Below are 130,675 nucleotides of genomic sequence, written 5' to 3' on the forward strand. Positions count from 1 at the left end.
TTGTAAACCTTAAAGCGCTGTCGAAACAGCCATCGATGTTGTTGTCGTCGTAATGATGATGATGATGACAGCCATACTTCTTTCCTTCAGCATCCCACTGTATCTCTCCCACCTTTCTGAGTACTTGCACTGTGAGAGTAGGCCAGGGGAAGTTCTCCCACTTGTGAACTTGACCTTCTTGGGGAAGAGGAGAAAAAGAAGATAATGCTGACCAAGCTACATGGTGCTGCTGAAAAACCACATCAAATAGCTTCTTCAACTCACAAAAGCTTTCTCCAATGGTATCCCAATATCATTTGGACTGCATAAGTGTAAAATTCTTTGTTTTAACTATACATTTATTTTTTATTTTTAGTTTGCAACACTCAGTTCCACAATATTTTGGGTTCCAAATATTCTCTCCCTCCCCCTCCTCTCCCCTCCACCTCAAGATGGCATATAATCCAATATAGGTTCTACATATACCTTCACATTGAACTTATTTACATAATAGTCCAATTCTAAAGAAGAATTATAACCAGTGGAATGAATCATGAGAAAGAAGAAATGAAACCAAAAAAGAAGGGAAATAAAAGAGAGCAAATAGTTTGCCTCAATCTGCATTCATACTCCATAATTCTTTCTCTGGATGTGCATAGCTTTTTCCATCATGAGTCTTTTGGAGCTGTCTTTGAACCTTGCATTGATGAGAAGAGCCAAGTCTATCAAAGTTAGTCCTTACAGATACCGTGTGCATGTAATCGTGTATAATGATCTCCTGGTTCTGCTTCCCTCGCTCAGCATCAGTTCATATATGTCTTTCGAGGTTGTAATGAAGTCTGTCTGCTCTTCATTTCTTACAGCACAACAGTATTCCATTACATTCATATACCACAACTTGTTTAGCCATTCCCTAGTTGATGGGCATCCCCTGGATTTCCAATTCTTTGCCACCGAAGTATAAAATTTTTGTGGGCATCAAGGAAAAATAGATAATGAAGGCTTTGAGCTTGAACCCAGAGGTCAAATAAAACCAATGGATAAAGATAATATTTGTAAGTACCTTGATCTCCTCCAGGCTAGACACACCAAGTATAAAGCTATCAAGGAGAAAGTCATGGCAGCGTATATCAAGAGATTTACTGGAATCCTGAAACCAAATCCCAATAGAAAGAACAGCTTTAGAGCAATTAATATTTTTGCAATACCCATTTTGATATAAAGGAAGAAGAGGGAGTTGGTTCCCCCTCCCATCCCCTGTCCAGCTCTGCTAATGTGGTCACTGGTCAGTTGATGCAGTGTAATACAAAGATGGATAATTTTGATTGCATAAAGTTACAAAGGTTTTGCACAAACACATCCAATAAAGGCTAAGATTAAAAGAAAAACAATTAACTGGGGAGGGGGAACCTTTGTAGCAAATTTCTCTAATGAAAGTCTCATTTCCAAAATATAAGGAACTAGTTCAAATTCATAGGAATAAGAGAACCACTCCTCAGTTGATAATGGTCTAAGGATACGAACAACTAGTTCTCAAGGGAAGAAACCTAGGCCATCTACAACTATGTAAAAAAAAATACTCCAAATCACTAATAATTAGAGAAGTTCAAATAAAGCAGTTCTGAGGGTTCTATCTCATACTCATCTGATTGGCAAAGATGACCAAAAATGAAAATGACTAATGTTGGAAGGGCTGTGGAAAAAGAGGCATATTGTCATATACACTGTCATTGGCAGATTTATGAATAGTATAACCATTCTGGGAAGTAATTTGGAATTATATATGAAAAGTCGGTGCCCTTTGCCCCAGCTATACCACTTCTAGGCCTATACACCAGAGAGATCAAAGAAAGCTGATGTACGAAAAATACTTATGGCATTCCCTTTTGTGGTGGCATAAAAGCTGGAAACTAAAGGGCTTATCATCAGTTGGGGAATGGATAAAAAAAATTGAAGTATTTGAATGTCATGGAGTACTGCTGGGCTGTAAGAAATGAGAAAATAGATGATTTCTAAGAGACAGGAAAAGACATTTATGAACTGATGTAGAGTGGATTATGCAGAACCAGAAGAATAATTTATATTTGTAAAATCAATATTATAAAAATGAACAATTTTGAAGATGTATAAACTGATGAAGAGTGAAGTAAGCAAAACCAGAATGACAATTCATACAACAACAACACTATAAGAACAAAGAATTTTGAGAGCTATAGGAACTCTAGTCAAGGTACTAACCATCCATACAGGACCCTAGAGGACGCTTCTCCATTACAGAGAGATGATGGATTCAGGGTGCAGAACAAGACATCTAGTTTCTGAATATAACCAACTAGGGAATTTGCTTTGCTTGCCAATGAATATTAGTCATGAGGAATTTACTTTTTCTACCCCATGGGGTAGCAGGTGGGAGGAAGAGGGAACAGATTTCTGTTCATTTAAAACATTTTTTTTTAATTTTGAAAAAGTGAAAAATAAGAGATGGGATGCCATGTATGAAGGACAGTAGGTAGGCCAAATTTTTGACTGGAACATTGTGCTATTGTTCATCTTTTGTTCTCAAAAAGGACCAATCAGGAGGGTGGTGTCTTGACTTGCAAGTGAATTGGATTTAAGTGAGGCAGGGCTGCTGTGAAGTCATTAACCTTCCTCTATCCTCCAGTCATTAGAGTCCAGCGGCAAGACATAGGGCAGAATGACTGGCAATGGCCCCAGATGCAGTGGGGGGACCCTGGCCTTTTTAAGCTAAGGTCTTTCCCAGGTCTCAGTTCCTCTGAGGCAACACCCATTCAGCGATTAAAGGCTAGGTAAGAATTGAGGCAAAAGATGGCCTCGTTTGACTTCCCAACAGAATCAATCTGGTAGGAGAAGACCTTCAGGGTTTGTCCCCAGAACTGGGACAATTGCTATTTACACTCACTCTGAGCCCTCAAAACCCAAACAATGAGCAAATGAGGCTTGAGTTGGGATCTATTCTTGGCCTATCAGTGAGAGCCAGAGTGATGTGGGTTTAAAGGCATGATCAAGTAGCTCCCTTTGAATTCCAATGGGCTTTGTCAAAGCCTGGTTTACCAGAGCCATGTTTCAAGAAATCATGAATGAAAACTAGACAAGACAAAAGAGCTAATTGTCCTTTTGGGATATTAATATGAAATCCGTCTCTAAAGATAGCTTGGAACTATATTGAACCTTAAATGCCAAACAGAGGAGTTTGATTTTGTCCAAAAAAAGAACTGGAAACCAGTGAAGTTTCTTGAGCAAGCTAAGGTCAGGACTAGGCTCTAGGAATATCTGTCTGGGAGTGGTGAAAGGTGGAGGCAGGGAGGCCAATTAGAAAGCTCTTGCAATAAACCTTGAGAGTGAGGCTGAGTACCTGAATGAGGGTGGTGGGGGCTATGTGCACATAGTTGCCAAAGGTCTTTGACTCTTACCCTACCATCTCTTGTATCTGAATTCTCTCCATTCCTACAGCCAGTACTCTAGCTCAAGCCCTTATTAATCATTTTTTAAGCAAACCAACCTTTTGTTCTTTGATAGATACATGATGCCAGAGGTGAGGGAGCTCCTTTCACTGGCCATCTATCCCAACCCCTCCACATCTTCCTATCTTATGCAATTCTTGACTTGTCCTCCCATAAAATAACAGTACGAACCGACATTTACATAGAGCTTTATAGTTTGCAAAGTACAACAGTCATATAAGGCAAGATTCTCATTTTCAAGATGAGATCCTGAAGAAAGCTCCTGCCCAATGTGTTGGCAGGCTTCCTCTGAGTTCTTTAATATTTCATGGCTACTAGTGCAAAACTTCCACTATCCCTCATTCTCACTTACAAAACCAGCTCACCTCCTTGCAGTCATGCATATCCTCCATGATTAGTCTTGTACTCCGTTTCTAAAGTTCTTTTGTTGTTGGCAAGATGCAACAGCCTGCTCCTAACCTTCTGTGAACATTCCCATTACCCCCTAGGTCAATCAGATCTCTCAAAAACTATTCCAGGCTGGTTAGAGGCAGCTGGGCGACAGTGGTTAGAGCCCTGGGTATAGAATCATGAAGACCTGGCCTCCAATCTGGCCTCTGGCACTTGCTAGCTGTGTAATCCCAGGCAAGGGTTCACCTTTGTCTGCCATTATACTTTACAATTGTAAAATAAGAGTGATAGTAGCATTCACCTCCAAGGATTGTTGTGAGAATCAAATGAGATAATTGTAAAGTGCTTAGCATGGTGCCTGGCACATAGGGAGTGTTCTACAAATGCCTCTTCCCTTCCCTTTCTTCCCCTCTCCCCCCCCACACCTTACGCAGTCTTCATCTTTACCATCACACAACTGATCCAGTTAATAGGGGGAAAAAAAGGCTGTTGGACAGGAAACAGATGACCAGGGATTGTGGAAGTCTGTTTGGGAAAGGTATGGATTAAGTGAGGATTTTTGAAAACAGGAAAAAAATCTCCTCTGTTACAGCTGATTAAGGCCTAGAGTTTGAGGGATGCCCGAGATAGCCTCTCAGATTCTGCATTAAGACACAAAACCAGTGCCCCTGGTCAGAACCAGAACCAAATAGTAAAGTTCTCCCTCCATCTCCCAAAGGGACCCTTCCCTTGGCCTGAATACAGAGGGGCTGGCCAACCCCTCCTCCCTCCAATTTTCTACCTCCAATTGTCCCCTTGCTTAAAAGGAATTCACAGCCCCAGGCCAGAGACAGGCAATGAAGTGATGATTCATCCAGGAAGATTCTGCACATACCCACCTTTCAACTCTACCCCCGCTGACCAGTCTGGCCCATATGGGGTGTTGGCCATATGGTAGCACCATTCCATGTCACACACAAGGGAAATTGCTTCGTATGCCCCATAACATACCCAAGAAGGTGATAGAGGCCAGCATACATACACAGACACACAGACACACAGACACACAGACACACACACACACACACACCCCTGGAAGGGGAGGAAGTAATCCATGGCACACCTCATCAGATCCTCTGTTCCCTATCACTCTCCCCTTAGAAAGGAGCAGAGCTGCCTTAGGAGCTATGATGTACGAAGGCAGTGTGATAGAAATGGAGAGAGCACCAGCCTGGGATCTGGATGACTGGGTGATCTTGGGAAGGTTTTTTCTCTCTAGACTTCAATTCCCTCATCTGTAAAGTGAACATACTGGACCAGTTTATCTCTGAGGTCCCTCCTAACACTGAAATCCCCCTATGATCTTAATGGGAAGTAAAACCTTTAGATTCAGGAGACTAGAGTGTTTGTCTCAACTCTTCCATAAACTTTCTCGTTGGCCTGAGAAAGGCCTGAGTTCAAATTTCACCTTAGACATACTAGCTGTACAACCTCTATTTGCCTCAGTTTCCTCATCTATAAAATGGAGATAGCAAAAGCACCTACCTCCCAGGGTTGTTGTGACTATCAGATGAGATAATATTTATAAAATACTTTGCAAATCACAAAGTACTATGAGATTGCTACTTATTTTTTATTTACTGGTAGTCAGGTGGTATAGTTGATAGATCTCTAGACCTGAAGTCAGGAAGACCTAAGTTAAAATCCCACCTCAGACACTTACTAGTTGTGTGACCCTGGGTAAGTCACTTAACCTCTGTCTGCCTCAGTTTCTTCATCTACAAAATGTGGACAGTAATAGTACCCACTATCTAAGACTGTTGTGAGAATAAAGCAAGATAATATTTGTAAAGCACTTTGGGAATCTTTTTTTAATTTTTTTTTTAATTTTATTTTTCTCAATTACATGTAAAGACAATTTTTGACATTTGTTTTTTTTTAATTTTGAGTTCCAAATTCTCTCCCTCACTCCTCCCTCTTCTCCCCCTCCTTGAGAAGGCAAGCAATTTGCTATAGATTATACATGTGCAGTCATGCAAAATATATTCTCATATTAGCCATGTTGCAAAGAAAACAGACCAAAAAAAACAAGAAAAATAAAGTTTAAAAAGTATGCTTTGATCTTCATTCAAACTCCATAGGTTCTTTCTCTGGAGGTGGATAACATGTTTCATCATAAGTCCTTCAGAATTGTCTTGGATCATTGCTGAGAAAAGCTAAGTCATTCACAGTTGATCATTATGTAGTATTAATGTTACTATGTAAAATGTTCTCCTGGTTCTGCTCACTTCACTTTGCATCAGTTCATATAAGTCTCCCCAGGTTTTCTGAAAGCATCCTGCTCATCATTTCTTATAGCACAATAATATTCCATTAAAATCATATACCACAACTTGTTTGGCCCTTCCCCTATTGATGGGCATCCCCTCTACTTTGGGGATCTTAAAGCACTATATAAATGCTATCTCAACCGAGCTGGAAGTGGCCACTCATGTGGCTGTGCTAATCAGCACAGAAGCTTTGACCTACTCTCTTTCCAACCTGGGCTGAATTGCCCCTCCTTAGGCAGCTGGTGGCATCTCTCCCTCAAAGGTCCACCATATTGGTGCCAGATTTAGTGCAGACACCCAACTGGCTTTAGCCTCACTGAGGCTCAGAACTCCTGAATTCAAGCAATCCGCTAGCCTTAGCCTCCCTAATAACAGAGATTAAAGACAGGTGCCACTATACCCAGTTTAGAATGGTTTCAATCAGTTTCTCTCCTCTCCAATCTACCCTCTGCATAGCTGCCAAATAATGTCCATAAACACAGACCTGGCAATGCCACTCCCATATTCAAAAGCCATCAGGGGTTCCTTATTGTATCTAGGAAAAAAAATACAAATTCCTCTGTCTGCCCTTTAAGGCCCTCTACAATCTGGTTCCAACCTATATTTCTAGATTTATTTCATATTCCTTTCCTTCACTTTCTTTGTGTTCTAGCCAAACTGACCTGTTAATTGCACCCCAACTTCAACATCCTAGGTCCTCCACCACTCGTTGCTTTTGCACAGCCTTTCCCTAGAGTCACATCTTGCAACATTTTCCCTTTGGACAAGTTGCAGGGTGGAAGGGGAGTGGAGGGCAGACTCACCTGGAGTGCAGCCTGGAGGGGTGGGGAGGAGGAGGAAGTGAACTTTAATCAAGGACCAGGATTATGGCTATTAGGGGAAGGAAGGAAGCCCTGAGAGGTGTTCACTTTTGTACTCTGCTGAAAGTACAACCCCCAAGGAAAGGAAGTATATTCCTGCTGCCAAGGACGGAAAAGACAGGGAAGGAAGTGTCCCCAGGAAGGTACTATCAACACCCTTTAAATTCCCAACAATGAGACAAAGCCCAGACTGCCCCACCCTAGTTACAGGTCTAACTGTCCCATATACCTGAAATGTACTCTCTCCTCACCTCGGCCTCCTTGTCTTCATTCAAAGTTCAGCTAAAGTATAACCCTCCACTATGAAGTCTTCCCTAATTTTCCAGATGTCAGAGCTTGTCCTCTCTCCCCAAATTTCCTTGAGGATTTACTTTTGCTATGATTAACAGGCCACGATACATGTTGTATCCTCCTGAGAGAACAGGAGTTGCTTCAGGGAAGGACTATTTTTCATTTTGTCTTGGTAACCCCATCACTTAGAACTACATGTTACATGTAGAAAGGGCTTGATAGCTGTTACCTGAATTATTAATTAAATTAAAATATGGACAAGAATCACAGCAGTAGATTGACTTATGCCCATACCAATTAGATCAAGGTTCCCAATTAATAAGTCAGTTCAATCAGCAAGTATTCATAAAGCACCTACTGTGTGCCAGGCACTGTGCTCCATGTTAGGGATAGAATATAAAAGTGAATTGCTTCCTGCCCTCAAAGAGCTTATATTTGACTGCAAGGACTCAAGGGGCCAACATGTTCACAGTTCTTCCTGTAAAGCCTTCAGTGTACTCTTAGTATGTGCTGTTCCTGTTTTACAGATGAGGAACCTGCGGCTGAAAGAGGTTTGAAAGCAGCCTTCTTTATTCTATGTATTTCACTGTGTTTGGCTTGGGCATCTTTAATACACCAGGTAATTAATTGATGGATATGGGTGCTTCCTCTCCTGCCCCAAATTACAGCCCTCTATGGCCTGAATAAAGGTGCTGCAGCTAACAAATTCTCAATTTTGTAGTCAGGCTAGTCAAGAGCCTCCTCTACTCTGCAGAGTTCAGCTGATCTCCAAATAATAATGTCACTAGGCCTAGACTCGAAGCCTTGAAAGGACTGGTTTTTGCCTTTCTTTGTATCCCCAGCCCTTAGCACCATGCCTGGCACATAGTAAGCATGTAACAAATGCTTGTTGTCTGATTGCTGCGTTTCTTGATATTCCAAGAGACACAGATGAGAAAGGAGGACATTATAGACAGAACCTATCATATACCTTGTACATGGCCAGAGATGAAATGTCATTGTCAGAGAATAGCAAATGGTTCAGTTCAACTAGAAGAGAGAAGAATCGGGGGCGGGGGGGGGGGGATGATGTGAAATGAATCAGTAAAGATAGACTAGAGCCAGATTCTGAGAACTGCTAAATGTCAAACAAAGGAAATTGCATTTTATTCTGGAGGCAATAGGGAGCCGCTGTAGTTTCCTGAGCAGGGAATGGTGTGATCAGACCTATGGCTTGGGAAGATTATTTTGGCAGCTGTTGGAAGAATGGATTAGAGAGAGGTAAGACTGGAAGAAGGTAGGCCCATTAGAATGATGCCAGGTACCAGACATGGGGAAGGTAGTCTCCGATCCAATATCGGTCATAGGTAAACCACATGGAATTCATAGAGGATTGACTATAAAGCTGATGGGACAATGGTCTCATTTTTAGTGTGGATTCTGTGCTCTGAGAGGTAGAGGGAGGGAACCCAGGTAGTGTCTTTCTGCCTTCTCTCTCTCTCTCTCTCTCTCTCTCTCTCTCTCTCTCTCTCTCTCTCTCTCTCCAGCCCAGTCTTGTTCTTCTTGAGCAGGACAAGGCCTCCCACCCCTTGCAGGTGTGACTGCAGAGGAGGGCAGGGGGTATAGGGTCAGGAAAGGAGGGCTCTCTAGGTCTGTCTCTCCCCCCTGACAAGTTAATTAAAGGAAGGGAGCCACATTCTTAGCTAGGTGATGTCACAGCCTAGACTTAGGCAGTCAGTCAACAGGATGGATTGAGGGCCTGATGTGCAGGGCCCCTGCACAGGGGCCAGAGGGGGCACTTAAAAAGCAGACTGTTGCTATCCTTTGGAAGTCCCTGTTCTACTGAGAAGATACAGTCTTTAACCTCAGAAAGCCCCCAGTCTGAGGGGAGCCATGATCTCTATTTCCCAGGAGCTCCTGATCTGAGGAAGAGGCTTGGCTTCTCTTAGGGAATTTTCAACATAATACAGGAGACAAGACATATATAGAGGAAATGAATAAATCCTATTAAGAATAACACCAACAAGTACAAATTAATGAGTAAAATTAAATCTCATGTAATTCAGATTTTGTAACAGTTTGTTTTTGAGAGACTGAAAATTACCCTTCTAGGATAAAAGAGTATGCTAGTAAGCAGATTAATAAAGTAAACAAGATTTTATGAGAGAAATGCTTAGTTTCATTAAGGGAAAAATCCCCCTTTTCTGGAAGCATATGCATTTAGAAGTATAATTTGCATCCCAATATCTGGTAGCTAATTATAAATCATCCCTATCAACTTATTATACTAGCCTCCCTAAGGATCTTTGGGACAAACCATTATTAATTTAGCTCAAGTTACTATACATGTTGTACTTCTACTTAGAAAATACTACTGGAAAGTAATCAATGCTTCAGACTTCTCACCGATACAGAGAAATTTTCCTTACCTTCCTTTAGCCAAATGAATGAGGTTGGCCCTATAAAGGCCAGCTTTGGGTTCCATTGCCTTTCCCAAATAGAAAGAGCATTAGCCTGGGAACCAAGAAACATATCCATTGTTACTAGCTAGCTGTGTAACCAGGGATCATAGAACATCAAAGCTGGGAGGAACCTTGGAGACCAGAGAAAGAAGGTCACACAGCCTGGGCCTAGAACCCACGTCTTTGATTCCCAACCCAACGCTTCATACCAAGCTACCCTCTAAAAACCTATTATTAGACCACGCTGCTTTGTTGTTGTTGTTGTAGTTCAGTCATTTTTTTTAGTTGTGCCCAACTTTTTGTGACCCCATTTGAGGTTTTCTTGGCAAGGATACTAGAGTGGTTTGCCATTTCTTTCTTTGGCTTATTTTTCAGATGAGGAAACTGAGGCAAATGAGGTTAAGTGATTTGCCCAGGGTCCCACAGCTAGTAAGTGTCTGAGGCCAGATTTGAACTGGAGAAGATGAGCCTTCCTGACTCCAGGCCAGGCGCTCTATCCACTGAGCCAACACCTTTTAGTAAGAACGAATAGATGAATGAACATTTATTAAGTGCTCACTTTGTGACAAGAAGTTTGCTAAGCACTGGGGATATAAACTGAATGGTAAAAATAGAAACAGCCTCTGGTCTCAGAGAGCTCACACGCAAATTAGGGGAGATGAAAAATTTGAAAGAATTGAACTGCAGAGGTAATGTCAAGATCTGGATGTCTTAGGACCGCATTAGCAGAGCAGATGGCAAGGCCCAGGAGCCCTCAGAAGAAAAGGAATTATAATTGATGATTCCCAATACCTTACTGTTCTCTAATTGTTACATATGAAATCGACAAATAGTTATCAAGTATCTCTTTCGTATCCGGTTTTGCTCAAGGCTTTCTGCTATATAAGAGACATGCTCCCTTTCCTCAAAGTGTTTATGATCAAGATGAAGAGAGGACAAAGAGAAAGGGGAAGATAAGGAAATAGGTATTTCCATAGCACCTACTATGTGCCAGGCTCACCACAACCCTGAAAGGTAGTCCTCATTATTATTCCCACTTTACAGTTAAGGAAACTGAGGTAATCAATGGTTAAGTAACTTGCCCAGAGTCACACAGCCACCAAGTGTCTGAGGTCACTACACCACTTAGCTGCCTCAAAATTAAAATTAAAAATAGTATAGAATAGTGTGCTAAATGAGTTCCGTCTTGCTGTGAGCTCCCATATTTCCTTGATGTCTCCATCTGAAAATGCCCTTACTTCTTCCTTACTGTTTTTAAGGCAGAAGTGACCAGCCTTCCTGTCAAGGCTAACCCCTCCTCCTAAGTCCTTAATCTTATCCCAATCTCCCTTCTCCAAGACCTTGCCTTTTTAATTAACCAAAACACTCTCATATTCAATTCCTTCTTCCCCCTCTGGTTCTTTTCTATTTGCCTGAAAACATATTTTCTCCCAATCCTAAAAAAAAAAAAAAAATCTGTCCTTTGTCCCTTCTGGAACCTCACTGTCTCACTTCAGTCATTCCATTCACTGGAAGTGTCCAGAAAGTCAGTCAATAAGCATGTATCAAGCACCTCCTTTCTGTCAGGCACTATGCTAAGTGCCAGAGATACAAAAAGTGACAAAAAACACTCTCTGCCCTCAAGAAGATCATAATTTAATGGGAATTTTTTTTAGGAGGCAATCGGGTTTTAGTGACTTGCCCAGTGTCTCACAACTAGTGTCAAGTGTCTGAGGTCAAATCTGAACTCAGGTCCTCCTGACTCCAGAGCAAAATGCTCTATCCACTGAACCACCTAGCTACCTGCAATGGGGGATTATGAAAGTATTGTTTTACCCACTGTTTCTACTTTCTCCCCATCCATTCGTTCTCCATCCCCTTGTAATCTAGTTTATATCTTCATCAATCCACTGAAACTAGTCTCTCTGAGATAGGTAGCAACATAGATTTAGAACTGGAAGGGACTTGAGCAATCATTTAGTAAATTCCCTTCATTTTACAGATGGAGAAACTGAGTCTGAGGGCAGTGAACTGACTTGCCCAAAGTCACAAAGTTAGTAGGTGACAGAGTCAGGATTTGAACCCAGGTCCCCGATTCAAAATTCAATTCTCTTTGCACTGTCCCATGAAGTGTCCCATTCACCAATAAGTGACTAATCCCCAATCCAAAAACCTTCCTCAATCCTCACCTTTCTTCATCTTTCTTCAGCATTTGACATTCAGCATCTTCACTCTTTACTCCCTCAGCTTAAGGGATTACTGTTCTCTTACCTCTGTAACTGCTCCTCCTTGTTTTCTTTCCCTGGCTCTTCTTCCTCACCCTTTAAAGTCAACATTCCCCAAGGTTATTTCCTCAGCCCTCTCTATACTCTCTCGGGTATAGTACGGCATAGTGGAAAGACCATTGGATTTGGAGTGAGAGGACCTGGCTTTGAACTCCAACTCTATTACTACCTATGTGACCTTGGACAAGTCACTGAAGTACTTTGGGCCTCAGTTTCTTCATACATAGATTGAAGAGGGTTGGATTAGATGACTTCAATGTCCTTTTCAATCCTGTATCTTTACTAACCTCATTTATTCCCGCTATTACATTCACCATCTCTCTGCAGCAAATCAGATTTTTATATCCATTCCTCACCTTTCTCCTGAATTCTAGACCTGAATCTCTACCCATATGAACCATCAACATGTTATATGCTAAAACTAAAATCATAATCTTCATAAAGTAAAAAACACAACCTTGCCTTCTTCTTCCCTTCCCTATTTCTGTTAATAGCACCACTATCATACCACTTGCCCAGGCTTGAAACTTCAGTCATCTTTGACAAATTAGTCAATTCTCCCCAACTTGGCTGTGAGATAGATCTGTGAGGGCAGAGACACTATGTTCTTCTGCCTCCTTCTCTCCCCCAGCATAACTCAGCACAAAGATGGGCACACAGGAGGCATCAGTAAATGCTAAGTAGATTGGTTGGTTATTTTTATTTTATTCATTTCAACATAAGGGTTCACAATCTCTAAGCCAGACCCATCTAAAAGAATATGGAAGTGCTTGTAATGTGTTGTCAAGAATGCAGCTGTATCTGACCATAGGGTACCACTGTATCTGACCATAGGGTGCTGAGTTATCAGTGCCCTGCTCTTGCCATCTATCCTTCCTCCCTTTCCCAACAAAATGCCTGGAAAAGGTCTCTGTACCCACTGCCTCAACTTCTCATATTGCACTCTCTTCTCATCCCCTTACTGCCTGGCTTCCAGTCTCTCCACTGGACTGAAATTGCACTCTCCAGGGTCACCAACAATGTCCTAATTGCTAAATGCAATGCCAGTTCTTGTGCTTCTTGACCTTTCTGCAGCTTTTGACACCACTAACCACACCCTCTTCTTATATATTCCCTTCCCCATGGGTTGTTTTTTTTTTTTAATACTGCTTTATCCTGTTTCTTTTACCGGTCCGATGTTTTCTCATTCTTTGCTGGATCATTATCCACTCCTTATATCCTATCCAAGCTCAGAATTCATTTGTAACTTTAGGTATTTTCTGATTTCCCCACCCCCTATTTCCTAGTCTCATCTCTAAATTACTTTGTTTTGACTTGACGATGCACTGTATCCATTTGTGTATATATTGTATCCTCTCCCTCTGTCTCCTTCCTCCTCTTCCCCCAGTAGATTATAAACTTCTTAAGAGAAGAAACTGTCTCATTTTAATCTTTGTATCACCAGCACCTCATACAGAGAAAGCAACATTTGTTGGATTGAATTCAATTGAATTTGGTGTTTTCTGTGCCTAAGACCTCAGGCAGCATACAGCACAGTGCTCAAGTCTCCAGGGTCACAGACAACGTAGAAAAAGCCACCTAGTGACACAAGCCTCACATAACCACACCACTTTGTCATAGTGGGAATAGTTAGATCTGACTCTCTTTATTTCTTTCCTATGTGTAGAACCAACTCTCCAAAACAACAGAGTGATGTGTTAGCTAGAACACCAATCAGGAAACCTCATTTCCCTTAACTTTTTTGTGTTGACTACAGAGACAACCCCAGAGGAGGAGAGAAGCTACTGCCATTCTGTCCTTACAATACAGCTGCCCTGACTTTCTTGTTGTGGTAACACCCACCAGTCTGTTCCAAGCATCGCCTTTGTGCCAGCTTGGTGCTCAGTGCCATGGGAGAGACAGAAGAAGAAGAAATGTTCTCTGCCCTTGGGGAGCTCACAGAAAAGGCTCATACACAGGGAACAGTGTTGAATTGGACTGAATTGAATAAGCATATATGAGATAGCTTGGCAGAGACTGAATGCATAATACTGAGAAAATTCAAAGCAAGGGAGAGATTTTTGTGGTGCTGTGTATGTCGGGGATGGAAGGCTTCCCAAAGGAGGTGAGACTTGAGCCAGGCCTTGAAGGATGGGAAGGGTTAGAAAGGGAGGAGGTGGAGGGCATTCCATGTGGGGGGAATGGCATAAACAAAGTTTTGAAAGTGGAAACGAGGTTGGCATATGTAGGGGCTGATGGGTAGAGCTGTCCAATTGAGTCTGCCATTAGCTAGCTGTGTAGAACCGTTGGTCACATTCCACCCCCACCCCACCCACACCCACACCAAAGAGATGCAAGAAGGCTGCAGTTCTGGGCTAGGCAATGCTCTCAGAACATCTTCCTCCACAAATACCCTTGACAACAAGGAACCACTCATCTCCTGCCAAAGTCTTTTCTGTTCCTCCCAACTTCCCAAATTACCTTGTATTTAACCATATTGTATAGATTTGCTTCACTACCTTTGTATTCATACTGTATGTATTTGGTATGTACTTGTCTGGCCCATTAGATTATGTTTCCTAATAAGGTTAATCAAAGACTGGCTGAGATAGGAACCCACCCAAATCATCTCAACCTAGGCCAGGTAACATAAGCCCTCTTTGCTGCCTAAATCTTTTCTCTCTTGAACTCTAGAGTAGTCTTCCAACTCTCCTTCCTCACCTCCTCCTATCCCCAAAGGAAATTCCTTCTTTCCCTATCCATCTCAGCTTCTGAGAATCCCCTTTGTCCACAAAGTCTTCTCTTCTTCTCAGCCTGTTTAAATCTAACTCACCTGCAAAAAGCCTTTCCCAACCACCTTATCTCACACAGATCTTTCTCTCTCCTCTGAATCCCTATGACCCTTTTATGGAGGCCCCTGATAACTGTGCATGGTCTGTTCCTGAATGCTGGCCATAAACTGATCCTTAACCCCAGGGATCATGTTACAAGTGCTGACTCCGTGCCAAGTGGGACATGAGAATGCGTATGATTGGGTGTAATCCATCCATGCTGCTGAAGATATAGCGTAAACCTTCATGCTGGAGAAGAGGAATGGTAGCCAAAGAGAGACTGTCTTAGATTCTATTAAATAATTCCTTATTTCATATCTACTGTGCCAGCCCAATAATCTTACCTGTGAAGAAAACAAGAGGAAAAGATATTAAGTCCATCCTCTCCTTGGGTTGTCCACAGCTTAGCTGGGGAGACCACACATATGAAGCATCTGTAGGTCATGTGGCATGATGAATAAGACTACAGGACCTGTAGGCAAGAAGATTTGAGTTCAAATCCTATCTGTGACCTTTTTCACTTTACCTCTTTGGGCCTCAGTTTCCTCATCTGTGAAAGAGAGATAATTCCTATATCACAGGGTTGATGAGAAACTTAAATGAAACTATAAATCTAGAGCTGAAAGTCACCTCAGAGACCATCTAATCCAAACCCTTTATGTTTTATATTTGAAGAAACTGAAGCCCAGGGAAGTCAAGTGACTTACCCAAGGTAACACAGGCAATGCTGGAAGTGGTAAATGAACTCAGGTCCTTTGACTCCAGAGTCAATACTTGTTTCCATTATACTATGCTGCCTCTGAATAATATATGTGAGCTTGTGCATATATTTTAAAGTACTACATAAATATTATTATACTATTGTTATTTAATACTGGCCATACATGGTGTAAAAGAAAGAGTGCCTCATTTGTGTTCCAGGCCTAGCTCTGCCATGTTCTAGCTATGTGACCTTGGGTAAGTCATTTCCCTTTCTGGGCTTTAGTTTCTTCATCTGTAAAATAAAGAGGTTGGACAGAATGGTCTGCAATACACACATTTTTCTGTCTGCCACTCTCACCTTGTTCTAGGGCCAAGAAGAAGGATTGAAGCAAACAAGATAGAATAAAATCAGGATAAATGTTAAGCCCTTCTGCATTTGAGCTTTTAAAAATCTGCTGTACAAACACAGAGTTGAGGAGACATGGTTAGACCACAGTTGGTATTAAGGAGGTCTGGCGGTCCTAATTTCCAGTCCAGTGGTCTTCCTACTCCTTGATACAGCTCAAGTAGACCCTCTTTTTAATTTTTAATTTCTTTATGCCCAATATTTGCTGAGTTGTCCCTTCTGTGAAGCCCTGGCCCCTGTGCTTCCCAGCCCTGTGCCCAGGAAGGCCTGTCCCTCCTCTCCACTTCCTCCTGCACTATTTAGCCCTTGTACCAGGCTCATCCATCCCAGCCCTCCTTCTACCTCTCCACTGATTTCCACACCCTCTAGGCCTGATGTCCAAAGTTCTGTCCTCCACTCACAACACCCCAGTGCTCCCATGAATTCCCATCAGGCCCAAGGTTCCCCAAAGAGAGTGGGTAGGTCTATACTTTAGATCAGTGGCTAGCTGAAGGCAGGATCTGTGTCCTCTCCTTCCTACCACTTCCTTCCCAGTGCCTTTATCCAAGTATAAGGAAGTGGCAGTATACAAAGATCTCTCAGCCAAAGCGAGAAACCATCTATAGGGACCAGAGAAGGCCCTGACCTCAGTGTCTGACAACCAGTGTGTCCTCTGGACATGTTCAATTCCCCATCCAGGCAGTTGGGCTGGTTAGGTCGGGTGAGCTCCTGTCCCTGCGCTCTGGGCTCCATCTAGTGGCAGACTTACCTCACTGGCAGGAAGGTAACCCATTCCAGGTGTTCAGGTGCCCTTATAGGACCGGATCTTACAGGACCTAGAGTCAGAACCTTAGGCAACATCTGGTCATCACCCTCCCCCCAACTCCTTTTATGGAGGAAAGAACTGAGGCCTAGAGATGGACCCAGAACATGGAAAGAGATGATGTATACATATTTGGGGGCACAACCAATGAGAGAGTTAGTTTTGCTTGACTTTTCATATTTGTTACATATTTGTTATTCTTTATTTTTTCCAGTGCAACAGGAGAGGATAGGGGAAATAGAAAATAGATTTCTCTGAAGTAGGAAAAATGTAATTTTTTTAAAATCTGGTAAGTAGCAATGCTAAGATTCAAACCCAGGTCCTAGGACCCCTAGTCAGGGAGTCTTTAAACAACATCTATACCATTCTACTTATCAACTGTGCTTGTACCCTTGTGGGGCTCTGGCAGGGCTGCTCTTAAACACTATTATGGGAAACACAATGTGAGTAAGTAAAAGAGGGAGAAGCTTCCAGCAAGTCTTTTTCCATACTCCTTTGAAGACCAGATGATGAAAGTCCCTTCAGCCTTTAAATCTTAGGCTTTAGAAACAGCACAGGACAGGAGACCTTCAGATTCTAGTTTATTAGCTGTGTGACCCTGGCCAAGTCACTTCTACTCTAGATCTCCCCTCCCCAATCTGCAAAATGGAGATAATGATATTTATACCATCTACTTCACAGTGAGGTAGTTCAGTGAGGAAAGCGCCAAAGAAATGTGAGTGGTTGCTCCTATTTCTATTATAATAATCCACAATCTCACCTGAGTAGATCACCTCTACCACCCATGCGGATGTAAACACAGCCATGCCCTCACATTCCTCTCCTGGGCTTCTCCATGTCCTTCCCATAAATTCTTCATAGTGAACCTTCCCCACAGAATGGAAACCTTTCTCTGAGTCTTCTGGTATTTTAATATTTCATAAATGCCAGCACAGCACTCTGAATTATCCATCTGTTGTCTCATTCTCACAGCATTGCCACCTCCTTCTCTAGTCATCCTTTTCCCTGGTGATGTACTTCACATGACTTCCTATATACATGCCACCATTGGCCATGTGCTCTGGTTTCCCATCCATAGTCCCCCAGCTCTCTGCAAAAGGTGTCTCTCCATTTAGTTCCCAGACCAATTCATTGTCACGGAATAGCAACACCTCAGGGTTGGAAGAGACCTTAGAGGCAATTGAGTCTAGCTTTGGCCTCAATAAGAATCCCTTCTCCATCCTGCCCCCAAAGTGGTAGCCCAGCCTTTGTTTAAAGAGTTCCAGTGAGAGGAATGCACTACCTTGTGGAACATTCCATGCCTCTTTGAGAAAGCTCTAATTTGTAGGAAGTTTTTTTCCTCCCTGGCATTAAACATAAATTTATCTTTTTGCAAATTCCATTAATTTAGCCTTCTGAGTCCAAGCTTAACAAGTCTTGTGCTTCCCATAAGATAGTCCTCCAAGTATTTGAAAATAACGATCTCTTTTCCCTCTGTAGTCTATACCTCCTTCCTCCCACTAGGTGGCATAGTGGACAGAGTACATGTGGCCCCAGAATCAGGAAGACCTGATTTCAAATGTGGCCTCGGACACTTAGTAGCTGTGTGACCCTGGGCAAGTCATTCCACCCTGTTTGCCTCAATTTCCTCATCAGTAAAATGGCCTGGAGAAGAACATGGCAAACCACTCCAGTATGTTTGCCAAGAAAACCCAAAAATGGGGTCATGAAGAGTAGGACATGACTGAAACAACTGAATAACAACCACAACCCCTTTTCCCCCAACTTCTCTTCTTCAAGCTAAAAGTCCTAGTTTCTTCAACCAATCTTCACTCATATGGCATGAACTCAAGGCATGAATTTCAGCTTCCTGAATGCCCTCCAGTGGTTCCTTCTCAGCTTATCAATGTCCCTTTTCAAATGCCTCACCAAGGATTGAACACAATACTCCACATGTGCTCAAAGTAGGTCAGAGTGCACCAGGACTGATCCTGGACACTAGACCACTCTTCATGCAACCAAAGACTTCAGCTTTCTTGCCTTTCATGACACATTATTAGCTCACATTGATCTTACAGCCCACAGATACCCTTAGATCTTTTTTTAATTTTTTTTTAATTTTAATTTTCAGTTCCAAATTCTCTCTTTTCACCCCCTCTCCCATCTATTGAGAAGACAAGAAATACAGTGCCCATTATACATATGGAGTCATGTAAAATATTTCCACTTTAGCCAGACAGGGCAATAAAAATAAAGAAAGTAAAAGAAAAATATAGATCAATCCACACTCACAGCTCATCAGTTCTCTCTCTGGAGATAGATAGCATTTTTCATTGTGAGTTCTTCAGAATTGTTGTGGATCCCTGTATTGATCAGAGTAACTAAGTCTTTCACAGTTGATCACATTACAGTATTGCTTTTATTGTATACAATGTTTTCCTGGTTCTGCTCACTGCACTTTGCATCACTTCATATAAGTCTTCCCAGGTTTTTCTGAAACTATCCTGCTGATTACTTTTTATAGCATAGTTGTATTCCATCACAATGATACACTACGATTTGTTCAGGCATTCCTCTATTGATGGGCATCTCCTCAGTTTCTAATTCCATGCCACCACAAAAAAGCTACTGTAAATATTTTTGTACATATGGATCCTTTTCCTTTTTCTTTGATCTCCCTGGGGTATAGACCTACTAATGGTAGTGCAGGTTCAAAGGATATGTAGAGTTTTATAGCCCTTTGGGCATAGTTCCAAATTGTTCTCCGGAATAGATGGACCAGTTCACAACTCCACCAATAATGCATTAGTGTACCTATTTTTCTGTATCACCTCTAGCATTTGTCATTTTCCTTTTCTGTCATCTTAGCCAACCTAATGTGTATAAGGTAGTACTTTAGAATTGCTTTAATTTTCATTTCTCTAATGATTTGGAGCAGTTTTAAATATGACTATTGATAGCTTTGATTTCTTCCCTAGATCTTTTTTTCCCCAAACAAATTGCTGTCTAACTCTGCCTCCAGACCTTATGGTACTTCTTAAGTTGATTTTTTGAGCTTTTTTTTTCTGAAACATGACTTTACATTTATCCTTTTAAATTTCTTCTTAGTAGATTTAGCTCAATGTACTCTGACAAGGCTTATTTTCTTTTATCCAGGCTCTATCATTTAGTTAGAAGAGGAAGAGGAGGAGGAAGAAGAGGAGGTGGAGGAGAAAGGGGTTAGATCAGTTGATCTATAAGATCTTTTCCTACACTAGCATTAGCATTCTATGAAAACAGATAAAGAAAAGGGTCTGAGCTTTTCCTAGGAATCCTGGGGACTTGCTCAGGATCACACAGCTCCTAGGTATCATACAGAGAATTTGATCCTCAGTCTTCCTGACTCCAAATCTGGCGCTCTATCAAACCACATAGCCTTTCTCTATACGTAGAATAGAGAGCAAGTAGTTAGATGGCACAGTGAATCCAGCACTGCCTTTGGCATCAGGAAGGTCTCAGTCCAAATCTGGCCTCAGACACTTACTAGCTAAGTGACCTTGGACAACTCATTTCACTTCTGCCTCAGTTTCCTCAACTGTAAAATGGGGATAATAATGGTACCAACCTCTCAGGGTTGTTGTGAAGATAAAATTGATACTATTTATGAAGCATTTAGCACAGTACCTAGCACAAAGTAGGTGCTTCATAAATACTCGTTTCCTTCTTTCCTTCCCATGTAGTTAAATTGTTCAATGGGTCTGATTCTTTACAACCCCATTCTGGTTTTCTTGGCAGGAATACTGCAGTGGTCTGCCATTTCCTTCTCCATCTCATTTGACAGATGAGGAAACTGAGGCAAACAGGGTTAAGTGACTTGCCCAGGGTCACACAGCTAGCAAGAGTCTGAGGCCAGATTTGAACTCAGGAAGATAAGTCTTCCTGACTTGAGGCCCAGCGCTCTATTTCACAAATTCTACTGCAGATTAGCAGCATGACGTGCCTATGTCAGACCAAAACTACTGCCCAGTCTGGGGATGGCTTCAATTACCTCTTCTTCTTCATTCTAGCCCCCTATAAAAAGCTCAAACAAATCCTGGCAGAGCAGGGGGAGTGACTCCCTCTCCTGGGCAACCACCGAAAATCAATCCATCAATAAATAAATACATATACATACGTATATATATACACATATGTAACCAGATGCTGGAGGCCAATGTTTGATTCTTGGTGGATAGAAAAATCCCTCTCTTGAATACTCTGGTGAGCTGCTTTGGTCCTATGACTGACATGGCCAGACTGTGACTGACAAGCTGGTCCTCCTATCCTGAGGGAAAGGAAAGGCAGAAGATAGCCCCACATGCAGGCAGCGGAGTTCACTCACCAACACAAGAGGCATTCAGGGCCAGGCCACCACCACTCCAGCTACACCGATGATTGAGAGGCAAGCAGGGAGAAAGTGGGCGAGCAGGCAGCACCTGAGCAGGCAACAGCTCCCATGAGCACAAGAGTGGGAGTTGGGGAGAGCAGAAACCTAGAAAATTGTCACTGTAAAAATGGGACTGGAGATGAAGTGATAAAGTCACCACCCCAGGACCCTGGAGCCACGAGGCAGGTCTGGGCAGACTCTTGGTTTCAGATTCCTCTTGCTTTTCCTCCCCTTCTCTTTCCCTCCTCGAACCTGCCCCCCATTCTCTTCTTGAGAGAGGTGTATGCTTGTTCCTTAATCTCTGTTCCTTGAAAGCCAATTTGCTTCCCATTTCCTTTCTATTTTAAAGTTGTTTTTCTGATATCAATGTTGCTAACCATGGCAGTGTTGATGCATTACATGACTCATATGCACCAGAAGGAAAGGTAATGGGGTGAGATGCCTGTGAAAGAGAAATAGATTTCATAACTGTGATTTATATTCGCTAGGGCAATTTTGCACAACTAGGAGCTCAAACTGAACTAAAGAAAATAATTGATTTTTTTTATAACTTCGCAGAGCAGGGGGCAAAATGTGGACCTAGATATTCCTAAGCAGTGAGTCAGGAGTTTGGGTTGTGGGGTTTTGTTGTTTTTGTTTTCTTGTTTGTTTTTGGTGAGGGGAGGCTGTGATTCATATGAGAGATGAGGCTAGGGGGCATTTCCGTTTGCCATTTCTTGTTTCCAGCAACCAGTTTGAAAGGAAGACCACCCTACGTCTGAAAGTGAGGCTAATGAAGTGTCTAGACATAGAGTCACACCCAAAGGGGAGGAGAGAGGGAGTGACCAGGAAGGAGTAGAGCCACCCACATGAAGGTGGAGGCCAGAAGGAGAGAGTGACTAACCCTCCTCACCAGCACAGCAATGCCACCGCTAGATATGTGCATGTGTGTACTTATACATATGCTTATGCACATGCTTTGTGAATTGTAAAGCCCTAAACCAAAGTAATCTGTCACTATGATCTTGAGCATAGGCTGTTTTGTATTAGTTATTTTGATGTGTCTTATCTTCCCTCTAGAAGGTGGGGGAGGGGAATATGTTCAATGACTTGATGACTTAGTAGAGCCCCTTCCAGCAAAATCTATTCCCCCATAGAGATTCCTGTAATGAGAAGAATTTCTCTCTGAAAGTAGCTTTTCAGTTCATCTTTGTCTTCAACAGCAGCAGTATTATCATCTGACATGATGGGAGGAGGTGATTCATCTATTTGGACAAAGATAGCAGCAGTTGAGAGTGGGTTCATTGATTGAGACATTTAATAGATCTGTACCTGCATTAAGTGATGAAAAATATGAGTGATATGAACAAATTCTTATAATGTCTGTGAACATATTATTCTATTCTTCTATGATCTAATATTAAAGTCTTCACCGATACCTTATTAGGGGCTGGAGTTGACCATGGGAACACAAACGATGACAGGTCTTACCAAGAGAGAATGATTTTGAGTCTAGGCCTGGTGATGGACCCTAACTATTATCTAAGGATTAACCTCCCTAAATGCAGATCATCATCAGAGGGATGGTGACTACAGGAGAAAAAGAATTTTTAAGCACAGTAAACTCATGAAACATGAAGTGAGTGCTACTATCTGTATCTTCAGAGGAAATACAAACTAAGGAAGCCTCATTATTACATGACCACCATCATTGCCACTATCTAACTAACTTTTCAACTGAGATGGGGGTTGCGGTGTATGCAACATTTTAGAGCAAGCTAATGATTATAATAGAAGAAAACACTTTAAAGGAAAAAAAACCCTACTTTTATGGCAGTTCCCTTGTGTGGCTTGGCTATGGTCACCCTGAAATTGGGCGTTTCCTCTCACCACCCTAGAAGGGGCCACCTGCCAAGTCAAATTCACTGGCAAACTCATATACTAATATCAACAAGGGCCTCTTTGTGGGCAGTGGATCATGGAGTAACTGGGATCCTGAAGTCTGCACCTATTTGTCTCTTCTAGAATTACAAAATCACAGAAATGTCAGAGTGGGAGGATCCTTAGAAAATAGATTCTCAGAGCTAGAAAGGACTTTAGAACATTGAATGACAGCATTTGACAGTACTTAAAGGTTCTTTAAAATACTCTCAGAGATGGAAGGAACCTTAGAATGTAGAATGTCCAAACCAGAGCATAGACATGAGCTTAGACTATAGGGATTGTTAACTCTAATGTCATAGACCCACCACCCACCCAACAGTCTGGTGAAACCTACAAACCCTTTCTCAGAAAAGCATTTTTAAATGTACAAAATAAAATATGTAGGATTACAAAGGAAATCAGTTGTATTAAAATAAACTTCTGGAGCAGCTAGGTGGCACTGTGGATAGAGCACCAGTCATGGTATCAGGAGGACCTGGCTTCAAATACAGCTTCAGACACTAGCTGGGTGTCCCTGGGCAAGTCACTTTGCCCCAGCTGCCAAGAGAGAGAAAGAGAAAGAGAGAGACAGAGAGAGACAGAGACAGAGAGACAGAGATAGAGAGACAAAGACAGACAGAGACAGACAGAGAGAGAGAGACAGAGAGAGAGGAAGGAAGGAAGGAAGGAAGGAAGGAAGGAAGGAAGGAAGGAAGGAAGGAAGGAAGGAAGGAAGGAAGGAAAAAGGGAAGGAAGGAAGGAAAGAAGGAAGGAAGGAAGGAAGGAAGGAAGGAAGGAAGGAAGGAAGGAAGGAAGGAAGGAAGGAAGGAAGGAAGGAAGGAAGGAAGGAAATACACTTCTCAAAGTATTTTTTAAAAACAAATTCATGGACACTAGTTAAGAAAAGAACTCCTGGAGCAGCTGGGTGGTGGAGCACCAGCCCTGGAGTCAGGAGGACCTGAGTTCAAATCCAGCCTCAGACACTTCACACACTTACTAGCTGTGTGACCTTGGGCAAGTCACTTAACCCCAATTGCCCTGCCATCCCCCCTCCAAAGAAACCAAAAGAAAAGAACTCCTGACTTAGAACATAAAATGTTAGATAGAACACAGACAGACTTAGAAGGCAGCTTAGAACACAGATCATTGAATATTAAACTGGAAGAGACCTTAAAACAGAAAACGGAGAATGTTTGAGATGGAAGGGTCATCCAGACGACCCCTTCCTTTTACAAAGGAAGAAACTAAGTCTCAAAGGGGTGAAATGATCTGTCCATGGTCATGTAACTAGAAAGGACAAGGCAGAGGATTGAACATGGGTCTTCTTACTCCAAATCTGGTGCTCTTTCTGCTGTACAACCCTCTCTACCACTAAGAATGTCCACTGGCAGTAGAGCCTGACTGTTCCTGAACCCCCTGTGGTCAAGTCTTGCCCTGGATGCCATGGGGCAGGGAGAAGGAAGAAAGGCTCAGTGAAAAATACATGTAGTCCTCATCCTTAGAGAGCTTTTCATCAAATGGGAAAGAGCTTGCATAAACACAGAGAGAGTTAATCAGAAGCATATTTAATATACTTTAATAAATATAGAGTCCTAAAAATCTTGGTGCAGTTTTAATCTATCAGTTTTAAGCTACTGATAGCTTAAAGCTATTAATTAATCAGTTAGAGCTAAGACATTAATAGATTTAAAATGCACCAAGATTTTGGGAGACCCTTTATATTAAATGCCCACTCTGTTCTCTGTTAGGGGATATAAAGACAGCCATTAGACAGTCCCTGATCTCAAAGAGTTTATACTTTAGTATGAAGAGAAAGAGATGTGCTCAAATACTTAGGATAAAAGGGAGGGGGCTATGCGCAAAGAGAGATCCAGGCAAAGCATTGGGAGGGATTTAAAGAGGAAGACTCACTTTGACCTGGGAGGCTGGCGGGAAGTGCAGGGGCCATAGCAGAGGCCACTTTGTGGAGGAAGTGGCATCTGATATGGGGTCTTGAAGGAAGGGAGGGACGTAAACAGATGGAGAAGAAAGGAGGAAAGAGTGGTATGAGCAAAGGCACAGAAAGGGAAGAAAGCAGGATGAAGACATAGCCAGAGAGTAGTCTGGTGTTATTGGAACAAATTACACAAAGGGAGTAGTATGAAATACAACTGAAAATGTAGGTCTGAGCCAAATTGCAAAGGACCTTAAATGTCAATTACAGAATTGTATTCAGTAGGCAGAAGTAAGAAGACCATCATGCTGGTGGAGAGGAAGACCACTTGGGCAGGGAATGAATGATTGATAGCAGCCGAGATTTAGAGCTAAAAGGACCTTGGAAGCTATCCAGCCAGGGGTAAATGCTGGTAGATGTTAACAACCCTCTTATAGCTCTTTGAAAAAAATGTCCACAGGACACTTACAAGTTTAATCTGCATTATAAACATTTTCTCCATCATTTCCTTAAGTCTATACAATAAATAAAACAATGAATCAAGTCCTGATTTATAGTGTTTGTTGATTCTCAAGGTATAAATGCTCATGTTGAAAATTTAACAATCTCTTCAAGTTAGCGCCAAGACACACCTGCATCTAGTCCAATTCCCTCATTTTATAGATGAGGAACTGAGGCCTGGAAAAGTTAAACAGGGGAGGGGAATAAGCATTTATGCAGTGCCTACTGTGTGCCAGGTACTGTGCTAAGTTCTTTTTTACAAATACTTTCTCATTTGATCCTGACAGTAACCCTAGGAGGTAGGTAATATCATTATTCCCATTTTATAGTTGAGGAAACTGAGGCAAACAGAGGTGAAGTGACTTACCCAGGGTCTTATAACTAGTAAGTGACTGAGGCTTGATTTGAATTCAGGTCTTCTTGACTCCACGTCCAGCGCTCTATCCATTACCCTGCAGGTTGCCTCTAAATGGTTAAATGATTCACTCACAGTTACACAAGTAGGAAAAAAAGAGAGCCAGGTCAAGAACCCAGGTTGTCTGTAGAGCCCATGCCCTTTCCACTTTATCATCCTGTCATGGGCCATTCAAATACCTCAGAGGAGGAGAGATGTTGCCCACGTGGTAAACGCTGAACCCAAGACACCAAAATGGGAATTAATTGAATTAGCAAGAGAAGATTGGAGGAGGCAGGCTGCCAGTCAGGCTCTGAATGAAGTGATGGGTAAACTAAGAGAGAAGAGAGCAGGCATTCTGTTCAGAGTACACAGGCAGAGTGCAGAAGCCGGATGACACAGGTAATGACTTTGACTTCAGGCCCTGATGAAGACACAACTGTCTGTGCCAGAGAAGTCAGGCAAACCACCTAAGTTCTCTGAGACCAAGGTTGTGACCTTTGAGGTGAAGGTGACTATGCTCACCTGCCCTCAATGGGAACAATGCAAGGGAAGAAAGGCAGAGAACAGGATTAAAAAAAGGTGTGAAACCATATGTCCTTATATCTGGAAGAGATCTTATTAATCATCAAGTCCAACCTCCTCTTTTTACAAATGAGTAAACTAAGGCCCAGAGAGGTTGTAGAGTGTTTCCAGGTTACATACAGCTAGACTGCACTTGGACTCATGCCCAGATCTTCTAAAACCTAGTCTAGTGTGCTAAACTAGGTTTGAGTCTTCGGTGTAATACTTTTTTTAAATTTTATTTAATTTTATTGTTTTTAATATTCATGTTTTAAAATGTTGAGTTCCAAATTCTCTCCCTCCTTCCAGCCATTCCCCCACTCATTGAAAAGGCCAGCAATATGATACCCATTATATATGTGAGGTCATGTAAAACACATTTCCATATTAGGGGGAAAAAAGCAAAAAAAAATGAAAAATTATATGCTTCAATAGACACTCAAGGTTAATCAGTTCTCTCCTGGGAGGTCAATAGCATTTTTTATCATGAGTTCTTTGGAATGTCTTGGATCATTGTATTGATCAGAGTAGCCAAATTTTCACAATCGATCATCGTTACAATGTTGCGCTAGTGTGTACAGCATTCTGCTTCTGTTCATTTTCCTTTGCATCAACTCATATACATCTTCCCAGTTTTTTCTGAAGCCATCCCCCTCATTTCTTATAGCACTCCATCACAATCACATACCACAACTTGTTCAGCCATTTCCCCATTGATAGGCACCCCCTCAGTTTCCCATTCTGTACCACCACAAAAAGAGCTGCTATAAATATTTTCAGAATATAGGTCCTTTTCCCTTTCCTTTAATCAACCTAGTCATAGTATTACTGGGTCAAAGGGTATGCACAGTTTTATAGCCCTTTGGGCATCATTCCATATTGTTCTCCAGAATGGATGGACCAGTCCACAACTTACCAACAATGCATTAGTGTACCTATTTTTTCACATTCGCTCCAGCATTTGTCATTTTCCTTTGCTGTCATGTTAGCCAGTGTGCTAGATGCAAGGTGGTACCTCAGAATTTGCATTTCTCTAATTACTAGTCATTTAGAGCATTTTTTCGTAGGACTATTGATAAATTTGATTTCTTCTTCTGAAAACTGCCTGTTCATATCCTTTGACCATTTGTCAATTGGGGAATGGCTCCTATTTGATAGATTTGACTCAGTTCTCTATATATTTGAGAAATGAGGCCTTTATCAGAGCAACTTGCTGTAAAATTTCCTCCCCTCTGCCCCCTGCCCAGTTTTCTGCTTTCCTTTTAATGGTGCAACACCTATGTAAACCAACCAACATCAAAAGAGACTAATGAGTAATCAGTCAGTCAAGCTGCCCATTCCACTCTATCCAAATCTCAGACTGGCTGGTTGACAATCATCCTCAACACTGTTCCCTGAGTGAATGTCTAAAAGTTCTATATCTATGTCTAAAGATGTGTCTGTGTGTGGACATGTCCACCAATCAAATCACTCCTCACAGGCCCCCACCTATTAGCTGCTCCCTTCCGTCCAGTCCTTTGTGGAGGCCTCATTAATCACTTTCACTACAGTCTTTACAAAGCATTCAACCAAACTGGTAAAAATAAATGTAAACATTGGTATTGGGTCATTAGCTAGATGTGTCACAATCTTCAACTTTCACTCAATCCTGATTCAAACTCTTAAAGCAGGGGGCAGGGGGAATGCCTTCTAAATGACAACCATTTCCTCATCCCCTAGCCGCATACACCAAGGTTTGAGTCATGCATTGATAAGGAATTGATTTCTGGTCATAAAAATCTCAGCTCTCAGTAAAACTGAAGCTGAATGGTTGATGCACGGCCAATTAGAAAGCACAATAGAAACTCGGGCATTTCTCATAGCTGTGATTACATTGGAAAGCTGGACAGCAAGTTGCCACTCCCATTTCGGGTTCTCAGGAATGTCACTGCTCAAGGTCTGAAACTTTGCTGGGCTTTGGTCTGTACTTTCTTTAGCACTGGAATAAAAAACATTTAGGGCTCTTCAAAGGGAGTTGGCATTGCCTGACTATCAGAGTCAGGCAAATGGTATTAGAGTGATGAGTAGGCTGTCCCAGCTACCCCAGGTCTCCAAATTCTCCTTTAGAAATTGTTCTTTCATCATCCTCACTCTCCTAGCACACTCTGAGCCTAGGAGTGAGTATCACTGGCTGGGTAGTGTATATATCCATATATCCTGCCTGATATATCCATGCCCCGTATTAAGCTGACCAAATCATTTCAATTCCCTGGCCTTCAGTTTCTTCAACTGTAAAATCTCAAAGGGCTATTGGGAATATCGAGGAACACTACTGTGTGCCGCTACTGTATGGAAAGTGCTTTTTATCTTATTAAATGTTCTCTATACACACATGTTGATTTATGACCATGATGGTGGCGATGTGATAGCTGGTCCTTTTTGGCCTTCCTTCATAATCCTTTTGCAACTGTCCCTTGTTTCCTTCCTGAAATGAACTACTACTTCTTCCTCTCTTCTTTGTTTATAGCTCTCCCTTCCTTCAAGGTCCATCTCAGATGTTCTCTCCTTCATGAACTGTTGTCTGACCCCCAGCTTTCCAGGTCAAAGTGAGCCCTTCCTTTACAAATCTGTCCTAACATTTTGTCTGGATCCTTCCTTTGCACTTAGCTCATACTCCTTAACAAAAATCAGTTACTTAGGCACGTCTTTGCCCCTATACTGAAGAGCAGGGCTTGTATTGCAGCTATCTTTGTATTCCTAGCACTGAACACAGAACCTTATCCACATTCCCCTTCTGCCCAGTCTGCTATTCTCTCCTGCCTGGGTTGTTCTACCAACCTCCTAACTGATCTCGATATCAGTCCCTTCTGCAATATATTCCAAATTCTCTGCCAGATTCAGCTCCAATCATATCAGTCCTGTGCTTAAAACCCTCTTGTGGCTCCACAAAAGCCAGACTCCCCAGTTCAAGACTTCCCCAATTCCAACCCAAATGTGGCTCTCCTAACTTTTCTATCCTCCTTCCCCTCACAAAACCTTTGGGTTTGCCAAGCCAGTATCCCAGCTATCCAGAAAGACATCGAGCTCATCCATGCCTTTGCTCCCACTCTTCTCTTCTTTTAGAATGCCCTGCCCTAGACCTTCAAATCCTCTCCCATTCTTCCAGCTCAGGTTCCACCTCCTCCAAGAAGTCTGCTCTGATTTTCTTCCTCTCACAACTCCTTTAGCATTCACTGTGTCACATTTGATGATATGTTATCTCACCCTGTTCGCTATTTTGTGCGTGTGTTTTGTCTCCCCAGCCAGACTATCAGCTCTCTGATAGCAGAGATGGAGTCTTTTCCCTCTCCTGACCCTTACTGAGCATTCATCATAGAGCCATAGGCATGGTCAGTGTTTAACAAAGACATTGATTGGTATAAGCTGAACACACCTTAATTGAGCTGAACTGAGTTTAATTAAATTCACTTTCTCAGGACCTATTTTTCTGCTTCCAACTAAAGAGAGCAAATAAAACTGCATATATTCACTCCTCCATCTTCTCATTCATTTCCTCATTCATTCATCCATCTGTTCATTTATTCATTCACTCATTCATTCACTCCTATAGTACCTAATTCATTCATTAATTCATTCACCCCTTGATTCTTTTGTAAAATCATTCACTCACCCATTCATTTATTCAACTCATTGATTCATCTATTCAAATATTTACTCACTTTTTTAGTCTCATTCATCAATTCATTTCATTAATTTTGTGAATCATTTCTTTTATTCATTCAGTCGTTCATTTGTTGTTTCAAAAAAATTTTTTTTATTACCTACTATGTCCAGAGTCTTGTGCTTGCCATCAGGAGGATTTTTGTCATGTGCAGTGGCAAGATAATTAAAACATGGTTCCTGTCCTCATAAGGCTTACAATATGGTAACTTAGACCAAACTGAATTAAATTGAATTAAATTAAATTGAACTGCACTGATTCGAAGTGTGACCTTCCAGCGACCTTGGGAGCTTGACACAGGACCCAGTTTCACTCTTAACAATCCCAAGTTCCCCATTCTGTCATGGGAGACCCTAGACATACAGTGGACAATAGTCATACCAATTCCAATTTATATATGGCATTATAGTTTACGAAGCACCTTCTCCCACAAAGTAGGTAGTACAAGGATTATCATCTTTGTTTTACAGATAAGGGAATAGATTTACTTAGGTGAAGCAATTTGCCAAAGTTCACTCAGTGAGGAAATAGAATTAGGACTGGAGCTTATTTCTGTGACTCCCAATCTGGGTTCTGTCTATTGTACCACACATATGGGAGGTGGCAGAACCTGACTGGCCATCCGGCCGGGGTGATCGCCAGTCACAGTCGGCCAATGGGACTGGTATGAGGTCATTCAGGACAGCAAGTATGTTGTGTAAGAAGAGGAGAAAAGAGGCAAAGGAAAGGAAGGAAGGAGGCAACCATGAAGGTAATATGTTGCAGTAGAAGCGGCAGTGAATTTAAAATAAGAAGAAATGGATTCAAATTCCAGCTCCACTTCTTGCTAGCTATGGCACCTTGAATATGTCTTTTTCCCCTTTCCAGACTCTTTTTCCTTTTTCATAAAATAATGGTGTTAGGTTAGATGATTTCTAAGGTCCCTCCCAGCTCTAAATCCTATGATCTCATAAATGTTCTCTCAAAGGGAAGACAGGAATCTGGGACAGAAGATAAGGTGCTGAGTGATTAGCAACAGGAAATTCCCTCCTTGCTTTAGGCCAACTGTCTGTCTTACCCGGGAGTTCCCCAGCCAGCACCTGGGATCCTGGCAGGGTTACCCCCACCCCTTCAGAGACCCTAATGTATTGATATTTGTTGTTCTCTCACATTCTCATTTTTAAATTTCATGTGTGTGTGTGTGTGTGTGTGTGTGTGTGTGCATGTGTGTGTAAAATTTGGATTCCAGACCCACCACCATTCTCCCTTCTGTCTGAGGAGAAATAAAAGCTAACTTTCTTCAGTAGCTCTTCCTTCAGGTCCCATCCTTCCCCCAAAACGCTGACCCTAATCTACCAGTTTGATACCCCTATGTTCAATCTAATTTAATTCAACATTTACTGTGACCTACTATTGGCATGGCACAGTCTGTGGTGCTATAAATTCAAAGCCAAAAGCAAAACTGCTCTTGACCTCAAGGGAACTACATTTGACTAGGGAGACAAAATTATACACATGTGATGGTAAGCTCAAAATCTAAAACAGCTAAATATATATATATGCATATATATACTTATATATGTAGTATGTATGTATGTATATAAAGCTAGGATGGTAAAGGAGAAAATGACCTTGCCCTTTAGGTTTGGCTTTACCTAAGTAGGTGCCTCCCCACCTCTTATCCCCAATCTCCTTGGGGGGTAGTTTGCATGGGAGAATATAATGAGTTTTGGAATTGAGAAATTGTGGGACCCTGAACCTCAGAACCAGGACAATGACTAGGTGTAGCCTGATCTTGAATATCAGATTAATATGTGATATCCAAGGTAGATAAGGAATCAAATCTATAAGACCAAGAAACAAATCTATAAGACCAAGGGTCATTCCCCCTATTGGGGAATTTGATCACTTTTGACAAGTGATCAAAAAATACATAAAAACAGCTCTCAAAAGAATTGCAAACTAGAAATGACATACGATGTCATGCTTTTAAGTATCAATAGAACAGTTCAAATTAAAGCAGTGCTGAGGTTTTACCTCATACCCTGCAAACCAGCAAAGACAACAAAAAATGGGAATAGTCATTGTTGGGTGAGGCATTGGAAAGGCATTACATTACATGAAAATACTGTGGGTAAAGCTGTAAATGGCTCCAACCATTCTGGACCAGTGTGGAATTAAGCCAGCAAAGTGACTAAAGTATTCATAGCCTCTGGCCCAGCAATCCTACCACATGGCATATACCCCAAGGAGATCAAAGACAGAAAGGTCCAGGGTACATATACCAAAATATTTATAGCAACACTTTTTATGCTAGCAAAGAACTACAAGTAAGGTGAGTGCCCATCAGTTGGAGAGCTGCTAAAAAAATCAGCCCTGTGGGATATTAATGAATGACATATTTTCGTACAGTACTAAATGATGAATATGTGATTCAGAGAAACATGAGAAGATCTGTAGGAAATGATGAAGACTGAAATAAGTAGAATCAAAAGAATGGTACTGTCACAATGCGAATGAATTCATCAACTAAAAGGAAGTCAGATTCTGAACAGCTGAAAAACAATAATAGTCCCAGAGAACAGATAATGAAACATATCTCTTTCCTTTTGGTAGAGAGGGTGGGGAATTCCAGATCAAAATGTTGTGTAAGATAGAGTGACTATACCAGGTATTTTTGTTTCACTGTTTTTCTTTGTTACAAGAGGGTTCAGTTGGTGGAGATGAAGGGAGGGTGGTACTCCAGTGTTCCAGAAATTACTGTGATATTAAAATAAAAGGCATAAACAAAACATTTTTCAAAAATAAAATTAAAAGGATTTTTAACACAATTGGGGAAAATGCTGTCTAGGTACATTTGAAAAAAAGACTTCAGCTGCCTTTGTCTTCTTGAATACGAAACAGTGCCACCTCTGCCTGTCGCCACTCACACCTAGCTTGAAATTCTGAAGCGGGCTAGCTTTTCCCAGAATTACCACATGGGCTGCATTTCATGGACTAGAATAGGAAGATGAGAAAATTAGATGTCTGATAGAGCTGATTGGCACATGTTTGCTGGTGTGCTTTTTTTAGGCAGCATTGACAGTTTGTATGTTATTCATAAACCTTGTAGGGTTAGATTTAGGTTGTAAGCAGCTTCCTATTTCCCATCAGCTACACTGATTTTGGTCTCCTTTGGACTTTCTTCTCGTGTCCCTGCGCCCAAGTACCTTCTCCCCTTACCCTTCTTTTCAACACCCCCCCCTTTCAGCTTCCTTTTGTGTTTTGTGTTCCCCATTAGATTGTAAGCTCCTTGAGGGCAGGGACTGTCTTTGTTTTTATTTGTATCCCCAGTACTTACTACTGTGCCTGGCACATAGTGGGTGCTTAATAACTGTTAATTGACCAACTATCTCTCTTCCTTGAGTTCTAATAATAAACTCATTTAAGGATGATAATATATGCTATTAGAGTCTGACACTGGTATCCTATTAGTTGGAGTTTGATGTTGGGGCAGAATGAGGCACCCTTAGGTCATTGAACATGTAACCTGAGGCTTGAGTCTATTTGCATAAGACTCTCCTCATTGGTGGAAAATGATCACTCAGTGCTCAGCGTCTTCCTGAGGGGTGGATTTATTGAGAACTTTGTAGAAAAGAGATCCTCACTCTTCTGCCTTCCACCTTCAAAGAAGAGACACAAGCTTCCAGATACTCTTCGGGGAGAGGTCCCTGCAGGGAGAAGAAGGCTCCAGGAAGAAGAATATAGGTAGAAAAGCAAGGATCCGTCCTCTCTCCAAGCCCTCACCAATTCTATCCCTCACACAGGCAGGGCATTCAGGAATCATTCTCCACCAAAGGGGAGAGTCTCCACCAATGAAGACGGTCTTCTGCAAATGGACTTGAGTTTATATTATGGACTACAAACCGAGGTTTACTTAATTTAAATCTAACCAGGACACTGCGGCCCAGCTTCTACCACTGAGGCCCATCTCAATTTCCATATGTAAAAGGGTCTGGTTAGCAGGGCAGCCTGTGGTGAATAACTGGGTCTTCAGACATCTACCCACTTGGAAGGGCCTGAACTCCATACTTTTTAGGAGTGACCAGAAAGGGATTGCCAATAGAGTCAGAGACTACCAGAAACATCTGTCATAGGAGGCAAGAGCCAATACGGTCCTAAGGACAGTTTTATTGCCTTTTAGGGAAAACCAATCCACATTGCTGAGGTGCGGGTCTAACCTCGATTGGGGAAATACAAGCAACTGTGGTAGACATTAGTCTTATTACACATGGACTTTAATATATAGAGGTGGGGTAAAGGGAACAAGCATTTATTAAGCACCTACTATGTGCTTAGCACTGTGCCTTAGTACTTTGTAAATATTATCTCATTTGATCCTCACAACAACCCTGGGAGAGAGGTGCCATTATTAAGCTCCTTTTACCAATGAGGAAACTAAGGCAGACAGAGGTTAAGTGACTTGGTCAGAGACAGATAATAAGTGTCTGAGACTGAATTTAAACTCAGGTCTTCCTGACTTCCTAGAAACCTAGCTACTACATAATTTGAGAACTGACCCTTCAACCTTAACACTCAAAATTGTGTCACCTCCAACATAGACCCCTGTATAGACAATAATTGATTCATCCACACCCACAAATTTGTGTGTCCTCCAGCACAAATCTCTATATATACATAACCCAGTCCCCGTTTTCTTTTCTTTCTTTCTTCCTTCCTTTCTTTCCTTCTTTCTTTCTTCCTTTCTTTCCTTCTTTCTTTCTTTCCTCCTTTCTTTCCTCCTTTCTTTCTTCTTTCTTTCTTTCTTTCTTTCTTTCTTTCTTTCTTTCTTTCTTTCTTTCTTTCTTTCTTTCTTTCTTTCTTTTTCTCCCTTTCATTTTTTGGAGGCAATCAAGGTTAAATGACTTGCCCAGCTAGTAAGTGTCTGAGGCCAGATTTGAATTCAGGTCTTCCTGACTCAAGGGATGGTGCTTTATTCACTACCCCTCTGTAGTGCTTTTTCTAATTCCTCATGCATCCCGTCAAGGACAGTGCTATTTAAGACCAAAAGTTTTAGGTTCATGTCATTAATGGAGAAAGAAGCTTCTCACAAAAACCTTTACAGATCTTTTCCATTTTTCTTCTGCTTGTTATCCTCCTAAATTCATCCTTAAGTGCTCTTGAGATGATTTGGCCTGACTGGGTCTCTCATCAAGCTTTCTTCATCTTTGTTTTTCTCTCTACTGCTTCTATTTTATATGGCAGTGCTCATAATTTTCTGTATTTCTCCATAAGATTTTACAAATCACTTTGCATCCTAAACTGATGATCCACTTGGCTGACATATCTATCCATTTGACAAGGAGATCAAGTATTTGCTGATCAAGGCAGTTTCTAGATACTTTAAGTCTCACGTTTGGGCAATTGATTTATTTTTAATACACACATACACCAACTCTTTCTCAGAAATGTTGCAAGAAAAGTTTAACTGTAAAGTCCCATACAGAAGTAAATTATTAGTATTGTCCTGCTGGCTTAAGCGGTGAAAGTGACCTTAAGCTCTCAAATGCTATGGCAGTAGAATTCAAGACAAGAAAGCTTTAAGTCCAGGACGAGGAACAAATATTAATGTAACTTATTTCCTTGAAAACTAGTCTGGTTCAGTGAACAGAGGTTCTTCCCCAGGTTGATTGCAAGGGGATGAAATTGTTCAGCCAGGGTGACTATCAAAGACCCTCTCTTAATCAGGGGACTGTCAGCTACATTAAAGGAGAGAATCCCCGTGTCTACGAAATCCCAGATGATTGATGTATTGAAGAAAACCTAGGCAAAGAGTGGAATCTGTGGCACATAATGCTACTTTCTCACTTCTCTCACTTCTAGTTTCTTCATCTTTAAAGTGGGCATAATATTTGCAGAGGGCACTATGGCTTTATATGACTGTTGGAACTCTGGTCTCTTGGGAGGTCCTTTATCAGAGTAGGTATTACCTGATGACCACTCTGCCTATGAGATGTTTGTTCATGTTTCAACTCAGCAATTTATATGAATAAACACCTCTAAAGAACCTACTTTGTGCAAGACCCTATGTGAGGTATTAAAATAACAAAGGAAAAAAGGAGACCATCCTTGCACTTTATTTTTTATATTTATTTTATTTTTAAGTTATGGACTAAAACAAGCATTTCCATAACACAGTACAAGAAAAAAGATGATTGTACAAGAAACTGCAAATCTATTATGCACAACTTGCTATTCCTTTCAAATATACAAGAAAATTATCATGTAAATTTCTTTTTCTTCTTCCCTCCCCCCCTTCCTTAGAGATGGCCACCATTAGACGCAAATATATGTTAAATATATATGTATATAAAATTATTCTATTCTATACATACTTCAATTTTTTCTCTGGATGCAGATAGCTTCTTTCTTCATATGTCCTTTATGTTGTATATTTTTTATCATGTATATTTATATTGTGTATATTTGGGTATTTATAATAGACAAAATAACATTCTCTGAAAGTCATTCTTAAAACAATATTGCTATAACTGTGTACAATGTTCTCTTGGTTCTGCTCATTTCACTCTTCATTATTTTGTGCAAGTCTTTTCATATTTTTCCAAAATCATTGAGCTTATCATTTCTTATAGCACAGTAGTGTTCTATCACAATCATATACCATATAAAAAAGGATTTTACAAGAAAATTAGAAGAACATGGAACATACTACTTATCACACCTGTGGACAGGTGAACAACTGACGAATAAACAAGAGATACAGAGCAAAGTTAGGTGTAAAATGGATAATTTCAATTGTGTTAAATTTTAAAAGGTTTTGTACAAATAAAACAAATATAGCCAAGATTAGAAGGAAAGCAGAAAATTGAGAGGGGGGGGGGATTTTATAGACAGTTTATCAGATAAAGGCCTCATATCTAAAATGAATAAGGAATTTTGTCAAATCTATAAGAATACAAGTCATTCCCCAATTGATAAATGGCCAAAGGATACAAACAGGCAGTTTTCCAATGAAGAAATCAAAACGATTTATAGTCATGTGAAAAAATGCTCTAAATCATTATTGTTTAGAGAAATGCAGATTAAAAATCCTTGCACTTTAAGTAGACTACATTCTACTGAAACATGAAAAGTGCATAGATATGTATATTCAAGGTAATTTGGAGAGGGAGAAATTATTAACAATTGTGGGGATGGGGAAGGTTTGACAAAGGAGAGAGAACCTCCTCTGATGCAGCTGGATGGTAGCTACAATAAAGGACAGTGCTAGGTGGTAGAGTGATAGAACACTAGGCTTGGAATCAGGAAGACCTGAGTTCAAATGTGACCTTAAGACACTTACTAGCTATGTGTTCCTGGGCAAGTCACTTAACTTCTGTCTGCCTCAGTTTACTCAACTCTAAAATGTGGATAATAATAACACCTACCTCCCTTGTTGCCATGAGGACCAAATGAGATAATTGTTGTAAAACATTTTGCACAGTGCCTGGAACACTGTGGGCACTTAATAAATGCTTATTCAGTCCTTTCTTCCTTATGTCCTTCCTTCCTTCCTTTCTTCCTTCCTTTACCTGAGTTGAACCTTGAAAGAAATTAAGGACATCGAGAGGCAAAGGTGAGGAGAGAGGGCATTCTAGACACTGAGCATGGCTTGTGAAAACAGAGAGGTGGAAGATAGAATTAACTAAACTAATGGTCTAATTTAGCTAGAACACTATGAAATAAAGCTAGAAAGCTAGTTTGGAACCAGATTTTTGAAGGGCTTCATTGGCAGGCTAAGGAGTTTGTATTTTGTATTTGTACACTTGTAAACCCTAGAGGTGATAGGGGCTATATGTAATCAACTTTGAGCAAGCATCAATTTGATGCGTTCTAACTTGATTAGACCAAAGGGTATGGGCCTTGCTATAGGCATTTGAAGGGCACCTCCCAAGAAGGCAGACTTGTGCCTTGTACATTGACATCCTACACATTGGGCTTCCTGAAACTGGGCCTGCCTTATGAGGGTTGGCTGACTGAAGCACAGGAGGATAAAGTCTCATTGGAAGAGCCATTTTTAATGTGGTAGGTGAAGAGATTTGTCTTTTTTCTCCACTCGTCCCTCCTCCCTGCTTCTCTTCCTTGTATTTCCAGACCAGAGTGCAGCAAAACAGGAGAAGGGGATGTCTTCATTCCATTCCCCCTTGGGAGCATAAAATGGTGCCTTAAAGGAGAAGCACATGACAGTGCTTGCCCAGATGACCCGGGGGGGGGGGGGGGGTAGAGGCGGGGCTGCTCTGAATCTTCATTTCCTGGATGTCTTCTTCTGCCTTTCTGTTTCCTTTTCTCGGCAAAAAAACAAAAACCAGACATTCTAAGAATGAACACTCCCAGCCTTAGGGGTTATCTCATGAGTGATTCTGAGTTAGTGAGAGATGAAAAGTTACTTGAGTTTGAGATTGGGTCACTGGCCTCCCAGGGGGAGATATGCTCAATAGCATGCAATTTGAAGAAGGGAGAAGACTATTCTTTAGCTAGGGTACTAAAGCCATTCCACGAGGAGCCAGGAGATCTAGGTCTTGCCAACCCTCCATTATATGAATGTATGTTGCTCAACAGTGAAGAAGGAAAGTGAATGGGAAATCTTTATTCAGTCCCCAAAAGTGCTTTTACCTTCCCTGGGAAGGCAAATAAATCTAATGGGCCTTCTACTTTATGCTGCTATATTTGTTTATGGACATTTGTGAGTCTTTCATATGTTATGCTTTTTCTGTGGTAGCTAAAATAATAGCTGTCCCATACTTGATATCCACACTGTCCACCTGTATATATGGGGTCCCTGTTACTATTCACATTTGGGCAAACTTAGACCCAAGTTCTATCCAGAGTTCCTCAATGTTTTATTCTGGGGTGGGAGGAGAATGCTTAAAAGAGAAACTGATACCCTTGGTAGCCAATCTTCAGGATGGAATCTAGTCCATGTGAGTCCAAAGCCTTTGGTGGATGCTGGGTTATTGGATACATTTAAAATGGAAATTATAATGCCTACCTCTCTGTGTTGTTATCAGGCTCAAAGGAGCACTAAAGTACAGTACAAATATTAGCTATTATTATTATAGACATTTAATAAGCTTGAGAGCTGCCTAGGAAGCCACAGAAACCATGGAAGCATTCTGCTGCTATCCTGGATGGATATAAATATCGAAACCTGAAGCCTCTCTTGCCAATAAATCCTTCCAAAATTAATATTAGTTCAAGTTGGACAGCAGAGGAGAGGATTAATGAGGTGAGGGGAAGCTGAGAGATGGAGTTGTTGCTCAGCTCTGCCACTTGCTAGCTCTGACATTGGGCAAGTTACTTGTCCTCTCTGAGCCTCAGTTTCCTCATCTGTCAAACAAGGACCGTACCACCCATACTACTGACCGCACTGGCCTGTTGTAAGGAGAGTGTTCTGTAAGTGCTAGAGCAGAGATCCTCAAACTTTCTGGTCTCAGGACCCCTTTGCATGCTTAAGAATTACTGAGGAACTCCCCAAAGAGCTTGTGCTTATATGGATATATCTATTATTTTTTATTTTATTAGAGTTCAAAATACTTAATATTATCATGAAAATAGTCTTGACCTTGAGGACCCCCAAATAGGGAAGGGGTACCCAGATCACACTTTGAGAACCAATGTATTAGATAATGAGTACATAGCAACAAATTTCCTGGGCTCAATGAGAGTAGGGGTAGGGCTCTGTCTCCCATTACCAGATCTGCTCTGGGTTCACACACAGACTGGGTTCATTCGTGGGTACACTCACCCACTAAAGTGAATGGTCAGGTTCTTTTTTGAAGTCTCTTCTTCCCTCTGCCTGCTTTAAGCTTGGGCTTGGCTCCTGTGTAGGGTCTTCCCAAGAGGGATCAGAAAGACTCAGTGTATGATGTGGATCCAGTTTGGCAGCTATTTCTTTCCTCCAGACAAACAAAAGAAATACCTAAAACACGAAAGACTTGTAGGGTGTGATGACAAAGACATAAAGCATGAGAGAGTAACCCATAACTTCTCTCATACTCATGGGAGGTTTATTAAACAAATATTAAAACATGAAACGTTTTTGTGGGATTGCTGAACAGAAAATTCGACCTTACCTCGACTCTGTACCGGTCCCTCAAGGTCCATCATATCTCCTGGACAGCCAAGGTATGGTTTGGGCTCATCTTCCTATCAGTGGTTGGTTATCTTCTCAGAGAAGGATATAGTTAAAGAAAACTCCTCCTGGGATTGTTAGTCAGCCCTAACAGAGAGACCCAGGAACTTCTGAATTCCTGAAGTAGCCACTCCCAAAAAGTTAATCTCTCAGGATTTATGTGCTGTTAGTTACCTGTGTTAAGGAAAAGAAATAGAAGAGAAAGCCAGGGGCTAAGGTCCAAGCTCAGGCTCCCCTAGATGACACATATGCTCATGGCCATGTGCTAGCAGCTGCTAGAGCTGCCAAGGAGGAGTAGCCCCTCTCCTCTGTACCCCTCTTCCTGGAATTCCAAGAGAGAGCTTCATAGCATTCCCTACAGGCTCAAAGAGTGGGAAGAGAGGGAGTAATAGGACCTACTGTGTGGACTACATACTCTTCCTAGCTCAGAAGTCAACATCCTTCCCTTGCTATCTAAATAGCCAAAGGGACCAATAAGGGGATTATTTCATCTCCCAAAGCACATGTTCTTAAATACTGAGCCCATAAGTCCCCGGAAATGGCCAGAAGGAGCTCAGTTCAGCTCCAGGAATGCTCAACACCCTTTATATTCTCCCCCCAGTTAAATATTTGCTATCCTTAGAAAATCACCTGTAATGCATTTGGCACAATCCATATCCTGAATTATAGAAAGCTCTCTGGAGAAACTCAAGCATTGTCCTTTTGAGTGTCTCCCCCAGTGCCTTGCACTGAAGGGTACCACCAATAAAGTCCATGTGACACAGTTCTTAATGGCCTCTATTATATACATATAAAGAGACCTAGCAATCCATTCAACATAGTTCTTAAATAATCTCACAATTAACAGTCTTCTGTGAAGGCTCAGGCCTGCCGTAGACGATGAGCCTGGAGACGACAAACACCCCCAAATCCACCACCAAATGATCTCTATTCTAGCTGTAATAGGTTAGGAAACTTGTAGCAAAATTATGAGAATGAATGTGATGTCACAGAAAGATACGACACCTGAGGACTTTTAAGGCCTGTGTGCTGTATACCCTAAGGGAAGTAGAAAGTGTGAATCTTTGTTTACTTTGAGATTGAAGTCTTGTAAGGGGAATAGAATAAGCACTCACTATAATACAAAATAATATTTAGGATATAGACCTAGAAAAGATCTTAGATATCATATGAACCTAATATCTCATTTTATAGACAAGGAAAATGATGCCTAGAAAAGTTGAATGACTCTGTCTGCCTTTCAGTCTCTCTCTCTCTCTCTTTCTCTCTCTCTCATACACACACACACACACACACACACACACACACACACACACACACACAGTAGATAGCAGGACCTGGGATTTGAACCCACTGACTACAAACTCAGTGGTCTTGCTACTAAATCACTCTGCCTGATGAGTATGGTCTGAGGTAGAAAGTTCTTTACTAACCGAGGTGTGAGAGGGAAGGCATCTGGATATTTGATTTAGCCTTTGATGAATGGGTAGGCTTCATTAAGAGAAGATGCAGACCCTGAAAGGTGATGGCACAGCCGTCTTCTGGCCTCCTGTGGCCGCATCTGCAGGATTGGGCTCAGTTTCTGGGTGTTCCACTTTAGGAAGGTAGGAGTTTGGAGATTTACCAGAGAAGAGCAACCAGGATGGGAGAACCCTGGAGAACATGTTGTGTTGTATAGGCTTAATTGAAGGAACCAGGAATTTTCTTTTTTAAAAAAAATTTATTTATTTAATATATTTAGTTTTCAGCATTGATTTTCACTACAGTTTGAATTACAAATTTTCTCCCCATTTCTACCCTCCCCCCCACTCCAAGATGGCGTATATTCTGGTTGCCCTTTTCCCCAATCAGCCCTCCCTTCTGTCACCCCACTCCCCTCCCATCCCCTTTTCCCTTCCTTTCTTGTAGGGCAAGATAAATTTCTACACCCCATTGCCTGTGTATCTTATTTTCTAGTTGCATGCAAAAACTTTTTTTTTGTTTTTGAACATCTGTTTTTAAAACTTTGAGTTCCAAATTCTCTCCCCTCTTCCCTTCACACCCACCCTCCCTAAGAAGTCAAGCAATTCAACATAGGCCACATCATTATCATTATGTATAACCCTTCCACAATACTCATGTTGTGAAAGACTAACTATATTTTGCTCCTTCCCAACCCACCCCCCTTTGTTGAATTTTCTCCCTTGACCCTGTCCCCTTTCAAAAGTGTTTGTTTTTTATTACCTCCACTCCCATCTGTCCTCCCCTCCATCATCCCCCTCTTTTTTTTATCTTCTTCTTCCTCCTTTTTTCCTGTGGGGTAAGTTACCCAATTGAGTATGTATGGTATTCCCTCCTCAGGTCAAATCTGATGAGAGCAAGATTTACTCATTCCCCCCTCACCTGCCCTCTCCCCTCCTCCCACAGAACTGCTTCCTCTTGCCACCTTTATGCGACATAATCCACCCCATTCTATCTTTCCCTATCTCCCTCTCTCAATATATTCCTCTCTCATCCCTTAATTTGATTTTATTTCTTTTAGATATTTTCCCTTCATCTTCAACTCACCCTGTGTCCACTCTCTCTCTCTCTCTCATATATATATATATATGTACACACACACACACACATATATATATATACACATACATATATACATGCATACACATGCACTTATATATATATACATAAACATATATATATATATATATGTATATATGCATATTCCCTTCAGCTACCCTAATATTGAGGTCTCATGAATCATACACGTCATCTTTCCATGTAGGAATGTAAACAAAACAGTTCAACTTTAGTAAGTCCCTTCCAATTTCTTTTTCTTGTTCTTTTTCTTGATTGCCTTTTCATGCTTCTCTTGATTCTTGTGTTTGAAAGTCAAATTTCCTATTCAGCTCTGGTCTTTTCACTGAGAAAGCTTGAAAGTCCTCTATTTTATTGAAAATCCATATTTTGCCTTGGAGCATGATACTCAGTTTTGCTGGGTAGGTGATTCTTGGTTTTAATCCTAGCTCCATTGACCTCCGGAATATCGTATTCCAAGCCCTTCGATCTCTTAATGTAGAAGCTGCCAGATCTTGGGTTATTCTGATTGGGTTTCCACAATACTCAAATTGTTTCTTTCTGGCTGCTTGCAGTATTTTCTCCTTGATCTGGGAGCTCTGGAATTTGGTGACAATATTCCTAGGAGATTTCTTTTTGGGATCTATTTGAGGAGGCGATCGATGGATTCTTTCAATTTCTATTTTGCCCTGTGACTCTAGAATATCAGGGCAGTTCTCCTTGATAATTTCTTGAAAGATGATATCTAGGCTCTTTTTTTGATCATGGCTTTCAGGTAGTCCAATAATTTTTAAATTATCTCTCCTGGATCTACTTTCCAGGTCAGTGGTTTTTCCAATGAGATATTTCACGTTGTCTTCCATTTTTTTATTCCTTTGGTTCTGTTTTATAATATCTTGATTTCTCATAAAGTCACTAGCTTCCACTTGCTCCAATCTAATTTTTAAGGTAGTATTTTCTTCAGTGGTCCGTTGGACCTCCTTTTCCATTTGGCTAATTCTGCCTTTCAAGGCATTCTTCTCCTCATTGGCTTTTTGGAGCTCTTTTGCCATTTGACTTAGTCTATTTTTTAAGGTGTTGTTTTCTTCAGTATATTTTTCAGTATTTTTGGGGTCTCCTTTAGCAAGTCATTGACTTGTTTTTCATGGTTTTCTCGCATCCTTCTCATTTCTCTTCCCAATTTTTCCTCTACTTCTCTAACCTGCTTCTCCAAATCCCTTTTCAGCTCTTCTGTGGCCTGAGACCAGTTCATGTTTTTCTTGGAGGCTTTTGTTGTAGGCTCTTTGACTTTGTTAACCTCTTCGGTCTGTATGTTTTGGTCTTCTTTGTCACCAAAGAAAGAATCCAAAGTCTGAGACTGAATCTGGGTGCATTTTCGCTGCCTGGCCATATTCCCAGCCAACTAACTTGACCCTCGAGTTTTTCAGCAGGGTATGACTGCTTGTGGAGTTAAGAGAACTATGTTCCACACTTGGGGGGATGCACTAGCTCTGCCACACCAGCACCCCTCCTTCCCCAAGAACCCCCAACCCGGACTGGACTTAGATCTTCAGCAGGCTCTTCACTCCTGCTCTGATCTGCCACTTAATTCTTCCCACCAGATGGGCCTGGGGCCGGAAGCAACTGCAGCTGAACCTCTGTAGCTGCCCCACCTCCACTGCCCCCGGGGGCGGTAGCCAAACCACAAACTCCTTCCACTCCCGCAGCTTTTCCCACTAACCTTCTCTGTTGTCTTTGGTGTTTGTGGGTTGAGAAGTCCGGTAACTGCTGCAGCTCACTGATTCAGGGCGCTAGGGCACACTCCGCCCGGCTCCTGGTCTGGTTGGTCCCCGCCGCTCAGGCTGGGCTCTGCTCCGCTCCGCTCCCAGCTCCCAGCTCTGTGCGGGATAGACCTCACCCAGAGACCATCCAGGCTGTCCTGGGCTGGAGCCCTGCTTCCCTCTGCTGTTTTGTGGGTTCTGCAATTCTAGAGTTGGTTCAGAGCCATTTTTTATAGGTTTTTGGAGGGACTAGGCGGGGAGCTCACGCTAGTCCCTGCTTTCCAGCTGCCATCTTGGCTCCGCTGCTGGAACTAGGAATTTTCAATCTAGAGAAGAGACTTAGGAGGGATATGATAACTACTTTCAGATACAAAGGGCTTCCATGAATAAAATAAAGATGAACATATAAAAGTTTCAAGAGTTGCAGATTTCTGCTTCATACAAGCAAAAATTTCCTATTAGAGATAAACAGATGATAGCAGATAGATAAATAGATGATAATGGATAGGTGGCAAAGTACATAGAGGACTGGGCCTGGAGTAAGGAAGTCCTGAGTTCAAATCAGGCCTCAGAAACTTACTAGCTATGTAACTTTGAGCAAGTTGCTTAATCTCTGTTTGCCTCAGTTTCTTCAGCTGTAAAATGGGGATAACTATAACACCTACCTCCCAAGGCTGTTGTCAGGATCAAATGAGATAATATTTGTAAAGTAGTTAGCACAGGGCCTGGCACATAGTAGGTACTATATAACTAAAGATGATAGGTAGAAAGATAAGAGATAAGTAGATAGAAAGAAAGGGAAGGAAGGAAGGAAGGAAGGAAGAAAGAAAGAAAGAAAGAAAGAAAGAAAGAAAGAAAGACAGAAAGAAAGAAAGAAAGAAAGAAAGAAAAAGAAAGAAACAGAGGAAGGAAGGAAGGAAAGAAGGAAGGAAGGAAGAAAAATTTAGATCCAAATATGTGCCTGGCACTGAATGTTGGTGATACAAAAGCAAGAAAACAAGACAGTCCCTACTCTCAAGAAGCTAACCTTCTAATGTGAAGAGACAAAACATAAGGAGTACTAGAAAGGGCAGGGAGGATACACATAAGAACAAGGCAAGTCATTCAACTTCTCCAGGATATACTTAAGGACAAGAACAGAGGTTGAACAGATTGGAGAGTAAGCCATAGTGAAGTGAACAACATGGCTCAGGCCTCTCAGGATGTTGAGGTTTCATGCAGGGACTTATCAATAAAAAGTGGAATGTATCCCAAAGTACAATGGACTGTTTGAGGAGGTAATGGACTCCCCCTTACTGGGAGTCTTCATGCAGTGTTTCAGGTAGATGTTAGACCAAATAGCCTCCAAGGTCCTTAGAATCTCTGAGACTCTGAGAATCTGGATTTGAATTCCTGGCTCAGTTATTTACAAGCTAATATATGGCCTTAAGCAAGTCACTTCCCTCCCTTGGGCCTGTTTTGTTATCTTTTAAATGAAGGGATCTTACTAGACAATCTCCAATGTTCCTTCCAGCTTTAAATCCTATGATCCCATGAATGTTTCTCCAGATTTTTTGTTTGTATCTTGTCCCATAGAGTAGGGGCTGTTTGCTTTAGTAGGCTCTGTCCAGAGCCCTTCCCACTGTAGAGAGTAGGGTAGTTAGTTAGGGGGCACTGAAGAAAATGAGCAAGAGATTTCTGAGCAGTTCTCTTATCCAGACACTTGCTCCTCCCAATAGGGCCCAGGGCCCGACTCTGTCCAATAGTCGGAGGACAATTGTGGGCCCCTTGGGGAGGGGGAAGTAACATATTGTAGTAACAGTTGCCACAAACAAACTTGTCCGCAGCCCACAGAGAGGAAAGGGTGTGAAGGAGGAGTTCAGAGAAACCCAGGGACCCTAAGCTGCTGAGGAGGATGGAGGGGAAGTCCCCAGCTGCAGCTGGCGGTAACATCCATTCACAAAAGCATTCTGGGCTCCCTCACGCTCTCTTGGAACCCTGCCTGGTAGTGCCACAGTCCTAACCTCAGCCTAATAACTCAGACAGTCAGACAGGCTAGCTCTCCCACAAGGCCTTCCTAGACCGATCAAAGATGAAAAAGTTAAGGTAATACCTTTCTGTAGCCCCACTTCTGTTGCGCAGATGAAACCTCCCTGTTTTGCAGATGAAGAAAGTACTACTGTTCAGGTAATAAACAGCTAGCAACTCTCCGAGCCAGGATTTGAACTCCTATGTCTCGTGCTTCCAAGTCTAGCACACTCTTCAATTTCTTCACTGTACCATGCTCCCAGTTGATATCTAAGGTTCTATGAGCTGAGATGTTAGCTGGTCCTCACAATGTATACGGACACAGCAAAGAAGGGGAAGGAAGGGCATTCCAAATGAGGAGGACTTCCGGTGTGAGCAAGGTGATGGAGATGAGGATGTCTAATGAGGTAAACTTCAAACCTCTTAGCATTCAAGGATCTTCAACATGAGGATGATGATGATGATGATAAATAGCTCACATTTATATAGGACTTTAAAGCTTGCAAAGAAAGTACTTTCCATTGGCTACTTCGTTTGGTCCTCACAACACCCCTACAAGACAGGTGCTATTATTATCCCCAATTTACAGATGGCAAAACTAAGTCTGAGAGAGTTTAAGTGGCTTGAAACATTAAGTAATCACAGGTCTGGTTCCACCAGACTTTTGCAGTCATCTCACACAACTTCCTTCCAGTGTACTAATCAGTCCTTGGAAGAGATGGAAGCATAGAAATTCTCACTGCATTTTTCCATTGGGCTAGAAGCAATTGACATATTTTATATAACTTCCAATAGTATCAATCCATGCAGAGGATTCATTATTCACCCCAATCCATACCTCTTTGTATTTTCCAATGAAGCAAGATTACTCCCCTGTATATAGCCTGCATCCCTCCCCCAACTATTCCCAAAGCTTAGGGACACTATTCTATTTACACTCTCCCTACCCCACCGAAAATCTGATCTATCCTTTAAGATCCAATTCAAAGGTCATTTCTACCAGGAATTTTTCCTGAATCCCCCCTAATGGATCATATTCTGGGCACAGGACTCCACTCATCCACTTAACTTTTCATTTACAATTCTCTGAGGCACTTATATATTATTTGTAGTACAGTTATCTCCTTATTAGACTGTTAGCTCAAGGAGGCTAGAAGGCAGGGACTGTTTCTTATCTAACCTTTATATCTCCTCCAGCAGGAGTTATCAGATATTAAGCACTTATTGTACTAGATGCTCAGAGAAATGCTAAGGCTAAATGATAGGTCCTCCTGACTCTGACGTTTACCCTCTATCTACTATGCTGCAATCCCCTTTTAATGTCTCCTACAAGCCCAGGAAAAAAAAAAACAAAAGCTTTGTGATTATAAAGGGGGAATGTGAGCTGAGCCTTGAAGAATGAGTAGGATTTGGGTAGGAGGTGATTCCAGGTGGGAAGAATAACATGAAAATTAACAAAGGTCCAGCAGTAAGTGGTGGGAAGAAGAGGATGCTGAAAAGAGGAGAAGGATTTTGTGATGAGATCAGTGAATTGGGCTGAATATCAAGTAAGGTAAGTAGATCTACTATTCTTAATTCTTGGAAAAGAAGAAAAAGACCTGGTTTTGGATCCAAGTCCAGACTCTGCCATTATTCAGGAAATAACTTAATGTCTCTGGGTTTCTATTTCTTTATCTTTAAAATGGAGTTAATAGGGCCAGACCAGTGCCCAACATTGGAAAGCCATGGGGAACTATCTGAAGCAGGAAACAGGACCAGAGCAGTACTCAGAACAGGGTGACCCCCAAGGACCCAAAAAGCAGCAGGAAAAAAGGCCAGACCAGCTCTAAGCAGTGGGCACCTGACTTAGCATCCAGGCAGCCAGTTTCCACAATAGGAGACTAGACCATACAGTTCCTACAGAAGGTGATATCTCGTCTTAGCCATCAAACTCAGGATCAGGCAGGACTTACTATATACTATCCAGGAGTATGGGAGCAGAGTTTGACCCATGTGCAAGCTTCTAATCCAGAAAATGAGGCTAGAGATATGAGAAAAGAGAAGGAAAAAACAAACATAATGAAGAAATACTTTGGGCTGAAAAAAGCCCAAGAGATAAACACCAGAAAAGAGAAACACCCCAAGTCCAAGTGAAGCCTCAGAGATAAGAATGTCTTAGCCATAACAGCTACAAGAGTTGTTTTATAGTGGTTTGTTATTTCCTTCTCCATGTATTTTATAAAGGAAGAAATTGAGGCAAATAAGGTTAAGTGACTTGCCCAGGGTCACACAGCTAATAAGTGTCTTAGGCTAGATTTGAACTCAGGAAGATGAGTCTTCCTGACTCCAGGTCTTGAGTTGTATCCACTTCACCATCTCACTGCCAGAAGAATATCTGGAACAGATTGAAACAAGAGATACAAAATGGAATAGCTAGTGAGAAAAAAAAAATTGCACAAAGAATTAATACCTTAGAAAAAAGATAGTGGTAAACCTTACTCCAGAACTAAACTTCCTAAAAATTAGATTGGGACAACTCCACGAGACAACAAGAAATGTTCGAAAAAATTGGGAAATTGAAAAAATGGAAGAAAATGTAAGGTATATATTATCAAAAACAATTTTCCTGGAAAGGATCAAAGAGATTGTCTAAGATTAGACTACCTGAAATTTATGACCAGAAAAAAAAAGCTTGGATGTTATATTTGGAACCAAATGATAAAATGAAAATAGGAAGAATCTACCAGTTATCTCCTGAAAAAAAATCCCAAAATAAAAACTCTCAGGATTATCTTTGCCAAAATCTAGCACTTCAAGCAATCCAAAAAGAAAGCCGTCAATGTCAAGCAGCCATAATCAGGATAACCCAAGGTTTGGCAGCTGCCATCATGAAAGAGAGGAGATCTTGGAATGTGATACTCCGAAAGGCTTACAATCAAGAATGACCTATCCAGAAAAACTAAGTATATTCTACAAGGCAAAAAACAAAAACCAAAAAAACCCAAAAAACCCAAGCCTTTTATAAAATTTTCCTGAGTAGATCCTTTGAAATGGAAACAAGAGAAACAGAAACGTACACACATTTGAAAGGGACCATCCGAGGATTAATTGTTTCTTTAAGAGAGAGAAGAAACAAGTATACTCTTAGAACTTTAATATCTTCAAAGGTAATAAAGAGAGGGTTGTCTTTGTTGTATTTTGATGGTCTTATGAGCAGAAGGAAATAGGAGGCATACAGTACTCTTTTGAGGAGGAAAAGAGGAAGAGGGGCAAATTCACTATCTCACATAATAGGGATGCATGAGATGAAGAGCTTATAAGCATGGAGCATGGGGTGGGAGGGGAGGAACAAGCATCCCATAAGCCTCACTTTTAACTCAACTGGATAAAGGAAGCTTGAAACACATTCCCACATATATTCACACACACACACACGCCACATGGTATAGAGATATATCAACTCAACAGGGTCAACTGAATATATGTATACTCATCTGCATATGTATACTCAATAGGGTCAGGTGAACACACATCAGGGAGACTATATAAGACATGAGTATGTGAGAGAGGGAAGGATAGGTGAGGAAGTCGTAAGCATCAGGATCAAATATAAACAAATACCAACATTAGCAGGGAGGGGAGGAAGAAGGAAAAGAGTAAAAACTCTGAGATGGGGGAGGGAGAAGGCATGGGGAAGAGAATAGGGTCAAATTCAGAATAAAAAGAAAAAAATTAAAATGGGACTACAAATACTTAAAGTATCTGCTTCATAAGGGTGTTATCAAGAAAGTCCTTTATAAACTTTAAAACACTAAAAAATGAGTATGACCTGAAGAGAAGATGGGGGTCAAGGGTAAGGAACAATAGGTGGATAGCTAGGGTGTTTCCCAGGTACCCTGGAGATGTTTGGAGAAATCAAGGAAGGCTTTTAGCACATTGAGTGTCAAACTTATGGGCACAGACAAGAACCACACAGGATCGGCTTGTGGATGTCGTGGATGGGCTTCAGTCTGAAATAGAAGGAAATCCTAAATGAATGACCTGAGATTTATCAAGAAGGTAATGCTCCGCCCCTACAGGAGGCACTCACTGCCTTACATCTCATACAACCCAAACCTTCTACGCCTGCAAAGCCTATGGCTTCTACCCACCCAGCCAAAGGTCACCTCTCTCCTTTTAGTCCTTCTGGGCTTTTGAGGAAGTGAATGTCTTGAGGAAGGCTAGTGTCTTCTTCCCCAAAAGGGAGCTGATATACACTGGTGATAATAACAGTAACTTCGATTTCAATAGAGTCTTAAGGATTATAAAATCCCCTTCAGCACCCTACTTCCTCTTACTCTCTTCTAAATTCTCTGAAATCTGAATTCAACTGAAACTGCCCTTTCCAAAAGCTATCATTGATCCTCTTAATTGCCAAATCTACTGGCCTGTGCTCAATCTTCCTCCTTCTTGACCTCTCTGAAGCATTTGGCACAATTGATCACCTTTTCCCCCTGGAAGCTCTCTCCTCTTGAGGTTTTCATGAAACTAATCTCTCCTGGTTGGCTTTCTATCAGTCCACATGCTCCTTCTCAGTCCCCTTTGCTGGCCCCTCATTCAGTCATGCACTCTAATTGTGTGCCCCCAGTGGTATGCTGGTAAAAATTTAACAACCAGTCTTCTGAGGGAGAGGGGGAGGGGAAAGTATGTCCCCTGGCACACTTTTAAGTTTAATCTGCATTAACAACACTTTATCCATCACTTTCTTAAACCCAGACAAAACAATATAGCAAGCCCTAATTTATAGTGTTTGCTGATTTCCCAGGGGAAATATTCTCATTGAAAATTTAACAACAGGTTTTCCTGAGATGGTTTGAGCAGGCTCCTGTACTCCTCTGGGAACCCCCAAGTCTCTGTCCTGAGCCCCTTTCTCTTTTCACTGCATACAGTCTCACCTGGCGATCTCATTCTCTCCGGTGGGTTGAGTTCTCATATCTTTCATGCCTATATCCTCTATAGGCAGCTAGGCGGATACAATGAATAGAGCCCTGGGCCTAGATACCTGCTGTTTCTCACAATCGTCTATCCCCCATCCTTGCCTTTATACTGACTATTCCCCCAAGTGCTGCCTTAGTTTCCCTGGCTTCCCACAAGACTCAGCTCAAATCTTATCTCCTGCAGGGGGCCTTTCCCAGTCCCCCCAGCTGCTAGTGCCTTCTTCTCTGAGATCACCTTCAATCTACTCTGAATATATCTTAGATCTTTGAGAAACACGATTTTGGGAATCACTGGACTTCCCCAAATTGTGAGAAAATGTGGTTTTGGGGATCACTGGACTTCCTAGGCAGGGCCAAAGTCCTGAGAAAGAACCCTGTGATAATCCCTAAGGAAGGCTGTGCAGACCACAGGATTCCCAGAGGAAGACCAAGTAGTAGCCCCCTTTAATCTGTGGGGATCCCAGGGCCTCCTAGTAGTCAGACTCTAAGGAGGACCCAAGTGATAGCCCCTCAAGATCACAAGGCTCCTGAGACGAGGCTGAAAGTCCCAAGTGATGTCCCCTTAAGAAAGCTCTGCAGAGCACAGGGTTCCCCAGGAAAATCCTAAGTGGACACCTCAGTGGGGATCACAGGACTCCCAAGGCAGAATCAGGAAGTAAGCCTGAGCCAAGCTTCCACTGCTCATTGCTTTCTTTTACTTCAGGAAAACGTACATGATTTGCCTATTCTCATCCAAAGAACTCAAAACTAGGATAAGTAGAGAAAGGTATATTATATTCCTCAAGAGAACAAGCATAGTACTCACTAGAACACTCACACTGTTACAGCTGCAGGAGCAGGGGTAACCATTCCCTCCACTCCTGCTAGAGTCATGGTTAGTTTACAATCTTTATTTTTTACATAGTTTTCCTAGGTTATACAGTTTATATAGGTAGGATAATAAGGACACAGAAGCAAAAGTGAAGTTAATTAGATTTTCCTTGTCTGAGTTTAGGATTAATCTACATTCTTTACTCCCCTACGTTCCCTCTTTAACATATGCAAATTATGCAAATCAGTAGGCCTAGACTCTTGACCAAGACCAGACCCTAGATAAGCTTGAACTGGTTCAACCTGGTTCGCCTGATTGCCTTCTCAAAAAGCATGTGTACAAGCCTCTGACCTTCACCTGACCAACCTTGAGGCCTGGTTTCTGCTAAAGCTGGGGTTGAGGAGGGGGGGGAAGTATACCTTCAATTCTATGGAAACAAAACTCCTCCTCCCATTTCTTACAGATGTATAAGTTATTCACATGTTGTGCCCCCCACTAGAATTTAAGCTCCTTGAGCCCAGGAATTGTTTTTTGCCTTTTTTTGTAACCCTGAAGCTTAGCATCGTGTCTGCCACATAGAAAATGCTTTAGAATCCTTGTCGATGATTTTTATTTCAACAACTCTGTGAGCTCGCCTCTTATCATTTTGCTACTGCCAGGAATGAGATCCAAGTGTGTATAAATCAAAACCTAGAGGTCTAAGACAAGTCAGCATTTGGAGGCCAGGCTGGAGATTCAAGGCAAGGAGGTCAGTAGTCAGCGCCAGATCAGAGCAGGACACAGTGAATGCTGCTCAAATGTCTATTTTTCTGTCTCAATTCACCCCTACAAGTCTTCAACCTTTTAATGTGATGGCACACCGGTGGGGGAAGGAAACAAGCATTTCTTAATCACCTACTATGTGTCAGGAGGGTAGCTAAGGGTGCATCGGATAGTGTGTTGGGCCTGAAGTCAAATTTTGAATCTGACCTCAGACGCTCCCTAGCTATGTGACCCTGGGCAAGTCACTTCACCCTGTTTGCCTTAGTTTAACATCTGTAAAATGAGCTAGAGAAGATAATATCAAAACTACTCCACTATCATGAAGGGTCAGACACGACTGAAAGACAACTGAATGACAGCACCAATGCACCAGGCGCTGCTAAGTGCTTCACAATGATCTCATCTGGATCCTCACCCTTTGGGGTAGGTAGCATTATTATCCCTATTTTACAGCTCAGAAAACAGGCAGATGGAGGTTAAGTGACGTGCCCAGGGTCACACAGCTAGTCAGTACCTGAGACCAGATTTGAATCCAGGCCTTCCCGATTCCAGGCTCTTCCACTGGGACACCTCGCTCCCACTCATTGCCTGTGTGATCTGAGATGAGCGACCTTTTCTTCTGAGCCTCAGCGTCATCTGTAACATAAGAATGTTGGACAGAATGACTTGTAGGTCCATTTCCGCCCCTAAAGCTATGATTCCATAACTCTGTTTAAAAGGGTGGCCTAGGGGGTGGCAGCGAGGTGACGCAGTGAGGAGAGCTCTAGACATTGCACCTCCCAGCTACCTGTCTGAAAGTCTTAGTGTAGTTTTTAAGCTTAAAACTAAAACTTAACTTTTAGATAAAAAAAATTTAAAAAAATTAAAATTAAAAAAAAATTTTTTTAAATTGTCCAATTGAGACACGTATGATTTAACTCCAGAAAGCTGGCCCTTTAGCCCTCCACATTCAGTTTATTTTTCTAAATAAACAATAAATTGTGGATTGACTCTTCCCCAGTGCTAAGCTCTGGCCAACGTGGAAGAAAGGTTATGATACTATTATACTGTATATCACATAATATTTTATTAATAATGATGCCTGTAGTAATGGTCGGTAGATCGTGAGCTTCTCAAGCGGCAAAGCCAGTCTTTTACCTCTCTACACTTCCCTAGATCTTAGTGCCTGGCGCATAGTAGGCCCTTAATAAAAGTTTTTTGGCTAATCCAGAATTTCTGTAGAGCTTTAAGCCCTGACTTGAACTTGGTCGGCCAGGGTTCAAAGATCCAGCTGTGACATTGGTTGGCTGAGTGCCCTTCGGGAAGTCACTTTGCCATTCCGGGCCTCAGTTTCCTTTAAAGGCAGAAAAGTTAAATTCGAGCTCCAGCTGTTATCGATGGAGGCACCGAGTGGGGGGGGGGGGGAGTCAATGTCCGGCAGCATCTCCCCAGCTGAAGTATCGGGTCCAGTCCCTTAGGGATGACCTCATTAAGCCCAAGTGAGTGCGGTGGAGGCGGGTGACCACTACACTGAGGGGACTGGACAAGGTGCCATGAAAACCACGTCTGGCTGCCTCCACGTGTCCGGTCGACAAGACCCCAGACCCCAGCGTGTGAGCATCTTGGGGAGAAAAGTTTCCCCCTTTAAAAAAGTAAAACTGTGTGTTTGAAGAGAAGCATTGTTTTCTTAAAGCATTTCCCCAGGGAATCAATAAATAAGTCAGATTAGTAAGGGGGAGGTGGGTAGGCCGGCGGTATAATAGCGGTTTTTGTTTGTGGAGCTTCGATTTACGAACAACTTTAGATGGCGAAAAAGGAGGCCGACCACCACCTGCTGCGGCCCCCACGGAGGCTCCCGGGAAGTAGGGCAGGGAGCGTAAGAGATCTAGGCCGCATGCGCAGTCTGCGACCTCCCGATCCAGGCCGGCTCGCACCTGGGAAGCGGCCTGATATAGGTTGGGCCCGGAGAAAAAGAGAGAGGTACGCACGCGTGCGCATAAGAAAAGTGGGAAGGAGTGGGAGAGCGGCCTGTGAGCGTGCGCACAAGACGGAGGACACGGAAGGCCCCGGGAGCCAGAGGAGTGAGGTAGGAAGGGGCCAACGGGGCTCGAAAGCTCTTACCCCGCAATCTTGGGGGAGGAAGGGAGGGAGGGAGGGAGCGGGGAGGGAGGGTCAGGAGATAGAGGGAAGGGTGGGGCGGGAAGTAGGGGAGTGGGCGGGGCGAAGCGGTGACGCAGCCCGCCGATTACCCAGCCCCCCCCACGGCCTTCCCTGGCACTGACGTGGCTGCCGTCGGGAGCCGCCATCTTGTGGGAGCGAAACCAACGCCTGGAGAGCCGATAAAAAGAAGGAGCGGCAGCCGCTCGCGGGTGAGGAGACGGGAAGCCCGAGGCTCAGGAGCGGGGAGGTAAGGCGAGGCCCCCTCCGCCACCCCGGTCCCCCTCAGCGCCGCGGCCCCCCCCTGGCGCCGGGGGTCCGGGCGGGGGAGGTGACGGGAGCGGGGTCCGAGCAGGCCAGGCCCGAGGCGGCCGGGCCCAGCAGGGGTGGCCCAAGGCGATGAAGGCCGCGGCTCCGACCGAAGGAGGCCTACGGGGTGTAGGCCCGTGAGGGAGCGGCCGAGGGCGCGTAGACCGTGGCCGGGGTTGGCGGGGGTTGGGGTGGGGCTGGGAGGCCAGGAGCTTCAGGTCTGCCTCGACGCTAGGGGCTTGGGACCCGCGGAGGCGAGAGAGCCGAGTCGGGGAAGCTCCTGCCTGTACGAGGCAGGAAGGCCCGGGGCCGCCCGCCCCGAAAGCCTGCCCTTCACCTCCGCGAGATCCAGGGGGCGAGCTGGGGGAGGGGGGCGGTGGATCCTAGGGGCGTCTGCGGACCTTTTGTTAGTATTATTATAGTATCGGAGCGGAATTGGGGGGGGACTTCGAGGCCCACCCCCGCCTTCCACCGATGAGGAAACTGAGGCGGAGGCATAGTAAGAGTCGGAGTAGGATTTGAACTCGGGTTTCCTTCGCCCCCCGCAAAGTCTTGATCCCCCCCCTCCCCGGGGCGGAGACGGCGGATCCGAGGCCGAGCTCGGGTGGAGCTGTTAGGGGCCTTAAAGACCGCCTCTTGGAACGCCTTAACCGAAGCCCCGGACGCCGAGGCACCCCGGGGAGAGTCGGTGCTCGTCCCTCCCACGGCCAGCCGGCTTCTGCGGCCGGAGCGGGGACCTCGAGGCGGAAAAGAGCCGTTCTCTTCCTGCCCGCTGGGAGGTTACGGTGTGACGGGAGCCCGGACCCCGAGGCCGGAGAAAGGCATGAATTGAGAACCGGAGTGTTTGAGTCATTTTGTGGTGGAGGAAGAAAGGGAGGAGGAGGAGGAGGAGTTTTTACCGGCATATCCCAGTTTCTGTTCCGTATCAGGAGAAGGGGGACCGGGAGCGCCCTCGGTTATTATAACCTCTAGTTTATATGCCGTTCTATGAAGTGCTCACACCCCCGTAAGTTGAGGGAGGAAGAGTATCGTCAGCCCTGTATTTACCGGTGAGTATTCCGAGCGCTAGAAAGTGAGGTGACTCGCCCAAGGTCACACGACCGAGGCAGCGGGGACTTGAGCCCAACTTCTCTGATTCCACTTTGTATTCTCACCACCCCGTGCCACACCTTAGGTAAAGGGAAATTAGCTTCCACACTCGCAGAGGAGCCTGATTTAACTACTCTACAAAGTCAATATCTTAGCGTGAGAACTTCGTGTTGGTCCACTGATATCGCAGTCTGAGGTAGACCTTCCAGGGAGTGTGGTGTGCAGGCTGTTGTCCTTTGCGGCTGATACTATTCCTACTATTGGTGGTAGTAACAGACTTTTTCTCCGAAATGTCAATGCCAGAATCCTGATGATAGACAAAAAATACCCAAGGATCACCGTGTAAGTGAATCTTTAACCTAAATATGGAGATAGAAGGAACAGTTTTAGTCACTCTAGAGGTGACTCTGCCGAGCCTTCCCATTGCATAATCCTAGTTGTGAATAGCATGTAAAAATTTAATTCCAATAATAACTTAATTACACAGTACTTAATATTAACTAATTTATTCAAACAACACCTTGAGCTAGGTGGCATTCTCTGCATTTCAAAGAAGCGGAAAGTTGGAATTTTAAGAGAATTTGTGAAGATTGAGTAATATTTGAAATAAGTTTAGGGATGGTTTTCAGATGCCACTAGAAATAATTCTTAGAATTTATCATCATAGAATTTTAGACATAAAAGGATTGTTGTGATCTTGTAGTCCAATCTGCTCATTTTATAAATGAACAACATTTGGTTGGGGGAGGTAGTTAAGTGACACACCCAAGGTCATGCAGCTAGTTACTAGGTGAGCCATAAAGACCAGAACAGTTTTCTGGTTACTCTTTTAGAACAAGTCCTCAGCAGTTTATAAAATATTAATTTTATCCTCACTTTTTCAAGTATAAAGCATACTATTACACATCTAACTGACCTGCCCTAGTCTTAGGTATCATTCTTTGCCTAAGCTAAAACTTAAGTATTATGAGAGCATGAATTTGTCAGTTAACTTTAGTTTTTAGTAATAGTCAGTGGTTCATTCTGTTAGACCTTGAAATACCAAGTGTTAGTTGGGGCCAAAGTTAAAAGGAATTTAATGGTTTAAAAATTAATCACAAGCCTAATTTGTTTATCTAAACATGTTACTTAAATGTGTTATCTCCAGTACTTGGGGGATACACTTCAAGATTTTAGGGAAATATATGGACAAAGTAGTCTATACATATAACTTGGCTCACCAATTACAACCCCTAAGTCTTAAGATATCTCTGGTTATCCCAAAGGGATGTCACAGATTTCCCCCTTCTATTCTTCAAAAAAAAAATTTGTTTGTTTTGGCATATTCTTAGAAATGTTATTCAACATTTGAGGGGCGCTGATACTGTTACAATTCTAAAAGATCAGAAATAACTGAACTAAGGTTTATATAGTTAGCATACAAAAAGCAGTTGTCCTACACCCTAACAGTTCTGCATTTTTAATCATGTGATCAACCATTCACTTTACCCCTTGCACAACATGGCAAGGGCATTCCACATACCCTAGTACCTGCTAACTCATACTTAAGGTAGGAGTAACTTGGAACAAAGCAAAGTTACATCCCAACTTTTTCATTCTGTTCTGTAAGTCTTGATTAACAATAAATTTTGATTTGGAGGGAGGAGAGTTTGTAAAAATAGTTGGCTACTGTGGTGAGCCTTTTAAAAGAAGACAAAAATCAAGCAGTTACATGGTGTGCTGTGTTGTGTACTGCTATCTTAATGTTATAGGTGTACTTTTGCTTTTATGTATTGCAAATAAATGAGGGTTTCCCTTTTTTATTTCTTTATTTTGTACTACTTGACTTTCTTATCCTTCTGTAGTTATTGAAATTATTGTGTACTCCTCAGCATTTTGCAGATATACCTCCTTGAGAAGGCATTGTTTTTATTAGTATTCTAGGGTAATTTAGAAATTGAGGTCATAAAATGTAGACTATAATATGAAATTAAAGAATTCTGTTATCAGAGTTGGCGTTTTTAACAACCCCCGTTTTGCTTTTAATGCAGAGGTGGAATTTCTGCAGGATACAATGTGGAGAGGAGGACTCAGATCAGAGTGAGAATTTTCATACTTAGGTTGTTTGGTTTCAAGAGCTTATAATCAGAATTTTAACTAAACTTTTACCCTATCGTGATACTCATTTTAACAATTGTATGAATCTCATGGTGAATATCAGAGCTGCTGTAGTCACAAATCAGTTAATTCCCATTTAATCAGAACCTGCCATCCAGTTTGTATTGTATGACTACATATGTGGAAAATAAAAGAAATAATAAAAGGGATTCAATCTCAGTTTTCTTACTTTTTTTTTTATTGGAAGGGGAAATTTGGTTTTTGAAATTCATTGTGGATTTCTTAGGTTACAGCTGTTCCGCATAAGCATAGGTAGTGGAGAAGTCTTCTCAGAATTTGTAAATAGCTGATCCTAGGTTTATACACCACTAATTGTTACAAATGTTTTTATAATACAATAACATTTCACCTGTCCAGAAATATAAAAGGACATGTTTATATATGTTATTTATAGGATAGACCCTCCCAAAAATGTTTTAGCTTTACAAAAGATTCTAAATGGCTTTCTCTGGTATCCAGGATTTTGGCCAAAGTTGCAAATTGGGAGAGGAGAACAGACCAGAAGTTACAGTCTGGCAGTGAAAGAGGAGAGTGAAATACTTTCTAAAAAGTAGACATAGAAATTGGAAAAGCACAGCTGTCAGGGGCCACTTAAGAGTGGGAGCAAATGCCTGTTCATTATTATCAGTAATTGATTACAGTATGACTCAGAATCAGTGGTTGTATTACATTATATCCTCTGCATGAGAAAGCAGGTAAATTAGTTAACATAGATTAACATAAGTTTGTCATTTTATATTCACAACGTCCCTGTGAGGTGAGTACTATTTATCTCTGTTTTACATCTTAGAGCATCACAGCTCTAAAGACATAAAATTAAACTTAGAGGGCATCTAGTCCCACCCTATTAAGTTTACAAATGAAACAGGCCAAGAGATGAAGTGACTTGCCCGTGGACTATCCCTTACATCACATAGTGTTGCCAAACTCTGTCCTTCTTTGAAGGCATCCCTCTGGCTGCATTGACACAGCTACTACCCTAGTTCAGACCCTTAACCCCTTTCACTTGGATTGGTATAGCTTTCTGATTGACCTCCCTGCAGCAAGTCTCCCTCTCCCCTTTCCAATCCATCCTTCACACAGCTACCAGTGATATTCCTAAAGCACAGGTTTGATAATGTCACACTTACAGTTCCTTATCTCCAGGATCAAATATAGACTCCTTTGTTCAGCATTTAAAGCCCTAGACAAGCCTGTCTCTTACCTTTTCCAGCTTTATATACACACTATGATCCATCCAAGTTGACCCTCACCAGGATATAACATCTGTTTCCAAGTAGCTGGTGGTTCAGTGGTTAGAGTGCTGGAGCCTGGAGTTAGGAAGACCCGAGTTCAAATTGAACCTCACAACAGTTTCTAGCTGTGAGTCCGGGCAAGTATATCTCCCAGGGTTGCTGTGAGGATCAAATGAGATGACATTTGTAACTTAGCACAGGTTTACAAAGCATCTTCATAACCCTGTGAGGTAGGTTATAATTTTTCTCAAGGTAGAAATTATGAAACATATATATAGGTTCTTAGATCCAGGATCTTGAACTAGAGGAGACCTAAGGCCATCTAGTCCAGCACCCTCATTTCTGGAAACTTAGGACTTGCCTAATGTCACACAGAAATAGAAGTAGTATCGCTGCCAGAACCAGTGCTTTTCTGTCTGTAGTGTGCTGCTCTTTGTGTTTTTAACTCTAATTACTAAGTATTTTCATTTGACAGATTTCTTTAGTTCTACCAATTTAAATGCATATGTTCAGATAGATAAGACCAAAATTTTTTACCCCTGAAAATAAGGCTGAATGGTAAAAATGCAGGTATAGTTGTAAATGTGCCAACAGGAGAACATTTACAAAGAATGTTCTTTTTAAAATTGCTGTTAAAACAATTTTCCTATGAAGTAATAGCTTCCTACCTTCTGCAGATGAAAGCGAATACAGCTTGGCATTTAACTGATTGAATCCATTAATTTATGCTTAAAATACTATGCCAATTAGTAATTCAGGCAGTGAAGTTAACTGAAAGATATTAATAACTTTTGGTATTTCCAACTTCTGTTGAAAGTGATTTAATCTTTTCAAAATTATAGACATAATTAAATGAAAATGTGTTCTTATTCCACAGTTGGTGGGGGCTGAAGCCTTTGCTTAATAACTTGGCAGTTAGCATATTGGTAGAAAATAGAAAAATCTTTTTGATGACATATTTTAGGTTTGGCCAAAATGCTTACCTTAAGCCAAAAATATTAGACCTTGTCTAGGTATTTGTTACATTAGTGAGAATATTAGTGCATTATTGAACTTAAGTGATCATTCTGATAATGGTTAGTCTTGGTGTTCCTTGACAAAATTGTCTTCTGATAACACTTAATTACAAGCATGTATAGCTGGAAGGGACCTCAGAAGCCATTTAGTCCAACTCTGTCATTTAATAAATTTTTTTAAAAATCATGGGCTTGATAAACATGAAAATTTCATTATACAAAGAACAGAAAAATAGGATTGTATATAAAACTGAACTTCTGTTATGTAGTTTTTTAAAAGCTGTATTAAGTATAACATACTAATAAATTGTCCATGTATGTTCCCTTTTTTGAACTTCGTTTTTTAATATTTAATTGTAGTTCTTTTCTTTTTTAATTAGTATCTACCAACTCCCCCCCCCCACACACACACACACACACGATCTCCCTTCCAAATAGAAAGTCCTCCCTTATGACAAGCAAATATATCAAGCAAAACAAGTTCACACATTGACCATCTCAAAACATAAAAAGCTTGTTTCATCAGTCATCAGAGTCTTCTGAAGTTATGACTGGTCAGCCTTGTTCAAAGTTCTTAAATTTTCCAAAGTTATTTGTTCTTCATGTTATTCCAGTTATTGTGTAAATTGTTCCCCTGGTTCCACTCATTTCACCCTGGATCATTTCAGTCAGCCAATAAACATTCGTTCAGCACTTAACTATGTGTCAGGCACTGTGATAGGTCCTGGGGATACAAAATGAGGCAAAAGACAACCCCTGACTTCAAGGAGATTGGAATCTGAAGTTCATACAAGTCTTAGATTGTTTGGAATCCAACCCTTTTTATGGCTTAATAATGTGGATGGGTACCACTTTTGTTTCTAGCTCTTTGCAACAGAAAGTATTCCTGTCAATAAGCCTTACAGTCTATTTAGGAGATAGAAGGACCCAAATGATGTTTCTGTTTTCCCAGGTTCTGCGTTCTCTATTCCATAGCAGTGCTTTTGCTTTTTGCCATTTTTTTCTCTTTACCTTGAAGACACACCACTTCCCTGTCACTCCCCCTCCCCACCTCCCAAAATGGGAAAGTACAAATATTTGGGGGTTTGTTTTGTAATAGGGATGATGTTAGTTTTTGTTTTGCCTGAAAGGCAAAACATATTTTTGTGTTTTTTTAAAATGGCATACTCCTTAGTGGATAGTGACTTCTACCTTTTGATGGCAGTTCATCTGAACTTCCTCAAAAAAATTTGTTTTATTATCCCGGAGAAAGCAAACCTGAGGAAGTTATATTGTCTGTAAAAAGAACCTCATTGCATCTCTGTATATGTATTCTTATTTTATACAGGATTGGGCATGGTAATATGCCTTCTTTGAAGAATAGCCCAAAATAGTAACACATTAGTGAAGTCACCTCAAAAATTTGTATTTTAAAAAAATTGTATTTTATTATTTTTATGATTTGAAGTTGCCAAGTACATTAATTTTTGGTTTCAGTAAAAATATCTTATATCTGAGTTGTACACTCTTTACAGTTACAATCTCTCCCTCCCCTGCCCCCCCCCTTCTGTGGTGCTGGCTTTATGACCCTGGATAGGTCATTTAAAACTCCACATTTCTCCAGGTATAGATGGAGGGAATTTTCATGCTAAGAATTCACTATACATATAAAAATCACATCTGGCCTCCCCCCCCCCCCAATTTTATGAAAACATTGTGAGTTTCATAAACAAGTGGTGTGTTATTAGAATAGTCTGACAGATGCCTGTGGTTTTTACTTTGCTTTGTTAACTTTCAGAGGATAAGACTATAGAAACCCTTTATGTTGAATTGTGTGGAGTATTTGGGGTGGGGAGGCTGATTATAACTAACCTTGGGTTACATCTTAAACTTGAATATTTTCTGCAGTCCTCAGTTTTGCTTGCCCATGTTTGAGAGTTCTCTAGGAAGAATTATTTCTCCAATTTAGTTTTTGGTATACTTGTGATATTGCAAGTACCATACTTTTTCTATTTGTTTGTCCTTATAGTATGAGAATCCTAAAAGATCTTGATATTCTGTACAGTGCTTTACTTAAAAAGAGGGAAACTATGGTGCTCTTGTTCAGACAGCTAAATGACTGACTACCTTCATGCTTTCCATTGGAAATGGTGTTTTCACTTCCTTTTGCAAGTTTTTAAGTTTGTGTGGTGCTGTTAAATATTTGCCAGCTTCTCTGAATGAGGATTCAGTAGAATTCCCTAAAGTTATAAAAGGGTGTGGTTAGTGGTGAACATGAACTTGGGACAGATAGAATACTAAAACTGTTGGGACTCCGGTGAAACTGAAGAAGGTAGTTTTCAGGCAAATAAAACAAAGTGCTATTTGTCAGTATGATATAGTAAGAAAAGTATGAGGAAATTAGGAAACCTAAATTTGAGCCCTAAGTTGGATCTCCTTTTGCAGATGGCAAACAGACTCTGAGGGTATGACATGCCCATGATCACATAGAGGAATGGGGGGGCGGGTGGAGAATGACCTGATGATCCTATGCAGTATTTCTCTAAAGTTAAGAAATTGAGATGGCTCGAGTCTTTTTTGAGATTCTTGATTATGTCATAGAGCAATTTTCCACAGTATGTCTGAAGGTACCTCTTGTTAAAGACAATAGACTGTCTTGAAATAGGCTAGAATAGATGGACCACTGATGTGACCCTTTGTGAAATTTGTTATGACCCGTTGACATGCTTTAAGGAACAAAGAGTAGAGTTTATACCTTAGGTCTGGGGGGTTGGGGGGAACTAGTTGACCAAATGAGGCGTAACAGAAACATGTAGGAGGAAAATGAGTCCACATCCATAATGACTGAGGGCAATGCTGGTGAGGTAAGACATTTCACTTGAGCTTTAGAACAGATTTTTGGAACATTTGAGGAAAAGATAGTTAACATATAGCCAGAGAATAAGAGAAAATGTGAGAGGAATTAGAGGTTCTCAACAAAATTTTGATGGTTCAGTGGTTAGTGAGCCCAAAAAACAAATGTTAAACATGTTACTTTTGTGACTTTACAGAGAGCTTTCCTAAGTGCTCAGATTTTAAAGGAACAGTTACAAAAATGGAAGCACGTCATTTAAATCAAGGAAAGAATATGAAAGTGGCCTATACTTGTGAAATTAGAGCCCGAGAGGCTAAAGCCCTGACTGAGCTATAGCTTCTGAAAAATGCTAAACAAAACATGGATACTTATTAGGACAGATCACGCTAAACAAAAGTTCCTCCTCCCTCTTTCCTTCTCTCCCTCTTATTTCCTCCTATTTGCCCTTTGCTTTACTCGTGGCTAAAAAAAGTTAAAAGTTCAAAGCAAAAAGATAAATTAGTTGGCATTATTTATTTGTCAACTGTTGTTTTGTTTTTACTTAAGAATAACCTTTTGTCTTGAAAATATGGAATATTGGAAGAATTGGAGCCAAAGCATTGCAACTAGAGTTGTATGTACCCAGCAAATCTTAAATTACTTTAGATCTCATAGCTTGGAAAAATAATATACCATGGTACAGAACCACCATTTGTGATCTTCATGGAATCTTGGAGAAATTTGAAGTTTCAGATTTAAATTTTTTGAGGTGGAGAGGAGTGGAATGGGATTATGTAAATCAAAGACCCTTAGACTTGATCCTGAGAAAAAATCTAGAGACACTCAAACTGATAAATTGTAAGTACTTAGAAGGGGATGTATCAAATCATTCCAGATTTATTGTGCATCATTTCTTTTTCTGACAAGGTTGCTAGATGAAGGTTACCAGAGAGGAGAATCCTTGTAGTCATCGTATACCTAGAGTTTGTGAATCTTAAGCATAACATTGTAGACATCATGGAAGAATTGATGGGAAAGAGGTATCATACTGTAATAGTGTTGTGGTTTGTTATGTTTAGCTATGACTTGTTACAAATAAGGGTATTTTTTTGGTAGGGTGGGGGAAATGACTCATGTAAGAAAGAAATGACCATTAGTAAAATGTATTTTAAAAAGCTTAAGTTAAACGATAGTACAGTTAGATGGATCTGATACTGTTTGACCAAATCCAAAGTATTGATTAATGTCAGTCTCAGTCAGGAAGGAATGAGGGTCCTAGGTGACATACTAAAGAGTTTTGTCCTTCCTTCCATTGCATTGCAGACTTTTATCAGTGATTGACGCATTGGTCGAGGTCTCCATTCTGTCCCGTTCCTTCAGTTCCCCATTGCCTTCAAACATGCCCACATTTCCATCATTAAAAAATCTTCCCTGTTTCCTAGCATCCCCTCAAGCTATTGCCCTATTATTCTCCTCCCCCTTTCAACCAAACTCTTATAAAAGGCTGTCTGCATTCTTTGAAAGGATAAGCCAGTTCCAACTTTGTCATTATTTGCTTAATCAGTTTGACAGCAAAAAGTATGCTTAAACATAATAGATATTGATGTCAGCTTCACAAAAACTGAATTGTAACCCTTCTTGATCCTTGTTAGTGTATTTTTTTTCATGTTTATATAGATAGTTGAAATCAAAATGAATACAGACCCAGTTTTACTTTTTTGCCTTTGTATTCATATGAATCTTTCCATGTTTCTGTGCAATCCTAAAATCATAAAAATAGGACTCTGTAACATTGATGTTTCACAGCCTCTAGCCATCCTCCTACCACTGGTCATTTAGGTTATTTTCAGTTTTCTTATCTACAACATATACATATACACACATATATATATGCATATATATGCTTTAAATATTTTCCTATGGTTGACTTTGTTCTTTTCTTTGAATTACTTTCTAGAAATATATTTATTTCCACTAGTGGAATTACTGGGTCATAGATATGACCTATGATTTTTGTGGCTTCTATATTTCCACATAGCCTTCCACAAAGAACATGCAAATAAGTTTCCTTTTAAGCTTTAGTTTTATTATTTTTGCTCCTATTAAACAACCAGTCACCTTGTCCCAAATAATTTCATCCATTGCTTTGATAAAGAATTGTTTTTTCCTTCTTACATTTGGGATAAGTATATGATGCTTTTCCTTTTTTAGTTCTCTGTAATTTGGCATGGTTATTGTGAGTATGGACATAAATTTTATTTTTTCCATATTGTTTTCCCAGCCACTTTTATTGAATTACAGCTGCTTTCCTCATTGTCTATACTAATGAGTCTGTAAATAAACTTACATATATAGATATGTGTATATATGCATGTATATTCTGTTTCTGGGTTTTATTTTCTTTGTATTGGTCAAATTTCCTTAATATATGTCTAGTGCCAAATTGTTTTGATGACTGCCCTTTCATAATTTAAAATCTGAAAATGTCACCCTTGATCAACTCTTTTACCACTATGTCCTTTGATATTCTTGTTTTCATGCAATTTTATAAAATATATTGATATTTCGGTATGGAACTAAGTCCATTAATTGGAAATTTTTTTTTTGCTCTCCTTTATTTGTCATTAATGCCTAAATTTTTCCTTTATAGTAGTCCCATGTATTGGTATTTACATACATACATGTGTAATATGTGTGTGTATATACATATACATTTACATACATATTTGATTGCTGTTGTAAGTGGGAGTCTTGTTTTTTCCAGCTATTTATTGCTATAATTTAGAACCACAATTGACTTTTAAGAAGTTGAGCATCAAAGTATCTACTATGGGTAGGGTCCAGCAGCTAACATTTCTATAACACTTTATATACAAAATGATTTACATATTGCTCTCACTTCATTCTCACAGCAATTTTGTAGAAGCACCACCAATTTTATAGATGGGAAAAGTGAGGCCCAGAGAATTTGACTTTACTGTCATAAAACTAGTATTAAAGGCAAGGTTCACATCCTAATGTCTCCTGAAACTTTAGTCCAGTGTTCTTTCACATTGTTGCTCCTTAGTCACACTGATTATCACTTTATTACAATTTTAAAATTATACATGTATTACAGAATATTCATTTTAAGAAACATTAAGCACCTAATGTGCAAAGCATGGTGGGGGCGGTTAACTTTAACCTCTGAGAGCCTCTAGTCTATGATTGGGAAAGGCATGCAGTATATACTTAAATAAGTATAATACAACATAAGAATGCTGGGTGCAGAGCTATTAATAGGGATATTTGAGAGATAGGAGAGAGTACTTTCATTTGGAAAGATCAAAAGTACCCCCTGAGGAGAGATTTGAATGAGATGTGTGATACAAACGTTGGGAGGCAAGATGTCAGGTTCATTTTAGGAATCAGCTAATAGTAGACTTTCGCCTAACTGCAGCATGTGTGAGAAAGGAGGTAATGTGACAAGTCTGAAAAGATAGATAAGAGCCTGTGGAATGTCTTCGGTGCCAACTTAATAAGGTTCTGGTTTTGTTTTCTTGTAATCCCAGTACAATTTGGAGCCATTGACAATTTTTGAGCAAAATCTGGATTTGTTTAATTGTAGCAATAAAAAGCTACTTGTTGAAAGATTTTAACAAATACCTTTTAAGTTCATATAACCTAGTGATCAGAGAGAATTTAGATATTTTACCAATCTGTAATATTGGAGTTGTGACAGTATACAAAGTAGTAGGTGAATTTATAGTTAATTGAAGGGCTTTACCTAAAGGGCAGGACAAGGGGTTTACAGGGAGGTCAATTTCAGGTCAATATGAGGAAAAATATTACTTTAAGAACCATGTGATTTTATCATTGTGGCTGTTACCACCATGCAGACTGGAAACCATCCATTCACACACATATAGTGAAGTTCTTGTCCATATTCTTCCATAGATTCCATAGATAGAGGATCCATCCTTCTTAGAGACCTTCATGTAGGTCTTTTTATGTTTTGAAGAGTACCAATTCAGCTAATAGGCTGTTCACCTGTTATCTCTGTGACCACCCCACCACCTATTCTGATCATGTGTTTCCTTAAAGAAATCCCTTAAACCAGTCTGAGCACAGATAATTATTGGAAGTACTCTATAGCCTACTTGTGCCTCCATTGTCTGTTGGGTGACATGCAATTTGAATTCCATAGAGTTGGTGGTATTCTGAGATCTGTCATTAGAGAGTATTGCCAGGAGAATGTCTATTTAAAAGATGGGGGCGGGGCTTGCTTTGGGGAAAGAGCTTGTGATCATGCATGCAGTGTCTTAATTTCAGTCCACCCTGCTCTCTTCCTCTTTTTGGGCCCAACTAATTTTCCATTTGTAGTATGTGTCCCAAATATGTGTATTGATGTACTATAATTCAATGGGCTGATCATCTAACTGCATGTTGTAATCTATTCGATGGGCATTTAAAAATCCGTTTAGCTTTTTTCTGTGTAGGTTGTTAGACTGATCTCTTCTGAATAATCTTGGGTCTCATTGAGGAACTCCTGTGGTATTTTGGGGCTTGGTGGTACATTTGCATGATATCTACAAGCAGGAACTTTCTAGAGGACCTCACTATCAATAGGGAATTCCCTCTTTTACAAATGTTGACCTCTGATGGTGGTGGACACCTTTTGTAAGTATGTGTCTCAGTATTTAATGCCTTTGCTGCATTTGAACTATTCTTTTAAGAGAATCATTGAACAGTACAATCTCTGGTTGCATTTGTCAAAGAATATTTTATGATCGTAGCATATGCCTGAAGATTTCCATTGGAGAAGAACTTAAGGCTGCGTTTTACTCTGTATCAAATGCTTTATTATAATCAGTTAATGCTGGGATTTTGTGTTTTATGATTTTCAGTCAGTTGAATGTCATTTGTGAAGAACTGATCTGCTATGTACAGCTGTTTTAAAGATGCATACATTTGATCATTTTTCTAAAGATGAGACATTGGGCCTTTGGGTCATTAGTTATTGATATTTTCTTCACCTTTTAGAGACATCACTTTCATTTGTGATTTTTACTACCACCACTTGTATTTTCTTACCTTTCCTTCCTTGAAATAAGTTGAGACATGGTCCCTCAAAATCAGAAAAGGTTTTCTCTGTGTAATGTAAATGTAAATGCTAAGTGCCATTTCTACTAGGCACATATATGGAGGGAGAAACTGCTAATATAGATCCACCTTAGTTACTGTACAGTGGCCACAACATAGCAAAAACAGTAGTCAACATACCCAGATTCTATTCACCAGAGATAAAATTTCTTTAAAAAGGACTCGATTATAAAATCCATTACCTCAGATTTCTACACACAAATGTGTAAAATATGGTATTAAGAAAGATGAGCTAAGAGGTCCTATGCAAATTTTACCTTATAAGTATCTCTGAGCTTTGGGATAAAACCCATGTCTGGAATATAGATCAGTGAAGTTAGACCTCAGTCAAAAGAAACATAAGTAAATGGAGGTGGGGGTATTATATAATAAAAGTTATCCTAATCAAGAAAATCTGGGGACCAGAAGGGAGCAACTGTTTGGGTGGAAGATCAGAGGAAGTGCTAACAGAAGCAACATTGAATTTGGAGCATACTACAAACCACCTGGACAGAAAGAGGAAATTGAAGAGGAGCTTGGGAAGACATCACAAGTTTGGCACAAAAGCATAATATGGTAGCAATAGGGGACTTCATGTTTTTGGACACTTGATGTAGCTCTCTCTGCCAAAAACAGAGCAACTGATAAATTTCTTGACTTGCCTTCAAGAAAATTTTCTCTTTCAAAAAGATAAAAGCAAAAAAAAAAAAAGAGAAATCCCATTTTTGATATAATTTACACCCGCAAAAAAGAATGACTTAGAAATGATGGGAGATTTGAGAAATGGCCATTCCATTTTATATTTTGATAGATGAGAGTTAAACTCCGCATGTTCTGACTTTACCCTGAATTTTGGGAGAGTGGGTTTCAAAGGGTGTGGAGAAAGAGTAGATAGACTCAGTGGACTAAAATTCTACATAAGTAATTAGACAAGGAGGAATGGGAAACCCTTCAGAATGGAATTCTGATGAGGAAGAAGAAAGGAGACTTTTTTTTTTTTTTGGAGGGGGGAAGGCAGGGCAATTGGTGTTAGGTGACTTGCCCAAGGTCACACAGCTAGTAAGTGTGTGAAGTGTCTGAGGGCTGATTGGAACTCAGGTCCTCCTGATTGCAGGGCTGGTGCTCTACTCACTGCGCCACCTAGCTGCCCCAGAAGACTTGTTTTTTCCTAATTTCATGTTAATATTTTATGGTTCCAGAGTAGGATTTCTTTTTTATTTGTTTTTTATTTTTTATTTAATATTTTTAGCTTTCAGCATTGATTTTCACAAGATTTTGAGTTACAAATTTTCTCACCATTTCTACCCTCTGCCCACCACTCCAAGACTGCATGTATTCTGATTGCCTCGTTTCCCAGTCAGCCCTCCCTTCTGGCACTCCACTCCCCCCCATCCCCTTTTCCCTTACTTTATTGTAGGGAGAGATAGATTTCTATGCCCCATTGCCTGTACATCTTATTTCCTAGTTGCATGCAAAAACTTTTTTTTTAACATCTGCTTTTTAAAACTTTGAGTTCCAAATTCTCTCCCTTCTTCCCTCCCCACCCACCCTCCCCCAAAAGGCAAGCAATTCAACGTAGGCCACATGTGTATCATTATGCAAAACCCTTCCACAATACTCATGTTGTGAAAGACTATATTTTGCTCCTTCCTATCCTATCCCCCTTTGTTCAATTTTCTCCCTTGACCCTGTCCCTTTTCAAAAGTGTTTGCTTTTGATTACCTCCTCCCCCTATCTGCCCTCCGTTCTATCATCCCCCTTTTTTATCTCCTTCCTCCTTCTTTCCTGTGGGGTAAGATACCCAGTTGAGTGTGTATGTTATTCCCTCCTCAGGTCAGATCCAATGAGAGCAAGATTCACTCATTCCCCCTCACCTGCTCCCTCTTCACTCCCAACAGAACTGCTTTTTCTTGCCACTTTTATGTGAGATAATTTAGCCTATTCTATCTCTCCCTTTCTCCCTCTTTCAGTATATTCCTCTCTTATCTCTTAATTTGATTTTATGTTTTTAGGTATCATCCCTTCCTATTCAACTCACCCTGTGCCCTCTGGTTATGTATAAATGTATATTCCCTTCATGAGTTATATACATCATCTTTCCATGTAGGAATGTAAACAAAAGAGTTCAACTTTAGTAAGTCCCGTATGATTTCTCTTTCTTGTTTACCTTTTTATGCTTCTCTTGATTCTTGTGTTTGAAAGTCAAATTTTCTATTCAGCTCTGGTCTTTTCACTGAGAAAGCTTGAAAGTCCTCTATTTTATTGAAAATCCATATTTTGCCTTGGAGCATGATACTCAGTTTTGCTGGGTAGGTGATTCTTGGTTTTAATCCTAGCTCCATTAACCTCTGGAATATCATATTCCAAGCCCTTAGATCCCTTAATGTAGAAACTGCCAGATCTTGTGTTATCCTGATTGTGTTTCCACAGTACTCAAATTGTTTCTTTCTGGCTACTTGCAGTATTTTCTCCTTGATCTAGGAGCTCTGGAATTTGGCAACAATATTCCTAGGAGTTTTCTTTTTGGGATCTTTTTCACGAGGTGATCTGTGGATTCTTTCAATTTCTGTTTTGCCCTGTGGCTCTAGAATATCAGGGCAGTTCTCCTTGATAATTTCTTGAAAGATGATATCTAGGCTCTTTTTTCGATCATGGCTTTCAGGTAGTCCAATAATTTTTAAATGATCTCTCCTGGATCTATTTTCCAGATCAGTGATTTTTCCAGTGAGATACTTCACATTGTCTTCCATATTTTTCATTCCTTTTGGTTCTGTTTTATAATACCTTGGTTTCTCATAAAGTCACTAGCTTCCACTTGCTCCAATCTAATTTTTAAGGTAGTATTTTCTTCAGTGGTCTTTTGGACCTCCTTTTCCATTTGGCTAATTCTGCCTTTCAAGGCATTCTTCTCCTCATTGACTTTATGGAACTCTTTTGTCATTTGAGTTAGTCTATTTTTGAAGGTGTTATTTTCTTCAGTATTTTTTTGGGTCTCCTTTAGCAAGTCATTGACTTGTTTTTCATGGTTTTCTCACATCACTCTTATTTCTCTTCCCAGTTTTTCCTCTTCTTTTCCTCTTCTTCTCTTATTTACTTTTCCAAATGCTTTTTGAGCTCTTCCATGGCCTGAGACCAGTTCATATTTTTCTTGGAGGCTTTGACTTTGTTGACTTCTTCTGGCTGTATGTTTTGGTGTTCTTTGTCACCAAAGAAAGATTCCAAAGTCTGAGTCTGAGTCTGTTTTCACTGCCTGGCCACATTCCCAGTCAAGTACTTGATTCTTGAGTTTTTCAGTGGGGTATGACTGCTTGTAGAGTATAGAGTACTTTGCCCCAAGCTTGAGGGGCCAAGCTGTTGTTTGCAGAGCTATTTCTACACAGCAAACTGCCACACCAGCGCTCCTCCTCCCCAAGAACCACCAACCCTGACCGCGACTCAGTTCCAAGCAGACCCTGCACTCCCACTTGAATCTGCCACTTATTTCCTCCTACCGGGTTGGCCTGCGGCGAAAAGCAACTGCAGCTGTAGTTCTGTAGCTGTACCACCTCCGCTGCCCCCATCGGCGGTGGCCAAACTGGGAACTCCTTTCACTCTGTCCCAGCAGTTTTTCCCACCAGCCTTCTCTGTTGTCTTTGGTGTTTGTGGGTTGAGAAGTCTGGTAGCTGCCACAGCTAACTGATTCAGGGTGCTAGGGCCTGTTCTGCCCAGCTCCCAGTCTGGTTGGTCTGGGCACAGCCCACAGTGGGCTCTGCTCTGCTCCGCTCCCAGCTCTGTGTGGTAGACCTTACCCAGCGACCATCCAAGCTGTACTGGGCTGGAGCTCTGCTTCCCTCTGCTATTTTGTGGGTTCTGCATTTCTAGAATTTGTTTAGAGCCATTTTTATGGGTGTTTGTAGGGTCCTGGGGGAGAGTCCTAGGCAAGTCCCTGCTTTCCAGCTGCCATCTTCACTCCGTCCCTCCAGAAGACCCTTTTAAAGAGACCAATGCACAGAGAACTCACTGATCAACTTAAATTTTTTTTAAAATGCATGTACAGAAGGTAGAAGCAAGGGCTGATACTGAAGGACACAAAAGCTTTGCACAGTTCTTATTATAAGAACAGTGTCAGGAGGCCTCACAGCTCCTGGGCTGAAGTTAGTAGGGAAATCTAAGGATGACAAGAAACAGGCTGGTTTTTCTTTTTTGTTTTTAAGTTATATTAGGAAAACGGGAAGATTAAAGAAGGACTTAGATGCTTGGAGTGTGAAGGGATAATGATAGCTGGTGGCGAGACTGGAAAACTAAGCTATTCACCTCTTTGTTTTCTTTTCTTTCCTTTGCCAAAGGAGAATTTTTGGAGTGGAAAGGACTGAGCAAATGATGGCTCATAGGGAGTTGATACCTAAGATAAGTAAGGAGATAGTAGGAAAGCACCTATCTTGCCCTTGATGATTTCAAGCCACCTGTCCCAAACGACCTGTAACTTTAGGTAGCGAAAGAACTGGTAAATATGGCACAATGCTGAATTTGCTTTCAGAAACGTGGATTCAAAACTTTTACTGACTGTGACCAAGGCAAATTAATCTTCCTCACTTGTAAAATGAATAGTTCTGACTAGACTGACATCTGAAGTCCTTTCTAGCTCTGAGTCTTACATGAGTGCCTAGCCACTGTGTGTGTGTTAAAATAGTGTCTGGTCCTCCTGACCACCACAACCCCCCTCCTCCCTCCTCCCAGAGTAAGTTTATAAAGTAGCTGGTGTAAAGAGGCAGTAGCAGGAAATAAGATTACAGAGGGGAGCCTGGAAGTCACAAAGCTCAAAGGAGAACATAATTTACAAATTGTAGCATGTATTAACCAAAAAAATCACATTCTGATAATTAATGTGTGGAATCAGGAGAAGATATCTAGTGTCTGCTGTCAAGGTCCTATGATAACATAAATGTCAGACAAATTACAGACATCCACAGAATATTAAAAGGTATTGATAATTTTGCGATGATATGGACAGGTTAACTTGAAAGTTTTAATGACTGCTTTGAGATGATTTGAATATGTTAATGAACTAACAGGGCATAGATAGGAGTTAGTCTTTTCCACCCCAAACCCTATAAAAATGAGACGCCTAATTCCTGCGCTCCTCTCCCAAGCACTCCGTACTCCATATGGCCTAGCGCTCCCAACTTTAATCCATGGTTACATGAGTAATATTCTCTGCCCCTCCTATCCTCGCTTGTCTCTGTATGTACTTTTTTTTTTGCCCCCACAACCTCTGTGGTTGTTTAAGTGTGATTCCAGCTCCGTTTCCCACTAACAGTCATGTCTTTTCTGGTGAGGACTCAGAGAACTGGGTGTGTCTGCCTCCTTTCATAATTTCATAAATTAATTATCAATTCACACTTTTCCCATTCATTTGGTAACCTGCTTAATTTGGATATGTAAACATACCCTGGAATGCCATTTCATCTTAATTTGCAATGTTATTTGGCCTACGATAATCCTGAAAAACCCTGTTGTAATATTGTTTGTGTAGCATTTTAAAGTTTACAAAACCCTTTCCCAGATCTCTTTCCACTGTACTATTCAGCTTTCACTTCTGATCTTAATAGATGAGGAAATTGAGCCTCAAAAGACTAGAAATGATTTCCCATAGTCACACAACTAGTAATTGTTGGGGCAGAGGGTTCAGATCTAGTACTTCAGACTCCATTTTCAGATGTGTGAAAAATTTTGGCCCAAAGTGTTGAAGGAACCAGTTAATGGACTTCAGCCAGGATATGCCTCTAGTAGAATTTCATTTGTCATAGGATTTGGTGTGGTGTTTGTCTGTGGTGAATGCGTTTTTACCAATATGCACACCCACCTCGCTGCTGCTGTGCCGTGCCCGCGGCGGCCCCCCCCCCCCCCCCCCCCCCCCCCCCCCGTGCTTTTACACTCATTTTGCTTTCTTTTCCTAGGTCCTGGAATATAATGTGAATAAAACTTATTTGTGATTTTTGAAACATACCAATTAAAGTTTTTCTGCAGCTGCCAAAAATGAACTGCAAATTGTAGAATCTTAGAATTACTCCTCTGTATTCATGACAGCAAAGCTAACCTATTTTAGGAGAAATGTAAAATGAAAATGCTTCTATCATTTCAGTCCTTAATTGCAGCATATCAAAGCGTCGTGTAAAAATATTGCACATTGGTGCCTGTTTTGAATTTTCTGGAAGTTTTCTGATCAAAGAAATGCTATTGTGAATCTTTTAAGTTATCTCTTAATTCTTTTTCTTATGTATGTTCAGGACTTCTTTGTTGAGATGGGATTAATCTGTGTAATAACCAGAAACACCAGTATCTTTGAGGATTTTGGTGGTACAAAACTCTGTTGTAATATTGTACAGGATATAATTACAGCAAATGGTTACAGGTAAAGGTCAAAAGTTTATTTAGGTCACAGATACTTTTTTTTTCCAGCAGTAAAACCAGTTAAGTCAAATTTCATCTATTCAAGTGAAGCCACTACAAAAGACCAAAACACAGCAGCATCAAGGCTTATGAACCCAAAAAGGCTAGGTAGCCTTAACAAACTGTTTTCTCTCCCAAAAGTCAAATTATTTGAAGCGTTTCAATTTTCCATGGACTAAACTTGCAAATGAAAAGGAACCCTGGTGCCATTATCAAAAAATTTTAAAAGCCATTTTCATGGACCCTGGGTTAAAAATCCTTCATCTAGTCTAATCTATATCTGGCTGAGAATTCCTTCTGCACCATCTGCAACATTTCCTTAAATTAGTTAATTAACAAAGACCCAACAAAGTTAGCTTTGGGTTGGCTTTATGAATTGTTCCTAGTTCTTCCCCTTTGAAGCAAGTAGAATAAATAATTCTTATTAACAACTGTTTAGATAGTGCTTTAAGGTTTGCAAAGTACTTTTCATGCTTAATCTCATTCGATTCTCAATAACTCTGTGAACAAGGTACTATTATCCGCATTTTACTGATGAAAGAACTGAGACTGAGAGTTATCAACAAGCTTTATTAAGGGTTTACTATGTGCTGGGCAGAATGTGAAGACAAGTCCCTCCCCTTAAGGAGCTTAACTATCTAATGGGGAGAAACAACAGCCAAGAGGGAGCTAAAAAAGGACTGGAGGGGAATGGAAGTACTCAGAGAAGAATCATTGTAGAGGAAGTCCGGGAGAGTGCTCAGTGCAACCTGGAGAGGGCTGTCCTGGGCCTCCTTCTAATAGGTTCCTGAGTCAGCCAGTCAGAAGGGAGGGGCCAGAGGTGGAAAGGTAATGCCAGTGTGTGAGGTCCAAAAGTTGGAGGAATCTTCCAGGGTGAAGAGGACACCTGGGAGAGCCAGGAGGGAAGCCTCTAGAGAAATGAAAACGTTTAAAGTGATTTGGCCAGGGTCGCACAGCTAGTGAGTTTTTGAGGGAAGATTTAAAATGAGGCCTTCCTGACTCCCAAGGTCAGCCTAGCCTAAACCTGCCTGCCTCATTCCAGAGCTCTTGAGAGTGTAACTTACTGGTGGGGACTTTACAGTCTACAAAGTGCTTTCTCCGCAATATCTCCATGTGGTAATTGAGTGCAATTATTAGCCCCTCTAGTTTAGCCTTCCCCAGTGCCTTTTACTGACTCTCATGGTGTGGTCTTAAGCCCTTTTACCTTCTCAGTCTTGTCATTTTTCCCCCAAAAGGATTCCCCATTCATGAACAAGTCCTGCTAACAAAAAGGGCATGTGTTCAAGAAGGAAATTTTCTTTATTTCTGTTTTCTTCTGTTAACTTGCCCAAATGTGAAAAAGAATAGCCAGAACTTTAGGTCCTTATAAAAATAGTAATTACTTTGCACAAATCTGCCGTTTCTGTGACTTTTTCCGTTCTCTTTTGCCAAAGAATTTCATTTGATGCCTGGCATCAGATGTCCATGTGGGAGAGGCTCTTTGGAAAATCAGAGAGTTTCCTCTCCTGACTAATATATAGGAAGATTAAATTGAACTAGAACTACCAGTTTCCACAGTAATGTAGATCTGATCATGATGAAGGAGAGGATGAAATAACAGCATCTGGGCTAGGCATCACAAGACAAGCCTGAGCTTGTGGGAGGCTGGGAAGTATCCTGAGACAGGTAGACGGAGTAGGACCTTTTCTCTCCTAATAAAATGTGTTGTATTAGTTGACCTGAAAGAGAAAACTATGTGCACATGGACAATACTGCAAATTATTTTCCTGGGGAAAAAATGCATTTTCTTTTCTGTTCTTTCTAAAGTGTTGGGAAGATGCCATAAAATTTCCCTGCCAGATGGATAAAATAATATTTGGTACTGGTAGTGGAGGCATATTGAAGTAAAAAAGATAGATTGGATAATGTTTGTAGCTATGATGCTATAATCAGTTTCCATAAAGATTATATGCTGTAGCAGAAACCCAGGCAGCATAAGATTTTCATCAGTACTAGTTAACACAGGAAGGTATCTTCAAAACTTTCCATTTAGGAATGTTGCCTGTGTCCCCAGAAAAGGAAACTATTAGAGGCATTAAGTTCTTACCACCAACTTTTGGGAAAGTACATGTGTTACTCAGCACTGAAATGAAGAAGCTGAGGTAAATAGGAGATGCCTCAAAATGATGAGTTTGTATTCCAGCCTCATGAAGCAATCTGCTTGAGTGGCAAGGTGAAATCTAAGGGGACCCATAAGAGTATATAGGGTTTAATGATATCTTTCACTGAAATTGAAACTTGCTAAGCCATTGTAGACCATATTTGACCTGGCAGGGGGAGTTCTTTAACAAGCAAAACTGATGCATTCAAGCTTAAACAATTTGGCCTCTGTGGGGTATCATGCAGAACAGTAAACCCTAGGGACTTGGAGGAAGCTTTAATGTGTCATACTGTTGAGAAGAGTTTTAGAAATTATTAGAAATAGGAAACAATTATGCTTTTTCCAGTCAGTCAATAGACATTTATTAAGCTATGTGCCAGGCACTGGCATTGGAGATAGGAATCCTGGGGGAGTTGGGGGAAGATACTTGACTGGGGGCAGAACAGAGAAGTGCGAAAGACAGCCTGTCTGGGAAGGAAGCAATGGCTGGCCTGGGTGCGTACTTCAGTGGAGGTTTGATGAAAAGCTCTTCACTCTGCCCTCCAGTCCTCAGGGGCACAGGGCTCTGGTGTGTGTATTAAGGATGATGCAGTTTTGCCAGATGCTGGGGTGATTCCAAAAAATCATCACACAGTTGGGGAAAGATAGATTCTTTAGAAAATAGAAAAAGAATGAAGAAGTTGAAAGTTGGCCCATATCATCAAGTTTGGATTTGAGCCAGAAGTGGTCTCTCATCACTGAAAACTGCATTTACTCTTGGCTCTTGTTTCTTTCCATATCGCCTAGAGCATTATAAAGACCTTAGGAAGGGTTTGTTAAATCTTCTTGTCTACCACCAGGCCTTGCATGATATAGGCCATCGGTATCTATTTGTTTGAGAGAGAGAGAGAAATGAAGAAAGAGGATTCCCAAAGTGAAAGCTGATGAAGAAACACTAAGGGAAAAAGTTGTTATATTTGTAACAGCTTCTTGGAAGGAAAGTAGTAGAATCTTCTACCCCCACCCTTAAATTTTTTTTTTTTTTAAACAGAAGAGACATTTGTAGTTTGCTTATAGGGAGGCATTTCTATTCTGATAACTAAGGTAATAATCTAAGAGGTTATTTCCCACTGTGTTTCTGGTTTTTTATTTTTTTGATAAAGCTATGAGCTTTTTATTATGAACAAATAGCTTTTCAAAAAGTGAAAGTGCTGACTGAAAACTTTTTAAGGGAAGGAAAAAAACTCTCCTGATCATATCTGAGAGTACTAAAGAGGGGAGGGGGAACATTAAAAATTTTAAGCAGATTTGTGTGTACTTATTCCTAGAAATGGTTATCACCCCTGAGAGTGTTTATAATGTTCCCACAGTGCTTTCTGTTACAGCGAAACTATTTTACAAATAAAACTTACTACTTCTATTGATTTGAATGCTCGTTTACTTTTTATTCTTAGCCAGCAGGAATGCTCTCAGATATTTAGCGTGTCTGAAAATTCTCTTTAAAAAGCAATGCTATATAAGTAAAATAACATTTGACAGTATAACCAAGGATTGGAAGACCATTACACAGTCACTAGTATCTGTATATGTAGCAAGAAAGATTTTGATTTTATGATCTAGCTTCATCAGCCTCTGGTAGAAACCATTATTAGAGCCTAAACTGATCCTGATTGTTGCTGGAATAACTATACATGGGAGGTAGAATATCTAGACAACTATTCTCTAACCTGTAATTTAGGGTATTTCACAGATTTTCCAACAAATACAGATGGGCTTTCTAATGTACGATTTTTAAAACAATGCTAAATTCATATCTACCAAGCCATTTGAGCTGTTATTTAAATCCCAAGAAACTTGAGCCTGCAGGCTTCTGTTTCCTCAGTGATAGTGTGATTCCATTCTGTTTCACACAGTAGTGGTAGAAGGAGCTTTTCCCTTAGACATATTTAAGGCTTTGTTTCTAGTTAATCAGATTTTAAGTTTGGAGTTGAAATTCCCTATGTTTAATCATAAACTATAAATTGAGTGTTGGAAAGGACCTTTTATACCATCTATCATCAACTCAATTTACAGGGGAGGAATTAAGGCTAGAGAAGCTCAGTGACTTTTGTCTAAGGTCATAAACTTAATCAGTGGCAGAACTGTTAGGATTCAAACTCAGATGTTCTGACTCTAAAATTCAGCTTATTTTCCACTGTCCCATACTGCCTCTCAGAAACCAGTGGAGCATTTGGGGGGAAATATATTGAAATGTGTGAGATTTTATGTTGTTTATAAAAAGTGCAGCTAGGTGGCCCAGCACAAAGAGCATTGGACCTGTGAAGTTAGGAAGACCTTAGTACATATTCAGCCTCAGGTGCTTCAATGAGTTGTGTAACTTCGGTTAAGACATTTAATCTTTGTCTGCCTCAGTTCTTCATCTCTGAACTGGATTAATAGCCGTTTTACCTTATTAAACCATGTACAGCTTTGTCAGTTTTTTTTTTTCCCTAAAAAAGTGTATGTTTGGAGAAAGTGAATTCTTAAAATCAGTTGCATATGTTAAGAACAATATATGAGAGGAGAAAGAACAGTGGGCTTTGGAAATAGGAATCTTAGGTTCTGTTCCTGCTCCACTGCTTACTGTAGCAGGCTATTTCCCAAGCCTGGACCTCAATTTTACTCATTTGTAAAGTAAGAGAGCATAAATTGATATATAATTGGGAATGGACCTAAGAGATCATTTAGCTCAGCTCCCTTGTTTTATGGATGAGGAAACTTAAGGCCTGGTGTATAGGCAGAAAGCAGCCGAACTGGAGTTTGAGAATATTTAGTCTTAGTGGCCATTACATACTTGTTTGTTGCTAGAGAAATGAAATCCCACAAGAGTTGTCCTCTGGTTTTTTTTTTCCATTTTATTTTATCTTCTTAGTTCTCTGCCTCACTTCTCAACTATGTTTGTCTTTGTTTGATTTGGCTGCCGTTATATAATAGATGGACAAGGTTTTTTTCATACAATTTAAAAATATTCTCCTTATCTTTGCAGGTTTCTTTTGCCAACGTTTAACACAACACACTTGGACCATGGGGAATATATTTGCTAACCTCTTCAAGGGGCTCTTTGGCAAAAAAGAAATGCGGATCCTAATGGTTGGTCTGGATGCTGCAGGAAAGACAACTATTTTGTACAAACTGAAGCTGGGTGAAATAGTAACTACTATTCCCACTATAGGTAAGCATTTCATAAGTAAATGACAGTTCTGTGGTCTGGGTCAAATGAAGACTCTTGAATTGGAGCCTCTAACAAAGGCGACTTTCCTCCTAGTTGTAGCAGCAGGAGGAAGGGAAGAGAAAATTGAGCAGTACAGTTGGAAGCTTTGCTGAAAAGGCAAGAGTTTAAGAGAAATTGAAAAGGCTGTCGATAACTTTGAGCAACTGAGTATTTGAAAGTCTCCAATGAAAGCTTAGTAACCAGGGAGCCAAGATCACACATTATCCTTTCTAGCAGTTGGTTTGCTTGTACAAAGTTAAAGAGGCTGCTCTGTCTGAATTTTTAAAAGAAAAGGAAGTTCTTTAAAAAAGACTTCCAGGTTTTTAGTGGTTGTTTTTGGGTGGGGTAGAGTGGTGGTTAGATTTTCATGCAGTATTTCCCAAAAAAGAATCCCCAAAGGACTTTTGAAGTCCGTAGTTACAGATCTGGTAATGGTTATGGTCAGATTTGATCCGTGCCAGTCAGTAGACATTTATTAAGTGGCTATTTTGTGCCAGCACTGTACTAAGTGCTACTTAGCAAGGAGCTCAGAATCTATTGGGGAAGGCAACATGGAAAGAACTATGTATAAACAAGCTATATACAGAGTAAATTGGAAGTAAACCACAGAGGGAAGGCACTAGAATTGAAAAGGCTCAGGCAGGGCTTCCTGTAGAAGGCGAGGTTTTACCTGGGACCTAAAGGAAGCCAGGAGGTAGAGTAAGGAGAGCAAGGGGGTTGGGGAGATTGCTGTGAAAATGTCTAGAGTCTGGACATGCAGCGTCTTGTGTGGGAAACAGCAAGGAGAGGCCACTATTACTGGGTTGCAGATTGGGAGGGAAGAGATTGGCAAGTGTGAAGAATGGAAAGGTAGAAAGGGGCTAGGTTATGAAGAGCTTTGAACACCAAACAGGATTTTATATTTGATCCTGAAAGTGCTATGGAGACGCTGGAGTTGATTGAGTTGGGGGGTGCCATGTAGCCTGCACTTGAGGAAAATCACTTTGGCAGCTGAGTGGAGGATGGATTGGAGTAGGGAGAGCCTTACCAGTAGTCTACTGTAATATCCAGGCCTGAGGTACACCAGATTAGTGGTGTTGTCAGAGGAGAAAACGGGGGGAGGGGGCAAGAAATGTTACTAAGGTAAAATTGAAGGGCCTTGGCAACTGATTAGATATGGAGGGCTTAGGGAGAATGAGGATACCTAGGTTGCCAATCTGAAGAACTGGGGGGATGGTAGTACACTTGCTAGGAAGATGGTGACAAGACTGAATTAGTATTCTGTGTTTATAGAATATTTATGTTACATCTATGAGATGTATTCAGTCAGGAGACATCTTACGGCTAACTGTAAATACCCAAAATTTGGCTACAAAGCCAGAAATTTGAGGTTGTTCTGTGGTAGCTAATTTAGTGGTGTTTTTTGAGTCCATACCTGTGATTTCATTATTATAGGGATGTCTCAGTGAGGAAACCCCCTCTAACAGTGGAGATCCAACAACTGTCCTTCAATATTGAGATTGCTCCTGGGCACTGAGGTTGTTACTTGCCCAAAGTAGTATAGCCACTGTGGGTCACAGGCTAGACTTAACAACCTACAACTTTTTGACTCAACCTGATTGTATCAGTATCCTATACTGTACTAGTTGGTGTTTTTCCTTAAAGAAGAGATTTGGAAAAAAGCAAATTGAATAGCTGTGAAGCTTCTTTTGTTTAATGCTTTCTTGGTACTATAATTTTCGAGGTGTCAGTTTATAATGGTTCCAGCTAGCTACCGAGCTCTGCTGCAAAAGAACATCCTATCACTAAATTTTTCCTTTGGAATTAGGGCCTTAGAAAATCAAGACATTATGTAGACTAATGAGTTGTACTGTGAAATCATTGTTGCCTTTAAATTCTTACAGGTTTCAACGTAGAAACTGTAGAATACAAAAACATTAGCTTCACGGTGTGGGATGTAGGTGGCCAGGACAAGATCCGACCCCTGTGGCGCCATTACTTCCAGAACACACAAGGTGAGTCATAGATTTGGGTCCCTTTCACCCTTAGCCCCAAGAACTAATTGATGCTTTGGGGCTGTGCTAGCTACTGAGAGAGAAAGAAAGATGTAGGCCTCTGCTGTCCATATTGATAGTTAATTTTCTTGAGCATTTTGAGATTTAGAAAGTATTTTCCCACACAATCCTATGAATTTGGCAGTGCACATACTGTCCAATTGACAGATCAGGAAGCCTAGCCTCAGAGACATGAACTGGTGTGCCCAAGGTTGAGAAATGCAACTCTCAGTCTAGTTCTTTCCGCTATGTACTGAAATCCTGTGTATAGAACTATAGTACAGCATGGACTATAAGTACATGGAGGGTATTACAAGGATTTGGAAGCATTAGATTTATTGAGAAGTCTCTAATGGAAAGCTTTCGGTGACTTATTCTTTTTTTCCTTCAGATGTTCTGGTAGTGCCAGAACTCTTTTTTGATAGTCATCCTATGATGGTGTATATCAATAAATATTTCACTTATCTTGACCTCTCAGCTATGCCAGTGTTTATAGGATAATTAGCTCAAGGTGTCTTAAGACAGACTGCCTTTAAGAATGTGTCTTACAACCTTCCTGAAATACTACTTTCTTACTTTGTAGGACTGATTTTTGTGGTTGACAGTAATGACAGAGAACGAGTGAATGAGGCCCGAGAAGAACTGATGAGAATGTTGGCAGAGGATGAGCTTAGAGATGCCGTCTTATTAGTGTTTGCTAACAAACAGGTATATGCTTGAAGAATATCCAGAAATGTTTGCCTTACTCAGCTTGTTTTGTGAGTGACCAGAAAGTGTGAGAATTGGTATTCATTGCTTGTGTATCATAGAACCTTAAATTGTCAGAACTGGAAAGGATATTTGAAAGCAGCAAATCTACCCCCTTTATTTAACAGAGGGGGAAACTGAGGCCCAAATAAGAGGCTATAATACACTTTAGTTACAGAGCAGGTCAGTAGTTGAGTCACAACTAGAGTCTGGGTCCAAAATTAGTGTCAGTTTTCAGTGGTATTAACTGTACCAAGAGTACTGTACCCCATTCTAGGCTCCTATACTTTGAAAAGGTAGTAAAGAAGATTGCCACCTGTGGTGGGTGAAAGATGAAATGACTGAGGCAACAAAAGTTTGATCTTCCAAGCATACCATTTTATTAAGCAGTGCATGGCCCAGAAAACTAGGACCAGATCTCCTCAGCTTAAGCCTGGGGAAATGGATTTATACATTAAAAACAAATAAGGCTAGTTAATTAAAAGGAAACAATATAAATTAGGTAATCTGATTTCTAATTGGAGGGAAGATTTAGGGACTTTCCAAGTTGGGATGGGAGAGTGAACAGGTGCAATTCTTTGAATTAGGAAAGGGTATGTACAATCAGAGGTGATCTGGGGAAGAGAGCTGAGGGTTGACTGGCTGGTTAGTAGGAGAGATTTAGGTTATATTCATGGGGGGACTTCCCTAGAAAGGTTAACCACAAATAGGCTGCCATGGGAGACTATAGAAGGGGTACCAGATCTAAGAATAGCAATAGTTTCTTTGGGGGTTGGCATGGGGGGTTGGGGGTGGGGGGAGCCTGGTCCAAAGTAGTCTTGCCTGGATAACAGAGGATTTGCAGTCTCGGACCCTTTGACCTCAAATGGCCCATGTCATTCCATCCTGAAAACCACTTTTCCCCTCTTTTTTACCAGGATCTTCCCAATGCCATGAATGCAGCTGAAATCACAGATAAACTTGGACTGCATTCTCTTCGTCACAGAAACTGGTACATCCAAGCCACCTGTGCCACTAGTGGGGATGGGCTCTATGAAGGACTGGACTGGTTGTCCAATCAGCTCCGAAACCAGAAATGAATCAACAAAAGTTCCTCCTCCCTCTTTCCTTCTCTCCCTCTTATTTCCTCCTGTTCGCCCTTCGCTTTACTCTCATGTGGCAAACTGTGCTACTTTGTGGTATTGAGTGCCGGAAGCTGTTTTTTCCTACCCCTTGTCACAGTATGTATTGCACCATGCTGTAAATGTGGCAAATACAGGCCTGAAAACAGGTTTCTTATTTAATGTAAATAGTTTTTGTTTCCAATGGGGCAGTTTCTGGCACTCCTATGCAATATTACTCAGCTTTTTTTATTGTAAAAAATCAACTCACCGTTTAGTACTGGGAAGGGATTTTAAGCACATTGACACTTGGGTTGCTGGGGGTTAACGTGCAGCAGCAGAGCCGAATGCTACTCCTACTGGCTTGTGAGGTCTGTGTTGAGATCCATTTTGGTGGTTGGTTTTTAACCTGAACTCAGTGTATTTTTTTAAATAGTAAAAAAATAAAAAAAGACAAGTAAAACACTTGAACACACAGAACAGAAGTATGCTTAGTGTAGGTTTTGCAGCAACACCTTCAATACCAGACCATTGTGATTGTCTGCAGTTTCTCTTTTGAAACTTGAGAAATGGTAAAAATCAAACGAGTGATCAATTTGCATGGTTAAATAGAGATCCACGTAATGCTGTGTCTTTGGATCTTCATGTATTTCATAGAGTTCGTGCTTGTATTTGTGCTCACATGGACACTCATTAGGAAAAGAGCTTCAAGGCTGTGGTTCAGAGCAGGCTGCACATTGAGAGCATTAGACCTTCAATCATAAACCGTTTATAACTAGACTTTTTCCCCCTTGCAGTTCAGGTCAGGCTGTGATTAGTTCTCCATCACCCTCCAATAACTCTTAGGAAGGACACAATCATGGCTGGTCACAAACATTGAGAAGAGCTTTCTGACATATTTGGACAACAAAAAACCAGCCTTTTGATTTTGGTCAAGTGTGCGTGTGGTGCTTCTGTTTGAAACCTCTCCATAGTAAGCACAGCCTGCGTTAGCCCCAAAGCTTGGCTGGAGATGTTTCAGAAACACAGTCAGGAACACTAGGCATTTCTCCATGGTGTCTAGGTTTTGAAAGAAAATAAATTGAGCATGAGAGCTTGGGGAGTCATTCCATTCTAGAAGTATTCGGTCCCGTTTCGGAACAATCCCCCTATCTGTATATGTGTGAAATATCCTTTACTACCCCTCATTACTACAAGGGTCAGATTTGCCATCTGAAAAAAAAGATCTTTACTTTTTTTTTCTTTTGTATTTTGATAAACACTGAAGAAGCTGGAGCTGTTAAACTTTATCTCGGGAAAAACTCAGAACTGGTTTGTTTGGTGTTGTGGAAACTCTTACTGCTTTCAATACACAAATTAGTAATCGACTGTTTTGTATACTTGTTTTCAGTTTTCATTTCGACAAACAAGCACTGTAATTAAAGCTATTAGAATAAAATCTCTGAACTATTTCATGGGGTTTTTTGCTACTTTAATACTACCTGAATGAGTTCCTCATGACTACACAGTAATGCTTAAGCAAAAGACTTCCCTCCAGTCCCAGCTGGTCACTGCAGGCTGGTCTGTGCTGCTGATAATAGGCAGCCACAAATTGTTTTTCCCATTAAAGACTCCTGGCCCCTTTGATGATGGCGATAGTTTTTCCACAGAATTCAAAGCTCTCAGTGATAGTCATGTCGACTCTAATGCATGGTACAATGGAAAGAACATTAGAGTCCTGCAATGCTTTGCATGACCTTGGGCAAGTCAGTTAACTTGGGCCTCAGTGTCCTTATCTGTAAAAATGAAAGTTCAACTAGATGGCCTCTCAGATCTCTTCCAACTCAAGGTCTTTGATTTTGGGGTGGCTAGTAGCATTACTTCCAGTTTGCTGATGGGGGAAATAAGTTGTTTAGCTAAAACGGAGAAAGCCGCCTTCCTGGCCCTCCACAACCACCCCCATAGGTTCTAGAGTTGGAGGAGTTTTTACATGCGGTCTGTTATTTTACAGAGGAGCAAACTAAGGCAGTAAATAATAGCTGGCATTAAAACACACATCATTTAATTGTAAATCCCAGCGTACTTTCTGCTGTCACAAATGCCTTTTCAGCAACAGCACTACCATCATGGGTGCCCAGGTACCTGGGCACATTTCTCTATCTTAATCATTGCTTTAAGAAAAAGGCCTGGAGAGTTTTAATATCACATGGAAAGACAAACTTCCAAAGCTGGTTTTACTTTACTATTGCAGGCATACTCTCACAGAATACTTCACTTACCATGGTTATTTTGGTAATGCTTGTTAACAGTGCAAACACTCATGTGACTTTTGGCCATGCCCATTTAGGCAATATCCTTTTTCCTTAACGTGATGTTAATGGAACAAGTTAGTGGGGCATACTTCTGCTCTGAATTAGTAAAAGGCTCCCACATTTCTTCCTTATCCCTTAATTTTCAGGTATTTGTTAGAACCACCGCTCTCAGTGGTAAATTTAGACTTCATTGAAGATAACCTGTTCATCAGAGGTATTAACTTGAGAACATTCTCCACAGGTGAAGCATCTACTTTTTTTTTCTCATTTATTTTTAATAGCTTTTGTCTTTACCTCCACTTCAAATACAGTCCTCACTCCCCTATCCCAGAACAAAAAATAGCACATTCAGTGCTCTAGTCCCCTAACTGCAAAGAGCAGAGCAGCCGGGGTGGGGGGAGGGGGCAGCCTTCTCTCCTTAACACCCTGAATTTGGTCACTTAGTACATAGTTTCACTTTGGGGCCTGTGTTCTTCCCATAGACCCCGTTGTGTATCCACCATGTGTATTTTCCTGGTTCTGCTTGCTCCACTCTGATTCAGTCCATTTAAATGTCCCCATGCATCTCTGTTCATCTTCAAAACTTCTGTTGCAATAATACTTTATCACATTTTTGGATCCTCGTCATTTAGTCATTCCCCATCTAATTTTGTTTCTAGTTACTTGGTGTCACAAAAAGTGCTGATATCAATATTTTGGGCTATGGGGCCTTCTTACCTTTGACTTCTTTGGGTATAGGCTTTGAGGTGAGATCTCTGAGTCAAACAGTATGAATGGTTTAGTCACTTTCTTATCATCATCAGAAATTGCAAAGCATGTGCTCTGATTAACCAAAGCATTCCACAGCTTGCTCCTGACTGCAACACCACAACCCAAGTGCCCTCTCAAGCCATGGCAGAGTCTTCAGTCACTTTGGTGGAGCGGCTGCTATCAGGAAGGATTTCTTTGCAGCATACCTAACATAAATATACCCCTGTAGTTTTCACCCTTGTTACCGTGGTTTCTCTGAAGTCAGCAGAATGAGTCTTTCTTTCCTCTTCTGTGTAACAGCCCTTCAAATACTTGAAAAGAACATGTCCCCTCCAAGTCTTCTCTTTTACAGGCCAAAGAGCCCTTGTCCTTTCAGTTGAGAACATGACACAAACTGGAGACATTTCATCCTGGTTGCCTATCCAGACACGCCATGTTACTGAGGTTCTTCCCAGAAGATGCATTCATTTGTCCATGAAGACAGTCCAGCTGTGAAATAGAACACAGCCTGTTAGCCAGTTCTAAATCTACTCATTCCCCTGATCTACATTTTTAGCAACTATCCAGAAACACGAAAAGCGTTTAGTCTGGCATTACCTGGTGTTAATGAAATTTTTCCCTTCATCTGTCCTATAATTGTGCCGGGAATGAACTTTGACTGTCACTGACAGTGATAAAGCAATCCCATTTGCCAATTCTTTCCATTTGTGAGGGTGTAGATTCTCTGGGCTTTGGGACTTGAACACAAGAAGAGTAGCTGGGTCCATTCTTACTAACTTCCTGCTACACCCTCTCAGCCCTGTTCAGAGAGAAACTTCTTAACCTATATTGTAGTGCATTCACTCACTGCTTAGAATATGAAAGCATACCTTGCCTTAATTCACCTCTAGCCGACCTTTCCTTCCTGCTGCTTCCCTTAATGAACAAGTTAGTCCTGTTAGGGTTGGGGCAACTTTGTGAGAAATGTGTTGGGTTGTGGGTTTTACCATGAGGGGCATTGTGTAGGTGGGGAAGGGGACCTAGATAGCAAGCCCAGGCTATCTTTCAGGAACCTAGCTGAAGGGCAATAATACGGGTTCATTATGTGGACTAGAGCTAAAAGCCTCCTTGCCCCCCTCGGACTGCCTTGTCCAGATAGTTTGACCATCCTGATTTTGTTACTCATTTGAAACACGGAAATTGAATATGTCAAGGATCAGTGATTATCACCGTTTGTTTACCAACCATTCTCCATAAATCATCATAAACACTAATTTCCTAATAGAAGTCACCTCTATTTGTAATACAGGTTGATTTAGTTGAAACTTAGCACTGTACATATGTGTTAAGCAATACTTGAGAATGTGTCTTGTCTCTCAGAGCTGAGTGAGGTGTATCTAGCCTCTCAATAGGGGAGGGCAGCAGTGATCAAAGGCAGGGATAAAAGTAGAGAATGTAGTTCCCACCGTCTTGTGCTCACAGAGCAGCCCCAGTACACCCAGGGGAGAGGGAAAGAGCAGGGATTTCTGTGATTTTTTTTTTAATGCAATTTATTTATTTAACATATTTGGTTTTCAGCATTGATTTTCACAACATTTTGAATTACAAATTTTCTCCCCATTTCTACCCTCCCCCCCACTCCAAGATGGCTTATATTCTGGTTGCCCTGTTCCCCAGTCAGCCCTCCCCTCTATCACCCCCCTCCCCTCTCATCCCCTTTTCCCTTCCTTTCTTGTAGGGCAAGATAAATTTCTACGCCCCATTGCCTGTGTATCTTATTTTTTAGTTGCATGCAAAAACTTTTTTTGTTTTTGAACATCTGATTTTAAAACTTTGAGTTCCAAATTCTCTTTCCTCTTCCCTTCCCACCCACCCTCCCTAAGAAGTTGAGCAATTCAACCTAGGCCACACATGTATCATTATGTATAACCCTTCCACAATACTCATGTTGTGAAAGGCTAACTACATTTTGCTCCTTCCCAACCCATCCCGCTTTATTGAATTTTGTCCCTTGACCCTGTCCCCTTTCCGAAGTGTTTGTTTTGATTACCTCCACCCCCATCTGCCCTCCCCTTCATCATCCCCCCGCCTTTTATTTTTTTTTTTATCTTCCTCCCTCTTCTTTCCTGTGGGGTAAGATACCCAACTGAGTATGTATGGTATTCCCCCTCAGGCCAAATCTGATGACAGCAAGGTTCACTCATTCCCCCCACACCTGCCCTCTCCCCTCCTCCCATAGAACTGCTTCCTCTTGCCACCTTTATGCGAGATAATCCACCCCATTCTATCTCTCCCTATCTCCCTCTATCAGTATGTTACTCTCTCATCCCTTAATTTCATTTTATTTCTTTTAGATATCTTCCCTTCATCTTCAACTCACCCTGTGTCTGCTCTTTTACATATATATATACACATACATATAAACACATATATATACATACATACACATACATACATATACACATAGATATATACATACATACACATTCACATATATACATATATATATATACATAAACATATATATATATATGCATATTCCCTTTAACTACCCTAATACTGAGGTCTCATGAATCATACTCATCATCTTTCCATGTAGGAATGTAAACAAAAGAGTTCAACTTTAGTAAGTCCCTTGCAATTTCCGTTTCTTGATTACCTTTTCATGCTTCTCTTGATTCTTGTGTTTGAAAGTCAAATTTTCTATTCAGTTCTGGTCTTTTCACTGAGAAAGCTTGAAAGTCCTCTATTTTATTGAAACTCCATCTTTTGCCTTGGAACATGATACTCATTTTTGCTGGGTAGGTGATTCTAGGTTTTAATCCTAGCTCCATTGACCTCCGGAATATCGCATTCCAAGCCCTTCGATCTCTTAATGTAGAAGCTGCCAGATCTTGGGTTATTCTGATTGGGTTTCCACAATACTCAAATTGTTTCCTTCTGGCTGCTTGCAGTATTTTCTCCTTGATCTGGGAGTTCTGGAATTTGGCAACAATATTCCTAGGAGATTTCTTTTTGGGATCTATTTGAGGAGGCGATCGATGGATTCTTTCAATTTCTATTTTGCCCTGTGGCTCTAGAATATCAGGGCAGTTCTCCTTGATAATTTCCTGAAAGATGGTATCTAGGCTCTTTTTTTGATCATGGCTTTCAGGTAGTCCAATAATTTTTAAATTATCTCTCCTGGATCTATTTTCCAGGTCAGTGGTTTTTCCAAGGAGATATTTCACATTGTCTTCCATTTTTTCATTCCTTTGGTTCTGTTTTATAATATCCTGATTTCTCATAAAGTCACTAGCTTCCACTTGCTCCAATCTAATTTTTAAAGTAGTATTTTCTTCAGTGGTCTTTTGGACCTCCTTTTCCATTTGGCTAATTCTGCCTTTCAAGGCATTCTTCTCCTCATTGGCTTTTTGGAGCTCTTTTGCCATTTGGGTTAGTGTATTTTTTAAGGTGTTGTTTTCTTCAGTGTATTTTTCAGTATTTTTTTGGGTCTCCTTTTGCAAGTCATTGACTTGTTTTTCATGGTTTTCTCGCATGCTTCTCATTTCTCTTCCCAATTTTTCCTCTACTTCTCTAACTTGCTTTTCCAAATCCTTTTTGAGTTCTTCTATGGCCTGGGGCCAGTTCATGTTTTTCTTGGAGGCTTTGGTTGTAGGCTCTATGACTTTGTTGTCTTCTTTAGGCTGTATGTTTTGGTCTTCTTTGTCACCAAAGAAAGAATCCAAAGTCTGAGACTGAATCTGGGCGCGTTTTCGCTGCCTGGCCATATTCCCAACCAACTAACTTGACCGTTGAGTTTTTCAGTGGGGTATGACTGCTTGTAGACTTACGTGTTCTATGTTCTACGTTTGGGGGGGAGGTGCCAGCTCTGTCAGAGCCGCACTCCTCCTTCCCCAAGGACCCCCAGTCCGGGCTGGGCTTAGATCTTCAGCAGGCTGTTGCACTCCTGCTCTGATCTGCCAGTTAATTCCTCCCACTAGGTGGGCCTGGAGCCGGAAGTAACAACAGCCGTAGCTGCCCCACCTCCGCTGCCCCAGGGGCTGGAAGCCGAACTGCGAACTCCTTCCACTCCCGCAGCTTTTCCCACTAACCTTCTCCGCAGTCTTTGGTGTTTGTGGGTCGAGGAGTCTGGTAACTGCCGCAGCTCACATATTCAGGGCGCTAGGGCCCCCTCCGCCCGGCTTCTGGTCTGCATCGTCCACGCCGCTCAGGCTGGGCTCTGCTCCACTCCGTTCCCAGCTCCCAGCTCCGTGTGGAATAGACCTCACCCAGAGACCATCCGGGCTGTCCTGGGCTGGAGCCCTGCTTCCCTCTGCTGTTCTGTGGGTTCTGCCGTTCTAGAATTGGTTCAGAGCCATTTTCATAGGTTTTTGGAGGGACTCGGGTACGGAGCTCACTCTAGTCCGTGCTTACCAGCCGCCATCTTGGCTCCGCCGATTTCTGTGATTTTAAGATGTTTTCCTTCTCTACAGAGATACTGGTTAGTCGTCTTTTTTTTTTTTTGGAGGGGTGAAGGCAAGGCAATTGGGGTTAAATGACTTGCCCAAGGTCACACAGCTAGTGTGTCAAGTATCTGAGGCCGAATTTGAACTCAGGTCTTCCTGACTCCAGGGCTGATGCTCTACTCACTGCGCCACCTGGCTGCCCCTGGTTAGTCTTATTTGACCAATTCTTCTGATGTACCTGATGCCACGCTCTGGAAGTTTATGCCGGTAGAGTTCAAGCTCTGCCAGACTAGGGACACTCTTGCCCTTGTGAAAGAAAGGAATGTGTATATACACTGCTGAAATGATGGAAATAGTAAATTCACCACAGAAATTAGCTAGCTGACAGGTACTTTGGGGTTTGCAAAGCACGTTTTGTAATCCTCCCCATTGATCTTCAGTTCTGAGCGATAGGTGTGATTTTTCCCATTTCACAGACGAAACAGAAGTTGAAGAACTCCTGACTCCAGTTTTGACCTCAATTTGCCTCTCAGTGTAGACTTTGAGTACTAGGCCAGTTAGATGCAGAGAGAGACTAATCTACAGAGATGGATGGTTTTGGCCATAGCCATCCCATGACCACATTCATACTTAAGACACTGAGGGACTGTGACCCATGCTAACAAAAGGGAGTAACAGGAAAGATGGGCAACTAGGTGGCACAGTGGATAGAATGCCATGCCCGGAGTCAGGAAGACTCATTTTTGTGAGGTCAGATCTGGCACTTGCTACCTGTGTGACCCTGGGCAAGTCACTTAGCCCTGTTTGCCTCAGTTTCCTCATCTGTAAAATGAGCTGGAGAAGGAAATGACAAATCACTCCAGTATTTCTGCCAAGAAAATTCCAAATTGGATCAGAGTTGAACACAACTTAAAACAGGAAAGAACACCAATGATATTGATCAGGAAAACCTGTTCAACTGGGAAATTTAGATCAAATAAGTGGTACAGCCCATTTGTAGCAGAGTTGGGACAGGAACCCAAATCGGTTATCTCCAAGCCTGGGCATAGTACACTCTTAAGTCTCTCTTCCCTCACCCCCAGTGCAGTAATTCTACAGCCTTCTTGACAGGTAGTCACCCTGCTACTGGAATGCTTCTCTCTTGGTCTCAAAGTTTCTTCCCTACATTAGACAAAATCTGTTTCCTTCGAACTTTGACCCATTAGTTCTAATGCTGCCCACTGTAGAGCTTTACATAATGCTTCTACTACCACAGGCCCTCCCTTTGCTTAAGTTGTTAATTATGTCCCCTTTAATTCTGTTTTCTCCAGGTATAAACATCCTTAGTTCCTTCTACCATCTCTTCCATGGGGGCCTCTTTGGGAGTCATCACTCATAGATAGCCCTTGGCACTGATGGGTATTGTGTCTGGCATAAGCTTTTCAGTTTAGCTCGACCTCTCCTATTGGTTGTGCTGCCCCTACCCCCTGGAGGATGGTTTGGGGTCAGACAGGGTAGGTCAGCCTGTTGGTCAACTAGGCCATAGGATGGATACCCCTCCCTTTTTTCCCATGCCATCATCACCCTTACTCTGGCCTTTCCTCTCTTAAATATTGACCTTTGAGTTGCCCATTCTACTTTCCAGTGACCTCTACACTCACATGATTTGCCCCCTTGTCCAGTCATCACTCATCTCTTTCCAAACCCCAACTCACCACATCCATTCCACTTTCTCTATTCCAGTGCTGCAGAACACCAGAGGAAGCCATACCACTGGGCTGCTGAATTCACTAAAACTTGTTAGCAGTCCCAGCAAGATCCTCACTGCAGCATGCCAGTCTTTTCTCTTCCTTACACTCCCACAGCCTTGTTTCAAACTTCTTGTGCTCTTTGTTCCTACCAGAGAACTTTGTCTCATAGTTCACTGAAAAAAGTTGGGCCATCCATAGTAAGCTTCCCCTGCCCCAATTTCACATTTCAAATCATTTAAAAATTATCCTCTATTCTTTGATCCTTTGCTCAAGGTTTGTGATAAGGCAACCTCTCTCCTTGATTCCATCCCTGCTTTTCTCCAGGATTTTGCCTTTTGGGTAATTTTGATTCCAGACTTTCTATCTCTATCCTTCACTGCTGCTTACAAACTCCTAAATAAAAACTAAGCTCATCACTTTCCACTCCTTCATCCATTACTCTCTGGTTTTCACTTCCAACACTGCTCCCTGCCAAGGTCACCAGTGGTCTTTATGGTCAAATCCAGTGGCTTTTTCTCATCCTTAGCCTGTGCAGCTTTTTGACAATGCTGGCTATCCCTTCTCGTATACTTCTATCTCGGTTTTCATGAAGTTGCTCTGTCACAGTTCAGTTCTTACCTGGCTGGCCCCTCCTCAGTTCTTCTGAAGGCTCTGTCCTGGGCCATTTCCTTTCTGCACTCTCTTGAAGGCCATAGCTGCCGTGGATTCAGTTTTCATCTCTATGCTGGTAACTCCCAAACCTACATACCCAGCTCTCATCTCTCTTGAACTCAGGTCCATTACTCATGGCAGACTTCTCCATATGGATGCCTCATAGACATATAAAGCTCAGCTTGGTCCAAAACCAAGTCCATTCTTTCCCCATAAGCCAACCCTCCTAGCTTGCTCATTTCTTTAAATTTTTTAGAACCATTCTTCCATTCATACAGGTCCACAACCTAATCATCTTCATATTTTTATTCTCCTTCGTCCCTGCAAATCCAATTAGTTGCCATGTTTTGTTGATTCTATTTCTCCTTCTCATCTCCTACTCTCCATAAGGCATACATGCTAGTTTAAGGCTGCACCCAATTGGCTCCCTTTTCCAATACTGCTATGAAGTCCTAAAACACTGGCCTGACCATGTCACTCCCTTGTTCCTTTTTGCCTCTTACAATAAAATACAAATTCCTCTTTTTGCCACTTTAAGCCCTTCACGGTCTGGCTCCAGCCCATTTTCTCCAGACAATTACACAATACTGCATATGATCCAGTCCAGCTGTCCTTGCTGGTTCTTGTCAACAGCTCTCCATCTCCTGTCTCTGTCCTCCCCCAGGCTCTCCTTTCTCACTCCTGCCCTTGGAACTCCTTCAAGGCTGAGCTAGGGCCATCTCCTTCAGGAAGCCTTTCCTGATTCGTCCAGTAGTTACTGCCCTGCTCCATCACCTTTTTTTTTTTTGCACATAGGACCATGTTTATTGGGTAGTATTCTCCAAGTAGAATGTGAGTTCTTTGAGGACAGGAATGGTCTCCTTTGTGCTCACAGGCATCCCCAGGGTTTAAGCAGAGTGCTTAACACATTATAGGTGGGTATTAAGTGCTTTTTGTTTGAGTGAAAGCCTACCTGCTTTTAGTGCCAGAGGAAAAGCTTGGCTTTGTCCCCAAGTTGATGTAGGAGCAGCCTGTTCTGGTGATCAAATACGCCTCCATCCTATTTTCATAAGCAATGAGAGAATTTCAAGCCGGAACTTTGGAGACCATTACTTTGTGTAGGAGATGAATTCTCATGCCCAAAGTCACACAGGAAGTCAGTGGCAGGGCAGAACTAAAACCCGGGTCTTGGGACTTGTACTACTGGGTCCTTTCCACACCAGGCCCCAAAAGCCCAAGAACCAGCGGTCAAAGAAACTTCCTGCCGGGGAGCCCTGGGTTGGTTGGCCCCAGTGCTACAGATGAGGCCAAGTCCCTTAGACATCAAGGATCTTCACTCAAGTTCCTAGGTCCTAGGAAGAACCTGGCCTCCTGACTCCAGTTAAGGAACCAATTCTCCCACCCCTCCAACTTTCCTTTCAAGCCTCTTCCCTGTCTATATTTTAACCAAACTGGATGAGCTGCATTCTGTGGCTCGGTTCTCATCTCCTTCCCTGATCCTTTTGGAAGGGTGTGCGTGCACATGAGGCAGTGCAGTGTGCTCAAGAGACTCGTGTTTATGTCCCGGCTCCAAAACCTCCTCTGTGGCCTTTGCCCGCGCTCCTCTTCATGACCTTATGAACCCTAAAGAACTATGGAAACGCAAGTGTCCGGTGATCGTCCGATAGGCCTGTGTGTGTGCGTGTTCTTCTGTCTGTTTGCAGAGCACTCCAGGTGTCAGCTCGCAGCCCTGGGGGGTAGTTGTTACTGCTGTCACACCCATTTTATGGACAAGGCTCACATAGCTAACGAGCATGAAGCTGGATCTGACCTCTACCCTCCAGACACACCAGGCCTGGCACTCAGCACCCTCTGCTGGGGAGGAAGGGAACTGCAGGTCCCGTCCCGGGTCAGATGGCCAATACTCCGGTGTAAAGAGGCCTGTGCTAGAAATCGGGGCCTACACAATCACAAAGGAGTCCCGGCTTTCGAGACACACACGCATACTGAAGGAATACAACACTGTACACAGAATACCATAATCGAAAGGAGAGTGACTGAGGCAAGGGAAATCTTGGGGACTCAGGGAAAATTTAATGAGGAAGAAGAGTTTTAGTCAATCAACAAATGTTTATTAAGCACTTACTATGTGCTGGACTGTGCTAGGCAGAAGGAATACAAGGAAAGGCAAAGCAGGATCCCTGGCCTCGAGGAGCTCCCATTCTAATAGGTGACACGACGCGCAAATAACATACATGTAAATAACATGTGTAAGTGGACTGAAGGCACTAGTAGTAGGAGACTGGGAAGGGCTTCCTACAGAAGATGGGAGTTGGGTGTCCATCCAGGAGGGCTGGATCTTACGTCCAGGGAGGTAACAAGGCTGATGGATAGGAAAGGGCAAAGTTGTGAAGGGCTGTAGAGCATGAGCATGTTCATCTGCTCCTAGAGGTGAGAGGGAGCCACTAGGGCAGAGGGACATGGTCCAACCTGCGCTTGAGAAAGATCAATTTGGAGGCAAGGCGGTGCAGTGGATAGCGCACTGGCCCTAGAGTCAGGAGGACAGGAGTTCAAACCCAGCCTCAGACACTTGTTAGCTATGTGATCCTGGGAGAGTCACTTAATTCTTGATTGCCTCCCCCCCAAAAAAACAAAACAATCTGATGAATGAGTGGAGGATAGAGGGGAGGAGAGACTTGGGGCAGGCCGACACACCAGCAGCTATTGCAAGGCTTCAGACACAAGGGCCTGCACCAGGGTGACGGCAGCATCAGAGTAGAGAAGGGGGCATAATGGGGAGGTACTGTGAAGGTGTGGGCTGAGCACAAGTGAGGAGTTGTGGAGAACATGGAGGTGGCAAGTCTGAAAGGAGGGTTTTGGAGTAAAGAGGAGTTGTTCTGGATATGCTGAGTTGGAGCCGGCACCTGAGAGGGGAGCTGAGAGAGCAGGGCTGCATCTATAGATGTGGGACTCATCTGCATAGAGACAGTAACTGTTAACAGTGAGACAATACAGAGGGAAGAGAGGAGGCCGGTGACAGCTTCACTGAGATGACACCTGAGCCAAGCCTTGAAAAACGTGGACAACAGAGGCAGAAAGAACAAAGTAAATCGTGGCAGGCATGTCCATTAATGTTCTGGGAACAAAGGGCCAAGTGTCCAGTTGGGCTAGAAGGCAGACAAGGGATAGTATAACAGGAGATACCTGAAAGCCGGAGGCCAATTATGAAGGACCTCAAATACCAGGCCATGAAGTTCATACTGGATGGTAAGAGGGAGCCACTGAAAGTCACAGACCTGTCCTGATGAGGCCTCTATGTGGCAGACAGATTGGAGCGGGGAGAGATGGAGGCCACTCAGTATGCCATGCCAGGAGCCCAGGCAAGATGTGCCAAGGGCCTGAACCAAGGGGAGTGCCACAAGAGTGGAGAAGGGAAGGGATGCCAGAAATACTGTGGAGGTAGAATCAACCCAAGCTGGCAAAGCGACTGGGTGAGAGCAGAGGGCATGAAGAGTCAAAGACTCTTTCCAAGTACACCCAGGGTGACTGGGAGAGTGTCACTCTCGAGAGAAACCTGGAGCCAGGGCAAGAGACAGGTGGGGGCAGATGAATTGTTTTGGGGGGCCAGCAGGACACATGGATAGATCATAGAGAGTTGGAAGGGCCCTTAGGGGCCACCTAGTGGGTTCCTCATTTTACAGATGAAGGCTGTGAGGTTCAGAGAAGTAACACCACTTGCCAGGGTCACAAGGCAGTAACATCCAGCAGACAGCTGGTGAGGATTCAGGACAAATCTGGGTTGATGCACAGTTGTGGAAGTCACGTGTCGGCCACCAGATCATCACTGATAACATTTCACAAAAGCTGCAGTAGAACAGTCCCTTCCCTCATGGAGCACAATGGAACAGCTCTTCCTTAGCCATCTGGTGGTGTGAAGAGCCCTGGGCTCCCGGCCTGGGGAAGGAGACGAAGCTTGGGACAGAGGAAAGACCACCGAGTGGGGAGGCGCTCAGGGCCCATGGGTGCTTGTCCTTCTCTCCAAGCTCACCTCCTCATCTGCAGAGCAGGGAAGATGGATCTTGCCCTGACTGCTTCCCGGCAGTGGTGTGAAGGACGACGTTTACAGATGTGGATCTACGTAAGAAGCACTATGTGGGGACAAGCAGACCCTGAAGTAGTGATGGTGGAAGGGGACAGCAGCTGTAGACAAACGACCATGGTACAAGTCACACATAAGAGTGAGTCAGAGAAGGAAAACACCATTTCTGACAGGGAGAAATCAGGGAAGGCTTCCTGGAGTTTTCCCATCTGTAAAATATTCATTTACTTTGCAAATTATTACTCATCAACGTTGCAAGAACACTAGATTTAAGTCAGAGTTTGGATTCAGATACCAACACCATGATGTCTTTACTACTTGTGTGACCCTGAGCAAGCCCTCTCTCCTCTTTCTGCCTCAGTTTCCTTCTCTGCAAAATGAAGTACTGTTAACAGTTAACACCTAAAGCCCCTGGCCCCTCCTTTCCTCTGAGCTAATAAGCCCATTCACAGACAGCACTGGGAGGGACAAAGCAAGGCAGGATTTGGGAGTCACAAGACTTGGATTTCAACCCTGGTTCTGCGACCTTGAACAAGGAAACCCCTCTGGGCTTCAGTTTCCTGCTTTGCAAAATAAAAGGGTGGGACAGATGCTTTCTCAGGATCTTCCAGCCTCCATCCCATGATCATCCCAGCTGCATCCCTCCAGTGACTTCATTCAGACTCTTCCTTACTCCTTCCACTGGTTCCCACAATTGAAATCCTCCTCCTCCTCTTCTAGTGGCTACGTGGTTCTAGTGCCTACGTGGGCCACAGGGCCCGTTCAGGTCTCTAAAAGGAGGGGACTGGACTAGAGCAAGACTTCTTAACCTGGAGCCCATAGAGAGATTCTGGGGGGGTGTCTGCAAATTTGGAAGAGAAAAAAAAAATCTTTACTCTCACTAACTTCTACCTGAAATTGAACATTTCTTTCAATGATGATTTTTTTTTTAAAAAAGCCATTTTTCTGAGGACTTAAGTTAAACATTATTCTTCACCAGATTGCCAAAGGGATCCATGACCCAAAAAAGGTTAAGAATCCTTGGACTAAGGCTCAGGTCCTTTCCTGCTTGAAATCCAACAATCTTATTGAGGTGTACCATTTGGCCCACATCTAAGGGCTCTGACTGACCCCCTTAGAGCCTCCTAGAGGCTACTGTTACACCAGTTTCTGATGCCAAAGATCCTTTGAAACTCAACAGAGGACTCACCTCAACTTGGGAGTTTTTAGTCCTGCAGTGCTCTCGAACCCATCCCAATCTCAAGTGTCACCCACTCATGATCCTGTGCCTATGTCTCCAACCTGCCCCAGTAACGCTGCTGCTCCTAGCCTGACGATCTTCCAGAATCCTGGGAGCAACCCTAGGCAAGACAGGCCCCTGGGGGAGATTGAGGCGGCTCCGCCTAACACACCAGAGCTTGTGAGCAGCAGCACCCCACTCCACCAACCCCCCAGTATTTGGCCTGCATCCACCAGACTCACTGATGTTTTGTTCTCTGTAAAAGCTCAAATCCACCCTTGAAGGATGAAGGTCTGCTGCCAGTGAGAACCTGGAACCAAATATAGACTAAGGTCATTGAGCAGAGGCTGTATATTAAGTTTTGAGACTTGTATTTGAATCTGAGCTGTTGTAGTTGCTATGTGACCTGGGCAAGTTACTCCTCTGAATGTTCCCTCATCTGTAAAATGGGGAGAGAAGTGTTCTGGCGATGGAAGCCATTATTAACATGCTATAAGCAAGTGCTGAAGGCCAGACTCCATGGCACCCTAAATGAGGCCTGAGCAGTGACTGCCTTCTTGAAAGAAGCAGTCACAAAGGGAACAATACTCATTTGGATTTATAAGGTCTAGTGATGGTTAAAACAGTCCCTTTTCTTCAGTCTTTCAGTGGAAATCAGGGATCACAGATGTCCAAGGTGAAAGACCTTAAAACATGAAATGTTAGTAAAATCACAGCCCACAAGGTCACTGTGTAACATCGAGGCCCAAAACGTCTCAAAACCAAGGCTTTCCCGGCCCTGCCTTGTCTCAGCTCAGACAGTAACTTCTTAACTTACCTTTCTACAGCCCTTAAAGATTGATAAGGCACTTGCTTCACTCCCACAACCCTGTGTGGTAAGGAGTAAAAAGAATCATAATAGATGGAGAATGAATCTTAGAGAATCAAGGTGACACGTCTGTAGTCAAATGATTCAAGGGAGACAAAGTTAGGATCAGAACCCAGGTTTCCTGCCTCCCCGTCTTTTTTGCTAAGCAAGAAATGTGCTAAACTCTTTCCTTCCTGTGAACTCAGCTGAATTCATCTGTGGGGGATAGATCTGGGATGAAGGACCCAAGGCCCAGAACTCTGCTCTTCTTTCCACCTGGGCCTTGAAATTCCCTGAGAAACAGGGACGCAGGCAGAAGCTTTATTGGGAGGAGGAGGGCTGGGGGGAGGGGCAGGTAGGAGGTAGCATCTCTTAAAACAGATAAAGACGCATCAGCCCCACTGAGGGAAGGACCCAGTGTCCCTGCCCTGCCCCTCAATGGACAAGGAAGCCCCGTCTCTCCAGAGGCAATGGAGAGCTCAGGCTCCTTTGAAGCAGGTGTGAGGGCTTTGGCCTTTCAGCCCAGGGGAACAAGCTTACAGGACTCTAGGACGGGGAAAAGAGGGGTCCCTGTGTGTACCATCTGCTTTCCAGGGCCCAGGTTCAGTCATCTGAGTCATGTCGCTGTCTCTTGTGCCGGGGCTGAGGCTCAGGGCTCCGGTTCCTTCTCTTGTGGCTGGGGGAGGAGCGGCCGCTGTCCAAAGAGTCCATGTTATACCTGTTCCTGGGTGCTTGGGACCGGGAGGAAGGGGAGGGTGATGCACGGTGTTGGGTGGCTCTGTGCCTATGGGAGACAAACACAGATGAAAAGAATACAATTTAGGGTCACAGAGAACAGTGAATCTAAAGACTTGAGTTTCACTGAATTCCACAAACACTTATTAAGTTGGGATTTTAATCCCCGGACAATGTCTTGCTGTGTGACTTTGGCCAGATCATTTCTGTCCCTGGGTCTCGGTGACCTTGTCTGTAAAATGAGTAAAATGATCTTCATGCTCCCCTTTACTGGAGAGTTGTGATGAGTAACCGCCTAAGTGCTAGCTGTAAAGTTCCTATTATGAAAGTAGAGTGTCAATTCTGTCCTCCGACACTTTGCCCGCCACCCCCCCTGCACAACTTCAACACTGCTCAGGGTAGGTGGGTGGGGAGAGGAGCAGCCTCGCAAGACTCTTCCTCATCCAGCCATCCGAGTGTTTGGCCACATCCGGCCACATCACCTCCCTATTTGAGACCAACAGAGACCATAGAGATCGTCTGTCTGGCTTTGGAAGCCCTGTGTAACCTGGCCCCATCCTAACCTTTCCGGTCTGTGATACGGGCCTTCTGAAGGCTGTTCCTTGAAAAAGGTCCACTCTCTCCTGATTCCATGTATTCAGAATGGTGGCCCACAGGCCTGGAAAGCTCTCCCGGCTTAACTCTGTCTCCTGACTTGCTGCCAGTCTCAGCTAAAATCCGACCGAAAGAGGTCTCTCCTGGCCCTCCCTGCCTTCCCTCTGAGATCACCTACAATTCATTGTCTCTCTCGTGTTTCTACATAGTCGTTTGCCTGCTGTTTTGCCCATTAAACTGTAAGCTCCTCGAGGGAGGGGCTATTTTTGTCTTTGTACCCACAGCACTTAGCACTGTTACAAGGGAACTCGGTACCTTTATAAACTCTCCCTGACCGGGGAAGACATTCCCTCTTCCTTTGGCCTCTGCAAACCGCCTCCATCCATGAAAGCCCCATCTCCTGCGCCCCCAGGTCACACTGGCCCCCCGCTTCTCTGAACCACATTAACTGCTGAGGAACGAACCAAACTGGGCAGTGGTGACATGAATTACAGTGCCAGTTCTGCCACCGACTGCTCATTTCTGGTCATCCGTGAGATGAAGAGGCGGGGGCTCAGATGGTCGCCAAGGCTCCTTCCAACTCTCCTTGGCCAGTGAAGGAGCTGTAGTGCTCTCTACCTGCGATTTATCACCCCCAAACAACCCGGGTAGGGTCTAGGCTGGCTTCCTCTCATCTCCCCAGTAACACTCAGCAGATGCTGGAAGCCCTCTACCTGTCTGGGGAGGGGGAGGACGACGAGGAGGTGGAACGCCTCTTGGAATGTTTCTCTTTCTTCTTCTCTTTCTTGTGTTTCTTCTTTTTCTTCTTCTTTTTCTCTTTTTTGACTTTCTTGTGGCTCTCAGGCCTGTTGGGGACATGAGAAGGATGAATTGACTATGACTTGTGGTTTCTTTTGGATGCAGGGACTGTGCTTGTCAAGAGGAAGAAAGACCCTAAGGCTTCCTCCTCCTCTCCCAAGGCAAAGTCTCTCTCTCTCTCATGTGCTGGGCCCTGGTTTCACACAATGCCCCAGGCAGGTCACACACGATCAGTGCCAAAGCTGGAGGGAAACACTGCCAATGTCAGGGGCCTGAAAGCAAAGCACAGTCCCAGGAAGGATTCTGACCCTCCCTACCTGGTCCCCCTGGATCTGGGGAGCCAGAGAGGGGCAGTCTGGCCCACAATGTAAGCGGAGAAACACATGATAAGAAGGGAGACAGTGTGGCTGGTGGAAAAGGAGGCTAGATTTGGAGTCAGAGAACCGAGGATGCACTCCCTTGAGGATGCCTGCCCCTCGGTGCCTGTGTGACTGTACGAGGCACCTAAGCTCTCTTGCCCTCAGGCTTTTCTTCTGTAGCATGACAAGGTGGGACTGATGACCTGAGGTCCCTTCCAGCTCATTCTATGATATGTTTGGAAGAGTTGTAGGGGAACTGTCCCTACTAACCTGCTTGTTAACATAAAAGAAATGGAAGTGGGAATGACAGACTGTCAGGATGTGGATGAAGGAGCTAGGCCACTTTCTCCCATTCAGCCACCCCAGGCCAAAGAGGAACTAGTTACACCTGCCCTCTTTTACAACACAAATATCCCTGGGAGGAGCTTAATGGCTCAAACTCTTCCCATTTCTACAGCAAGCTAAAGGATATGCACCTGGAAGACAGGGCAAGGATTGCCATCCCCTTTACAGATGAGAAAACTCAGGCTAGAGAGGAGAGGGGACCACAAGTCAACATTAGCTTCCCTGATTACTTCCTCTTCGAACACCTAGCTGAGCCCCCAGGTCCCAGCAGCCATTGCCACCCCTCCACCTGGCCCGGTGCCACGCACCCTCCCCACGCCTGGCTTCTGTGACCCTTCCTTACCTCATGTCTGTTTTCCGCTTGGCCTCTGGTGGGGCTGATGGCATTGCTGTGGCACTGCTCTCCACCTTGTGATGCTAAGGATCAGAGGGTCACAGATTTTAGAGTAGGAAGGGGTTTTAGAGGCCATCACAGATGAGGAAGCTAAGGCCTAGAGCACTTAAATGACTTACCCACAGTCATACAAGCTGTAAGGCCCAGAGCCAGAATTCAAACCCAGGTCCTGACTCCAAAGTCAGTGCCATAAGTGCCCCTCTGAAGCCCAAACACTGTGCTGGTACAAGGGTGACTAACCTCAGTCTGACATCAACCAGTCATGTGTGAGAAGTGATTGAAAGGAGAAAAAGGCAAGAACAAGAGGAGTGAGCCGGGCTGACAAAGGTGACCTCCCAGGATGAAGGCTTGCTAGCTAGGGCCCTGGCTCCAGAGGACCCTCAGCAGCACCCTAAAGACATTCTTCAGATACTTAAAAAGCATGGGGTAGCAGAAAGAACTCTGATCTTAGAGTCAAAAGCAAAGGGAGGGGAGAGCAAGGAGGAGGAGAGAGACAGAGAGACTGAAAGAGAGAGAGGAGGGAGGGAAGGGGAGAAGGAAAGAACAAAGAGAGGGAGGGGAGATAAAGAGGAGAGGAGGGAGAAGACAGAGACTGAGAGAAATAGAGAGAGAGGAGGAGGACAGAGAAAAGAGAGAGAGGAGATAAACAGGAGAGGAGGGAAAAGAAAGAGACAGACTGAAAGAGAGAGAGAAGGAGGGAGGGAATGGGAGGAGAGAACAAAGAGAGAGGGGAGATAAAGAGGAGAAAAGGGAGAAGAGACAGACTGAGAGAAAGAGAGAGGGAGAAGGAGGGGGAGACAGAAAAGAGAGAGGGGGAGATGAGGAGAGAAGGGAGAAGAGAGACTGAAAAAGAGAGAGAAGGAGGGGGAGAGAGAAAAGAGAGAGAGGGAAGACAGGAGAGGAGGGAGAAGAAACAGAGAGACTGAAAGAGAAGGAAGGAGGGAGGGGGAGAAGGAGGGAACAAAAAAAGAGAGTGAGAATACCACCGGTGCCTCCCTCAGAACTGTGAGAAAAGCTCTGAAAACCTGAAACCTCGACAGAATGGTAGCAATAGCCTAACAACAGCCTTGAGAGTCAAGAAGCACACAACTGAAATGGACCTTAGAAAAGAGCTGGTCCAATATGCTCACTTCACAGAACAGGAAACAGGCCCAGACAAGAAAAATGACTTGTCTGAAACCACAAAGGTATTGAGAGATGAAGCAGGAATTCAAACTCAGTTCTTCTGACTCCAAATCTACTGGTTTTTCCCAAGACACAAAACCGCCAAAAAACCAAAACAAAACAACCCCCCACACACCCACATCCACAACTGTCATCCTGTGGACCCCCCTCCTACTGCTACCAGCATAATCACTCCACTGCTACTACTAGGACTAATGGCTGACCATCATCACTTCCAAATCTGTTAAGTGTTTTAAAGCATTTTCTACCCTGGGGAGCAGGTATTCTAAAACACTGAAGTGCACAATGGGTGCTTTGTCCACCACTCCTACAAGAGGGAGCACAAATCCTGTGCCAACGCACTGGAAGTGAAGTAGTAAGCACCTTGGAATGGAGCCCAAAGCCGCAGAGCTAGGATTCGAGGTGAGTTGGGTGTCCAGATTCCAAGCTGCTGCCCCTGCCCTAGCCCCGAGAGCATACTCACTCCTGCAACAGCAAAGGATCTGGCTCCCGGATGCCTCTTATCACAATTATCCAGCACCTCCTTCCAGGAAAGAAAGAGCCTGGCCTAGTCAGGCTGATGGATACAAATGGTACCCTAAGGGTTAAAAGGTACTTTTCCAGTACTTTGTGAAGCCCTGTAGCTTATTCTGTAACTTAAAGGCACCCTGAAGTCCTTTTGTGTCCTTTATCCTGTGTAATTTTTAAACTGTGTTCTCCTGTCCTTAAATCCTTAAGCCATAAAGATTTCCCTTTGTCTCCTGCATCCTGTCCTGTCTTTAACCTTTAACCTCCATAAAAATCTCTAAAACTACTTCACCATTCTGAAATCTCTATATAAGCATAACTCCTCCAAATATCAGGGTCTCATTTAGCTTTCTTGCTAAGGAGGTCCGTGATGCTTTTTCATATGAAATAAAAAGCTCCCATTGGCTAAAAGAGAAGGTCTAAGTGAATTCTTTCACACCTGAACCAGCCCTCCCAACTCTAAACCTCATCAAAGCCTAGTCAGTTCTAACCTCTTCTGTCTCTACTTTGTGTTACAACAGAATGGATCCCAAGAAGAGGGAGAGGCTATCGGAGGGAGGGAGGGAGGGAAGGAAGCTTTACCGTAAACACAGACAACCCCAGCTTGGCAGCTTCTTTGTCTTCTTTGGAGAGCATCACCCGGCCAGCCGAGCCACTGAAGGACACAAACGCACACATGCCACATGCCATCAACTTCTAGTCATTATCATGGCAGCTCCTACTTCGATAGGGCTTTGAGGTCTAGCACAAGATTTAGAACCAAAAGAGACCTTCGAGATCATTTTACCCATAAGGAAATGGAGGCTCAGAGGGAAGGGTCTTTCCTCCACTGCACCCAGCTAGTTAATTTCAGAGCCAAGGAATCTGAACACAGACTTCTCCTTGCAAGCCTAGCATGCCTCCCACTGCACTCCAGAGCTGAGCCCCTGGTCCTGAGCCAGTCAAGCCCCAGATCAGGCTTTACGTAGTTTAGGAGACGAGCTGAGCCAAGGACTCTAAGACCAGGCATGTCTCCATCACACCACACTGCCTGCCATGGACAGGTCAGGCATCACACTACCAGGCCATTAACAGGCCATAAATCCAAACCCTCACCCTATCCCAGTACCTAGAGCTCCCCAGGCCTGACAGCTGGTCCACATCCTTTTCTTCACGATCAGTCCCTTCCCGCTTGCAGATTTCCACAAAGTCCTGAAAAGGAAGCACAGATCCGGGCTTCAGTTTGAGCAATGGGAAGACAATTAGCTGTAGCAGACATTAGCTCACCACCTTCAGTGCTGCAAGGATATTAATTCTACACAATAGGCCCAAGGAGGCTAGGTTTCAGATGCACTGATTTACAAGGACATTAACTGCCAAAGTGGAGGGGAGCTGAACAAGAAAAGACGAGTTTCTTAACAATCCCATAGCAACAAGGCCTAGTTTTCAAAAAGCCTGCCTACAGTCAGGCTTCTTGATTGGCTAAGAGTGAGCCTGGCATTGTAAACCAACCAGTAAGCTTGGTTTCAGAGCACCCAGGTGGGCCAGAATAATAGCTAGTATTTATTTAGCAATTTAAAGTTTGCACAGTGCTGTACGGAGATGATCTCATTTGAGTAACACAAGGTGTTTAAGCACGAACGACTGAAATTGCTGTCTGAGAGCAGCCCAAGGGACCATGAGCTCCACGGAAAAAGAATAACGCATCCTTAGTAAAGGAAAGGTTTGCATCAGTGTGGGTCTTCCCTCCACTGATGCAGATTGCAAATGTCTAGTGCCTCAGGAGATGGTCTTTATGAGCTGCCAAAGTTGGAAAATTAGCCACCTTCTCATCCATCCCGTAAGATAGTCAGTCCCTCACAAATTAGCCAGGCTGGGCCTTAAACAATGAGGCCCAGGAGCTCTAGTGTTAGGAGCTGCCACAGTTTGCTTTCTAAGTCACTCAGCCTATGTGAACCTAGTGATTTGTGAGGTCATTGCCAACTGGCCACCTTCTCTTGGGAATTAATGGTGACTTGATGTGCTTAGTGGTGGCACTGATGAAGCTTCAGAGGGACAGTATTAATAGGAATGTAAACCCAAGATGGTTCAGCTGGTGATGGGAAAAGAAATGGGATCCAGGAAGCTCTAGGCATCCTGGTCCCCATTACTTACCTCCAGAACAAAGCAATTTCTCCCTTCTCAAATCACAGGAAAACAGATTTAGGGGAGAAGGGACCTAAGAGAGAAGTAGCCCAACTGCTTCATTTGACAGAGGTACAAACTGAAGCCCAGTGAAGGTGAATGACTTGTCCAAGATCACATAGGCAGTAAAGAGTAGAGCTGGGGCTGAAACCAAGATCATCTGACTAAACTCAGTGTGTTTTCCACTACACACCACACAATCCTAAAAAGAAGATTAAGCCCAATCCAAAAGGCAGGTCTGAGAAGAAGGCAAAGGGTTGTTCTTGAGGGCAGGGCACTGTGAGGCCTGCTTTCAGAAAGCTCAGCCATTTAGTCTGGAATTGACCCAAGAGGATCTCTTTTCATTCCCAACTGGGGACCTTCTCTTGGAATCAGAACCGGTCCCTTCATCCAAACCCACATTCAAGGCCCTCCCCGCTCCGCTTCATCTCCTCTTACCTTCTCTAAAAATGTTTTTCTTCTTTTTTTCTTCCGTTATGTTTTGATCTGCCTCCACTCCCATTCCTTCTCGTCCCCACCCCCTCATTCCCTGCTCACTGTTCTTCTCTAACTCAGAGCAGAGCCATCCGCTCAGACTGGGCAAACAGATAAGGTCATGCTCATCTTCTCCAGCCCCAGCACGTCTCATCCAGGAACCCACGAAGTCTGGCTCACTCTGCTTCATTATGCCCACCCCACCTCCCTTATGTACATCAGCAGATTTACAGACCTGCAAACCAAAACAGTTCTCCTACTTTGTATCAGATTAAGGTCTGTCCCAAAGTGACACCATCCATTTGTTGTGGACACTCACTGTTTACAAATCCTCCTTTCCCCAAACCATGGGGAAGTGTAGATGGGCAAAAGCCCTGCCTCCAAACTGCCCCCAACCCCAAATTAAATGGAAGTGCTCTCCCCTGAGTGGATGCCCTCTCACCCTCTCCTCCTCCCAGATTACCTCTTTGCTCAGTCCTGTGGGCTGCTTCCTCACATTCTTGTAGCCTCTGGAAGGAATCAGGATGAGAAAATTAAGAAAAGGAGTCACAGAATTCTAGGGGTACAAGGAGCTCGGCAGCCATCTAATCCAACCCACAATCAAGACAAGACTCCTCCAACTACATACTCAGCTAAGTGGCCACTCGGCCTCTCTATGAGGGTGCACCCACCACCTCTCCTGGAAGCTCATGCCACTTCTGGGGAGCTCGCATGCTTAGCAAGTCTCTCCAATCTGGAACCAAGAGGACCCCAAACCAGTCTAATCTCTCTTCCAGATGGCAGACCTTCAAAGACGTGAAGACGTCTGCCACCCTCCTCCTAACTGTTCTCTTCTCCAGGCTACACATGCTCACTTCCTTCCAGCTATCCTCACGGGGCGGGGAGTCTAGACACTTCACAGTCCTGGGTGCCCCAAGCCAAACCCACTATCCAGCTGCAGGCTGGCCAATACAGAGGCCAGTGGGACTTCCACCTTCTTATTCCTAGGAGCTTTGCCTCTCTTAACAGAGTCCAGGATCATCACACTAGTGTTCTGGGCTGTCCTACCACACTGCTGACAGAATGATGGAGCTTGCAGTCCAATGAGCCACCCAGATCATTTTCATACAAATTTTTAACCATGTCTCCCCTATCCTGCACTTCAAATAAAAAAAAAAGATTTCTAAAGTATAAGATTTTATATTTATTCTAATTAAATTTCATCTTATTCAATTCAGTTCACTGTGCTAGCCTGTCAAGATCTTTTTGGATCCTAGGTGTCATCCAGCTTAACCTTCCCAGTTTTGTGTCATCTGCAAACATGCCATCTGTGCCTTTTTCCAAGTCCAGGGCACAAATGTTAAACAGAATCCCTAGGGCCCTCCACAGCAGCGCTCCTGCCACAGTCCCATAAAGCCATTAAGGGCTGATTCCAGTCATTCAACCAATTCTGAATCGATCTAATTTTATTACTATCTAGCCTGGATCCCCATTTTCCTCCCAATCATAGTATGAAATCCATTGTCAAGTGCTTTAGTAATAAGCAAATGATGCTTAAGAGACTTGCTACCTAGACCATTCCTCTATTTACCAGTTTTCAAAGAAAATAAGATTCTTCTGGAATAACCTGCTTTTGATGATACCATGGTTTTCTCTTCTATCTGTTTACTAATCATCTCTTTAATGTGAAGTTCTAGGATCTGCCCAGGAACCAAAGTTAAGCTCAGTGGCTTTTGCTTTGCCAACTCCCCTCTTCCCTTTCTGGAAGGTCACAACACCTGCCCTGCTCTAGTCCTGTGGTGCCAATTCTGCTCTCCATGACCTTTCACACGTCACTGGCAGTGGCCCAGCAACCCCATCTACCAATTCTTTCAGTAGCTCAGGAGACAGCTCACCTGAACCAGGGAACCAGAATTTATCAAGGACAGCGAAGGGCTCTCTTACTAGCTCCTTATTTGTATCAAGAATAAAATTCCTACTGATCTTGTCCTGTCTAGCCCAAGAGCTATGCAGGTCCTTGGCAGAGCAAAAGAAAGTAAAATAAAAATGGAGAGGCCCTGCCCTCTGTGATTTGTGGTCACCTCTCCATCCACCTCCATCAGGAATCCTGCTCTTTCTCTGACCCTCCACTTTCCCCCAACACAACTTAAAAATTGCCCAACTCTGGGTGAAATACACCTGCTAATGTTGACAGAGCCACAGAATGACAGAACTAGAAGGGACACAACATGAATAATGTTGGAAGTGAAAGAGACCTTAAAACACAAATGTCAGAAACTGAAGGGACATCAGAGCATAGAACACAGCAGCTGCAACGGACTTCCACATGCAGAATTCTCTTCTCTCCCTGGCTGGGTTCAGGGTAGGAAAACCTCTTCAGACTCGTTTGTAAGTAGCCACCACTCTGGACACCCTCCCACTCATGCACACTTGCGTACATCCCCCACCAATCTCTGAGGCCCAGAACTCACAAAGCAGCCAGGAGGGCCTCTTGCTCAGCCTGGCGCACAGCAGCTAGCTCCTCTTCTCGGCTCAGGGCCGCATGGTCTTTCTTGCCTTTGGCGTACCACGTGAGGTCACGGCCTTTCTGCCATCTTCCCACAGGAGCCATCAGGGAGTTCCCTGGGAAGAGAGCAGCCCTATTCTGAGTCCATGGGAAAACTGCCAGCTTCCCCACCCTGGAAGAGAGCAGCTCCCACCAACTCCTGCTCCATTTCCCCCTCCCTCAGTGACTGATCCTTTTTCTCCCACAAGAGCCCCTATCTTCCATTCAGCCACCCCCCCCCCCAAAAAAAAGGCAACAGTGTGAAGGGAGACAGAAACACAAAAGCCCAAGACCCAATTCTTCCTCCAGAAGACCTCAGACTAGTTGGGGGAACAGGAAACATGCCTCTGATAAATTAACTGAAAAGTCAAGGGCTATGATCAATGCCAAGTTAGTGAAAGGAGAAGAACAATGATTACAGGCAGAAGTGATCTGGGAAAGCATCCCAGAAGACATGAGGCTTTCACTGGACATCAGAGGGAAGAGCACCGAGCCAGGCTGCCTCTGAGCTCGAGATCCAGCTCTGTGACTTTTTAGGTCTGTAACCTGGCGGTAAATCACTGCCTCTCTTTTGGCCTACTTCCTAATCTGCAAAAGAAAACCAGACTGGATTTCTAAGCCCCATGTAGCTCTAAGGCCTAAGAATATCTCTATTCTATTAAGAGTGTGTCCTGTGTGTCTGGCAAAACTAAGACTCAGGGCTGGTTTGGCAGCAAAAGGTGGCCACATGCCACAACCCTGGAACCGGCGCTTGGTGATCACGTCCTGCAGTACATCTTCCCTCCTGGGTGTGCGCACACGGCAGGCAGGCGAGCTGGGCTTCAGCAGAGAGGAGGGCAGCAGCTGTAGCCAGGGTCTCTGAGGAGGGCACCATCATCTCCTGCCCTGAAGCTGCCTATGGCCAGCAGAGAAATGCTGGGAGGACAGCTCGGGCTAGGGTGACCTCCTCATAAGGTGCACACTGTGGCTCCTGAAGTGTAAGCGTTGGGAGGGGAGTATGAAAACAAGAGCCTGGGAAGAATGAGCAAAGTGCAATAGTAGCACACATGCAGTGGGTGCTCCGGGGCTCCTGGGTACTGCTGTCTTTAGCGGAGGCAACATGGTATCCCAGAAAAATCAATGTTTTGGAATCAGAGGATTTGGGTTTGAGGCCTGTCATCAAAAGCAAATCATTCGCCTTTCTCAGCCTCAGCTTCTTCGTCTGCGAAATGGGAGTGATTATACCTGTTTTTTAGGTTTACAAAAGTGCTACAGTGATGTAACTAATTACTGCCATTAACCAGAAGAACCAGGCTGCATCACGGCCCTGCCACTCACACCGCACCTTTCCCTCACTGAGGATCAGCTTCTTCATTAGTAAAGTGAGGCTATGACCAGACAGTCCTGCACTCTGGACCAAGCAGGGAGCTGCCAGTGAAGATTCTCTGCTGCCCTACAGCTTCATCTTAGGAAGTTCCCTGGAGCACTGACTGGTCTATGGTCACAAAGTCGGTCTGTCAACAAGCCCTTATTAAATACCAACTACGTGCCAGGTGCTGCGCCGAACGCTCCAGAGACGACGACGGACAAAAACAAGCTCCCGCTGTCCAGGAGCTCAGTGTCTAATGGGGGAGACCACATGCAAACAACTCTATTCAAACAAAATGTGTATGAGATAAAGCCCAGGGAGCCTCAGAGATAAGGCTCTGAGATGAAGGGGGACCCTACAGGGTTCTCACAGAAGAAGGAATGGCCAGGAAGAGGACATGTGGCGGGAGGGCAGTCCAGGCAGGGGGGACAGCCAGTGCAAACACCTGGAGTCAGGAGACAGACAGCAGTGTTCAAGGCCAGGGTCACTCAAGCCCAGGGACCTGTCTCTAATAGAGCACAGGTGCTGACCCCTCCCCTCCCCCCCTCCACACAGCCCCCCACTCCATGGCCTTTATTTTAGGTATTCCTCCCCAGCATTCTAAAGTTAGGTTCTCTTCCCAGCCCAGATTCCTCCTAAGCCCATAGAAACTGCTTAGGTGCTGCAGAGATGAAAGCAGAGGAATGGTCCCCAAATCTCTCCTTCAAGGAAATCCCAAGGTCCTGAATCTAGAGCTTAGGAAATCATCTCAAGTCCCCTTTAAAGAATTTCTAGATTTCCTTTTGTGCAAGGCACTGAGGAAGCCTCTTCTCAGCAGCCTGGGTATCACTCCCCTTCTTGGAAGTAACAAAGTTTGTGAGCCCTCTCTTTGGGAATAGCTGTTAAGTGCCTATGTGGATTCTTTTGAAAAAGGACAGGCTTTGCAGAACGTGTCCCTAACTCATGTCATTTGGCGATGATGTCACATGAGTTTTATCATTCCCAAGATACATGGAGAAACTGAGGCATGGAGAGAAATAAAGTAACTTTTCTAAGTAGAAAGGGGACAGGTTATGAGGAGCTTTAAATGCCAAACGGGGTCCTCAATTTGATCCTGGAAGTAACAGGGAATCGAATCACTGGAGCTCACTGAGCAGTAGGAGTGGTAGGGGCAGACCTGTACCTCAGGAAGACACCTTTGGCAGCTGAGTGAAGGATGGATTGCAATGGGTGGAGAATGGAGGGAGGGAGAAGAATCGGCTGGTTCCTGCAGTCATAGAGCAGGTAAGCCATCCCAACTGAAGTAGCAAAGCACTCTGGGGGAGAGACAGGAGGAGGCTGCATGGGCCAGGCAAGTTAAACCACTTCCGCCCTGACCACCATCACCCCTCAGTCCCTGATCAGAGGCAGTGCCAGACCCCTGGGAGGTGCCGCACTTTTAGAGGAGGGCAAACAGCCATCTCCTATGGAGAGGAACCTGCTCCTGCAGGTGCTACACCCACATGAAGGGGTCTGGGTCTGAAGACCCAGAAAAGGAAGTTCTCATCACCAAAGTCTTTGGCATTGTCAAAGGGTTCAACATCAGAAAGCGATGCCATTTATCAACGGAAAGGACATTCAAGATCATTACCATTGGTTTTACCCCTGCCCCTAAGGATCATGGGACCTCTCAATCTACTTGCAGCTGAAACCTTCCACGTGCTGTCTCTCCCATTAGGATGGGAACTCCCCAAGAGCAGGACTGTCTTACTTTTCTATTTGTATCTGCGGCTCCTCCCTGTATAAAATGGAATACAGGGCTTTGTGTACCTTTGTTGTTGTTGTTGAGTCCGTTCAGTTGGTTCCAAATCTTGGTGACCCCATTTGGGGTTTTCTTGGCCGAGATACTACAGTGGTTTGCCATTTCCTTCTACAACTCATTTTACAGGTGAGGAGACTGAGGCAAACAGGGTTTAGTGACTTGGCTAGGGTCACACAGCTAGTAAGTGTCTGAGGCTAGATTTGAACTCAGATCTTCCTGAATCCAGGCCCAGTGCTCTATGCACTGTGCCACCTAGCCACCTCTGCTTGGCATATAATAAAAGCTTAATAAATGTTTTGTTCGTTCAAACAAATAATAAAATAAAGTGGCTTTTCTGGGCTCATATGACCAGAACCAGGCCCAGGACCCTGAGGCCCAATAACCCAGGAATAGCAGGGTCCTCCAGACTGCTGACCCTGCTTCAGCCCCTTGCAAGCAGCATCAAAGAGAACAATCCTCTTGGAAGAGTACACTGTCTCCAACACCCCCAACACCCCTCCTTCCCCCGTTTACCAGTGGTAAATCAGAGTGTTCCTGCAGCACCTCCCAGGCCACCAGGCCTACTTCCAGCCTTCAGCCCCCAGCTGCAGTTCAAGGAAGCTATCCTTGCAGTGATGCAACCTCTTCTATATATGCTGCAGGCCCTGTCTACTCAGGAAGACCTACTACTGAAGGCCCAGCAAAATTCTCACCACCAAATTCCTTGGCATTGTCAAATAGTTCAACATCAGAAACCAGGACAGTTTCCAGTACTGGAAATAATACTAAAGAAGATGCATTCCCATCTCCTTCACTGTTACACCCAGAGGAACATGCAGACTGAAACCTCCTATGCGCACATGTTGTCTCTCCCTATTATAACGTGAGCTGTTTGGGAGCAGAGCCCAGCTCTGATTTTCTATGTGAATCCCCAGCCTTGCACACTGGAAACACTTAATTGATGCTTTTTGCACTCATTCATAAATACACCGTAAGCTGCAAGAGCACTCATCCTTCATCTCTTTCAAGTATACATCATATTGTATAGGTTCCATTTCCTTGCTCCCACCCCCCACCCCCACCAGGAGGTTTCCCAAGGAGCAGTAGTCGGCTTTTCTTCTTCTCAAGTCCCTGCTACATCGACAATGCCCAATGTTTTCGACCACTTGACTTACCCAGGTAGTTCTCCCGCTGTTTATCAGTCTTCACATCTTCCCAGTTGAACTGGTCTTGGCCACCTCGCACACCGCCACGTGAAGAGCCAAACATCTTTAGGAACAGTCTGTAAAGTTAGTCGCCCTCGTACTCCTGGGAAGAGAAAGCCAGAAAATTCTCAGACTCAATTCTGTTCATTCTATATACAGTATAAGTCCATCTGGCTCTTCTCTCCCACTGAAAATCCCTAAGGGGAAGGAATTAATCTATTCTTTACAGTCTCCCCTATCAGGCCTAGAAGAGAGCTCTGCACACAGGGGACACTGAATCATGGGAGTCAAAGAAGCCAAAGGACTGTAGTCTGTCATTTGCACTCTATGGACCTCAGTTTTCCCAACTGTGAAATGGGAAGGATCACAGAATCTCAGAATTGGAAGGGACACCAGAGGTCACCTAGTCTAACCCATATCCAAAAAGAAGCCCTTGTACAAGATACCCAACAAGGAGTTATCCATCTTTTGCATGAAGACCTCTCCAAGTAGTTTACTCTACTGTTAGATACCTAATTGTTAGTGTTTGCTTAAATCAAGCTCAAATTTGCCTGTCTGCATTCCTGGCCAGAGCTCCTGGTTCTGCCCTCTGGGTCCTCTAGAGCTAGGCTAGTCTCTCTTCCACATGATAGTCCTTCAAATATCTGAAGAGAAGGGTAAGGTCTCCCCTGGTTCTGCTTTTCTTCAGCCTAAATGTCCCCAGTTCCTTCAGCTGATCTTCCTATGCCATGTACTCAAGGTCCTTTACGATCCCAGCTGCCCCTCCTCTCTAGCTTTGTAAATGTTCCTCCTATGATGTGGTGCTCAGAATGGACCTGTGAAGGGGGACAGCTTTAATGTGTGTGATCTGCCCAGAACATAGTACAGCAGGGGAATCTCCTCTTTCTTCAGGGAAGCTACACCTTTCTCCATATAGCTGAAACTCATCTTCGCTTTTTTAGTCTACCTTGTCACACTGTGGATGCCTGCTGAACTTTCAATCTACCAAAATCTCTGGATCTTTTTTCAGAGAAACTGCCACTTAACCATATGGCCCACACCTTGTACTTGTGATTTCTGAACTTGAGGGTGAAACGCTATCACTTATCCTGATTCAATATTATCTTATCAGAATTAGCCCAGTGTTCTAGCTGGTCAAGACATTTTTGGAACCAGTAGTATCATGCAGGATGTTAACCAGCACTCTTAGTTTAATGTAATCTGCACATCTGATAAGCATGCCATCTACACTTCTATCCAAATAAATCATCTCCTTTCTCCCGGGCAGCAGGCTCATCGATGAAGAATCACCGTCATCATTGTCATCATCATCATCATTGTCACCATCATCTCACGTTTCCACAGTGCTTTACCAACAAGAGCCCGTGAGTCAGGTACTGTGAGGATTATTAGCCTAATTTCACAGGAAGAAACTGAGGCTCAGAGAAGGTTAGATGCTGTTAGAATACAAGTTCTTTGCCATCAGGAATTGTTTCATTCTTTATACTCGCATCCCCAGGGCATGGCAAAATTAATTTCCCCTGCTTAATTGCTCCTGCTGATTAACTGATCTGTCCAAGGCTCTGCACCTAGGAATTACCAATCAAAACTCAAACCCAAGCCTAGCTCCGATATCTCCCAACCTGCTATTCCTCTCACTATACCATACTGCCTTCAGTTCATTCTATCTTCTCACAGAGACAAGAAAGCAAGAAGACAGTTTTCCATATCTTTCTCCTGACATCAACTTTTCCTTCCCTAGGACAGATGACCCAGATGAGAGGCTATGGACAAAGTTCAGGGCCCTTCACTCTATAGATAGCCAGCTCCCTAGTTCTACCACTCCCCTCCTTCTGCTAGCTGGAAGAGTGTTGATGTGGAGACTCTGAGTAGCCTTTAAGGAGCCCCCTGGCTCTGAAAACCCAGATGTTAGTGCTTCTCTCTCTGTTAACTATGAATGTATAGCTTTGGTCAGATGGCTAGAAGCCTATCTGTTGATTTGTGTTATTTGGTCTGTTTATATTTTCTCTGTTGGTAATTTCTGTTTGTATTTGCTCTGAAGTTCAGGGTGCCAACCTTTTCTCCTGAACTAAATGAATGATATATGTATATTTAATTAAAGTGAGATTGCAAACCCTTTGAAGTTGCTTTCCTTAGAAAAGCAGATCAAAGAACCTGTGCTAGCAGCCCTCCTGTGTGCTGGTGTTATTGGCCTTACACCTCCATAGCAGCTGCTAGTAACACTGTTATTACAAAATGGAAGGAGAAATGACTAGAGACACGGTTGGATTTCTGTTCAGCCTTCCCATCAATGAAGACCTCTGAGCTTCTAAAAGACTGAGAACCTAATCTAGAGTTGGAAGAAAGAACCACCAGGGCTTAGGAAAGCAGCCCGATGACTGAAAGGGTCTGAGATTGGACAGCAATAGATCTGCTCTCTGGTCCCGACTCTTCCACTTTCTCATTGTCACCTTGGCCAATGACCTTTCCCTCTCTGGACCAGTATCACCTGTAAAATGAGGGGGATGACTGAGATGATGTCAAAAACTCCTTCTAACTCTAACATTCTGTAATGCTACACTCTAAGATCCATTCTAATGCTCCATGGCGTTAGACCTCTGTCTCAGAGAGTTCCTTGTCCAATAAAGGAAACAAAGTCTTTGCTAACATGGAGCATCCTGTCTGAAGCCTGAGACACTATCTCAAACTGACCAGTTCTTCAAGGTCCTCCTCTGATCTGAAATGCGATAGAAAGCACCTTCTGAGCAGAGGACATGAGAACTGAAAGGGACCCAAGAGATCACCTGGTCCAACATGTACTTTACAGATGAGGAAACCAAGGCTGAGGGAGAAGTCACTTACAGGGCCATAGATGTAGAGCTGAAATGACCTCAGGTCATCAGGTCTAATCCTCCTCCTTTCTATGGATAAGGAACCTGAAGTCCGGAGAGACAGAATGACTTGCACAAGTCATGAATGTGGTAAATGGAAGAGCTGGGGTGGAAACCCAAGTTGTCTGATTCAAAATCCATTGTTTTTCAACTGTATGACAGTGCTTCACTGACTTGTCCAAGGTCACACAGAATCTGTGAGCTGGTATGAAGTAATAGAAAGAAGGCTGGATGGGGAGTAGGGTGGCCTGGGTTTGAATTCCATACTCCAGCTCTGTGCCGCTAGCCAAATCCCTTCAAAACTTCCAAGTATGTTTTTGTTCTCCCAAAAACAAAACCAAAAAAAAAAATAAATAAAAACCCTTTTACTACTTATTTCACAAAATAATCGAGGAAAGCATTTTGTCAGCCTCAACAATAACTCACATTCATATAGCCCTGTAAAGTTTTCAAAGCACATGACACACATTATGTACTGTGAGATTCACAACAACCCTGTGGAATAGTTAATGCAGGTAGCCCGTCACAGAGGAGAGAGGGGAACTTGGGTGGTCAGGAAGGTCTCAGTTCAAATCCAGCCTCAGCATTCACCAGCGGGGTGGCTTTGGGTAACTGATGTAAACTCTCCGAGCCTCAGTTTTCTCAGCTGTAAAACTGGGGTAATGACAGCACCTACCTGATTGCGTTATTTTGAGGAATGTATAGGCAATGTCTATCTAGAGGTCGGCAATCTTTAAAGCATTATTAAATATAGTATTATTAAATATACTCTCTAATTATCCCCCACTCAACCAGCCTTGGACCTTGGCAGCACATTAGTTAACCTCCCTTCACACCTCGGACACCACCCCTCTCGGTTCTCTCTCTTCATCCCTCCTCCTCTTATTGCGCTCCCCCTCTCCCACAGCCCGGCCCCACACGCTACTGCAAATCCCGCCCCACCAACTCCCCACCAATTAGGCCCCAGGAGCACTCCCTCAAGCCCCGCCCCAGACTCCCCTCCTATCAAGCCCTAGGCACGCCCCCCAAGCCCCACCCATCTCCTATCAGGCTCCAGACACGCTCCCCCAAATCCCACCCCCAGCTCTCTCTCCTATCAGACTCCAGGCACGCTCCCCCAAATCCCACCCCCAGCTCTCTCTCCTATCAGACTCCAGGCACGCTACCTCAAACCCCGCCCATCTCCGATCAGCTTCTAGACCCGTTCTTGTAAGCCCAGCTCCCGCCTCTCAGGCCCCAGGCGCGCTCCCTCAAGCCCCGCCCCAAGTTCCTCTCCAATCAGGCTCCAGGCACGCTCCTTCAAGTCCCGCCCCCATCCCCTCTCCTATCAGGCACCTGGCATGCTCCCTCAAATCCCACCCTTAGCCCTTTCTCCTATCAGGCGCCAGGCGCGCTCCCTCAAGCCCCGCCCCCAAGCTCCTCTCCAATCAGGCTACAGGCACGCTCCCGCAAACCTTACCCCTTTCCTATCAGACTCTAGACCAGCTTTTTACAAACCCTGCTCCCGCCTCTCAGACCCCAATGCGCGCTCCCGCAAGCCCCGCCCACTAGACTCCACTCCTACCAGGCCCCCCCCGCAGGCGCGCTCCCGCAAGCCCCACCCTGTCCCCAGCCCCCCCCTCCAGTCCCCCCAGGTGCGCTCCCGCAGGCTCCGCCCCTAACCCCTTTCAGGCCTCGGCAACCCGCACCCCGCCACACACACACACACACACACCTCGTGTAACCCCTCCAGCTCTTCAGGACCAGGGGTACCCCCTGCGTGGCCCGTGGCCCGTCCGGTCCAGCCCCTCTCAGACCGCAGGCTCCTCGACCGAGACCCAGCTTGGCTCACCAAGTTTCGCAGCCTTCCGGAAGGCTCTTCCGCCGCAGCACAACAAGTCGCGGGACAGACCACAGCGGAGCGAGAGGTGCAGCCAGGGCCGAACGAAGGAGGACGCGGCCGCCGTTACAGCCCCAGCCGGAGTGGGCGGAGCCGCGGCCGGAAGGCCCGCCTTCCCCCTCCCCTCTCTTTCCTCGCTCCTCTTTCCCGCGGGGCGGGGGCTGGGGAGGGGGGAGTTGCGAGGTCCTGCGGTTCCGTCGGTCACCGCCGGGAGGCGCTGCGGGGCCAGTCCTGGGGCACGCAGGTCCGTGGGCCCGGGCCTCGCAGCCTATAGAGGGCGCTTTCACGCCTCTCCACTGATCTTGCTTCGCCGTCTCGGCTCACGTGCCACGTTCTTGGGCAGTCCGAGCAAGCCTGCCTCCTTCCATTTTACAGATGGGGAAACTGAGGCCGAGGCCTTTGCTGAGCGCCACACGCCACTTCCGGGCCATTAGTCCTTTCCAATGGAAATTAAACATGTATTAACCGCCTACCGGGTCCCTAGGAGCCGGAGATGGCTCTGATCAGCCTCTACCCAGGGGCTCTTTCATTGATGCCTTAGAACATGCCCGGTTCCCCTCTATCCTTAAAAACCCCTCCCATGCCCTCAGGTTGTCCAGGGGCAGTCATCCCCTTTTCCCCAGCCAAACTCCTAGAAAAAGGCAGGCTGTTTACACTTGCTTTTTTTTTTTAATTAAACCCTCTTTTCGCACTCGGGCTTCTGATTTCATCCCTCCCCTCGAGCGCTCCCCAAACTGTCTCCTCATCGCTGAATCCAGCGGCCCGCTCTCAGTGCTCACCCTCGATCCCTTGGCAGCATTTAACACCGTTGACCCCTGTATCTCCTCTTTTGGTGTCTGTGAAACTGCGCTTTCTTGGTTCTCTTCCTACCTGTCTTGGCAGGGTCATCATCATCGTCGTCATGCACGCCCTGAACTATGAGTGTGCTGCAGGACTCTGGCCCGGACCCTCTTCTCCCTCTGGTGATCTTGACAGCTTCCCAGGGGTTCAGTCAGATCTAGAGGGTCCCTCCTGAGATTGCCTCTTAGATGTTCCAAACCGGATGTCCCAGAGACAGCTCAAGCACAACACCTTTATTCAGTTTCCTCGTCTGCATTGAGGATGTCGCCATCTTTCCAGTGACCCGGGTTTACAACCCGAAGGAGATCTTCAATTCCTCGCTGTTCCTCGATCAACAAGTAATTCTGCAACGTGCCAGGCACAGTGGTACTGGGGACACACGCTTGAGGAGCAAAGAGTTTAGCCGGAGACATGTTCCTATGTGGGTTTTTACAAAACAGATAGAAGAGGACTGAAGAAAAGGCACTGAGGGGATCAACCCTTAATGAAGGACACTAAGGGGATTCTAAAAGGTGACTGCATTCCAGGAATGAGTGACACCCAGTGCAAATACATGGAGATGGGAGAGAGAACATCTGTATGAGAAACAGGAAGAAGACCAATCTGGCTGGAAAGGTAGGTTGGGGTCTAGTTATGAAAGCCCTTATCAGGTCAAACAGAGGAATTCATATTTGATCCCAGAGGCAATAGGAAACTACTGGAGGTTAATGAGTTACACAGTCAGACCTGTGCTTTAGAAAGATGATTTTAGCAGCTGTGTGGAGGACAGACTGATGTAGGTCCTCAAATTTGGCCCTTTGACTGGATCCAAACTTCACAGAACGAATTCTCTTAATAAAAAGATTTGTTCTGTAAAACTTGGACTCAGTCAAAAGGCCACATCCAAGGACCTAGAAGGCCACATGTGGCCTTGAGACCATAGGTTCCCCACCCCTGGGTAGAGAGGCTTGAAGCAAAGACCAATTAAAGGCACAGATTAGAGATCACAAAGAGGCTGAACTAGAGTGATGGCTGCGTGAGCAGAGAGAAAGGAAGGGAGACAAGAGATGCTATGGAGGAAGAAACAAGATCTGACAGCTGATTAGATATGTGGGGTGAGAAAGTGAGGGGTCAAAGATGACAATGAAGCTGCAAACCTGGGTGACTGGAAGGATGGTGCCACCCTACACAGAAAGAGCAGGGGACGGAGGGGAGGAGATAACGTGGTCTGTTTTGGACATTGCTAAGTTTGTAAATTCTAAGGAACATCCAAATGGAGATACCTAATAGGGGATTGGTAGTGCATTTGAGGAAAGATCCAAGGGCTGCATGTATTGATCTGGGACTCACGTGCATAGATATGATAGTTTAACCTACTGGGGCTAAGGATATCACAGGGAGAAAGTGTAAAGAGCGAAGACTCAGGACAGAGCCCTGGTACTCTACGGAGTTGTGGGGCACAGATGAAGACATACCAAAGGAGTAGTCAGACAGGTAGGAGGAAAGCCAAGAGAGAATCATGAAAATTTAAGAGGGGAGAAAGTATTCAGAAGGAAGGGGTGGTCCCTAGTGATGAATGCTAAAGAGAGGTAAAAAAGAATGAGACACGAGAAAAAAAAAAGGACTAGATTTATCAATTAAAAGATCGTCAGTAACTTTGGAAAAGACAAACTGGAGTGGACAAGATTAAAAGAATCCCCTCACTCATTCCCTCATATGTGGTCCTTTTGTCATGAAGTTAGAATCTCTGAGTCCACAGGTCCTGGGGCCAGAGCTACCTGTTCTCTGCTTTTTGGTTCATTTTTTAAAAATTAATTTTTAGTTTTCAACATTCACTTCCATAAGATTTTGAGTTCCAAATTCTCTCCCCCTCCCCCCACCCCAACATGGCTTGCAATCTGGGCTCTACATGTACATTCATATTGAACATATTTTCACATTAGTCATGTTGTAAAGAAGAATTAGAACCAATGGCAGGAGCCATGAGAAAGCAGAAACAAACAAAGGAGAGAGAGACAGCGAACAGTGTGCTTCGATCTGCATTCAGACTCCATAGTTCTTTTTCTGGATGTGGATAGCATTTTCCATCATGAGTCTTGTGGAATTGTCTTAGATCCTTTCATTACTAAAAAGAGCTAAGTCTATCAAAGTTAGTCATCACATAATGTTGCTGTTACTGTGTATAATGTGCTCCTGGTTCTGCTCACTTCACTCAGCATCAGTTCATGTAAGTCTTTCCAGGTTTTTCTGAAGTCCGCCTGCTCATCATTTCTTATGGAACAATAGTATTACATTACATTCATATACCACAGTTTGTTCAGCCATTTCTCAATTGATGGGCATCCCCTCAATTTCCAATTCTTGGCCACCACAAAAACAGCTGCTTTAAATATTTTTGTACCTGAGGGTCCTTTTCCCATTTTTATGATCTCTTTGGGATACAGACCTAGAAGTGGTATTGCTGGGTCAAAGGGTATGCACATTTTATATAGCCTTTTAGGCATAGTTCCAATTGCTCTCCAGAATGGTTGGATCAGTTCACAACTCCACCAACAATGCATAAGTGTTCCAATTTTCCCACATCTTCTCCAACATTTGTCATTTTCCTGTTTCGTCATGTTAGCCAATCTGATAGGTGTGATGTGGTACCTGAGAGTTGTTTTGATTTGCATTTCTCTAATCAATAATGATTTAGAAAATTTTTTCATATGCCTATAGATAGCTTTAATTTCTTACTCTGAAAACTGCCTGTTCATATCCTTTGACCATTTATCAACTGGGGACTCAGTTCTTTATATATTTTAGAAATGAGGGCTTTATCAGAGACACTGGTTGTAAAAATTGTTTCCCAGTTTTCTGCTTCCCTTCTAATCTTGGTTGCATTGGCTTTCTTTGTGCACTTTTTGGTTCATTTGAAGCATATGAGATTTCTCACACTGGAGGCAGTGTAGAGTAGTGCCAGATTTAGAAGTAGTTAAATTAGGTTTGAATCCCTGCTGCTGCTTACTACCTTCCTGAATGTGTGACACAGACTATCAGGGACTTGGTTTCTTCATTTCCAATGGATTGGTCCAGATCAGAAGCTTCAAACACACTCTGGGAGGCAGACCATAACACTCCTAAGTGCTGCCTGAACTGGATTAAAAGGTAATTGGGAAAATATTTAATAAAATAAAAATACAATAGAACATAGATAATTTTAGTATGTGATTTTCTAAGTTAATGCCAGGATCTTCAGAGAGCCTTATGTACAACTTAATGGCTCCCATTTCTACTTGAGTTGGATACCACTGGTCTTGGAGACCTCTAAAATTCCTTCTAGCCCTTAATCTATGATCTAGTGACTGATAGATCAGAAAATGTGTTGACTGGAAAGCAAGTAGTCCTTTGGCTATGAGGGCATGCATGACAGGATGGGATGTTTCTGAGTCACCCCTCAAGGTCAGTCAGCTACAGCCTCCATGGGTGTTGCCAGGCCCACATTCTTGTCATCCCCAGAACAAGCCATGCTCATTCTTGTTTCCCTCTGTATTCTCTCCCCTCCCCCCTTTTAAAAAAACTGTTGAGTCTTAATTTTTTGAACGAATGAACGCAAAAGCATTTATTGGGTACTTGCTATGTGCAAAGCACTGTGCTAAGGGCTGGAGACAGAAATACAAAAATGAGCTTATTTTCTGATGGGAGAGCCAACCCATGTAAGATGGTGTGGTGGATGAATTCTGATTTGGAAGGTCACAGAGATGATGAGTGGAGCTAGAGGGGAGTATATTGACACACTTTCTAGTAGCAATGGTTATTGATTATGGTTCCAGAACTGGAAGAAGAGAGTCGGGGAGGCAGAGTAGATTGCTAGGGTGTAAAGTGAAACATGGAGGGATATAATGAGGCATTCACCAACCAGAACAGTGGGGCCACAGGACAAGAGTTCTAGAGCTAAAAAGGTTTAATCCCCAGAGCATGGTTTCTGGTCCACAATTTGGAGACTGGAGGAGCTGATGGCAAGATGGCCAAGGTGTTCTCCTCAACCTTCCCCCATGAAATGAATCCATCCCTGAAGTCAGTCAATAAACGCCTGAGTACTTATTATGTGCCAAGCACTGTGTTAAGCAGTTGGGGATACAAAAAGAGACAAAAGACAATCTTTTTCCTTGAGGAGTTCAGGATAATAGGGGAAACAATAGGCAAACAAATTATGTGTATATATATATATGTGTGTGTGTGTGTGTGTATACATATATACACACATACATACATATATATTACATGTTATATATAAACATACAGACATACTACTATGTGTATACACACACACACACATACACAAGCTATACATAGGAAATATTCAAATTAACTCAGGGAAAGTACTAGAATTAAGAAGGGTTGGGGCAGGCTTCCAGTAAAAGACAGGATTTTAGTTGGTATTTAAAGAAAGCCAGGCAAGTCAGTAGGTGGAGTGGAGGAGGAAGAGCTTGGGGGACAGCCAGGGAGAATGCCTGGAGGAGACAGATGGACGGTCTTGACTGTCGAACAGCCAGGAGGGGCCAGTGTCACAAGATTCAAAAGTACATGGTGGAGAGTAAGGTATAAGACTGGAAGGATAGAAGGGGACTAGGTTACAAAGGGCTTTGAATGCCAAACACAACATCTCTTAGAGGCCACAGAGAGTCACTGGAGTTTATTAGCTAGGGGCATGACATAGTCAGACTTGCACCTTAGGAAAATCACTTTGGTGACTGATTGGAGAATGGATTGAGGCAGGCCAGCAGCATGCTATTGCAATTGTGATGGGGGTTTGCACTAGAAGGGTGGCAGTGTTAGAGAAGGAGAGAAGGAGGGGCTATTCAAGAAGTGCTGCAAAGGTGAAATCAACAGGCCTGGGCAACAGATTGGACATGGAGGATGAGAGATGGTGAAGAGTCCAGGAAGACTCCTAGCTTGGGAGCCTGAGGGACTGGGAGAATGGTAGTGTCCTCTCCTGCTATATAGGGAAGGTGGCATGGGTGGAAAGGAGGGTTTAGAGAGAAAGATAATGAACTCTGTTTTAGCCATATTCAGTTTAAGATGTCTGCTGGACATCCTGTTTGAATTTTCTGAAAGGCAGTTGGAGATGCGAGATTGGAGATCAGCAGAGAGATTGGGGCAGGAAAGGTGGATTTGAGAATCATTGGCACAGAGACGGTAATTAATTCCATGTGAAGAAACCCACTCCCATGGGGGCCCACCAAAAACTGCCTTCTGGTGTCATTCTTCCCCCCACCTTTCCCTTCAGGTTCTTTCCCTCTCACTCTTGAGTCTCTCTCTTGGGAGAGGGACCGGAAGACAGCACTGCCCGGCTCCCTAAAGAGGCAGAGGAACAGTCGATACAAGATACAAGGAAACAGGTCTGTACACGTTTGTAGTCATGAGGGCTTATGGAAAATTATATCAAAATTTGTTTCCCGGAGAAGTTTATCAGCTTTGCACGTCAATTCCATAACGGCATGCTTGCTTCTAGATAATGGACGATGCTCTGCTTTCCCAGGCACCAAAGGAGTGAAACAAGGCTGTATGTGTGCTCCCATGCTTTTTAGCATGATGTTTTCAGCCATGTTGTCAAATGCTTTCAATGAGGATGAACACGGACGGCATCAAGGTCAGCTACTACACTGATGATAAATTCAACTTGAAAAAGCTACAAGCCAAGATCAAAGTGGAGGGAGTGTCGGTGCATGATTTTCTGTTTGCAGATGATTGTGCATTCAATTCAGCCTTTGAAGCTGAGATGCAAAAAAGTACGGACCAATTCTCTGCTGCTTCTGCTAATTCTGGCCTAACAGTTAATACCAAGAAAACACAGGTGCTCCATCAGCCACCACCACACCATTAATACGTGGAACCATAGTTACAGCAAATGGAGAAGTTTTGAATGCTGTGGCTAAGTTCACTTATCTTGGTAGTGTACTTTCCAGGGATGCACACATTGCTAGAGCTAGCTCAGTGTTTAGGAGGCTCCAAAGGAAAGAATGGGAGAGGAGAGGCATTAGATGGACTGAAGGTCTACAGAGCTGTGGTGCTGACCTCATTGTTGTATGCCTGTGAAACCTGGACAGTATACCAGTGCCATGCCAGGAAACTGAATTGCTTCCATCTGAGTTGTCTTAGGAAGATTCTGAAGATCACTTGGCAGGATAAGGTACCAGACACTGAGGTCCTTTTTCAAACTAAACTGCCAAGCATTCAAACTCTGCTTCACAGAGCACAACTTCAATGGGCTGGCCATATTGTTCAAATGCAAAATGTATGCTTGCCAAAAAGACTGTTTTATGGAGAACTTACACAGGACAAGCATTCACACGGTGGAAGCAAGATAAGGACACTCTCAAGGTCTCACTTAAGAACTTTGGAATTATGCGACATGAGAGACATTGGCACAGGACTGTTCAGCATGGTGTGCCCACATTAGAGAAGGTGCTATGCTCTATGAGCAAAGCAGAATTGAAACAGCTCAAAGGAAACACAGGATGCACAGATTTGGAGAATCCACCCCAAATGTTCACAGACTATTTGTGTCCGGCCTGTGGTAGAGCATTCTGAGCTCATATTGGTCAGATCAGCCACAGTCGGACACATTGAAACTTGACTCTAGTATAGTGATGTCATTTTGGTCCTCCTCAAGAATGAAGGACAACAACCAATCAACCAACCAATTCCATGCGAGCTGATTAGATCATCAAGTGAAGTAGTACAGAGGCAGAAGAGAGGAGGGTCCAGGACAGAACCCTGAGGAATACCCACAGATAGTTAGAGGGGGGTGATCTGGAGGAGGATCCGGCAAAGGCGGGGGAGGAGCAGTCATATAGAAAGGAGAACCAGGAGTATCAAAGAGGAAAGGGTGTTCAACTGGCAAAGGCTGCCAAGAGGTAGAGGAGAACGAGGACTGGCAAAGTGGCAATTAAGAGATCACTGGAGACTTCAGAAAGAGGTCCAGTTCAAGTTCCAGCACCTCAGCGAAACCTTCCCATACCAACTCGGGCCACAGTCAGAGGTCTCCCTCAGTGCTAGTCTTCTCCCTTCTACGTTTCCATCATATTGTCTAGATCATCCATTTGGCACTTGTCATGGGCTTCTTTTGGAGTCCTCCTTTTTATTACTTTCTTACTTTGCCTTTGGTTTATGTAAAATCTCAACTTCCCTGTTATCCACTGGCTCTTTAATGCCTTGGGATTTGGCCACTCATCCCTTGCTGAGCCTCAGCTTGATTACTCCTACCATCCACCTCCTTCACTCACCTGCAGCTGAACAGAGCTGGAGGAAGTCACATAACCGAGCTTACTGCATATGCTACAAATTCGTTTTCGTTGTTCACTCGTTTTTCAGTCATGTCTGTCTCTTTGTGACCCCATATGGGGTCACATGTTTTCTCAGCAAAGATACTGGAGTGGTTTGGTTTGCTGTTTCTTTCTCTAGCTCATTTGCAGATGAGGTTTTACACAACCTTCTTTTACAAAACAGGGTTAATTGACGTCCCTAGGGTCACACAGCTACTAAGTATCTAGATGTGAAGCAGAGACCAGGCACTCTAACCATTGCACCACCTAGCTACCCATCAAATGTATGTTATCCAAACCCAACCAAGCCCTTACTGTGGCAAAGCAATCCTTTTACTCCTCCCTAATTGACTTCCTATCCTACTGCCTTCTCTCTAAAGACCTCTGGATTCTAATTTTTCTGAGAAAATTAAGACCTGTTGTAAGCGCCTTTTTCTCCCTTTCCTATGTCAATACCTCTGACACTATCCCCTCTTCTCTCAGCTTTTCATTTAGTCTCTGATAAGGTGATCTTTCTTCTTAAAAAGGCCAAACTCTCTCCATGTGATCTTGATCCCCTCCCATCCCACTTCTTCTAGAACACTGGAACCTCATTTTCGCTTTCTCTCTAATCTTCAATCTTTGTGTACCCACTCATTCCTTTCCTACTTAACGCTTTCAAACATGTCCATCACCCCATATGTTAAAAACCTTTGCTTTTTACCCAAGTTACCATCCTCCCAAGCCATCACTTCTCGCTTTCTCAACCAAATTCCTAGTTGTCTATACTCATTGCCTACACTTTCCTTTAAGTCCCTCAACCCAAATCTTGTCATCTGGCTTCTGATCTAATCACTGGACTGAAACTGTGTTCTTCAAATTTACCAGTGATCTATCCAATTGCCCAACATGGTAGCCTGTTTTCAGTACTCATCCTCTGGGATCTCTTGGTAGCACTGGGTACTGTTCACCATGCTTTCCTCCTACAGTCTTTCCTTTTTGGGTTGCCTTCCTCCCACTTTGCCTGCTCTCCCTCAGTCTCTTTTGCTGGCTCATCATCCATGTTGGGACTCTGACTAGGTCTATCCCAAGGCTTTATCTTGGGCCCTTTTCTCCCTCCACATTCTCTTTCTTAGTCTTATCTCCCATTGTTTTCATTATAATCTCTATGCAGGTGATTCATACAACTATATGTATAGCCTTAGTCTCTGCCCAGAGCTCCATCCATTCCTCCATCAGCAATTGCCTACTATAAATTTAAAACTCAGTAATTCTTCTCCCTTGTCTCTATCCTACTTAGCTTTGTACTGTCTGGGACTGTGTGACCTCATCTTCACACTGGCCATTTCTGTTCTACTGCAGCTCCATCCTCTTAGCCATACTCTGCCCTGCCTCCTCTTGCTCAGAGGACTGTAATCAAATCAATATTACCATTGCCTCTGGAAAGGTCATGTCAAGTGACTGCCCAACTGTTCCATTCAATAGCTTTATAACTTCCTAGAACCCAGCTCATCCCTGGCCACCCCTCCCCTTTATGTGCTGTCTCCTATTAGAATGGGGATTCTTTTATGTATAGGTTAGACCAGATGGTCACTTTAGTCCCTTCCAACTCTCAAATTCTGGGATTCTATGAATGTAAGCTTCTTGAAGGCAGTGACTGTCTTTTGTGTTTGTAATTCCAGTATTTGGCGTAAGTGCTTGGTATATGGTTTTCATTCATTGCCATCACTGTTATTATCACTGTTGTGTTTGTCCTTCATTCTCAAAGAGGACCATGACATCAGGGAAATGATGACGACTTGCAGCTGACTTTGATTTGAGTGAGGGAGGGCTGTGCAAGGTCACCAGCTTCACTTTCTCCTCCAGGGCCATCTGGGTCCAGTGGCCTGATATTCAACAGGATGACTGGAGATGGCCCAGGATGCAATGGCAGACCCTGGCCCTTTCAAGCTAAGGTCTTTTCATGTACTCACTTAGAGTGAGGTAATGCCCATTCAGTCAATGGGCCTCCTTAAGAAGTGAGTCAAGGGATGGCCCCCTTAATTAGAAAAAAAAAGAAAAAACAGCAAGCTTGGGAGAGGAAGACCCTCAGGGTTGTAGTTCCAAAGAGAAACAGTTACCACTGACAGTAGCTCTAAGCCAAGAGGGCCCAAAATACAGCAGGAAGAAAGGAAGGAAGGGAGGGAGGAAAGCAATCTAGCCAGTAAACCCCAAGTTAAGTGGTCAGCTTCTGGCCATCAAAATACCTTCCTCTGGAGAAGAGAAGGAGGACAGGGAGAGAGAGAGGGAGAGGGAGATGATGAGCTGAGTTACCCAACCAGCTGGGTCCCCTTTCAGGCAGCTCAGTCTACTCACAGGTTGTGTTTGTCCTTCATTTTCAAAGAGGACCATGACATGATGACAGGACTTGCAGTTGACTTGGATTTGAGTGAGGAAGGACTGTGCAAGGTCACCAGCCTCACTTTCTCCTCCAGAGCCATCTGAATCCCATATTTATCTTCTCATTCAATCCACATTATACACTGATTTTTTTGGACTGGACCTGTTATTTTACTAGCAAGGTAAGCATTTATTAAGCCCTTACTATGTGCCATGGGGGATGTGGCTCAGTGGATAGAGTGCTGGGCCTGGAGTCAGAAGGACTCATCTTCCTGGGTTCAAATTCAGCCTCAGACACTTACTAGTTGTGTGACCCTGGGAAAGTCACTTCACCTGTTTGCGTCAGTATCTTCATTTGTAAAATGAGCTGGAGAAGAAAATGGCAAACCACTCCAGTATCTCTGCCAAGAAA

General features: G+C 43.1%; 2 protein-coding genes across 5 annotated transcripts; one reads left to right on the forward strand and one right to left on the reverse strand.

Moving 5' to 3' along the window:
* The first annotated feature begins 54,999 nt into the window (after positions 1 to 54,999).
* On the forward strand, positions 55,000 to 86,120 carry ARF1 (ADP ribosylation factor 1). Of its 3 annotated transcripts, none has more exons than XM_036737923.1 (6): positions 55,010 to 55,180; positions 55,348 to 55,501; positions 80,564 to 80,749; positions 82,672 to 82,782; positions 83,405 to 83,529; positions 84,486 to 86,120. In XM_036737923.1, the coding sequence occupies exons 3-6, from the start codon at positions 80,602 to 80,604 to the stop codon at positions 84,645 to 84,647; spliced, it is 546 nt and encodes a 181-aa protein (XP_036593818.1). In that variant the 5' UTR covers positions 55,010 to 55,180; positions 55,348 to 55,501; positions 80,564 to 80,601; the 3' UTR covers positions 84,648 to 86,120. The 3 variants fall into 3 exon arrangements, with proteins under 3 accessions (XP_036593820.1, XP_036593818.1, XP_036593819.1); XM_036737924.1 differs by having other exon boundaries at positions 55,098 to 55,180; positions 55,348 to 55,463; XM_036737925.1 differs by lacking the exon at positions 55,348 to 55,501 and having other exon boundaries at positions 55,000 to 55,180.
* A 14,134-nt stretch (positions 86,121 to 100,254) lies between these two features.
* Positions 100,255 to 119,928, reverse strand: C9H1orf35 (chromosome 9 C1orf35 homolog). Of its 2 annotated transcripts, none has more exons than XM_036738962.1 (9): positions 119,615 to 119,928; positions 115,001 to 115,133; positions 110,645 to 110,795; positions 108,658 to 108,703; positions 106,666 to 106,748; positions 106,140 to 106,212; positions 103,815 to 103,888; positions 102,683 to 102,814; positions 100,255 to 101,424 (listed from the first exon to the last, which is right to left on the reverse strand). In XM_036738962.1, the coding sequence occupies exons 2-9, from the start codon at positions 115,092 to 115,094 to the stop codon at positions 101,244 to 101,246; spliced, it is 834 nt and encodes a 277-aa protein (XP_036594857.1). In that variant the 5' UTR covers positions 115,095 to 115,133; positions 119,615 to 119,928; the 3' UTR covers positions 100,255 to 101,243. The 2 variants fall into 2 exon arrangements, with proteins under 2 accessions (XP_036594857.1, XP_036594858.1); XM_036738963.1 differs by having other exon boundaries at positions 119,732 to 119,849.
* Between the last annotated feature and the right edge of the window lie 10,747 nt (positions 119,929 to 130,675).

This window comes from Trichosurus vulpecula, chromosome 9, assembly GCF_011100635.1.
Source record: "Trichosurus vulpecula isolate mTriVul1 chromosome 9, mTriVul1.pri, whole genome shotgun sequence".
NCBI lineage: Eukaryota > Metazoa > Chordata > Mammalia > Diprotodontia > Phalangeridae > Trichosurus > Trichosurus vulpecula.

Coding starts and splice junctions, on each gene's coding strand:
- ARF1 (XM_036737925.1), top strand. CDS start 80,602: ATGGGGAATATATTTGCTAACCTCTTCAAGGGGCTCTTTGGCAAAAAA. Junction 80,750..82,671: donor AACTACTATTCCCACTATAG/GTAAGCATTTCA, acceptor AAATTCTTACAG/GTTTCAACGTAGAAACTGTA. Junction 82,783..83,404: donor TTACTTCCAGAACACACAAG/GTGAGTCATAGA, acceptor CTTACTTTGTAG/GACTGATTTTTGTGGTTGAC.
- C9H1orf35 (XM_036738962.1), bottom strand. CDS start 115,094: ATGTTTGGCTCTTCACGTGGCGGTGTGCGAGGTGGCCAAGACCAGTTC. Junction 108,704..110,644: donor GAGGCCCTCCTGGCTGCTTT/GTGAGTTCTGGG, acceptor GATTCCTTCCAG/AGGCTACAAGAATGTGAGGA. Junction 106,749..108,657: donor CCACAGGACTGAGCAAAGAG/GTAATCTGGGAG, acceptor CTTCCTTTTCAG/GACTTTGTGGAAATCTGCAA.